At 42.9% G+C, this 109,606-nt stretch overlaps 2 protein-coding genes and 1 long non-coding RNA gene across 6 annotated transcripts; 2 read left to right on the forward strand and 1 right to left on the reverse strand.

Annotated features, from left to right (window-relative positions):
- The first annotated feature begins 14,158 nt into the window (after positions 1 to 14,158).
- Positions 14,159 to 17,403, forward strand: LOC140897119 (uncharacterized). The gene is made up of 3 exons (XM_073309453.1): positions 14,159 to 14,187; positions 14,906 to 16,129; positions 16,719 to 17,403. Exons 2-3 carry the CDS (start codon positions 15,598 to 15,600, stop codon positions 16,913 to 16,915), a joined length of 729 nt encoding a protein of 242 aa, XP_073165554.1. The 5' UTR covers positions 14,159 to 14,187; positions 14,906 to 15,597; the 3' UTR covers positions 16,916 to 17,403.
- A 7,359-nt stretch (positions 17,404 to 24,762) lies between these two features.
- SLC9A8 (solute carrier family 9 member A8) lies at positions 24,763 to 77,291 on the reverse strand. 4 transcript variants are annotated; one of them, XM_073309455.1, is made up of 16 exons: positions 77,113 to 77,287; positions 75,686 to 75,864; positions 72,350 to 72,430; positions 59,315 to 59,373; positions 52,273 to 52,356; positions 50,008 to 50,109; positions 49,259 to 49,293; positions 47,066 to 47,209; positions 45,474 to 45,612; positions 42,699 to 42,804; positions 40,588 to 40,704; positions 39,124 to 39,206; positions 36,741 to 36,852; positions 36,042 to 36,262; positions 34,118 to 34,264; positions 24,763 to 32,750 (listed from the first exon to the last, which is right to left on the reverse strand). In XM_073309455.1, exons 1-16 carry the CDS (start codon positions 77,124 to 77,126, stop codon positions 32,643 to 32,645), a joined length of 1,731 nt encoding a protein of 576 aa, XP_073165556.1. In that variant the 5' UTR covers positions 77,127 to 77,287; the 3' UTR covers positions 24,763 to 32,642. The 4 variants fall into 4 exon arrangements, with proteins under 4 accessions (XP_073165556.1, XP_073165558.1, XP_073165559.1 ...); XM_073309456.1 differs by having other exon boundaries at positions 32,634 to 32,791; positions 77,113 to 77,291; XM_073309457.1 differs by lacking the exon at positions 47,066 to 47,209 and having other exon boundaries at positions 77,113 to 77,286.
- Positions 77,047 to 104,282, forward strand: LOC140897124 (uncharacterized). The gene is made up of 4 exons (XR_012154684.1): positions 77,047 to 77,310; positions 95,573 to 95,777; positions 96,923 to 97,040; positions 103,607 to 104,282. It is a non-coding gene; the product is annotated as an uncharacterized lncRNA (long non-coding RNA).
- The last annotated feature ends 5,324 nt before the right edge of the window (positions 104,283 to 109,606 follow it).

A 109,606-nucleotide genomic window follows, 5' to 3' on the forward strand; every position in this document is an offset into this window, starting at 1 on the left:
AAAACAAGAATATCCTTCTGTGATAGAAAAAAAGACTGCTATGTCCTGGATATATACAAAAGGATCGAACGCCAGAAATGCCATGTCCAAGAGAACCCAGACTGGAGAAAGAGTGGATACATGGAAGACACAAAGAGATGCCCAATATCTTTACTATAGAGTTGGCTATTGGAATTACATATCCCAAACCATAAAACAAACTGGGGAAATGAAAGAAATACAACACCCTCAGGAAAAACATCTTCAGCACATGGAACACTAGCTACCATGTTGTACAATATGCAAAATATATTTCTAAGATCCTGTAGAAACTCTGTGGGTTACCAGGAACACTAATCAAATGAGGAGTGACAGAAAACACACACTGGAAATGGAGCAGACAGCCAGGTAACTCATACACATTCTGGATGCACTGAAACCAATGCATCTTAGAAGAAGTTACTGGCTAAGAAAAATGTCCACCCTAAATACGGGGGGGGGGGGGAATGCCTGCCCACAGTTGCTCCAGCCTTGCAGTGGTCTGAGTCATCTTGTGACTCAGCCCTCCAGCCAGACCACTTTTCATCCTGCCCCTTCGAGGATAACAAAATCCAACAAAAAATAATTTCATGGCCTCAAGATGAGTCTTTGACCCAAGTCTGGACTCATTAGTATTACCATCACCCCCAGTCTCTGGGGCCTTCAACCAGTTTTTCCAGTGGCTGATAGGGAAACCCAGGCTTTCCTTCTCTTCTAGGTTCCAAGCCAGGGACCTTGTATTAAGCAGGCAAGGTCTGTCTACTCAGGCCCTCTGCTTCTTTCTACCTCAGCTATCTGCAGGCCCCCCTAATAGCCCCTTCTTAGGCTCATCATGTAGCAACATTGCTCACACCCTACCCCAAGGGCTCAGGCTTCACCTGTCCTTCAGGGCTGTGGTTTGCAGGATTCCCCTTAGAGTTCTCTAAAGGATCCCAAGCCAACCATATAAACTTAAACTACCTCTGCCCCCACTGGACTTGAGCTTCAGTCCTTTAGAAATCCTCCCTGATACTCTGCTCTTCAGCTGAACACCAGCTCCTCAGGGCTGCCTCCCTGGAGTCATATCCCCCTTTTGAAATCCACCATGGGTGCTAACTCCCTCCTATTCCCTCTCCCTTATTTTCTACCAGAGCAATCTCAGAGAGCAAGAGCACACAGGATCCTCTGTGACTGAGCTTTCTATGTCCTTTTAAGGAACACCTGACTCTTCTTCAGTATGGATCTGCTAATTGATCTACTTACCACCCCTACAGGTGCCAGCAGACAGGCTAATTGAGTTCACAGGCTCCTGTTAACCCTCTCAGGACCAGTGTGGGATTTACACTCCATCACAAGGGAAGGTGGGGGAGGGGGAAGATAATACACGTTTTTTAGCAGCAAAGGATCAGATTTTGATGACCCGTAACCCACACTCACATGGAATTGTACCTTACTAACACAATTGGCTATATTGATTTCAGTGGGGCTACATGCAGGGTAAGGATCTACTGAGTGTGAGTATGGGTGGCAAAATTTGGCCCTAAATAAACAGATTCTCCCAGCCACTGGAAAGACAGAGCAGCTCAGACACTAAGAAAATGGCTCACAGTATCTGCACTAATATTCAGCTGGCCAGATGCCGAAAGAACACCCCACTCCCACCCCCAGCCAAAAAAAGTACAGAAACTGCTTCTAGACTAAATTTAACAAACACAATTAAAACAAGACTGCAAAATTCTCCCCCCTCGTTTGACTCTTATTACTTTAATATAGCATTCAGGGCTGGGAGGCATCATTCACAGCATCTATTCCCAAGGTTGCCATTCAGTTCTTGCATCACCTTAGGTAACTCACATCACCGCTCAATGCCTCAGTTTCCCCATTTGTAAGATAGTTTAGCCTCTGTGAAAGCCTGATTATCGCTAAGGTTTCTAAAGTGATTTTAGATCCTCAGATGAAAGGGGCTATTGAAATGCAAAAACATTGTTGATAGGATTCTTATTTTCCAGGATCTTTAAGTATCTACTTCTGTTTCATATTAAGAAATGTAGGATTGTCATAGATCAGAGTAACTCTCAGAGCCAGTAACTGGGTAACAGCTGCTCCAGTCAATTTCACATGGAGGTAGATGGGACACTAACTACTAATAAGAAAATGCAGGAGCAGAATTGCCAGTGCTAACTGTTCAAAAATCCTGAGTCAGGTCCCAGAAATCCAGGAGATTGGCTTAAACATTCTGAGATTTAAATAAAATTTGGGGTACTTTATACTTCCCTCCATGAGGTTTTCAAGCTTTTCTCTGTAACCATAAGTATGAAATAAATAAATAAAATGAAAAGTGAAATGCTGATCTAATCACATGAATCTAGGAGCTGGAGCTTTAAGAAAAACACCAAATATTGTGAAATTGTTGGAAACACTGTGAAGAGTCACCTGGCAGAACAAGGAAAACATTTTGAAAACCCTGAACACCCATTAGACCGCATCATGACAACTGGCCCATGGACAGAACAGAATTCAAAATGGAAAGAGGTTGTTTTCACAATCTACTTTGAAACCCTCAAGTGAAGGGCATGGTCTCTCTGGGTCTAAGCTGCATTAAGGCCTCTTCACACCTCTCTGGTAGTGCAAATGGGGTTGGAAAGCAACCAGATCTTCTTAGCTGGGGACTCTGCTGGGAGAATCTCTAGCTGGCATAGAACAGATACAGCCAGCTTATACCACCCCATGCCGCCTCCCAGTGTAGGGAGTATGATGGAGGCAGATGGGGGTCTGCTCAGAATGCACTGGGCTCCAGTAATCCCTAGCAGACAGATATGGGCTCCTGGAACCCAGAATAATTTTGAGCAGCTCTGAAATAGTTTGAGGCCAGCATGGAACCGGCCCAAGGTCAGGGAGCTGTGCTGCTCAGAATCCAGCCCTCTATGTTCTCACATAGTTTTGTTTATCACTGAAATCATGATGCTCCTCACATAGCTCCTTTCACCACAGGAGCTCACATTACTTTGCAGTCAGCAAGAAATTTAGCCTTCCCACAGTCCTGTGACGTAGGTAAGAATTGTTATGCCTATCTGCAGAAGGGTCAGCCAAGAAGTAGAGATGTCAAGAGACACTGTTAAGGTCATAAAGAGTCAGTAGCGGAGGTGGGAACAAACCCAAGTTCCCTCATGTAGTGATTAGAGCAAGCTGCCTTCCTGGTCACATTTATGAGCTCATCCTAACGGTGATTTTCTACATCAATTTTTCACTAACATTAGTTAATTAACAAAACTACCCTGCTCCACAATCCATTCAGCAGCACTTCAGGGGAGTGGCATTAGACCATTGATGCATTTAACTGGAATGGTAAATTATTTTCTCTCTAGTGAACTATTGGCAAATACCACCTCACATATACAGTGCTACTGTGATAACATGTTGCTCTGTATTCTTTCCACAGCACACAATAAATTACTTGTCTTCTATACTCTGTAATCTGATTCTTACCTTTTTCTCATGGATTATTCTCTGCAGATACAGATATTGCTATTCTCTCTGAGCAGTGGAATATTGCTCTCTTTTCTTAGCACTAGGTGGACTTCTCAGTAATGCTAATACTTTATGCTTGTGTAGCCGCATCTGTTATTCAGAGAGCACAAACCACTTTACAAAATATTAATTAATTTGAGCATCTTACAAAAGAGAAAAGTATTATCCCCATTTTACATATAGGGAAATTGAGGCATGGGAAGGTTAAGAGACTTGCCCAAGGTCACCCAGTCAATCAATGGCAGAGCAGGGAATACAAGTCAGGCATGTGGTCCAAGTACTGTGCCTTCACCAGGACTATAATTCTGGTGCATACTTCTCCTCCCCCAGTTCACAGAGTTTATCCAATAGTGCCTAAAACATCTAGGGCTGAGAATAGCCATAGGATAGAAGAGGAAAGCAAAGCTCAAAATTCCCGGGGAGAGGGAGTTACACTCTGTGCAGGAAACAGGAAGGAGGAAAATCATCCATCAGCTGATAAGATGACACACAGTCCAAAAGGTTCTTCTGTAATTTGATATTGGCTATGGATTGGGGCTTCATGTGATATAAATTTGTGAGTGTATCATTTCCACTGAGGAAGCTCATCTGCCTCAAGAAAGTGTCTCTCTCCACTGGGCCGATACTGTCCGAACACATGACTTACGAGGAGAGGCTGAGGGAACTGGGATTATTTAGTCTGCAGAAGAGAAGAATGAGGGGGGATTTGATAGCTGCTTTCAACTACCTGAAAGGGGGTTCCAAAGAGGATGGATCTAGACTGTTCTCAATGGTAGCAGATGACGGAACAAGGAGTAATGGTCTCAGGTTGCAGTGGGGGAGATTTAGGTTGGATATTAGGAAAAACTTTTTCACTAGGAGGGTGGTGAAGTACTGGAATGCGTTCACTAGGAGGGTGGTGGAATCTCCTTCCTTTGAGGTTTTTAAGGTCAGGCTTGACAAAACCCTGGCTGGGATGATTTAGTTGGGGATTGGTCCTGCTTTGAGCAGGGGGTCAGACTAGATGACCTCCTGAGGTCCCTTCCAACCCTGATATTCTATGATTCTATGATCAAATTCCAAATTTGGATCATTATATTCTTCCTACTTACATTTTTCCAGCAGTTTCTATTGCACATAGTATCCTCCATGTCCTGTCCTTAGACTATTGTGTAGTGTTGCTATGGATTGTTGAACGGTTGCTGCACTTTAACCCAGAAGTGGCTTCACCCCTATGGTGGAGAAAGTGATTGCTGTACATTGACAGTAAATCAGTCAGCAAGGCTTGTAACGGTACTCTGGGATCCTGCTAAATGAAAGGTGCTTTCTACATGTATGATTATTATCAGCTTCTGCTACATAAATGTAACTAGCATGTGACAGCATGCCAGTCATGTGAATGGTGGCATATGCCTTTGTCCTTCAGTGGTCTCTGCTTAGCCTCTTCTAACTAGTGATTCCCAATGATGTGAGTGGGTTTGTGAACAAGAATGGGGCTCAGCTTTTCAGAACTTAGTGCACATATACTCCTCCCCCTGGTACTGTGATTTCATGTACATGTGCAAGTGACTGGTTAGACATTAAACTGGCTTTGTACAAACGGAACAGGTCAAGTTCTGAAAATCTGGGCTTTGGTTTCTATTCATGCTCTGCAAAACTTACAATATTTGCAAAAGTTGGGAAAAAAATCAAGGCAGCAAACAAAGACAACAGCCAAAGGGAAACCAAGTTTCAAATGTTTGCTGCTATCTGTGTGTCACAGCCACCTTGGCCAGTCCAGACAGCGAATCCCACCTGAGCCAGGTCAAGATCAGTCAGTAGTTGCTACCAATGTTCCCTCTAATTTTTGACAGGCCGTGTGCGCAAAAAATTTCTTCTGTGCAAATTTGTGTGCGCACAGTGTTCTGCCATGTGCGCGGGGTTTAGGATCTGTGTGCGCGCACGCACAGCTTACAGGGAATAGTGGTTGCTACAGAAATATGTAGGGCTACTGCTGGGAATGCCTCCCCCACAGTGACACCCCTGCCCATGAGGAAATACCTAACGCTCTCTTTCTCTGTTTAATATTCATTGTCTTGCAAAAATTGTATGTTTTTAAAATAAATTTACTCCTGCAAAACTTGTATTGAAGTCAGTTCAGTTAGCCTGGTATTCACTCTCCTGTATAAAAGACAGCTCTCAACCTTCTGCTGAACTAATGTAACTGCTAATGCAAGTCCTCCCGGGCATGAGAATACGGAAATCTCATGGATTACGAGCACTATCTCAAGAAGATGGTTGGGATGGCTCATTCGTTAGTAGTGCTAGCACTGCTGGGAGAGAAATTCTTCTCCGAAATTTCAGCCCTTATCAAAGGGACATATCCTCAGCCAGTTAATTAGCCATTCACCCTGCGCTATTCCCCATAGACACTGAGCCCAGTTCTGACTCACTCACATCCATGTAACTGCAGTGAGACAGTGGGGTGACATCAGAAGAGAATCAAGCCAATTAACATACCATTGAGTATCAAAGGCTCAGACGCTCCAGACAAGGGATCGGCGCAATCGGGTCCAAACCACTGGGCAGATCAGTTCAGGATTGTTCCTTCCCATTTATTCTTCTGAGCTTTGTCTAATGCAGTATATGTAATTCCTCAAAAAAGCTGGGAGGCCACCACTTCCCTTGGGAGACCACTCCACAGTCCACTTGATCTCCCCATAAGGAAATATTTCCTCAGGTTCAGGCTAAAATAGTAACATGGAAAGCAAGTCTGGGCCCCTTTCTGGCTGGATGTGAGGAGCTAGCTTGCCTGCGCTAAACGGCCTCACTTAGGCTGCAGCACTATCAGCAAGAGAAGGCCTCTAAAATTGGAGGGGAAGGGCCAATAGGTGGGCAGCACACAATATTATTTATAATTTTTATGAGCTCAGGGCCCCATTGTATTAGGAGCTGTGCATACACATAGCGAGAGGCAGTCCCTGCCCCCCAGAGTTTACAGTCTAAATGGCAAGACACACAAGAGGTAGGAGGGGAAACAGAGGCACAAAGTGGTGAAGTCCAAGGTTACAGAGCCAGTTAGTGCAGAGCCGGGAACAGAATCCTGCCCTCCCAACTCCCAGTCCAGTGTCCCATGTGCCAGCCTGTGCCACTGGGCTTTAGCATGGTTACATTTTACTGCCAGGTACAGAGCTCCTTTCTCCAGCCTGTCTCTGTTTTAATCAGCTCTCCTAGCAGCCACAAGTCTGGCTCTACAGGACCTTCTGGAGCTGTCAGTGCAATTGCCCTTGCTCAGTGATGCGTGGCCAGTGAAGGGCACCCACTTGGATTTCAGGCAGGGGAACAAACTCCTGAGCTGACAACTTGTTTTTGCTTTTGGGCAAGGCACAAGCATTTCCTGCCGTCTCCAGAACCAACGAGCAGAACAGGCCATCTGGCCTGACAGACCACAACAGGGGATCAGCTGCTCCTGCCAACCCCAGGCCCGCTGCGGTGCCTGGTCAGCTGTGGTTTGCGAGTACTCCCGTGGGCGCCCTGAATCAGGGAACGTTCTGGTTCCCAAACTTTTGGGAGAGAGGAGCACGAATCAGCCGCTACTCCTGCACCTCTGGGCTGTGGGCCCAACCCTGCCAGCCTTACTCACAAAAGCAGTCCCAGTCATGCAATGCCATTCACATACCCACTCAAGCACCTGCCAACATTACCCTCTCAGAAAGGTCACCCGGGGTTATCTAAAAACCAGAGGCTCCTGAAAGCAGCCCCAGAAGGAAGATCTCACTAGGTACTTCTCAGAAGATGCTCTGGCAAACCACACTGAGGAGGGAGAAGGGAGCTGGATTCCTGAGCCTGCATGGACCTTAACAGCTTTGAGTTCCCACAGGCAGGTTCTGATTTACTGTTACCTCTTCTCTTTGAGCAGAAAATTAACTAAACTCTCCATTTGACCTCAAGGTGCAGCTGCTGCCGAGGGCCTGTGACCTGGCCTCAGCTTGCTGCTCTTTCCCTAGGGGATGGTGATGAAAGCTACCTGCGAAGACCAAGCTCTGGGAATTGACCTTGAATTGCGTGTCCTGAACAGACTCCCTTTTCCTTCCGAGCACCATGCTGCAGCCTGGGCCCTGGCGTGAGGTCCTCTGCTCCGTGTCCCTCCCAGCTGTGAACTTCACTCTTGCCCCATGCTTAATTTGTAATGAAAGAGGTGCCGGGACTCAACCAATGAGGTGCTAGGGGTCAAGCAACTTTTTTTACTTTCATAGCTGACGGTTCATAGCCCTGGCACAAAGTAAGCACTGCCCTTGCCCCTATTTTCTCAGTCATTCTTCCCAGTGCTAGTTGAATTCAGAGCTCTGTAGCCCCTCCCTCATCTGGTGGGGCAGGCCTTTTGTTCTGGTGAGCTTAGGTTTTATAGGCCCTGGTTCCCAGGGAACGAGGGGTTAACCTCAGCTGAGCTTCCCCCATCTTAGTGCAGAAACACTGTACATATGGTTGCCCAGGCAGGCTGTCCTTGGAGTGGGGTGGGCATTTTGTCCGGCGTTGTAGGACTGGGCTGAAATTCTGGCTGGAATTGCTCTTGGGCTCCTCTGTTTGTTTCTGCACCCTTATTTTCACATTATTCATTGAGGAACAGACTTTGCTGCCTCTCTCTGAATTCCACCCTGCAGCACTGCCCACTAACTCATTCCATCAGCCTTCGCAAGCCAAGCTTCCTTGGAGCTGTCGGCAATGCTATTTCAGACACCCCCACTTGTTTCTGCAGCACCCCCAGCCCAGGGGGTGAGAGCTGGCTTCAGCACAGGCTCATGGCTGCAGAAGGCTCTGAATGAAGCACCTCAAGGAGAGGGCTCTGAAATGGGGCATGCATGCGATCATGGCCCGCTGCCCCTTGCTGGGTGCAAAGCATCAGCTCACTTGCTTAGCCCTTCCCTTTATCATTATTAGCGTGTGGCAAGATGCAGAATATTCCTCTCTCTGTGACATGGTCCCTGCTCCGAGGCGTTTACAGTCTGTGCCGACATGGGCCGTGTTCCCCCACGTGCTGGGGTCTGCGTGGTCAGAGTGTGCTCCCAGCTCATTACAGTGGTAAGATTCCCTTACAAGAATGCTACACAGGTCCAGGGTGTTCTTTCTCTTCTGGTGCTTTCCCCCTGCTGCCTGATTCCCATCCTGTGCAATCTCCGCTGGCCAGACGGCACACAGCTGCCCTGTCCGTTTGCACTGCATTCATCTACAGAGCAAGCTTTGCACTCCAAAGGAAACAACTGGTCCCAGCTGTCTCGGACCCACACAGACTAGAAGATGGGAAGTCCTATTTTCCAGCCTGGGGATAGAAAGGGAATAAACAGCCTGAATACGCTAAAGAGACTCATTTTGTGGCAGACAAGGCAATCAGTTAGAACTCCTCAGCAGTGCAGCAGCACGTTCACCCTTCAAGTCAGAAGCACATGAGGGACCATCCGCATCTCATCTCAGGTTTATAGGTCTAGGTTTAGCTCTCCTTTGAAAAGAGACGTGGCCTTGAGTTACTTCTGAAGAACTGGTTTCAGAGTAACAGCCGTGTTAGTCTGTATTCGCAAAAAGAAAAGGAGTACTTGTGGCACCTTAGAAACTAACCAATTTATTAGCTCACGAAAGCTTATGCTCTAATAAATTGGTTAGTCTCTAAGGTGCCACAAGTACTCCTTTTCTTTTTCTGAAGAACTGCTACTTCTGTTTGTGTGAATAGGACTTTGTCTCACTGGATAGCTATTAGCTGCCCATCGCTGACCTGCAGGGAGGTACCTCAGAGCTTAGCATGTCCAGGGCAGACCAACAGGGGTTTTGTAATAACCCCAAAGAACAAGGCTGTTGAAATAACTGATCAACACAGGCACTGGCTTGTTGTTAGATCCAGCAGGCTGCAACCCTCCCAAACCTGGAGACATAAGTAGCCGCACATGTTGTTTCTCAATAAAAATTATTAAACTTTTCCTCTCAGCCCAGTGAGCCTCCCCATGAAACCTGCTCAGCCTAGAAATAGAGTCACCGCGATGGTGTTTTTCTGAATTACAACTGCACTCATTCATTGCTCGTTGGGCTTGGGGCCCATTGCAGCTGGTTATGTTTTCTTGCCATGGCTACTACCAGACAGTGTTGCAAAAATCAAGGCAAAATATCTCTGCAGAGGGAGGTCTGAATCCTCTATTGACACCCCCCACAAACATTCCTGCCCCCTATCTTCTGCCATGCTGAAGGATCCCAAAGCACACACAGTGACAAGCCGATCTGCCAGACCCTCATTTCCTCCTCTAGGTGAGATTAGCTCTTGGTTATTTGCTTAGTGCATTTAACCCAGCTGCTGTGCATGCCCAATGTAGGAACGACACTCAGCGCACGCAGCTATGTTCAACTTCTCAACGATATTGACAATCTTAATCCATCTGCTGCTGTCTCAGGGGACACGGTGTCATTTATCTTCTGCCACTCAGTGCTAAAAACAGACTGCGATTTCAGAAGGTTGGAATCCCAGAGTGTAGCAGGAGAGAAATCTCATCTTGAAACAAAACTATCCCTTCAACAGTGGCCCATATTTGTCTTTACTGTCTCATATCAACAGTTGCATAAAGGCACAAGAGTGACCTTTATGTCCCAAGAACATTCATTGGGCACATGGACACAGTTACAGAAGAGCACTGGAAGGGGAGGGATTGGCACCACATGGCCATTTGAGGGGCGTGACAGGGTGTTCACCCCCCACACAAGGCAAAGTAGTTTAATTTAGATAAATTAACTTTATATGCTGCACCTGCAGGAGGCCAGCACTCAATAAAGCCTAATGGAAGATGAAGTTCAGCTGGGAAGGAGAAGGCTGGGCCTGTATAAAGAGAGGAAGCTGTGACCAGAAGGGGGTTGCTAGGGAAATAGCCTGTTGTCATTTCCTGAGAGAAGAGAGGTTTGTTTAGGGCTATAGAACCTAGTGAGATGCAAAAGAGAAGAAATAATTTGTAGTTATTGTCTGGGAGGAGGAAGTTTGGGCTGAGAACCCTAAAGGAGATGGGGGGGTGGGTAGAAGGGAAGGAAGAGAGAGTCCAGGGTCTGAGAGCAAGCAAAGTGTAGTAGTTAAATGTAGAGCCCCTGTCTGGAATTGAGTAGTGGGTAGGCCTGGGTTCCCCTACCAGCTGCTGGACCTGTGGCCCAGGACCTGGCCTTGGAGCGGAAGACTTTGTCTGGAACGGTATGTGGACAGCTGATCTAGGGGGACTCTGATACTCAGGAAGGAGAGGTGACTTGGTTGGAGAGCTGAATCATGAAAAAGGAGCATTGTGAGTCCTGGAGAGTGAGAAGAGACACCTTGTGGGCAGCCATTGCAAGGAGGGCATCAGACCTGAATGGCACTAATCCCCAGGTGCAGCCACAAGGAAGCACTCCAACAGTGAATGAACCCTGTTAAGGGGGATCCACAGACTTTACTGCTGTTTCTGATTCCAGATGCTAATTTTACATTAGTGTTGTAACCTGAAAGGTTACGGATCTAGCCTTGGAGCATTCTCAGCTTTGGGGATTCCCATCCCTCGCTAATCTAAATCTCTGGGTGAAGGATTAGACTCTGGATCAGTGTTCAGTGACTCATTTATAATGTGACATTTACATTCCCTTGTCTGGCTGAAAAGATTCAATGTGATGCATTTACTGGCATATGCTAGATCTGTCAGCAGCTGATCAAGCTATGGTACTGTGTGTACACGTGTGATGATGAGTCACAGAAACTGGAGACTAGTCCATCCACCTGTCAGTGTAGCTCTGTTTCCCTAGAGCACATCTTGCAGGGTTCTGTCCTATTCAATTAAAACGTCCCATGTGATGGCACTTCTGCTGGAAGAGACCATTCATTTAGCTGGCAGATGTTGCTGTCAGGAAGGTTTTCCTTTGCTTATTTTCATCCCCCCCTTAGCCCCAAGTTATTGCTCCTTCCTCTGCTGCATGTAATTCCTCTTCCTTATTGTTTCCAGCCTTCACATATTTATTATGTGTCCTGCTAGTCTTGCCTTAGACTAGCCTGGCTAAGCTCTTGGGAGCGGGACTGTCTCACTATGTTTGTACAGCACCTAGCACAATTGGGTCTCTATCCTGACTGGGATCTCTAAGTGCTACCGTAAACTAACATAACTGCCCATGTGCTGCCTGCCTAGGGCTCAGCACTGCTGTGGTGCTGATTAACACTGGCTTCTGCACATCTTCCCAAAAATCTGCAGGGTGGAAAAGTCCGAGGGAGACTCAGTTCACCGGTTCCCTATTTTACAGCTTCTACCTGCTTATTAAATATCTGCTGACGAGAACAGAAATCCCTTTTGGCTGACAGACTGGCTTTCCTTCTCTTTGCACTGCAAGTAAGCTGCAGCCACCAGCCTGGTCCTCCGATCTGCCTTGCAGATGACGACCCTGGGTCCAGCTCACACACTCACTGACGGGGGAGGGGGAATGTTGCAGCTAATGATTCCTGATCTGGCTTGAAAGGTGTTTAGGGTGATCTGAGATGAGACTTGACACACAGCCGCAGGAGATGCTTCTGCAGCCAGGCATGGGTGTGTATTACAGGCTCTGTGGTATCTCCTGACTGGGACTCTAGTAACAATGCTAATGCAGGAGACCTGGGGTGGGTAAGCGGTGCCCTTGGAAAGTTGGGCTGCAGGCAATGGAGTCTCGCCCACTTACTTCCCTGGCATTGTGCCAGGAAGGAACTTGACAACCCCCTCCCCCCATGTGTTGGGCCACAATCCCCACATTAATACATTTTTAAAGAGCTGTAGCCTTAAATAAATGACAGTGAAGGTCAAGGGGGATGTTTCCAGCAGGAGCTGGGGGGAGTGAGAGATGGAGACTTTTTAACCCTGTGGAGCAGACAAGGGGGAGAGAGATGATCCGGCCAACCAGAAGATGCTGCAGCTTCACGTCGAAGCCTGTCTGCAGCCATGTGCAAGACAGCAGGGGGACAGGAAAATGACTATCAGAGACAAGCATCACAACCCAGTGGGCTCCCTTTGACATGGGCTTCAGAGCCAACATCCTCGCTGTGCCCAGCTCACTCCCTGCATGCCACTTCCTGGGGCAGCAGGAATGGACACGCCCAGGTATTACCAGGTGCACCAGGTATGGGCAGGCAGGCTCAGCCCAGCAGAATCCAAGTATGGAGGGGCTTAGTGTGGGGGGGGATCCAGGTATGGGTTGAGAGTTCTGTGTGGAGCAATCTGGGTGCAGGTTGCTTGGGGGGCGGGGGATCAGCGTGTAGGGAGGAGTATGGATGCCCGGGGCTTCTTGGGGGTTATGGGTGCAGTGGTAATGGGACTTCAGGGGTGGGTGGCTCATTGGGGTGGTCCAGGTGCAGGGGGGGTTCTGGGTGTGGGCGGGTGAGGCTCAGTGGGAGGGTCTGGGTATGAGGGGGTCTGGATGCACAGGGGTTGGGCAGATGGGGGAACAGCTTCCTGTTAGTGTTGCCTTCCCCGGCAGCTGAGGAGCAATGGGTGCAGTAAGCGGCAGGGGCAGTGGGGGAGAAGAGACTTTGCAGAGCTTCCTGCAACCTGGGGAGAAATCTGAGGGTGGATCTGACCAGACCCCAGTTGTCATGCATGGGAAGAGGAAGTCCCATCCTTCCTAGCCCAGACATAACTAGCAGCTGAGCCCGGTACAGGGTAGGAGTCTCCAGTCCTGTCCTCTGCCCCACAGTGATTTACCTGTCTGACAGCTGCCCTGGACACCCAAAACATACTGCTGGGGAGGGTTGCATGACTGCTCTTGTGGTTTCCCTTTGCTTCCCTGTAAGAAAGTCATTTTTGTGCGGGAAAGCAAAGAAATCTATGGGGAACATGAATTCTGCACACGTGCAGTGATGCAGAATTCCCCCAGGCATAATAGGCAATGGGTGGTGCTTTGAATCTGAGAGGTCCTCATTTTGCTTGTGACCTGCCCAACCCAACCACCCACAAGGATCAAGCTGGAACAGCCTCAGGCCCTGCAGGGACTGAAAGAGGAGAAACGATAGGGTCTTTTCAAGCCCCTTTCACTGTACTTTCCTCTGATTTTCCAGCAGAAGCAATTAGGGACCTATTGTTACTGCCCTGCAGTTAGTTTAATTATTTTCTTATCACAATTCTTTGATCTACCCTGCATCTTAATTTAAACCTTAATTTTATGTTGTGCAGCAAAATGATCATTATTAATTTTTACTTCCCTGTGCTGAAGTGCTCACTGATTGTGTCAAACCACTGATTTGGACTTCATACATAATAATTGAGGGAGGGGCATTGCTCAGGCCCCAAAGCTGTTTCCAGCTGCATCACTTCTGGATTTTACTGCAATAAAGATGTGAACAATGCAGGCTCTAAACATTCCCCAGCCTTGGTGTGCTCTGCTCTGGTCAAGGCAGAAGACAGGAGGGAATCTGGCCCTACCCATATTAGCCTGGTTGCATTAGCACAGTGCCTACCTGCCACATCCTGGCTGTGCAGTACCAGTGACAGCCCAGGCCTCAGCATGTATACTGTGCTTTCCACCTTCAAAGCAACATGTTCTCCACGCTTCTTCCTAGAGCTCAAAGGTTAATTAGCTCAGTCCACTTACAAGCTAAAGACTAGATGAGCTCTGTGTTACCAGGTTCTGCTAGCTAATAAAAGATCTTTTTTTCATGTTCTAGCCTTCACGTGCTTCCTTTGAAGATAGCTTGCAGAAGAGCAGGTAAAGTTCAGATTGCTCGCTCTTCAGAGGCTTTACTGTACAATGCAGGTTATGCCTTGTTTTTAAGGAAACAATGGGGGCTTTGTATTCCTCAGAATAAAACAGCTTCAGCTCAACTTTTGCCTGAAGAAAGGTGGCAATGGCTGCCTTCTTGTGGGATACTCTATTGGACCAGTGACTGGGTCTATTAAATTGTGCAGACTATGAACTGGGGCATTCTGAAAGGAGAAACTCCCAGAGCAAAGTTTACTCAGAAGCCCATTTACACTAAGCTAAACTGCTTCCCATGCGGTGGAACAGTTATCTCTTAGAGGTCACGTCTTGTCCTAGAAGCCATTTTACAGCTACTCCTGGACCAAGAGGCTCAGAATAAAAGACCCAGTTTAGGATGTCAGTTTTATTCCTCTTGAATTCTGTGAAAACTGCTCTGTGCTGCTGCAAGGAATTCTGTGAGCACAAGCCAGTGATACTGTTTCCATCAAGTGCTGTTAACTGGTACAATTAACACCCCACTTTAAAAGTTTAGCATTGCATGGAACGCTATCTGTGGCTTTTAATTTGTTTAAAATTGTTTAAAAAGCCACCTCCTGAAAATATGCCACTGCAGCAGAGCTGCTGGAATGTTAATTTCTTTGGACTGCCGGAGAACTTCCATCCATGCTGAGATTAAACATCAAAATATTTATTAACCTGCCTCCCCATTTCTATGCTATTTCAGGTTCTTGTGCTGTGCCCATCACCATGGTACACGGACTTGCCTTCTGATAACTTAATGTGCCAGCTCTTGCCAGACTGGCTCACTCTGAGTGACAAGTAACAGTCATCCCAAAAAGGTGTCAAGCCTTTCAGAGAGCTGGAGATCTACTAATTCAATGACATTAGATCCTCTGGATTCCAACATTGCCCACCAGCGTTTAGGGAATAAGCAGCTGGCTATCGTCCCATGAAATGGTCATTTCCTGGAGCATCGCTCTGTCTCAAAGCCCCTCACACACTGAGAGTCTAAATGTGCTGCTTTGATGTGGAGCTACTACAGATCTGCAAATGGTTCTTGGCCCTGGTCTACACTAGGACTTTAGGTCTAATTTAGCAGCGTTAAATCGATGTAAACCTGCACCCGTCCACACAATGAAGCCCTTTATTTCGACTTAAAGGGCTCTTAAAATCAATTTCCTTACTCCACCCCTGACAAGTGGATTAGTGCTTAAATCGACCTTGCCGGCTCAAATTTGGGGTACTGTAGACACAATTCGATGGTATTGGCCTCCGGGAGCTATCCCAGAGTGCTCCATTGTGACCGCTCTGGACAACACTCTCAACTCAGATGCACTGGCCAGGTAGACAGGAAAAGAACCGCGAACTTTTAAATCTCATTTCCTGTTTGGCCAGCGTGGCAAGCTGCAGGTGACCATGATGGAGTCCCAGAATCGCAAAAGAGCTCCAGCATGGACCGAACGGGAGGTATGGGATCTGATTGCTGTTTGGAGAGAGGAATCCGTGCTATCAGAACTCCGTTCCAGTTTTCGAAATGCCAAAACCTTTGTCAAAATCTCCCAGGGCATGAAGGACAGAGGCCATAACAGGGACCCGAAGCAGTGCCGCGTGAAACTGAAGGAGCTGAGGCAAGCCTACCAGAAAACCAGAGAGGCGAACGGCCGCTCCGGGTCAGAGCCCCAAACGTGCCGCTTCTATGATGAGCTGCATGCCATTTTAGGGGGTTCAGCCACCACTACCCCAGCCGTGTTGTTTGACTCCTTCAATGGAGATGGAGGCAATACGGAAGCTGGTTTTGGGGACGAAGAAGATAGCTCACAGCAAGCAAGCGGAGAAACCGGTTTTCCCGACAGCAAGGAACTGTTTCTCACCCTGGACCTGGAGCCAGTACCCCCCGAACCCACCCAAGGCTGCCTCCTGGACCCAGCAGGCGGAGAAGGGACCTCTGGTGAGTGTACCTTTTAAAAATACTATACATGGTTTAAAAGCAAGCATGTGAAAGGATTACTTTGCCCTGGCATTCGCGGTTCTCCTAGATGTACTCCTAAAGCCTTTGCAAAAGGTTTCTGGGGAGGGCAGCCTTATTGCGTCCTTCATGGTAGGACACTTTACCACTCCAGGCCAGTAACACGTACTTGGGAATCATTGTAGAACAAAGCATTGCAGTGTATGTTTGCTGGCATTCAAACAACATCCGTTCTTTATCTCTCTGTGTTATCCTCAGGAGAGTGAGATATAATTCATGGTCACCTGGTTGAAATAGTGCTTTTCTTCAGGGGACACTCAAAGGAGCCCATTCCTGCTGGGCTGTTTGCCTGTGGCTAAACAGAAATGTTCCCCGCTGTTAGCCACAGGGAGGGGGGAAGGTTGAGGGGGTAGCACGCAGTGGGGGGAGGCAAAATGCGACCTTGTAACGAAAGCATATATGCTATGTATGTAATGTTAACAGCAAGGATTACCCTGAAAGAGTGTAGCCACTGTTTTTTATAAAATGTCTTTTTAAATAACGCTGTCCCTTTTTTTTTTTTCTCCACCAGCTGCATGTGTTTCAATGATCACAGGATCTTCTCCTTCCCAGAGGCTAGTGAAGCTTAGAAAGAAAAAAAAAAACCGCACTCACGATGAAATGTTCTCCGAGCTCATGCTGTCCTCCCACACTGACAGAGCACAGACGAATGCGTGGAGGCAAATAATGTCAGAGTGCAGGAAAGCACAAAATGACCAGAAGGAGTAGGTGGCGGGCTGAAGAGAGTAAGTGGCGGGCTGAAGACAGGGCTGAAGCTGAAAGGTGGAGGCAGCGTGATGAGAGGAGGCAGGATTCAATGCTGAGGCTGCTGGAGGACCAAACCAGTATGGTCCAGTGTATGGTTGAGCTGCAGCAAAGACAGCTGGAGCACAGACTGCCACTGCAGCCCCTCTGTAACCAACCGACCTCCTCCCCAAGTTCCATAGCCTCCACACCCAGACGCCCAAGAACGCGGTGAGGGGGCCTCCGGCCAACCAGCCACTCCACCACAGAGGATTGCCCCAAAAAAAGAAGGCTGGCATTCAATAAATTTTAAAGTTGTAAACTTTTAAAGTGCTGTGCTTAAAGTGCTGTGTGGCATTTTCCTTCCCTCCTCCACCACCCCTCCTGGGCTACCTTGGTAGTCATTCCCCTATTTGTGTGATGAATGAATAAAGAATGCATGAATGTGAAGCAACAATGACTTTATTGCCTCTGCAAGCGGTGATTGAAGGGAGGAGGGGCGGGTGGTTAGCTTACAGGGAAGTAGAGTGAACCAAGGGGCGGGGGGTTTCATCAAGGAGAAACAAACAGAACTTTCACACCGTAGCCTGCCAGTCATGAAACTGGTTTTCAAAGCTTCTCTGATGCGTACTGCGTCCTCCTGTGCTCTTCTAACCGCCCTGGTGTCTGGCTGCGCGTAACCAGCAGCCAGGCGATTTGCCTCAACCTCCCACCCCACCATAAACGTCTTCCCCCTTACTCTCACAGATATTGTGGAGCACACAGCAAGCAGTAATAACAGTGGGAATATTGGTTTCGCTGACGTCTAAGCGAGTCAGTAAACTGCGCCAGCGCACCTTTAAACGTCCAAATGCACATTCTACCACCATTCTGCACTTGCTCAGCCTGTAGTTGAACAGCTCCTGACTACTGTCCAGGCTGCCTGTGTACGGCTTCATGAGCCATGGCATTAAGGGGTAGGCTGGGTCCCCAAGGATACATATAGGCATTTCAACATCCCCAACAGTTATTTTCTGGTCTGGGAATAAAGTCCCTTCCTGCAGCTTTTGAAACAGACCAGAGTTCCTGAAGATGTGAGCGTCATGTACCTTTCCCAGCCATCCCACGTTGATGTTGGTGAAACGTCCCTTGTGATCCACCAGAGCTTGCAGCACTATTGAAAAGTACCCCTTGCGGTTTATGTACTCGGCGGCTTGGTGCTGCGGTGTCAAGATAGGGATATGGGTTCCATCTATGGCCCCACCACAGTTAGGGAATCCCATTGCAGCAAAGCCATCCGCTATGACCTGCACATTTCCCAGGGTCACTACCCTTGATATCAGCAGATCTTTGATTGCGTGGGCTACTTGCATCACAGCAGCCCCCACAGTAGATTTGCCCACTCCAAATTGATTCCCACCTGACCGGTAGCTGTCTGGCGTTGCAAGCTTCCACAGGGCTATAGCCACTGTGAGAGCTGCTCTCATCTTGGTATTCATGCGCCTCAGGGCAGGGGAAAGCAAGTCACAAAGTTCCATGAAAGTGCCCTTACGCATGCGAAAGTTTCGCAGCCACTGGGAATTGTCCCAGACCTGCAATACTATGTGGTCCCACCAGTCTGTGCTTGTTTCTCGAGCCCAGAATCGGCGTTCCACAGCATGAACCTGCCCCATTAGCACCATGATGCATGCATTGGCAGGGCCCATGCTTTCAGAGAAATCTGTGTCCATGTCCTGATCACTCACGTGACCGCGCTGACGTCGCCTCCTCGCCCGGTATCGCTTTGCCAGGTTCCGGTGCTGCATATACTGCTAGATAATGCGTGTGGTGTTTAATGTGCCCCTAATTGCCAAAGTGAGCTGAGTGGCCTCCATGTTTGCCTTGGTATGGCGTCCGCACAGAAAAAAGGCATGGAACGATTGTCTGCCATTGCTCTGACGGAGGGAGGGGCGACTGACGACACGGCTTACAGGGATGGCTTCAGAGAGCTAAAATCAACAAAGGGGGTGTCTTTACATCAAGGAGTATTTCAGGCAGGACTTCACGGAGGGTTCCAATAAGAAATGGTGCACCTAAGTTATCGTTCTTATTGGAACAAGAAGGTTAGCCTGGCCGCTGATTGATATATGGCTAGATTTACCTCGCTGCACCTTCTCTGTGAGTGACTACAGTGTGACCTAGAAGAATGAGTCCCCTAGATGGGGGTGGGGGGGAAGCAAATGAATACAGAACAAATCTGGTCTATTTCTTGTTTTGATCCACTCCATCTATCTTTTACATCTTTGGCTGGCAACAGACGGTGCAGAAGGACTGCATGCCATCCACATGTCATGGCTGCTCGGCAGAAGACGGTACAGTACGACTGCTAGCCATCCTCATCTCTTGCCTGCCCGGCAGAAGATGGTACAGTACAACTGCTAGCAATCCGTATCGCCTGCCTGCTCACCATAAGATGGTTCAATAGGACTGACTGCAGGACTAAAGAGAATGACCTGGTCAAGTCACTCTAAATTAAGTCCCTGCGCCCATGTCTGTCCAGGCGCTCCCAGCCGACGTGGCCAGGAGCACCTCGGACATGACGATGACGGCTACCAGTCGTATTGCACCCTCTGCTGCCACAAGGCAAGGGGTTGCTGCTACTGTGTAGCAAAGCCGTACCCCGTCTGCCAGCACCCAGGAGACATAGGGTGACGGTTACCTGAGCGGGCTCCATGCTTGCCGTGGTATGGCGTCTGCACAGGTAACTCAGGAAAAAAGGCGTGAAACGATTGTCTGCCCTTGCTTTCATGGAGGGAACGGGGGCCTGACGATATGTACCCAGAACCACCCGCGACAATGTTTTAGCCCCATCAGGCATTGGGATCTCAACCCAGAATTCCAATGGGCAGCGGAGACTGTGGGAACTGTGGGATAGCTACCCACAGTGCAACGCTCCGGAAGTCGACTCTAGCCTCGGTACTGTGGAAGCACTCCGCTGAGTTAATGCACTTAATGCACTTAGAGCATTTTCTGTGGGGACACACACACTCGAATATATAAAACCAATTTCTAAAAGACCGACTTCTATAAATTCGACCTTATTCCGTAGTGCAGACATACCCTTGGTCATGTCCCTGCTCTAACATCTGTTCTCTTTCCATGCACCAGTACAGCCTGACAGAATTGGAACCATGAAGAAAGTCTAAAGATAACCGCTGTGCAGCTGCAGGAGAATTCAGTGACACAACAACTTCATGTGCCTCAAATTAGGTGTCCTTTCTTCTGTTGTAATAGTGTGGAAAACAATGCCAAAGAGGGCCAACAGGGATGCATGTAAAGATGTTGCTGGTTGTTTTCTCATCTTCGCTGAAGAACCACTTGCTTCCTTTGCTTGGGCAGTTTTGCTAAATCCTGCTGCAAACCCAAGATAAAACTTTCTACAAATGCGCTTTGCCACTGAGGGGGGGGATTTTGCATGTGGGATTCCCCTACTGTGTTGTCACTGACCTGAGCCACATGCTCAGTGGCACAGCTGCCAGCTGCCAGGAAAACCAGCAGACCTTTGCTATGGCTAAAACACTTTACAAATCCTGAATTTTCTATCTGGGTATTCAGCAACAATGTTATTACTGTAGTGGCCTCTGGACAGGGGCCTGTACAGACTATGCACATAGTGCAGCTGTACAAACACATAGTAAGAGATGGGCCCTGCCTGATGTGCTGGCAATCTAAAAAGGAAGGATGATCTCCACTGTCCAGATCGGGGACAGAGGCAAAAGTCAGAGGTGTGTGGCACAGGTAGGAATTGAATTGTGAGGAATTCTTCCAGTGACCTAGCTCCTGCCTCTTGGAGGGGTGGATTAACTACAGCATTGGAAAAACCCCCTTCCATCACTGTAGCAAGTGTCTACAGTGCTATGGGGCAGCTGCCCCATAATTGTGCCGCTATTACATCTGTCATGTAGACAAGCCCCATCTTCTGTACTCAGAGCTCTCTGTTACAGAGTACTAACTCCCAGGCTGCCTTCCTTGGAGTCCCTCTTGTAGTTTACCTCTCACTGAAATATAAATATAAGTAAAATATAAACCTGCTTTTTGCCCCTATTCCTAGGCCCTACGTGGTTCTTCTTTGCCCTTTAACTGAGCACTGTCTCCTACAGCTTTCTGACCTGAATCTCTTTCCTAGCAGGTTGCCACTGCCTCCTCTCCCAGGGGACTCAGCAGCTTCTTGCATCCCCTACTTCATGGCCTCCCACAGGGGCCCAACCTGCTTCCTGTATTTCCTTACTTCCTGAGTTCTCTCTGGCCTTTTATGAGGCCTGTGTGTAACCCCATTCGTCCCATCCTCTCAGGCTGGGAGGCAGCAAATTATGAGAACAAGTGGAGCTGGCTCCATTTCTCCTTTAAAGGGGCCAGTCACCCTGTGACAGTATGGGATGAAGAAATCTGAAAGAGGCTGGCACTGTTCCATCACCTACCTTTAACAGCTTTCAGTTTGAAAAGAAGTCAAGGAGACTGTTACAAGTCAAGTGTAATAGGATCTCCACTGTAGCAGCTCACCAGTAATACTAAGGCAATTGATGGGGTTTTTTTTCTGCTTTGAAAAAATTCAGACACCATTACAGACAGCTGTGATCAATTGGACAGAGACCTGGGAACAGATCCTCCACTGGTATAAATTTGTTAGAGCACTATCATGACAGGGGAATCCACTGAGACAGCTCTGAGGGCAACCTGCAGCAGCTGAGGATCCGGCCGTTGGCGTCTTTTTTTGACATTGCAATTGTTAGCGTGTGGCTTGTATTACTTGATGATAGGAACAGTCAGGTCATTAAGCATCTACATTCTATTGATGGGAGGAGCAGAACTGGAGTCTTTAGAAATTTGGCTAACAGTGTTTTTTGTTTACAAACAATGTGTTGCCTGATATAGTGATTGTATATGCAGTGGCGTAGCCCTGTCGGTCCCAGGATATTAGTTAGACAAGATGGGTGAGGTCATATCTTTTATTGGACTAACTTCTATTGGTAAGACAGACAAGCTTTCAAGCTTCCACAGACCTGTTCTTCAGATCTAGGAAAGGAACGTACCTGTGACACTGAACACCTTTCCTACACCTAAAGTACATGTCTGTGGAAGCTCAAAAGCTTGTCTCTCACCTACAGAAGTTGGTCCGATATTACCTCATCCACCTCATGTCTTTCATTTGATTACTTATATTTATGGACTGATTGATTAGAAATACAACTTACACTCTAGTTTTGCAGGGGTCTGCCTTGTGACCAGACCCTGAAGTTATAGAATTATTACACGGGCTCTGCTGGGCATGAGAGGCAATTATGTTTAGGAAATGTGTTCTGCCCTTGTAATATTCTTGTTAGCACAGTTAACAAAAGCACAAACACTCCAATCCAGCAAAGTAGACAGAGATAATACAGAATGGTCAAGCATCTGAGCATCCGTATACTTACCCACCACTTGCAGAAAAACCTGAAGTGTTGGTTATTATCCTGATCATCCTCACCACCATCGTCATCAGTCTGGTCATTGTCCTGGTGTCTCCCAAGTCACGCAGGCTGGGATACAGCTTCTGAAATGTTATGCTGACTCCCACTATGCCTAATGCATATTCAGTAGCAATTTCCGTCCCTTTTCCTTATTTTGTATTTCCTCTCCTAACAATGTTGGTGCCCTTTTCCTTTAGGTGACAAGGCCTTTTACCTCCATGCTTATACATCAATTACCCTGGCATCTGGTCATCGAATGTCTGCTGATTCCCCCCCCAGCCCCCAACTTAAAGTACCTAAAGATGATATAAGCTGGCATCATGTCCCTGTTTGTTAGAGCATTCTGACTAAACTGCTGACAAGTATAATTGGTGCTCTATGATTATTCCTGGTTAGCTGCTTATGCTAAAGCTTCTTGGGCTTTATGACTTGATTAGATAAGCTTATTGCCTTGCCAGCCTTGACGCTTGTAGGCTCATTGTGTTACTGCCTGATGCCTTTCCTAGCAAGCACCTAGATCCATAGGCCACAAATGGAATGTAAATATGAATAACTGCTGTCCTCTAGTGGTGATGGTTTGTCTTCTAAACCCATGTTTAAACTATACAAAGGCTGTCACTGGTGCAGCCTTGGTTTTGAAAGGGGCTTGGTAGACAGGGAGGCAGAACACCTAGAGGGTTGAATTTTAGGTCAGGGCAACTCGGAAGAAGGTTAATGGGGCTATGATCTTGCCTTGACATACGAAAGCTGGCTTTTTAAAAATGTGGTACAAGATATATCCGTGGAAAACCCCTGCTTCCACCGCAGTGTTTTTTTGAAGTAGTAGCAGATCAACAGGCCCTGCACTCACTAGTTCAGCATGTTTTGCAATGGGTGCTATGGGGTCCTGGGCCATGACTGAGGGTCCTAGGTGCCACTGCAGAATAAATAAATAATTGCACTATATCCTGGCTGCCTTAAAAGGCCACATCACCAGCTACCTTCTCCTGTGACTGGGCTCAGTAAAAAGGACTCTGGCCCTAAACCAGTACAGAAAATAGGGAAAGCCCCCTCCTTGTTACAGGAAAAGCTGCAAATGACTTTTCTCCTGGATGCTCAAGTTGTTTTCAGAAATGACTTGGGCCTTTGTCAAAGTTTAAATCAATCAGTGTGCCTTACATCAATGGTACTTAAGCCAGTTCCTTACCAACTTAAGTTAAATTAATATAAGGTACTCTTAAATCAGTTTGTGTCCACACAATGGGGTCGCATTGTGTGTGTGTGTGTGTGTGTTTAAACTAAACCAATTTTGAGTTAGACTGATGCGACTTGTGTGTATTGACTTAGTCGCTAGCTAAGAGGGCCAAATGCCAGTTCTGGAACTATTTAGCTTTGGAATAGAGAGCAGTAATGCAAGTTTCCTCACCCAGAGACCTCTAGGCTCTAGAGCAAGGGCTGTCAATAAGCAAACCGTGGGCCAAATCTGGACCACCAGATGCTTTTGAATGGACCCCAAAATCTTTTTACTTTTATTATTATTTTATTAAATCATTGTATTTATTTATTTTTAATTATTTTCTCTGGACTCTCGACCTTGACTATACCTTGACCAAGAAATTTGGAACTTGACAAAAAATGAGAGTCTACCCTCTAGAGCAGGGGTAGTCACAGTGCTAATTCAGTCACGGTCTACTGCTGGAAAGGGTGTGTATCAGCCCACTAAGAATTGTCTGGAGGTCACCAGCTCATGTCACATGAAATATCAAACCACTGTGAGATGAGGAGTCTAAAAGACAAAAAGCTTTATTTCTAACTAAGCCCCCACCTGGGCCACCTCAGTTTTTCTATATCTTTTCCCAACAACACTTATTCTCAACTTGATGTACAGTTCCAGGACTTAACTAATACAACAAGACTGGATTTCAAGATATTTTAAAGTAGACAAGGAAGGAAGGGAGAATTGTAGAATACATGATACTGACACGCACCCCCGCCAACCCCAGGTAAAACTAGACACAACTTTTGGGCTCAGAGCTAGCAGGGCCATACACCACAGCAGCCCAAATCCAATACACCACATATTTCAAATCTGCCTGGGGAGATGGGCTGCACATGGGGTGAGGACCACCATGCACGTCTGGAAAGCATTGATAGAACAATCCGGCCTGGCAGAGAGATGGACTATTTGGTCTTTTCTATCTCTGATTTCTACCAGCACGGCACAAACTGCAGCTATGCCACACTACTTCAGTTGTATTTAGCACTCGGACACTAGAAGAGTGAACCCTACAGAAGCAGTAATCAATCAAAATAAATCATGAATATTATGAAGCAGAATTACATCACAGTACACATCCTACAGTATTTGAATAAGATACATTACTGCAGTTTTCTGGTTATAACTTTTATTTCAAAATAAATAAATGTCCTATTCAGTTTACAACTCCATGTAGTTTGTATTGCTCAGGCAAACATGTCTGTCTGGATTCTGTACACCCCTTACAAATAACACACATTTACTAAAAAATTCATTGCAATAAGAACCATTTCTCAAAGGCAGGAATCTGATAAAGACTGAAACAGAGACCCCAGTTACAATCATAAGGCAATTTTCAAAAGATATCTGTGCCCAGATTCTCAGAATTGTGGGTTTAATTTGCACATAAGTAGTCCATGATTATGCATGCAAATAAAGTAATTTAAAATCACTTTGGTACAAACTTCTATACAGTGTTAACAAGTCCCTGACTGTCAGCTTCCTTCACCATTTCTGCATTTCTCCACTATCAACTTGAGCAGAAATTGAAATGTATGTTTTCATACATGTCATTTGAGTAAAAGGCCTGAATAATTTGCTGGGAATACAATTGTCACGGCTGGATTTTAAAACTGTGTTTTAGCTATGGAATGTATTTACTGTGACATTAACTGAAATTCAGGATTTGGAGACAATGACCATCGATATAACTTTTGCTTGGATGCAACACCGATGACTTAAAGCTGCGTTAAAAAGTGCTGGAGAAACTTGTTTGCACAGCCCAGATTCCATTTATCCTTCGACGTATATACAACATTGGAGGTGTTCACATTTCACTGCAAAGTCCGGGGCGGGAGAGAACTTGGCAGAAAAACTCGTGACATTTTATAGAGTGTTGCTCAAGAGCTGAAAGATCAATTTTTACATGTTGCACAGCAGAGCTGGCTATTGTTGCAAAAATATGATCAAAAGCAAAGCTTCTGGGTCATGCAACAAAATTACATGAGGGGAAGGGGTAGTTATTTCCTCTGTTGCATTAGTGTCAAAGTTTAAATACAATAATTAGGGTGTGAACCTTGCTCCATCTCAACTCCTCTGGATCTCTCAAGAGAGTTATAGAGCCAAATAATTAAAATCTGTGTATTTAGATTTGTGTAGATCCTCAGCCACATGGACATGGGTTTAAACACGAGTTCCCATTTATTCTAAAGGGCTTCAAAACTTCTTGTCAGGGAGGTTAAGCACTGGAATAAATTACATAGGGAGGTTGTGGAATCTCTGTCATACAAGATTTTAAAGAGCAGGTTAGACAAACACTTGTCAGGGATGGTCCAGATAATAATTGGTCCTGCATTGAGTACAGGGCACTGGACTAGAAGACCTCTTGAGGTCCCTTCCAGTCCTGTGATTCTATGTGGACTCCAATAGAAGAATGTATCTCTCAATTTCCATTAAACTACGAAGTAAATTCTTAAATGTGATAAGCTACTCATTTCAAAGTCAGGGCTGTATAGTTATAGCCTCATTCATGTGGTTACACACTGCAGCATGAACCCTGATACAGCACTGCTATTCCACATATACTATCTTAAATCATGGTAGCCTTTCAAGATCAATTTTTTTTAAAACAGCGTGGATATGTTTTGTGGGCTATTTAATACCCAGGTGTGCACAAGTGTATGGAAACATGGTGTAGTGGAACCCCTAGAATCTGTACAGGACATCTCTAGAAACAGTTTCAAATGATACATAACAGAACGAAACCTAATGCCACCTTGGATTTATTGGTAATACATTACAAAATGGGTGAAAAGACTGTAGGACCATGCTTCAGTTTTGAGCATCTCTTGGTGAGCATATAACTATACATTTTTCATATACACTAGCTGCTAAGCATAGATAAAACAGGCAGCCTCTGATTCCAACCCAGTAAAAGTTATTTATCTGTAGACTTCATTCAGCTCAATCTAGTATATTGCTTTATCAAGCACTACAGAGGCTAGGGTTGGCAGGGACTGCAAAATAATTTGTAAGACCAGATTTCCTTCTGTGCTTATACTTTACAGCAAAACTCTGACTCTACGAAATCTCATAGTAGTGCAAATAACCTTCCTTTGCCATCTCCCTCCCCACTCTCATTTGAGTTTCAAGACAAAACCCACTGTTTCCTCAGTTGTCCCAACCACCCTGTCCATCAGTGATCTCTGTGAAAAATATTAACCCTTGAAAACTTAAGTAGAGCTTAACTTCTACTAAAAGTTGCTAAACACAAGCAACAAGGGCAACTTCACCTCCAAGAAAGCTGACTAGCAGTGTGCTTTGCTCACCTGCAAAGAAACCCTATGGCTAAAATAGTGCAACTCACGCTAGCCATTTCCTTTAGCAGTTCGAGTGGAAGCTCTGAGCAATGGGAAATGTTTGACACTGAAATACAGTCAAGCCAAAATGTTCATCATGCCTCTTTAAATAAAATGCATGGCAGTGATACAAAGTAAATTCTTGTTCACTCGAGTTGGAACTGTGACAATCCGTTCATCTCCAAGGTAACTGAGACTCCAAATCTATCCAGAAATTTTATATTAATTCACAAGCTTTTGCACTGATATTTCCCATTCTGCACAGCCACCCTAGTCCTTTCCAACTATAATTCAAGATGTTGCTATTGATCTTCCCAGCCTGATTGGTCCTGTCTCCTTCAGACACTGACCTACTACGATGACAGGAGCTGTAGAATTGCTGAGAGATATTATAAAAGTTGATACCTTCTGGTGGTCTCTTGCTAATGCTGCCTGGATCAGAACGTCTAGGGCCTGGTGGCAGGGTGCTGCCAGTGGACAGTTGTTTTGCTCTGGAATCTGCTTTCTACAGTGGTCAAATTCAATGGAGTTATGCCACTGTAATTGACAGGAAAATCTGGCCATAGGATGACGTGGGATTTTGCAGGGGGAGGTGGACAGGTGATATCACTGTCAACACTTTAGGATTTTTGGTAAAAGCTGTAAGTTTTTGTGTCTTCTGTATGGTGGAGAGGGGGCTTTTTACAGCAGTGGCAGTCTCAATGTCTTCATGTTGCTAGAACGTAATTTCTGGTGATACATGGAGGAGCAGCAAATCCTAGCTTTTGGCTCAAACTTTTCTGCTCGTACTACAGAATCCTTTATCTACGGATCACGAAACAGGCTTTTCAGAGACACATGCCCAGTTGTAAAGAAGAGCTGTCAGCTGAAAATTGTTAGCCTGCTTGTGTCAAGTTGACAAGAAAGATACTCCCTACATTCAGACACCTGCCCTCATGTACCACCCTTTTAGCAAACACGTTTATAACCCTGACATTATTCCAAGACCTATTGCTCATATTTGTGATAGGAGGACTCAGACTAAATTGGATTGAGCACTAGAAGTAGTCAGGAATAAGGTCAGCAAGTGGCACAAGAACTGACTAGACAACTCACATGTGGATGCTTGGAGAAAGTGAGCGAACAATGGATTTGAGGCAGATCTTAACAGTGCTCTCAAAAGGCAAGAGGACATTCTCTTCATCATTGCACCTTGACAGTCTCCATTTAAACATGATTTCCGCTCCCTTTTCAAATGAAAGATACTCAAAGTTGAGATCCCAGCAGAAGGATGGGGTTGCAGTTGTGGTATCAGACTGGGACTTGGATTCAATTCACTACTCTACTACAGCCACTGTACGGCACTCTGTGCAAGCCACTGATTTCTCTGTATTTTGGTTCCCCTCTGTGAAAAGGGAGCAATAATACAGGCCTTCCTCACATAAGTGTTGTAAAGATAAATCCATTCATGTTTGAGCTGCCCATAGTCGAGTGATCAATGCCACAGAAAAGCCAACACATTTATAAATGAACTTACAAATCAATCATCACCATACAATATCAGAACTGAGTGGTTCTTTCCCTGAATACAAGACAAGACAGGGAAAACCCGGTTACTGCAAAAAGCAAGACTAATGCGTAATGTTCTGAATGGTGCACACAAAGCCTGCTTCAGTGTCTCTGAAGCTCTCAAATATTACCTGAAGTGGCACCTCAGTTCTAGTCCTGCAAAAGTACAAAGAGCTGGGTAGTGGTAGGTCATGGCTGACAAACAGGTCTCTGAAACCATTACAATCCTAAAGGCACAAATGAAGAAAAACCAGAATAAGCTAATGAAACTGAGGCACACAAAGGCTAACTGGCTTGCCTGAGAGTCACACAGTGAGTCTGCAGCAAAGCTAGACTAGAACCCAGGAGTCCTGACTCCCAGTGATGTGCCTTAACCACAAACCCATCCTTTCCTCTCATAGGCAAAAAGAAAAGGAGTACTTGTGACACTTTAGAGACTAACAAATTTATTTGAGTGTGAGCTACAGCTCACTTCATCGGATGCATCCAATGAAGTGAGCTGTAGCTCAAGAAAGCTTATGCGCAAATAAATTTGTTAGCGTCTAAGGTGCCACAAATACTCCTTTTCTTTTTGAAGATACAGACTAACACGGCTGCTACTCTGAAACCTCTCATAGGCAAGTCTTTGATAAATCCATTAAATAAGATCTCATTGTTAAAGCTTTTGCACAGTTGCTATTTAAATAAAGTAAATATGCCTTGAAATTAGGAGTTTCAGGCTGCTTTCATTAATTCAGAAATGATCAATTAATTGCATCCATTTAATGTGTATTAAATTATTCTCAGCAAATGTTTCCTAACTTAGATCTAACTGTATTTTCAAAAATTACCAGTAGGGGGCAGGAAACGATCAATTTATCATGATGAAATCTTAACTTCCACAGAAGACTGATATATTAGCATAGAACCTTCATTCAATTTATAGATTGCCTCATCTTTCAGTGAAATAACTAGCTAACTGAGAACAGTGGCTCTAATCTTCAGCTGTTTTATGTTGCATCCGCATTACAAAGTGGCTCTAAACCCATCCTAATGGCCATAGGGCTTTCAGGGGACTCTCCAGTGGTGCAAGAGGCAACATAGCAGCTCATGTGCCACCCCTTCTCTCCACAGCTAACCTGTGGAGTGTCTACAGAACAAGAAGTATGGCCAAGACTTCCCTGCACCTTGGCAGTCCCTGGGTGCCATAACAGTCCCTTCGGGCTCTTGGCAGGCAGCGCATCTTACAGCTGCCTTCAGTGTGCTCTGAGCTATGTCTGGCATAAAGGGAGCACAGAGTGACTTAAAACTACCTTTGCAGCTCTCCTGCCCCATCTGGAGATGCACAGTGCACTACCCAGCTGTAGCCAAGGATTGGTACCATTGTGTTCTCCACCACACAATTCTTAGGAACAGGTACATCAGGACAATAGCTGCTATTTATTACTAGAAAGCGGAAATGATTGACATCTCAATGACACAAAAATATCTCCAAGAACTGACAATTCACCTCAATTACTTAGTTACCATAGTGCATCAAAACAACAGAAACTGCTGTCTACTGCGCAGCAGCACATTGTTTGAATGTGGAAACCTGTCTTTTTTTTTTTTTAAACACAACTTCTACCATTCTCCTGTAAACCAAGAGCATATGAATCTGGCAAAGCGATCCTCATAAACTCAGAACCTCAAAAGGTTCCTAGCCCATACAGCTTAAACTACTCTTTGTGGGCAAGTGTGACCTCCCGCAAAAAAATATACAAACGGGTGCTCACTCTGGATGGGCACCCGAGGAAATAGCTGTATATAAAGTGGAACTGACATTTTTCTCGCTCTCTTTCACACACACCTACCTAACAGTACTGCAGCTAGGGTTTTCACATCCTAAAAAATGTTTTCAAGCATATACCCCTAACTTTGGACTAGTAACAAAACACCTAATATTAGAGTTTCCTTCAGCCTGGTTAGTATGATTCTTTACAAATCTGTTCTCCTCCGAAACAACAAGCAAGACAACAAGCATGATTCTGCAGTACTCAACACTGGAAACAATCTGAGTTCATTCCCCTTCATGCTCACATTACGCAGCATGTTCCAGTTCTATAAAGTATGAAGCCAAATTCTGTTCACATACAAGGGTAGGAAATAAAGTGCATTTCATGGTTGATTAGCAGAGACAGGTTCCTTGAGTTGTTACCCCCCAAAAAGTGTTCTTCCCTAGTGAGATTAATTAGTTTGCAAGTGAAAATGCAGAAGTGAGCCTGAAATTAAAATGAGGCGGGCTGGACTATACAAACAACCTTTTAATGGCAGCATCATGCAGATCACACATTGTGCTCTCACCAATGAGGGAGACATTCTCTAACAGTTCTGCTTCTGCATGGGGCATAGCTTGAGGAGGCCCACATATTTAGTAATCCTCTGCTTCAAAGCTAAATTAATCAGATATCAATGCCTAACCTTAGCATGTCTCATCTACTGTTGTTGGAAAGCTGCCAGCATCGAGTGCCACCACTAGACTTGTTTCAAAGTTGATATGTAGAAAAGGGAACCAAAACAGTCCACTTCCCTATTTGCCTTAATCTGTATTGATTTAAGGGCTGCAGTTATCACTAACAGTGCTCCAAAGTACAGAATGTTCACCAGAGAGATTAGCCAGAAGCTGCTGCACTTTTTTTCCTTAAACATCAGGACTAGCTTCCAACACACACACACACGAAAAACTAGTAAGTCAATCCATATTTAGGACAGTGAGCATTTATGCTTTTTGAATACATTCCTGAAGTGTCCTTTATTTGTCCAGAAAAAATACAATAGATCCATGATTGAAAACGCTCAGTAAAGGTGTTTTTTTTAAAAAAAGCACATGCAAATGACCAACGAGGCACGAAAAATTTGTATTTACTGTAGCTGAAACACAGTACGTGTGCACCATGAAAAGGTGCACACTTACGTGTGTGCAGTTCTGAACAAATGGTCCATTGCATGTGGAAAAGCAAAACAGTGCTGATCATTTTTACTATGACCATGAAAAAATTAAAGTAGCAGGACAACTTAATGGAATGCTAAGTGTCTGGCATTCCCCAACAGAGGATGCTGCAGCAATGCATAATATTAAAGTCTTCCACTGCTGGGTTAGGTTTTTTGGGGACTTTTTTTGTGTTTCCAAAAAAATTTAAAAACCTCCCTACATTCCTCATGAACCCTCAGGCATGTTAGGGACATTTCAGCAATTTAGGCAAAGCAAAAACGGCTGCTTCCTGAGAATCAAAGTCTGTAGTGCCAGCTAGGAGCAACCTTTATTATAATTTTTGTTAAAAAAGTGTAACCATTTATAAGTTACAGGAGTGTGTGGGAGTGGGGGGGTGGGAGGGAGGGAGTGGAATAAATAATAAAAAAAAATCTATGGATTTCAAATCCAGTTCTATGCTTTCTCATTTAAAAACACACTTTAGGGAATGGCAAGTACTGTGGATTAAGACATTTCAACATTAAAAAAAACACAACAACAATGGCAGACACACTGAGTATTTAAAAGGTTCTGGTGCTTCTGTCCATGCACAACATCTGCTTCTTGTCTGGGGGCTCACTATGCATTCTGGATCCATAATATGCCAATTACAGTTTTCTTCCAGACAAAGAGTCAATTATTCTTATTGGCACAAATTCACAGTATAAACCATCATGACTCCCCAAGATATGAATGAATATTAAAGTATACAATAAAGTGCAACTCATTCTGTTTTGTGGAGCCGTATTATGGAACCTGTACTGTAACATGCATTTACAGCTTACATCAGAATGTAAGGTTATTTCAATGCAGTTTTGAATGGACTGAGTGCAACTTACAAGTTGCTGTGATATTCACAATTAAAAGGTACAGTTCTAGCCTCAACCCACATACTGCTTTTGTATGATTGTAAGGGGTGTCCAGCAGCAACTGGTCTTATGAAGTACAGTGTATCTGGTTCTGTGAAACCTAAGTACAACAGCACATGGTGGGACCTGCAGCGGGAAGTCTTAATTCTTAAAACCGTGGGCTTTTGTACAGTCAGAATCTTTTGTTACTTAAATCTAGTTTTTGGTGCTCTATGATAAACTCCTTATAGTCCTCCTCCTCTAGCCTGCTATAGCAGCTCTTGTTCATCGTCTTCAGACCCTGAGGGTCCTTGTCGCACCTCTTCATACCATTTGTTGGTGAGGCTTTTCATCTGTATGCGTCCATGATGTAGGTCCTAAGGCAAAAGGAAATCACAGTTGCTGTTTAGATACAGCACTGTGTGAGTGAGAGCGACAATTTACTGTATTTTCATTGAATACCCTTCATTCCCGTCACTGCTGTCCCTAAGTGTACACACAGTTATGCTCTCAGTGGAAAATACACATCAATGTACAATCCGTCAGTGGTTATTTTCAGCAATGATTATTTCTGATGACAGATTTTTCCCCCCTGTGTTCTCCAGAGGCCCACAGAGCTGAGCTGTCAGCAGTTATGTTTTCTGGGTGGCCTGGCTCCGAATCTCCTTTCTTTGTATGTGCGTCAGGTTGAAGCAGGAAGCTTTTAATCAGCTTCAGTGGCTCATCCTATCTTCCTAGGCCTTGGATGCTGCTCTGTTCCCCCAGCAGCCTATATTCTGGCTCCCTGGCACAAGGTGGACTGTAGCTGTGGTTTCCCAACCCTCCCCAGCTGCCTGGTTCTATGGAACAGTTCAGGGAGCACGCACTGGAATCTAATTAATTTTCTCTTGCAGGGAAAGGCGCAGAGCAAGAATTAGCTTGAAAGCAGGTTTTACCAGGGCCCAGCGACAAAACAAAACATGTCTGGTGCAGCAAAATGGTGAATTCTGCAACAAAAAATGCTGAATTCCACAGCATATTGGGGAAAATGCCCAATCTGTGGCCACAGAATCCCAGAGCCTATGGGGCTCTGAGTGAGAAGAGTAGAGCAGTTCACACCACTCAGTCATAATTTGTAGAGAGCCTGAAGCAGAGGCATCAGGTTGCTTTTGAGTCACAGTTTCAAAGTTCTCTTCACAAGGAGAAGGTGTAGGAACTTTTTAAGTGAGAGCTGCAATTCCAGTGCACAATTCTGTAACAAGGGGTGAATTCTACAGCAAATTCCACAGCTGCAATATACATGAGGCCCTGTGTATAACCAGTACTGCACTTGCTTGTGCCACAGGGTTTTTAAAAAGCCTGCATGTGTGTGGGCAACATTTTACACTAACATTTTAGCTTTGCCAGGTCTGATGCTTCCATTTTTAGGCACAAATGTCTACTAAGCCTAGGTTTAGTAACCAAACTGTTGATATAAGTATCTTAGTCTGTAAAATTAAAGAAGAGTTTAATAAAAGCTCACACTTCTGTAAATTTATTACAAACTTTGGAAGCCATTAAAAGTGTTAACTTAAATCAAATTATCATTTTACAAGGTAGTCTTAGATTATGACAACTCTCTATAAACAAGTAAGACTGGTCACCTCACTATGCCCAGCTCAAAAGTTGCAAGCCTTTATCACAAACCCTTGATTGCCTTTGAGTGGAATTCCACAAAATGCTATGCCAACATGTACCACAGAACAACAAAACAAGCAGAACCCACCTCCTGTGTGAGCCGCCTTGTGAAGAACGGATTCAAATACCTGGCATCAAGCCACATAAAGCCTTTGAGATCCTGGCGCTTTATGTAGTGGGCTTCATACTCTTCCTCTGTGAGTTCTGATAAATGTTCAGATTCAATGGTATTACCCTAAAAAGATCAGACATATTGGAATAACCGTATAAATCTCATCACTGCACCTTTTGCTTTTGTTTTGAACTTGTTCTTTTAAACAACTTTCACCTGCCTCTCATGATTGAGGTGCCAGTGACTCATGATGTACTAGCTATTATCAATTTGTATATGACTTAGTCCATCCTGAATCTTGCCTGTGTTTCCATGGGGGTTACTTTATTTTATGCTGATCTATTTGTAATTAGATTGGGTTATAGCCATTACTTTAGATCCCTACATTGTCAATAGAGTTACTCACATAAATGTTGGTTTACTAATGCTTTTACAATATTTTAAAATGACAAGGTGTTATCCCTTAGTATATTTTCAGAAGAACGGCCACGCTGGGTCAGACCAATGGTCCATCGAGCTCAGTATCCTGTCTTCTAACAGCGGCAAGTGCTAGACACTTCACAGGGAATGACCAGAAGAGGGCAATCGTTGAGTGATTCATCCCCTGTTGTCCAGTCCCAGCTTCTGGCAGTCTGAGGTTTAGGGACACAGAGTACAGGGTTGCATCCCTTGCCATCTTGGCTAATAGCCATTGATGGACCAATCCTCCATGAACTTATCTAATTCTTTTTTTAATCCAATTATATTTTGGCCTTCACAACATCCCCTGACAACAAGTTTCACAGGTTTACTGTGCATTGTGTGAAGAAGTTCATCCTTAAGTTTTGGTTTTTTTTAAACCGTCTGCCTATTAATGTAATTGGGTGATCCCTGCCTCCTGTGTTATGTGAAGGGGTAAATAACACTTCCTTATTTACTTTCTCCACACCACTCATGATCTTATAGACCTCGATTGTATCTTCCCTTAGTAGTCTCTTTTCCAAGTTAAATAGTCCCAGACTTTTTAATCTCTCCTCATACAGAAGGAGTTTCATATCCCTAAGCATTTTTATTGCCCCTCTGCGTACCTTTCCCAATTCTAATATATCTTTTTTGAGATGGCTGACCAGAACTGCACGCAGTATTCAAAGTGTTCATGGATTTATATAGTGACATTATATTTTCTATCTTATATATCCCTTTCCTAATGTTCTGTTAGCTTTTTTGACTGCCACTACATATTGAGCAGATGTTTTCAGAGACCTATCCACAATGACTCCAAGATCTCTTTCTTGAGTAGTAACAGCTAATGTAGACACCATTATTTGGTGTGTACAGTTGGGATTATGTTTTCCGATGTGCACTGTTTTGCTCTTACCAACATGGAATTTCATCTGGACCAACTTCTGTTGGTGAGAGAGACAAGCTTTCGAGCCACACAGAGCTTTTCCTCAGATTTTTTTTATATATATATATAGTGGCATTATGGTCACTATAATAGTGACCTAAAGAGCTCTGTGTGGCTCGAAAGCTTGTCTCTCTTACCAACAGATGTTGGTCCAATAAAAGATATTATCTCACCCGCCTGCTCTCTAATATATTGGGACTGACACGGCTAGAATTACTAGAAACCTTCGTAGCTTTTCACAGTCAGCTTTGGACTTAACTATCTTGACCACAAGTTGAAAACCAATGATAAAGAGAATCCCCTAAACAAATCCTCCCCTAAAGGTTGTCTCTGTCTGAACTGTGTGCTCCTCTGCACTGTCTTAGCCCTTAATTTAAAATCTCTTTTCTTTGCTTTCATCTCATTTTCCAACAGAGAGTACCACTGTATATTTACTATGCATTGATCTTTTATGAAAATTAAAGTATCAATGATCATTCATTTAAAAAAAAAAACAGAATAAAAGGAACAAACCATCTTTTCAGTCTTGCTGAGGTTTATATTCTTCTTGTTCCTTCTTCGCGCTTTAGAATCCTCAATATCAATCAGTCTGATAAGGGGCATGGTTCCTCCACCCAAAAATAAAATTGTGAACAACACAATAATGATAGTTGTGGTCCCAATGAGCTGCCGCTTTTCTATTGGCTCCAAGCCCAAATGGAGGCTCAGGGCATATGGAATTGCCCCACGTAAACCTGATCAGAGAGGAATATAAACCAAGAATAAGTAAGTACATCAACAGCAAGATTTGCCCTCTGCATCCTTATAAATGAACATGGTGTTCAACCTATTGGAATTCTCTTCTTCTAAACCTATTTTATGTTTTAAAGCTATCTAGGTTCTTATGCTGTAGCCATCACACTAGCATTTGATTGCCTCTCTGAATTTCTAAACAAATCAGAGCTCTACAGCTTTCGAATGCAAATCTGTCAAGCTGTTAGGTCCCTAAAACCAGGCTATTTTAAAGGCAGTCTTTGTACACTTTCCCAGGCTGGGCTCTTTACTGCCTGGCTCGCCAGCATAGGGAAAACATAACATAGCCGCTGCATGTGGATTTGAGAAGGACACAAATGCCCATTTAGCGTTTGCTCCATAGACAGAGGCGCGATATCATGCAGAGCAGGACCTACCATGTATGATACGCTACTCGGTATACCCCGAGCTTAGACTTACCACTAAACCACATGATGAACATCATTTTGGGGGTGATTTTATGATCACGAAAGAAGTTGAGCAGATAAGAGAGTGGAAAAATATTCACTGCTCTGCCAAACAGAACAAGCACCTGTTAACAGCAACAAATTAGATAATGAGTTAAAGGCTATTTAATGCATTACATCCATTCCTTATAGAGCAGTATAAATTGTAACCGGTTTGTGAATAGTCAAGGGAATGTGTTACTCTCAACACACATGCCTCATAACTAGCTATATTGATAATCCAACTTAAAGCAATTGCTCAGCATAGGTCAATGTGGAGCTCACATTTTCAAACAACGAGTCACTGGAACTAAAACTCGTTACAGAGAGACTATAGAAATAATTGAAAAAGTTACCAGATGCTGTTTTACAAATGACAAGTGAATTCAAAGCCAAGAAGGTATTCCAAAAAACCCAGAGATTCATTTGAGTGCAGGCTGAGCGCCTCTGATAGCTGCCCAAAAGCAGTCCAGCTCCTTTAATAATTTGTGGAGCAGCTGAAAGGCAAGCAGAAATTTCTGCTGCCTCCCCGTAGGCCAGTGCCTCAGGGAAAAGGGCGGAAAGCCAAACAGCTGGTATAATTCAGTCCCTCAGCACTTCCCCAGGTGTCATTGTAAAAGAACATACCCAATACATGCAAATAGCAAAAATGGGAACTGAGGATCATTTTCTTCTACACAATGAATGTCAACAAACATAAAGGAAAATTCTGCTTAATAAGGTGGAGTTCCCTGTAATGCTGGTCATGAAAGAACACCACAGTAAACAGGCCTTCACAAAAGTCAACCGTGTGCCCTTGTTGCCAAGAAGGCCAATGGCATTTTGGGATGCATAAGTAGGGGCATTGCCAGCAGATCGAGGGACGTGATCGTTCCCCTCTATTCGACATTGGTGAGGCCTCATCTGAAGTACTGTGTCCAGTTTTGGGCCCCATACTACAAGAAGGATGTGGAAAAATTGGAAAGAGTCCAGCGGAGGGCAACAAAAATTATTAGGGGACTGGAACACATGACTTATGAGAGGCGGAGGGAACTGGGATTGTTTAGTCTGCAGAAGAGAAGAATGAGGGGGGATTTGATCGCTGCTTTCAACTACCTGAAAGGAGGTTCCAAAGAGGATGCCTCTAGACTGTTCTCAGTGGTAGCAGATGACAGAACAAGGAGTAATGGTCTCAAGTTGCAGTGGGGGAGATTTAGGTTGGATATTAGGAAAAACTTTTTCACTAGGAGAGTGGTGAAACACTGGAATGCGTTACCTAGGGAGGTGGTGGAATCTCCTTCCCTAGAAGTTTTTAAGGTCAGGCTTGACAAAGCCCTGGCTGGGATGATTTAATCGGGGATCGGTCCTGCTTTGAGCAGAGGGTTGGACTAGATTACCTCCTGAGGTCCCTTCTAACCCTGATATTCTATGATTCTATGATTCAATGATAAGATAAATATCCTAGAGCTAGAACATGTGGGAGTTCCTAGGGCTGTGCCCTTTTTCTGTACGGTAATCAGCCAAAATTACTGCCTTTACCTTTGGGCTGTGAAGGCAGTCTCCAACAAGAATGAAATGCCACTCTGCTTGTGAGAATAGGTAGTTAAATGTAATGCATTGAGAGCAGCCTCTCAGCTCCCACAGAGGAGACCAACACCTCAATGTCTCTCATGGCAGAACAAGGGTGCTTCTGAAGTATATACTCAAATGTGGCAGCATCTGGTGCTATCCTCTAGGCCAGCCTCACTGGGGATTAATATTTTGTTCTTTTCCCTCTGTGAAAGGGGAGCATGTTATGCATTTGTAAACTGATATTATGATAATGGTAATAGGCATGTTAGCCTCGTGTGAGGCATAATCTAAAGTATAATTTATACCAAATCCTTCTTTTACCCTGTAATTAAAATCTGTAAAAAATTCAGGAACTTAAAATGTTATGTAGAGAAGAAGTGCTCCCCTCATAATCTTTACATCCTTTGGGACTTCTGAAAAGGAGCTATTTTAATAAATCTGATTGAAAGTCAGACTCAAGCAGGGATTCTCCCAGTCTTTTCAAATAATCTCATGCACAAAAGCTGCACTAGCTACACTAGAATTCCTTAAAATATGCTCTTAGATATCCATACCAATGTCGTGTAGGCAATCAGAAGAAATAGTTAATTTTATTTCACTGCTGCGGATTTGGGATGAATGATGTACAATATATAAAGAGCCTGAGAATATTTTATGAAAAGATAAACATAGGAGGTTTCTTAAAAACATAACTCTTGAGTCCTATAGACCATGAAAAATACTGTAATGTGTTTTTTTGTTTGGTTGTTTTTTTTACAAATACTGTAAAAGGTTTTAAAAACTTTCAGAGGAAAGTAAATACTTACTATGCACCAGATGACAAAGGACATTTCAAACTTGTGAGGAAAACTAAAAATTGACAGACCAAGGAATGCAAAAACACAGGTTTCTGAAAAAGAGAGATCAAACTTAGTTATTCAAATAAAACTATGCTGGTCAGTAAAAGATGGTATCTAAGACCTTTCCTACTCCTGTAATAGGCTATTACATACATTATATATATGCACACACACACTCCCTGCTTCTTTGACTCAGGCCAGATTCAAAATAGACATATCTAACATAATGCAGGGGCCAGATTCTGCCACCCTTACTCTCACTGAGCAGCACCTTACTCCATGAGTAGTCTGATTTCAGGAGTAAATATTAATCAGCATGAAGAAGGCTAGTAGAATTTTACCCTAAATTACTGAAAAATGTCTTCACTGGTATGCTTACCTGTTTCAAAGCCCTTTGAAGTTAATGAAAAGACGCCCACTGACCCTAGTAGACTTTTTTAGATCAGGCCCTATATAAAAATGAATATCTCACAGAACTTTCAAACATTCTGAGTCAAACATTTTATTATAAAGTTACATGCATAAATATTTAAATCTTACTAAATTACTGCACTTCATAAGGCTTTGCACAATAAATTAAACTTCTGCATTGTACAAGCAAATATATTGTTCTAACAACACCTGGACGTTATCTTTACAAATGTCTCCGATAGTGCCATTAACAATTACTAAGGCATTTTCATAATGCCACTTTATTTCTGAAGCACAAAGTCAATATGCTATTGAGAACATTCAATGTGTTTTAACATTATTAGACTTTGCATGTATATGATTACTGCATTTTCAGCTGATCTAGTCCTAGCAAAGTGGGCTCTTTGTTAGGAAGAGAGACAGAGACACTAAGTGCTATTCCTCTTGCACAAGGTATGGCATCATGCAGGAGCCCTTAAACATAAGGTTATATTTGTGATGCAGAATCCTCTCCCTTTCTTCCTTACAAGTTTGGCCTACAGGAAGAAAAGGAAAGGCTACCAATTGCGTTGCTCCGGGTGGTTTGAATGGAGATACCTAAAAATCTTTGCCAATGTCTGGAACACTATTATTTTTTCAAATAGTTTCTTTATTTCCAAAACTATTTAAAAATAGGGACATGTTCAAGTCTCCTTCAACTGAAACTAGGCCAGAGGAGGAAAGGAGGCAAGAAGATCTATTTGATTCTCAATTCTGTGTCAAGTCGTAGCTAGAGCTTGGACTGAAGGATGTGGAAGGGAGAAGATTTACTGTATAGCTTACCCAGTATGTCAGTAAAGGTGATTTTAGACTACCTTGCAACCTTCATAGTAGTAAGTGTTAGTAGAGACATGTAGTACTGATATACCACTGGCTAGAGGATCACTCAGCCTTCCCTCCTCACCCTAACAGAATCTTCCTTTCATACAAAACAAATATTAATCTAATGGATATTAGGCTCAAGCTAAAGGCAGTACCTACCACACATGAAAGCAACGGCTCTCAATGTCTGTTGCATTAGGATCTGTGTAACTGGAGAAAGGTTATGGTGTGTGTAGTGAGACATCACAATGCCAGAGAACAGGATTGCCATGATACCTGTGGATACAGTGCAACTGTCAAACAGCAGAATAATACTTAGCATTTATATGGAACTTTACAAACATTGCCTACTTAATCCTCACAATACCATCACAAGGTAGGATTATCCCATTTTACAGTTGGGAAAGCTGAGGAAGAGTTAAGGGGGTGTCTACTCTAGGGGAAATTTTCCCATAATTGCTAACACTGGTTCAGCTCCATAGTCATAGGAACATTGGGAGCTCTAGTGTAGATGGATTGCTGGCTGCTGTTGGAATGTAATCCACCAAATCAAGCTTGCACAGGTGTATTCAAGGGCAGGATCTGGAACTCCATGTCTAGTTTAAAGAATAAAGCCTTGTTCTTTCAGGTGTTCCTACTAGGATGCATCATTTAATTCTCCAAGCAAAGTATGTCTCCCCACTCTACACACTGCTCACTATCAATCTGAGACTGCGGGGAATTTTATCATTGGTAGGGAGAGATGCACCATCCTTAAGGCCCATGATGGAGTCAGGGCAAAGCTGCTGTGCAAGGTGGGCCTATGCACTCCCAGCATGATGCAGAGGGGGCCCCTAAGCCAGCCATTTTAGGTTAGCATGGAAGGTAGCAGTGGCAGAGAGCTAAGGGAGGGGGCATTGGGCTTACAAATATAAAGATCCAGTGGCCCTTACACCATATGCAAGTGGCAGGGTGAGCCAGCAGTTGATATTCCACCCCATGGGCTGGAGCAGCAGCCTTAGAAAGTGAGGCAGTATGCTGCAATCCTGCACCCTTGCTTTAAGTTGAGGGAGGATTATTTTACTCCATTTTCCATCCAGTTCTTGGGCTATATGTGAATGGTGTGAACTTCACCCTATATGTTTTACTTTCTCTGAGCACTCAAGAAGCAATAAGAAAGCATTATGTGCAGTGTTCAGTTGTTCATGGAGAGCTGAACATTTTAAAAAAGGCTTTAAAAGTTTCAAACGCAACCCCAGGGTCTTGTTCCTGTGAAAGAGTGAATCCAAGATGGTGGGTGTGATTTTTGCAGTTCTGGAAACATATTACATTACTCACTTGTGAAGTTACTATGCTGTCACCTGTAAGGAATGTGTGGAATAAGTAAGCACAAGGCCACAGCATGTCCCACAAGAGGAAATCAACTGTAGTGAAGATTATGGAAAGGACTAAATAACATTTGGAGACAATGATAAATTTAATTGAGGGTTATAACACAATGCCCTGTTTAGTCAAAAACAAAGAAACTTTGAAAAGCTAACAATATTTGACTACAGCTACATTCCCAAACAGGAGTGGCCCTGATGAACTGGAAAGGAAGGAAAAGAAGTATCTGACGTGTACTCAAAAGAATCCTTTGTTTGGAATGCAGAGATGACTTTTGTAGTTACAGAATGTGACCAAGGTTATTCAGAGTTTATACTCTTCTGATAAATCATTTTTGAAGGAGTTTGAACAAATTAGGGAGTTTGTTGTAACATGTTACGTAATTAAAAAAGAAGTACGGTACTTTTTAATGTCAGCAATTAAGAAGTCATACTTGTAAACATTCTCTGCCATATACAATAATTAATGACTAATTTACAGTATTTTACTATGATTTTTATATACTGTGCAATACATACCAGGAATAAAAAGGTTTCATGTTTTGAAATGTTTATGTAATATGCTCAGTATTTTAGCATAGCTTGTTTACAGGGCAAAACCTATTTTCACAGCAACACCAAATACTTTAACACATTAAACCACTAGGTCAGGTTTCAAACATTTTACATTTCCATTTGCATGGCTACATAACATGACAGTATGCACAGAGTAATTGTGCATGCAAATATGCAGAATGTGTCATTTGAAACTACAGTATTAATATTAGTGTCAAATGGGTATCTCACACACATCGGAACATTGGGGGAAGAGAACAGAGTACCAGCAACTGAAAATCCTGTACATTCAGATTGCTAACTTTTTACAATTCAATAACTAATTTTGCACCTATTCATTTTGGTGCCTACCTGAGAGCGAGATACCTTCTGCAAGTCCGTAAGGAAGATAAGCAAAGATAATCATCATCCCAAACTCCAGGGAGGGTGTTTTCCTTAAATCAATGTGCTTTAGTACGTACATATCAAACCATTAAGGAAAAAGTAAGAAAAGAAATCCACAGAAAAATTCTAATCTATACCATACAGGTTTACCACTCACCACATGTCATACATTTGTTTAGTGAATAGCTAGTATTAAGCCTGTAAAACATCCTGTGGATTGATTAATCATTTCTGGGATGGAGGGTTTGAAGTGAAATTAAAGTTGGTGAAAGAGGCAGCCCTAGAGACTGAAGGCCACTGGTTTTTGACAGAGTACATAAAATATGGACAGCAGCATACTAACATATCTAAACCTGAATCTGGAAGCACCACTTTTGTATGCGCCTTCACTTGTTGACCCCTCCACTCAGACTACCAGACATTTCCAATCATGATGTGTATTCCTGTTCCTTCAGAACTGAACAGAGACCACCAAATTTATTGCAGAGAAGTCACAGAACCGTCTTCAAACAATAATGGCTATTAATATGGGATGGGTTAGAAGCTGGGACTCAGAACTGAAATGGTCCACACATTTTCTGTCATTTCTACTTCTGACAGAAATAAAATCCTCTTTTGCCCTTGCTTAGACGTTTATGAAAACGTGAGCTAACCTCTGATTGCATCTATATTTGTTCTAGAAAGATTTACCAGGAGTGAAATCCTGGCTCCATTCAAATCAATGACATAGCTTCCACTGACTTCAGTGAAAGCAGGATTTCACCCTGGCCTAGATCGTCCGTCTTCCCCCCCCATCCCCCCGCTCTCCTGCTGGTAATAGCTCACCTTAAGTGTTCACTCCGGTTACAGTGTGTATGGTAACACCCATTGTTTCATGTTTTCTATGTATATAAATCTCCCCACTGTATTTTCCACTGAATGCATCCGATGAAGTGAGCTGTAGCTCATGAAAGCTTATGCTCAAATAAATTTGTTAGTCTCTAAGGTGCCACAAGTACTCCTTTTCTTTTTGCGAATACAGACTAACACGGCTGCTACTCTGAAACCTGTAATACAGTTATTTCCCATTTAGCATCAAAGATTGGAAAAAGTGTTGGAAAAAATTAAAAGCAAAATAATTCTTTACTGTGAAAGTGCAAAGAGTTTAATTTAGTTAGAACCAAACCTGGACCCCCACCCCCACATCCCAGCTGGCCAGGCTGTGAGCTTGGCTTCTCTCAGGAAGAAGGAAGCAGAGCAGAATCAGAGCTGTTCCATAGCTGGTGTTACAGCCTCAGGGCTGCAGCAGCACCCAAAGAAAGTGCATTCCCCACTCAGGAGGAGATTTAACCAGTGGCTCAGCATACACTACCTGTGAATCAGTGTAATCTACCAGTTCAGATTCACTGTAGCAGACCTCTACTATCTGTAGGAGTCCTTCCCCCTCTCTATTTCATGCAGTGGAAATGCAACATGGTTGCAGAGGAGGGGAGCAAGATTTCACCTTATATGTTTAGTAGGGCAAACATGCTCTACATGTCATCAGTTGTATATTCAGCTAGACTTTGAGTTAGTTCCAAATGGATATGACTGATCAGCGATAACATCTACATCAACATGTTCATGCACTTGACGAATCATGCTCTTGTCTCACTTTCAAAATATTCCACATTCATCTTTGTTAAAATTCAGAAGACATCTATGACATGGAAGTTCAGGTTCCTCCAGCCTAATGAACAGGCAAGTTTCAATCATATCTATCTGTCGGCGACTATTATAAATTGTCTTTGCTTCACAGAAATATTTTGCTCTAGCTAATATTTTCAGGCTCAAACAACAATAAATTATCAGAGCAGTTAAACTGCTTTTCTGTTTTGCCTTTTTCAGTTAGATATTATTGAATGAAAAATAGCTGCATCAGGAGAATGTCAGTCTCTCTCTTTTGCTGAGATGTTTTGAATGAATCAAAAGTGTATGGAACAATTCTAATGAACAAAGATAGTAAATGTGCCCATGTTTAAGCAAACACTCTGGTCCTCTCATTTACAAAACAAAGTGCTTGACAATATGGCCAGGTTAAACAAATAACTGTAGCATAAGGCTAGCACAAAAAATATGAAACAGATTTCTATATTAAACATTGAAGCAAGCTTCCAAAAGCAACAAAGGTGTCTGGTTTAAACAAACATCCTTCCTTCTCTTAGGGGAGAAGCTCTCGGGTTGTTTAGCAACCAATTCAAGCTGGTGCAGAAAGCCACAGATATAATTCAACATATAAACCCAAAATGAGCTTGGTCCATATTCAGTTAGCTGAATATGACATGTAAGGCTGGAAGATTTCACAGTCTGACTTTAAAATTTCTTGGGGAAAAATATTTTTCATATTTTTTAAAAATGTGAAAACTAGGACGTATGCTATTAAAATGGATCAGTGTTGAAAACAGAATTAATACCGTGAATTTAGAAAACAGCCAGCAAATTTATAACTCTATTTGCATATAATCTAAAATAGTATACAATAATTTAGAACTTAATTACATTCATCTAAACATACAAAGCTTTTATGTAAGTTTTAATAATAGGCCCATTAGCACTAATATTACAAACAAAATAAGCAAGAGAAAATATCATGCCCACAAAAAGACCTTATATAAAAATTATCCCTCTAAGGAACATTACAGAATGACTGGATGAAAATCATTGTTAGAATGGTAGACTTCACCAATTTATGCATGTGCATCACATTACCCCAAAAAAGGATATTAATGCAGAAATAAGGCCCGTAAGAGTGCCAAGTGCTGCAGAGCCAAAGAACATCTTAAGAAAGTAACCCAGTGCCTGGAGAAAGGTTTGCCATTCACTTACTTCTGACATATTTTCTCTTGTCAAACCCTCAGCTGTGCTGGGAATGATTTTAAAAAAGAAAAAAAAATTAGCAACAAACAGTTATGACATCTTGATCTGAAAAAGCCAAATGTCTTTAGAAAAAAATTCAAGCAACCTACATTTCTCTGTTGCTACTGCTTTTAAAAGGCTTTTACTGTGATATAAACAAGAGCAATGTCAGAAGATATTAAATCAAGTGTTAGTATAATCCCTAAAGGGAAACCTAATGCCACTAAAAATCTGGAAATCTAACATTGCTTTTGTGAAATCTTCTCACAACAGCATAAATAGGCTACAATGATGCCCAGCACAGCAACACAGGTTCCATACTTTTAGCAGGGAAAAGAAAATGCATTTTTCAATGGTAAAAACTCAAGGCTGGAGGAGGAATAAAAAGACAAATCACATGATCCTTATGTGGGAGAGTAAACAAACAAACAAAAAGAAAGCCCCATCCCCAGGTGGATGAGAGAGGCTGCAGGGTCACCGAAGAAGGGCAAAAGAAGTGATTTAGGGGAGAGGTTGGGAGGAAAGAGGAGAGAGGATCTTTGGATCCTATGGAATATGAAGCTGCTACAGCATGAGGCAATATGGGAAAAAAGAGCCCAACTGTGTTAGAGCTCAAAGAGAATACTTAGGCTCCATGGCCTTACTGAAAAGTACCTATGATAGATAGTGCTTAAAGTGCATGTCTTCCCTGAAAATGGCTATGTAAATATAGCACCTTTTTACTCAGGAGATCTGCTGCCCCTATGTATTCTTAGTTACATCTACTGACTTCAATGAAAACAGTAAAATTGGGGAACATTTTATTCCTGTCAGCCCCGCAGAACCAACACAGCTGAAAGAGAGTGAACTGGATCCTCTCCTGGCTCATGTACTGTCAATAGAATTCTTAACTTAATTCCCTTTGCAGGACCACCAGTGCAACCCCACTGGCTTGCAGTCAGGATTCCATAAGCCAATGACCAGGGAGTCAAAGAGGAGCAATGACAGAAGGATTTGGCTAGCAAAATTTTTCTAAATAAGCCAGAAAGAACAAAGCTTGGTTTTCAGATTCCAGGACTGGGGTGAGGGGGAAAAAAATTTTAACATGTAAACTGAGCAAATCTGATCTGGAATCAATGAGATACAACTGAAATGGAGCTCAACAAAGTCATCTTATAAGGTAATTTTTCAGAGCAGAATTGCACTTTAAGGATAAGAGATAGACAAGCTAACGTGATTGCTATTATAATATTAGAATAGAAGCAGAATGACAAGACTTAGTTCCCCTGTTATAACTTCTGGATACATAGGCAAGCAATACAACAATATGAGATGAAAAACATGTATTTTCTGCCTATACGGTTTTTGTTAAGAATCAGGAGTTTTGTAAGTCTAAAAGGAAATCTGTAACAAAATTCATTAGAATGAATGGCCATCTACAAGGGAGTGCTACAGTACAGTACAAATTCAAATGCACTTACTTTGTCAGGACAATAGAGACTGCATCATTGAGAATACTTTCTCCAAAAACCAACATATTAAGCACAGGATCTACGTTAAGGGCATTGAAGATGGCAATAGTAGCCACTGGGTCCACAGCAGATATTAAGGAGCCAAACGCAAAACTGTGAGAATAAATAAAATCCAAAAAAGAAAACATGCCAGTACAAATGTACAGCATATTTGATAATACTGACCAGTGAAAAAGCATGGAAAATACCAGTGGATTTTCTAGGGAACAATATAGGTATATTTTGAAGACAGTTGTATTTTCCTGTTGACTGGAAATATTTAAAACAAAAAGTAAGAGAATTTTTTTGTCTCTTTTTGGAAAAAAGGATCATCTATTAAATACAGCAAAACTTGTTAATAGACCATGAATTCATGGGGATCTTGTGTACTCTGAGTTTTCCACCAACCCTGATAACTCAGGCTGACTTATGGATGTCCAAGTTGCGAAGAAGTAGGAGCAATATGCCTCCCCAGACTTTCAGAAATACATAAAAATGTCCCACTAAAAGCAAGAAAGGGAAACTGTATACCTTTGTGGAAACAGATTTTCAGTATGTGTCAATCCAAACCACCAAATCAGATATGTACAATGATACAGAGTAAACAAACTGTATAGAATCCCATTAACAATGTAAAACCTGCCCTAGACAGTTACTTGAAAAATTAAGTGTAGTCACACTTGTATCTACTGTCATGCCATTAAAGTTATTGAAATTGAAAGAGGCTTTATCACTGAAGTGATGCCTAATCTTCTTTCACAGTTAGAATATTTTACATTTCAGATTTCACGTACACTGTTAAACTTTTTTTTACTGTAGGTTCCTTACATCAGTATGTTGGGTTTTAGCTGTGCATACATAGTGGGGAAATTAATAATTTTGTCAGAAAATATAAAAACCCTGACATAGGAACTGTCTCTTAAATATTTATTCGTAGACTAGGCAACTAATAGAAAAGACTGAGTCAGACCAAAACAAGGAGCTGGTTTAGCCATGCTATCAGTTGCTACTTACAATACTCCTGCTTTGTAGCACAAAAGGGCAACATTTAAAAAAAGATGCTAAAGCTTCCTTAGATCTTAAACCAAAAGGTAGAGACCACAAAATCAAAAGCTCTCAGCTGTGCAAAACCAGATGCTGGAGCCAGTAAGGAAGACATTTCCAGTTCATGCATACTTTCTCTTTTCACGTTTTCTGGTTCTGACCAAGGGTATGTCTTCACTACTCGCCGGTTTGGCGGGCAGCGATCGATCCAGTGGGGATCGATTTATCGCGTCTAGTCTAGACGCGATAAATCGACCCCTGAGCGCTCTCCCGTAGACTCCTGTACTCCAGCACCACGAAAGGTGCAGGCAGAGTCGACGGGGGAGTGGCAGCAGTCGACTCACCATGGTGAAGACACCCTGGTAAGTCGATCTAAGTACATCGAATAACTTAGCTGAAGCTGCATAACTTAGATCGATCCGCCCCACTAGTGTAGACCAGGGCCAAGCCAACAGATTTGTGGACTTTAATACAAATCTTCTGTGCTTGTGTACACGGTAAAAGACAAACCAAAACCAAAAACCAAAAAAGTAAATGCAAGTTCTTCACTCAGTTACACTGGGTTTATACTAGTGTAACAAAGAGCAGAAATCTGACCTCTTGTGCAGTTTGGGGAGTTTCTAGAAAACTATGTTGAGCCTTTGCCAGCCACGTACTATGAAAAGTCTGTGGCATTAATTCTCACAAGTTCACTCCTTTTTTAAGGAGAAGCTCTGGGCAAGGAAGCCATACCTGCATAATATATTTTAATTATTTCAGGTTATCAAACGCACATCACAATTTACACATTTTAATTTTGAAGTCTGGAAAAAAAGAATTTGCAAGGAAAAATACTGTGAAAATACTTTTGTGCCAAGCTGTTCATGATTGTGTTTCCGCTGCTCCAGTCACTTTGATCAGATAATGCTATCTATTAGTAAGTCTTAATATACTTCATTACAAAAAAGGCATTACAAGAATTAAAAATGTTAATTCTGATTAATGATTTTACAAGTGATATTAAATCTAAGTGATCCAGACACAATCAGAACATCTGGGCAAGTACTGTTTGTCACATCTATTACAGTATTTTGGAGAATGCCTCTTGGAACATATTAGGCAATTTTACCAAGAACTTACCTGTCTGTCATGTTCAGTTTATAAATTACCTCGGCCTAAAAGGACAGGCAAAAAAAAAGTTACAATCAGCTGTGTAAAGATTTCATTTTATTATTTTTACTATGTATACATTTAGTATAATTTCATAAGAAGGTTTGTTTCAAACTTCACTTTAATCCTGATGTACATGTGTACATCATACACCAAAATTATGATGAAAAATGTCATAATAAATTAATAATTAATATCTAAGAAGTGTTTTACAGACTGTAAATTCTAACTAGAACTCACAGGACATCAGTGAGGTAGGAAATTATTGTTAGCCCCATTGTGGAGATGAGGAAATAAGAGATAGGAGAAAGATTAAATGAATTTGCCCAAGCTATACAGTGAGTCAGTGACAGAGCTAAGATTAGAACTCAGAGGTGCCTTACTCCTGGTCCTATGATCACTTCTTTAGTTTAGCCCACACTGCATTTCTGAAAAAGCAATTAATTCTGATTCTACTGTTTAATGCACTTTTCCACCTTGATTCACCTTTTGCACACCTCAGTTGCCTGACTTCAGAAGCTAACTGGGAAATTACATAAACTGACAGATGTTCCCCCGCTTTTTGTAATGTAATGTGTGGGATACATGGTAATGTAAAGCTTATAAACAGTTTCTGTTTTATATAATCTTTTCCATTGACTATTGACCCTTCTTTGAAAGAATGGGCTTTCGAAGGACCATCCCATTAGATGCAGGAGTTTCAAAAAGATTTTTCTTACCTGACCCAGAAAATAAATTCCTCCACCTACAATGAAAGCTGAAATTGCTGTGCCAAACACAGAAAACAGAATGATGGAACCTATGTTCTGAAAGAAGTTACCCTGAAAACACAAAAGCAAGACACAATGAGGTACTGAAAATGAACTGTAAAACTAAAAAACCCCAAAACAACCTAATAAGGTAAAAGTATATATTTGTCTTCCAATTGCTGGGTTATCTGTGCTCAGCATTTGGTTGGACTGGGCTCAATGTACCAATATTCCAGGAGTTCTCAAACTGGGGGTTGGGACCCCTCCAGGGGTTGCGAGGTTATTACATGCAGGGTCGCGAGCTGCCAGCCTCCACCCCAAACCCCATTTCGCCTACAGTATTTATAATGGTGTTAAATATATAAAGAAGTGTTTTTAATTTATAAGGGGGGTTGCACTCAGAGACTTGCTATGTGAAAGGGGTCACCAGTGCACAAGTTTGAGAACCACTGCCACATTCCCATATCTATACTAAGCAGGCAGAGGAAAGACGTTTACAAGACTTGCTTTGACAGTGTGCATACACTTTCAAAGCACAGCTGGGAGGCCTAAGTTTATTTCTATCAGTCTTGACCTTTACGAACAGTGTTTCACCCTTAACTCAGAATCTCCTTGCTTGTTTTGTTATTTTGTTCTGCATCCTTCAAATTAAATACATATTCTCCTACTATAAATCTGGAAATCCTTTATGTGCAATACTTTTTTAAACTAATACATTTTGATGTTTGTACTTTACAAGTATGATTACAGTGAAATTCTATTTCATTGCAAATATGTACTTTACTCCTAATAATTAAAATAGATTACACTAATCTCTTTCCTGGTCTTCTTTACGCAGGATCTAATTCTCATTTAGCTCAGTATGGTTATTAAGATTCTCCACACAGTGATACTAGAAGCCCTGGCTGATATTAATCATGGGATTAAAAGTTCACTCCGATTTAAGCTGTTATTAAAGAGCTGAGCAGCGAAAAGTACCTTCCAATATGCTGTAACAAGAAAACCCATCTGTTTTTTTAATAACACGAAGAATATATTTTAATACATTTACTTCCTATTTGGGGCCAACAGCTTTGATTTTAAACTCTTTGGGGCAAGGAATGTGTCTTCCAGCTTGTCCCTAAAATACAGCAGGGCATCCTTGACTTCAGCCAAGTCCAAAGCAAAGGCTTAAAGCGTGGACACTACAGCCAAGCTCTAAAAGGGAAGAGAAAACTGTCTAAGGCTATGTCTACACTGCACAGCTTTTAGCCACACAGCTGTGTCACTACAGCCATGCGGCTAAAAGTCGTGCAGTGTAGCTGCTGCTTGCTGGCTCTCCTGCTGACAATGCGCTGTTCACACTGGCACTTGTCGCAGCAAAACTTTTGTCTTTCAGAGGGTGCAGGGGGATTAACACCTCTGAAAGACAAAAGTTTTGTCGTTCAATTGCCAGTGTAGACATAGCCTAAGTTTCTTCTTAGATCCTTCTTCCTTGATTTGTCTGCATCAGATAAGAAACTTTTTGGAGACTGGAACATGACTCCTTATGTTTTATAGTACTTAGTACATTGCCAATTCTCATTTAATATTAACAGAAACTACATGCCATAGATTCTGGGTCCAAGAGGCCAAGTTCCACTCTCAATTCCATGAGTTTCAGAGTAGCAGCCGTGTTAGTCTGTATTCGCAAAAAGAAAAGGAGTACTTGTGGCACCTTAGAGACTAACCAATTTATCTGAGCATAAGCTTTCGTGAGCTACAGCTCACTTCATCGGATGCATACTGTGGAAAGTATAGAAGATCTTTTTATACACACAAAGCATGAAAAAATGGGTGTTTACAATGCGTATGATAATCAAGTTGGGCCATTTCCAACTTGATTATCATACATATTGTAAGGAGAGTGATCACTTTAGATAAGCTATTACCAGCAGGAGAGTGGGGCGGGGGGAGAGAAAACCTTTTATAGTGGTAAACACCCATTTTTTCATGCTTTGTGTGTATAAAAAGATCTTCTATACTTTCCACAGTATGCATCCGATGAAGTGAGTTGTAGCTCATGAAAGCTTATACTCAAATAAATTGGTTAGTCTCTAAGGTGCCACAAGTACTCCTTTTCTTTTTGCGAATTCCATGAGTGTAAGTATGGTGGAATTCGGTGCAATTATTCCTGAGTTGCATCACAGTAACTGAGGCAGAATTTGGTCCAAAGGAGAGATCAAGTTGTAAAATGATTATCTGGCAGTATCTCACCTTGTGTAATGAATATCCAGATTCAAATATAATAGGAGGAAGCAAGAGAAGAAAAAACATATTTGGACGAAACATTTCTTCCTCCTAAAAACAAAAAATGTAAAGGGATTTCAAGGACTGCACAATAACTGAAATAATACCATATATAAAAAGCAAATCTAGTCCCTTCAAGTTTCTACATAAATGGGAACATTTTTAAGAAGTAAAAATACTTGGAAATACAAATTATATTTAACCTGTCTCATTTCCCACCACTAAATAAAAGAGGATTACAGGATGGTAAACAACTTTAGGATTACCTTTTAAATTACTTTTTTACCTGATGATTGAGACAGGATGTGTTATTTACCATGAACCACTGTTCCCAAATATGCTGTATGAAAAACAGACTGCTTGCAAAAAAGAAAAATGTTTCTATATTACAAAAGTATTACCATTTTTATTGCAGTCTTTCAAAGCCTGAAAGAAAATTGGTGGAAAATACTAAAAGGATACACTTTTCACCTTTAGGTCACTGATCTGAATCTAGTCCAGGACAATAATTGCCAAATACTGTTGCCATTAGATAGCTGATCAGGGGACCATGTGAAATCAGTTCATTGTCTCAGTACAGTTCCTGGTGGCAGATGTGCATTTAATAATACTTTGCATTACTAAACTGAAGACCTCATAGTGCTTTACGCAAGGTGGGTAAACTTTATTATCCCTTTCTTTACAGACAGACAAAGAGGTCAAGGTCACATAGGACCTGATCCAAGTCCACTGCAGTCAATGAAAAGACTCATTTTATTTCCATGAGCTTTAAATCAGGCTCACAGGATGCCAATGAAAAAAATTAAAGGGCTCGATTCTCATTTGCAAATGTAATTTATGTCCAGGTTAATGCCCTTTTACACTGTCACAGTGATGTAAATGAGCCTTAGGCTATTTCTACACTGCATGCTAGGGGTGTGATTCCCCTGCTCATGTATACATGCTATCATTGCGCTAAACAGCAGTGTATCCACAGTAGCATTGGTAGCAGTAGCTAGCATAGGCGTGGCTGAGACACGCCAAGTACATATTCATCACAGGTAAGTACGTAGCACAGCTCAACAATGCCTCCACTGCCGCTACCAGTGCAACTGCAGCGCCACAGCTATTCACACTCACACTAGCTTGATGAGCACTAACACGAGTACGTGTACACGAGCAAGACAATCAGATCCCTAGCTTGCTGTGCAGACATAGCTTTAACGTAAATGAGAATCAGGCTCTTAAGTCTCCTGACTCCTTTTCCTCTACTCTAAGCACTTGGGCCTCACTGCGTTGCAAAAAGCCACCCTCAGAAATGGCTCTCTTTTTTTGCTGGCACTCTGAGCAAAGAAGCTGAATCACTCATGCACAATCTTTGGCCCAGTGTGGTTCTCTTTACATCCCCTGGTTCCCTCAAGATTTCAGGGGCACTGACTAAGAAGCCTGCTGCCTTGGTAAACAGCAACAAGGATTCTTTAAACTCAGGTTGAAAAATATTAAGTCCTGACACTGTAACTCCTACACTGTATCCATGCAAGGAAAGACTGCAACTTTGTTCATAGTATCACTTATCTATTCAAAACCTAATTCACATTTGAACATGTAATGAATTTACCTTCTTAACACAGAGGATTTATGTGGACTCATCAGCATACGGAACTCATCTCTTACACTGAAGTTTATTTCATGGAAATATCACTTATTAGATTTTTCCTTTATATGCAATTCAATTTAGTAAGATGTCTAATAATACCTGGTTTTCACTGTGATTCAATAACTGTACACTAGGCTACCCACTAAACACATTCTTTCTTTAGTGTTACAATTTTTTAAAGCTAGGTAAAAGTGAGACCATAGGAAAAGAAGATGAAGAATTTAAGCACAGGACAGGCAAGTGATTATGGTGTCTGTTTTAGCCACCAAGAATCATATGGAAGTACATATAAGCTTCGCTGATCTCTAACTCAGACTTGGCTGCAAAAAATCTAAGTTGTAAAATTCTTAGGGCAAGAACATGCCTCCTTATGTCTGTACTGAACGCAGTCCAAGCTCAATAAATAATAAAAGTTGCCAGATTCAGTGCTGTCCAAAACCTTGTTTGCTTCCTAGCCAGCGTCACCTTGACCTGCACCTCAACATGCTGCTGTTCCACACCGGAAATATTACTTTTAATGGACTGTTACAACCTTTGAAACAAGTTAAGAACATAAGAATGGCTATAGTGGGTCTGAAGTCCATCTAGCACAGTGTCCTGTCTTCCAACTGTGGCCAATGCCAGATGCTTCAGAGGGCAATCAACGAGTGAGTCATCTTGACCTGACCATCTTGGCTAATAACCATTTATGGACGTAACGTCCATGAACTTATCTAATTCTTTTTTGCACCCATTATATTTTTGGCCTTCACAACATCCCCTGGTTCCACAGGTTGACTGTGCTTTGTGTGTAGAACTACTTCCCTTTGTTTGTTTTAAACACAGTGCCTATTAATGTCATTGGGTGACCCCTGGTTCTTGTGTGAAGTAGTAACATTTCTTTATTCACTTTTCTCCACACCATTCATGATTTTATAGACCTTTATCGTATCTCCCCGTAGTCATCTCTTTTGCAAACTGAATAGTCCCTGTATTTTAATCTCTCTTCATATGGAAACTGTTCCATACCCCTAATAATTTTTGTTGACCTTTTCTGTACTTTTTTCCATTTCTAATATATCTTTTTTAAGGTGGGGCAACCAGAACTGTATGCAGTATTCAAGGTGTGGGCATAGAACTATGACATTATGATATTTTCTGTCTTATTATCTATCCCTTTCCTAATGGTTCCTAATATTGTTAGCTTTTTTGATGCAGCTGCACACTGAACAGATATTTTCAGGGACCTATACACAATGACTCCAAGATCTCTTTCTTAAGTGGTAACAGCTAATTTAGACTCCATCATTTTGTATGTATTGTTGGGATGATGTTTGCCAATGTGCATTACTTTGCATTTACCTGTCATTTTGTTGCCCAGTAACCCAGTTTTGTGAGACTTTGTAACTCTTCGCAGTCTGCTTTGGACTTAACTATCTTGAGTAATTTTGCATTATCTGTAAACTTTGACACCTCAGTTTACCCCTTTTTTCCAGATCACTTATGAATATGTGGATCCCTGGGGGACACCATTATTTATCTCTCTCCATTCTGAAAACTGACCAATTATTCCTATCCTTTGTTTCCTGCCTTTTAACCAGTTACTGATCCATGAGAGGACCTTCCTTCTTATCCCATGATTGCTTAAGAGTCTTTGGTGAGGCACCTTGTCAAAGGCTTTCTGAAAGTCCACATACACTATAACCACTGGATCACCCTTGTTCATGTTTGTTGACACCCTCAAAGAATTCTAATAGAGTGGTGAGGCATGATTTCCATTTACAAAAGGAGTGTTGACTCTTCCACAACAAATTGTGTTCATCTGTGTGTCTGATAATTCTGTTCTTCACCACAGTTTCAACCAATTGGCCCAGTGCTGAGGTAAGGCTTACCAACCGGTAATTGCCCAGGTCACCTCTGGAGACTTTTTGAAAAATTGGAGTCACATTAACTATCCTCTAGTCATCTGGTATGGAAGCTGTTTTAAGTGATAGGTTATATATCAGCTAGTAGTTCTGAAATTTCATATTTGAGTTCCTTCAGAACTCTTGGGTGAATACCATCTGGTCCTGGTGCCTTATTACTGTTTAATTTATCAATTTGTTCCAAAACCTGCTCTATTGACACCTCAGTCTGAGACAGTTCCTTAGATTTACCACCTAAAAGAATGGCTCAGGGTTGTGGGAATTTCCCTTACATCCTCTGCAGTGAAGACTGATCCACAGAATTTCTTTAGCTTCTCCACAATGGCCTTGTCTTCCTTGAGTGCTCCTTTAGCACTTCAATTGTCCAGTGGTCCCACTGATTGTTTGGCAGGCTTCCTCCTTCTGATGTATTTAAAAAACATTGCTGTTTGTTTTTGTGTCTTTTAATTTTGCATTTCAAATTCTTTTTTGGTCTGCATAATTATACTTTTGCACTTGACTTCCCAAAGTTTATGCTCCCTGGTATTTTCCTCAGTAGGATTTGAATTTCCATTTTTAAAGGATGCCTTTTTGCCTCTAACCACCTCTTTTAGTCTGTTTTGTCATGGTGGAATTTTTTGGTCCTCTTATTATTTTTTTAAATTGGAGGTATACATTTAATTTGAGCCTTTATTATGGTGTTTTTTAAAAGTTTCCATGCCGTTTGCAGACATTTCACCCTTGCGACTGTTCCTTCTAGTTTCCATTTACCTAGCTTCCTCATTTGTGTGTAGTTCCCATTTTTGACGTTAAATGCTACTGGAGTGGGCTTCTCTGGTATTTTCCTCCTTACAAGGATGTTTAATTTAATTGCATTACGGTTACCATTACCGAGTGATTCAGCTACAGTCATCTCTTGGACCAGATCCTGTACTCCACGTAGGACCAAATCAAGAATTGCCACTCCCCTTGTGGGTTCCAGGACTAGCTGCTCCAAGAAGCACTCTAGAAATTTTATCTCTGCATCCTGTGCTGAGATTACATGACCCAGTCAATACAGGGATAGTTAAGATTCCCTGTTATTACTGAGTTTGCAATTTTTATAGCCTTTCTGATCTCCCTGAGTACTTCACATTCACCATCACCATCCTGGTCAGGTGGTCAGTAGCATATTTCTTCTGCTATACTCTTATAATTCAAGCCTGGAACTTCTATCCATAGAGATTCTATGGTACAGTTTGAGTCCTTTAAGATTTTGACTATATTTGACTCCATGCTTTCTTTCAACATATAGTGCCGTTCCCCCAATAGCATGATCTACTCTGTCATTTCCTATGTATTTTGTACCCCGATGTTACCATGCCCCATTGATTATCATCATTCTACCAAGTTTCTCTGATGCCTATTATATCAATATCCTTCTTTAATACCAGGCACTTGAGTTCATGATATCTTATTATTGAGACTTCAAGCATCTGTAAGCAAGCACTTATAAAATTTGTCAATATTTACTTGTCTGCCTTCATGTGATGTAACTGAATGGGATTCTTGCGCATCTGACTGTTTCTATTCAGTTCCTACCTGTACTTTATCAACTTCTATCCTCTCCTACTTACTAGGATATAGAGGTAACAGATCTTCCCCTAAGGGATGTCTCTGTCTGAACCAGGTGCTCTTCTGTACCTGACAGCTTTCCCAAGCCCTTAGTTTAAAACTCCACTATGACCTTTTTAATTTTACATGCCAACAATCTGGTTCTGTTTTGGTTTAGGTGTAGCCCATCCTTCCTACATAGGCTCCTCCTTTTCCAAAAAGTTCCCCAGTTCCTAATAAATCTAAACCCCTTCTCCCTACACCTCCAGCTCATCCATGCATTGAGACCCTGCAATTCAGCCTGTCCAACAGGCCCTGCATGTGGAACTGGAAGTATTTCAGAGAATGATACCATGGAACTCCTGGACTTTAATCCCTTACCTAGCAGCCTAAATTTGGCCTCTAGGACCTCTCTCCTACCTTTGTTTATGTAACTCCTACCTACATGTACCATGACCACCAGCTCTTCCCCACACTGCACATAAAGTCTGTCTAGATGTCTTAAGAGATCTGCAGGAGATTTGCACCCAGGCAGGCAATTCACCGTGCAGTTCTCCCAGTGATCATAAACTCAACCATCTATATTTCTAATGACCAAATCCCCCATTACTATTACCTGTCTCTTCCTAATAACTAGAGTTTCCTCTCCTGGAGGAGCATCCTCAGTGTGAGAGGCTACCATGATGTCACCTGGAATGAGGGTCCTAACTCTGGGATCGTTTCCCTCCGCTCCAGTTTGATGTTCTCCCACCCCAACACTTTCATCCTCCTCAACAGCACAGAGGCTGTTAAGGAGGACAAACATTTAAAGATTAAATTATCTTACAATAAACCAGCAGTAAAACATCAAATAATCAAGAGCGAAATGCTTTCTTGATGCAGGTTAGCCTGCGGGGGATAAAATCCTCCTATAACTGTAGGATTCACCTCATGAAGTCACTGCTCTACCATTCTCCCCTCATGGGGAGGGCTTTACAGTTATGCAGAGGCACAGACTAGAAACCTTATGGAGGCTGTGGGTCCTGGGACATCTGCACAGAGCCAGCCCCTCTGCACAGCTACTTCACCTCTGTCAAGACTCATGTGCATGCCCTGCTTTGCCCTGTGACCTTTCCAACGTGCCTCCCAGGGTATGGAAAATGCTGCTGCTCCAAGCACCTATGGCTTTTGTAGCATTTATCAGCAAACAATTCTAGGGGTTCCCAAGAAACATGCAGTGCAAAATGCAAGTGTTTTAAGGAAGGGTTTTATTTGTTACTCATTGGTGGTAAACACAGTCAATTGCTAAATTTTCAAAACATAAAGCCCATTTTAAACATATAAAATCAGTAAATGCAGCTTCTTTTGATTTGTAGCAAAATAGTTTTGATGAAGGGCTTCTGCTCTTCTCTGCCAAGGCTGGCTCAACAGTCACAGGCAAAACATTTGCATTTGTATGAGTGTAGGAATGGTATTTTATAAGAAGAGCCCCTACGCTCCTGACCAATCACAGTGACAGTACCAAGCACATTGATTCAACCAAGAGGGGAGTTAACAAAAAACAAAGGAACTTTGTTCCTTACTTAAATTGTTCCAATCCTGCAAGATACTGAGCACCTTCTATTACCATTTAATTCAATGGGAATAGAAGAGGCAAGACACCATGGAGAAGGTACCTACTATCCAGCAGGATCAGGCCCTTAACAGAGAAACACAAGTATCTGGTCGTGGTTATTCAAAAACAACTATGGTATGCAGCAAAAAAACCTGATCACCACCCAAAAACACACACACACAAAACAAAAAAACCCATCCTTTGGAACTAAGCCTAAAATAATTAATATTGCAAACAATAATCAACACTTAAAAAATCCCAGAGAATGGGACTACAATTAAAAATGAATTGCTTCAAATATACCTTCCAGTTAGCCAGTTTTTGAGACTCTATAATTTTTATAAATGCTCCCATGAGGATACCTGGAGGGGGAGAGAGAGAGAGAGATACAACATTCTTAATTCACTAATCATGAAACACATAACTCTTCAGGTTACTGTCATTGACTCTCCATCGAGAGGATCTTAAATTGTTATTTGCAACTCCATTGACCTATTTTCTGCATACCAAACAACATTATTAAAAGCAAAAGCCAAGGCAAGATATAAATAAAGCAACACATTTTTCCATTCCTAGAACAGCATATTAGAGAACTGTTTTTGTCTTACTAATGTTTCTGTAATACATTTCAAAATAAAACATGCTCCTACTGCATACAAAATTACCAGATAGGATATTTAAATGCTGTACACAGGTTTTTAGGGAGTTCTGTTCACAACTAATAAGGAAAATAGATTTTGGAGAACACTTTTGTAACTTTGAAATTTTTTTGTTTGTTTGTTTTTCATTTCTTTCATCATTAACTGTGAACAGCAGGTTTACTTACTCAAAAAGGCTCTTCAACCTGTATGCAAATGAGAAACCCTACTTCTCTTCCTACTGAGTCAATTATTCAAATAGGGACTGATGGTGAAATCCAACCTTGTGTCAGCACTAGGTCTGCACAACACTTAAGGCCATTTAAACCATCAGAGTGGAAAATGAGAGTGCACAGACCCTCTGCACAGAGATGAATTTCACCCTGATGCGAGCAAGAAGCTATAAGCTGCCAACTAGGAACCCACTTCTGATCAGTGTGGGGAAACTGACAGAACCACTCCTCAAAAGGGTGGACATACTGTAAAAGTCACCAACAGGTATTAAATATATTGCCCATTTCAGCATGAGGTCATTTTATAGAATAATTACTAACCTAACCAAATATGTTAAAGGCTGAATTGCTAAAGCTCATGATGCTCTCCCACCTAATGCATCTCCAGAGAGATCTGAATGAAGACTTCAGACTAGAAGAACAATTTTTAGTGTGAATCGGAGGCATAATTTGCAGCATGCCCCAAATGGACTACAGAAAGGGATGAGGCGTCTTCTTGTTACTCAGACTCTGTTTTTGTGTTTTTCTGTTTGTTTACAGAGTGTGGGTGTAATATTAAATGATAGCAGTTGGGAAAGGTGAAATACACTGCATGAAAAGTACAAGATGACTAAATAACTAAGAAGTTTTAAAGTATGTTTTCAAGGAAACTGATGTAATTTTTACTCTGTCACACTGTAGTTATCAAAAGAATTTCACAATAGCATCACATGGACCACTCCTGATAGATGCATCATACACATGATGTTCCATGAGGACTAAGCCTTCTTTCATACAAATATATTTCAAGGGGCTTGTCCAAGCAGATACAAATAATTGCTCAGTGAGATGGTTTGAAAGGAGACCAAGAACCAAATGTTAATACAGGAACATCAAAGATCTGCTGTTCTTTGATGCAGGATGGAATCAGACACGGTAATTCACAGAATCATAGAATATCAGGGTTGGAAGGGACCTCAGGAAGTCATCTAGTCCAACCCCCTGCTCAAAGCAGGACCGATCCCCAATTAAATCATCCCAGCCAGGGCTTTGTCAAGCCTGACCTTAAAAACTTCTAAGGAAGAAGATTCCACCACCTCCCTAGGTAACGCATTCCATTGTTTCACCACCTTCCTAGTGAAAAAGTTTTTCCTCATATCCAACCTAAATCTCCCCCACTGCAACTTGAGACCATTACTCCTTGTTCCGTCATCTGCTACCACTGAGAACAGTCTAGAGCCATCCTCTTTGGAACCCCCTTTCAGGTAGTTGAAAGCAGCTATCAAATCCCGTCTCATTCTTCTCTTCTGTAGACTAAACATCCCCAGTTCCCTCAGCCTCTCCTCATAAGTTATGTGTTCCAGTCCCCTAATCATTTTTGTTGCCCTCCACTGGACTCTTTTCCAATTTTTCCACATCCTTCTTGTAGTGTGGGACCCAAAACTGGACACAGTACTTCAGATGAGGCCTCACCAGTGTCGAATAGAGGGGAACGATCACGTCCCTCGATCTGCTGGCAATGCCCTGATTTATACAGCCCAAAATGCCATTGGCCTTCTTGGCAACAAGGGCACATTGTTGACTCATATCCAGCTTCTCGTCCACTGTAACCCCTAGGTCCTTTTCTGCAGAACTGCTGCCTAGCCATTCGGTCCCTAGTCTGTAGTGGTGCATGGGATTCTTCTATCCTAAGTGCAGGACTCTGCACTTGTCCTTTTTGAACCTCATCAGATTTCTTTTGGCCCAAACCTCCAATTTGTCTAGGTCCCGCTGTATCCTATCCCTATCCTCCAGCGTATCTACCTCTCCCCCCATTTAGTGTCATCTGCAAACTTGCTGAGAGTGCAATCCACGCCATCCTCCAGATCATTTATGAAGATATTGAACAAAACCGGCCCCAGGACCAACCCTAGGGGCACTCCACTTGATACCGGCTGCCAACTAGACATGGAGCCATTGATCCCTACCTGTTGAGTCTGACAATCTAGCTAGCTTTCTATCCACCTTATAGTCCATTCATCCAGCCCATACTTCTTTAACTCGCTGGCAAGAATACTGTGGGAGACAGTGCCAAAAGCTTTGCTAAAGTCAAGGAACAACACGTCCACTGCTTTCCCTTCATCCACAGAGCCAGTTATCTCGTCATAGAAGGCAGTTAGATTAGTCAGGCATGACTTGCCCTTGGTGAATCCATGCTGACTGTTCCTGATCACTTTCCTCTCCTCTAAGTGCTTCAGAACTGATTCCTTGAGGACCTGCTCCATGATTTTTCCAGGGACTGAGGTGAGGCTGACTGGCCTGTAGTTCCCAGGATCCTCCTTCTTCCCTTTTTTAAAGATGGGCACTACATTAGCCGTTTTCCAGTCGTCCCATTACCAATATGTAATTACCATTCATAAGTCCCATTACCAATATGTAGCCCTGCCACTCTGGGATGGGAGCTACGTTGGAAGCCAATGACTGGGACATTGATTATTATTTGCTGAGCACCAACAGTAGACTTGACTCTGTTAGAAACAGTATTGGTGACAGAATTTACAATCCAAATGAGAAAAACAGTATAATCCACATATATGAAGCAAAAATCAGCAGCTGAGACTTCAAGAAGTGTATTTTTCAAACACACTTTCTATGTTTGATAGATTTTCATTGAGGGGCCCTCCCGCCGCCCCCAGAATAAGTGTTTTAAGGGGGGTACTTCACTGACAAAAAGGAAGTGATTTAGTGAACAATTATTGGGAGGAAATTACAGGTGTGGAGCAGAAGCAATCACAAAAGCATGAAGAGACGAATGGAAGGTGGATACAAATGAGACACTCAAGAGGGAGAAGCAGTGGAAACTTGAAGAGGAAGAGGAAATGATTGTATAGATATGGCTAGGGGAAGGACTCTTTCTCCCTCTGCTGCTCTGTAACTACTTTAGATATTGTAATATATAATTTTGTAGTAACATTATTAATACCGGGAAGTGGATAACATTTATCATCAAACACTGAGGGCAAATATATGACTACATGGCACCTTCAAATTGCTCCAGACAAGAGAGTTGAGCTATAGCCTGGGTTTACACCCTAATCTGTCATTGACTGAGGTGTGGCTAACAATCTAGGTCAATTCAATCTGCTCTCCACCACACCACCACTACACAGTTAGGTACACATGAGTAATGGACCAAAGGAGCACTGCAGAAGGGGAACAGGCAACCCAACATATGTCCAAACCTTCAAGGTGCTTGCTGGGCATCCTTTATTCTTACTGATGTCAAGAGGGGTTGAGGGTGCTCAGCAGCCAACAGAAGTTGTTCAGAACCTCATATGAATTGAGGCCCTCTATCGATTTTAGCTTTATACATCCACAGGTATTGAGTTGTGTGTTCAGGATGCATGAATAGGTTTGCCCCATCTGGGAGAACTTCTTTTTCTGGGAAGGTGGAAGAGGTAAATCACAAGCTGCACCACACAATAGTTGCATGGACACTGGAAGGCCTTTCACCAGGCCTTTTGTTCCCTCTTAAAAAAATATTATGGTCCCTGTTCTGATCAGGACACCAGAAAAATCACTGTCTGTTGTACCAGTTCCTGAAATTTGTTCAGAGAACTTTCCACTTTAGCTTTGTTTGACTATGGGAAACGGTAGCAACTTAGCTTATTACTTGAAACCTCTGCAGTCAACATTTCTCCTGCATCTATTTTAATGACTGCCTTCATTCCCTGTTTATTTCTTACTCCTGACACTTCTGGGTAGCGATTTGTCAAAGAATGCAATCTGTTACATTCTAATCTAACACTTCAACTACCTCTCAAAGCTGTAGTCACACTAGCAATCATGATATAACATCTGCATGTTTGCTAATAATCTTTTTATAATGCTTGCGTAGATTTCTTTGGTGGCTTATTCTCAAAGAATAGATACATCATCTCTAGCTTTAGAACATAAGGACAGCCATACTGTGTCAGACCAAAAGTCCATCTAGCCCGGTATCCTGTCTTCTGACAGTGGCCAATGCCAGGTGCTTCAGAGGGAATGAACAGAACAGGTAATCATCAAGTGATCTATTCCCTGTTGCCCATTCCCAGCATCTGGCAAACAGAGGCTAGGGACACCATCCCTGCCCATCCTGGCTAATAGCCATTGATGAACCTGTCCTCCATGAATTTATCTAGCTCCTTTCCGAACCCTGTTATAGTCTTGGCCTTCACAACATCCTCTGGCAAACAGTTCCACAGCTTGACTGTGTGTTGTGTGAAGAAATACTTCCTTTTATTTGTTTTATATGTAACCACATTAAAATGGTGGATTCTTTATCAACATAATAAACTACACTCTTTAGTCTTCTGCAGTGTTGCAAAGTTCATTTATTACATGACTTTATTACTAACTGCTTTTAGGAATTCATCAAGTAGTTAAGACAATGTGATAAAAACAGTTGTATAAGTGTACAGTGAATGGAGAATGCACTATCTGTATTTTGATCAGAAGTGCTTGCCTCTAAATCAGTTTTGCAAAACTGTCATGAAAATTTACCAGTTTATGCACAAATTATTTATTATTAATCACATTTACTATAGTAATGCCTAAAGATGAAGGTACTGAGGCCCCATTGTGCCATGCACTGCACAAACATGGAGTAACAGACAGTCCCTACTTGGAGAGCTACAATCTAAATAAATCAAAATCTGTCCATATATCTTTTCCATGATGATAAAAATATATATATTTTACCTTGCCTGGGAAAAAATAATCTCTTGCCCTGGGAAAGCAGAAGTTTGCAACTCTGCTCTAATTCTAACACTGAAGTTTGCATTTGTTTTTTTTAAACAGATATTGCAGGTAACAGATATGATCAAATGGACTTGAATTACAACAGACATCAGGATTTCTAGATTTAATTACTTCGAGGGGACGTTGTGACAGACATGGCAATTTCCTGCAAAATCATTGGGAGATCTTACTGTATTAAGTTTATGTATCACTATATATAATTCCATAGGGAAGCATGATCATACCTCCTCCAAGATTTAAAAACAGTGTAGGGTGATCAGGCAAATGCACTCAGACTGCAATGTCTCCAAAGATGTATCACCATATGGAGAGGCTCACATATACTAGCTCAAACTGGATTCTCTGGAGACCAACAGGCAGAGAAAGGACTTTTGGATAAATGGCCTGAGTTTATAAACTGACTCAGGGACTGCTTTCTGACCAAGCAAACATACAAGTTGGTCTGTCCAAGGAGGGCCCCAATCCTTTCTAGGAAGGGTTGGAAGGACTTTGGCTTACTGAGGCCACATAAGACTGATGGGTGATCTCTGGTAAGCTTTTAGCATGTGTATAGGAATTTTTATTGGTTCTTATATGTTTTCTCTGTAATGCTTTCACCTTAAGAATAAATGTGCTTGCTTATAAAGAACTGTGTGGTAACTTGTAAGTATGGGCAACAACAATTATTCATAGCCTCTGAGGAGAAAGCAAATTGCAGATGCTGGTCTCTCTAGGCAATCTGGCTTGCTGCAAATAACACAGTGTAGGCAGGGAACTGTGCAGCCTGGAAAAACCCAGTCAGGAGGGAGAGAGATGCAGGTCTCTGGCAAGGAGAAGCGATGGCTGAGGAGCTTAGAGTGGGTGTCCTTGCTGGACCACAGAGTGGGAGACACAGGGTGCAATTGCCCTGAACTGTGAGAGAGGACAGAACCAGCAGTTTGTCTCAGCTATTATAGGAGGTACCCAAAATGTGTGCAGTGTATCTTGGAGAAACTCACTTCAAGCAGAGTACCAGCACAGGGCTTATGCGCGCCACCCATGGGAGGCAGCACAAGCTATACCAAGCCCAAGCCACTTCCCGCAGCCCCCATTGGCCGAGAACGGCAAACCGCGGCCGTCTCAGTGGGAGTGGGAGCCGCCAGGGGGAGCTGCGATCGGCTGAACCTGCGGATGCGGCAGGTAAACAAACCAGCCCGGCCCGCCAGGTGCTTCCCCTGAAAAAGCGGCACCCCTTGTTTGGGAACCATTGTTTTAATGGGTACAAGCTAGTTCTAGCTACATAACATGCAAGACCCCACTATGATTACTATAAAAAAGGAGGGACAGCTGTCCATATTGAATTCATCAGTATATTAGTTTGGAGGAATGCAGAATAAAAAAAACCTCCTGTGTTGGTTTTGGATAATGGAGGTAACCCACCTTGTTTTGTAGCAGACACAAAACTGCTCTTCCTAGAGGTTAGTTTAATGGCTGCACTTTTATCAGAGCAGATTTCTTATTATGTTATTGCTCAACACTTTTGTCAAAGTGCAAACTGGAAAGTTAATGTCTCAAAGGCCAAATGTCATTCCTCTGATAACTTTATATCCAGCCCCTTGTTGAAAATAACCTTTATTGCCTCAGAAAATGAGTTACTGTTCAATGATAAACAAAGGGCCTGACTCTGATTTCCCAAGGCTGTTGCACCAGTGTAACTCCATTAACTTCTATGGAGTTACTTGGGACTTACATCTGAGTATGGGAGATCAGAATCTGGTCCAGTGACTACACTCATCCCCTCCCTTCATAAGAAAAGCGTGGCTAGAAATTGCTAAAAGCAAAAGGAACTAACAATTAAAAAGATGATCATTGGCAGAAAAGTGATTATAAAAACAATTGTTCTGCCGTGCTATTAATTCTCCCTCAGTGACGGCTACAGCACATTTGCTTATATCTAACTTCTGGCACACAGGCAGAACTGGATACTTGAAAATGTAGCTGTGCTCTTTCAGCTGCATATATCATCACCCAGTAATAAGGATTCTTTATTATGGCAATTAGCTGACAATTTTGTGAATGAAGCAGAAGCTGTACCCCCTCTACAGAGCTGACAAGAGCAAAAATGTGATTCTGTCGGTAACTAAACAGATATGACTCAAAAGATCAAGGCCGAACGCAGCCCTGATGTAAGTGGCCACAACCCCTATTTACTTCAGTGCAACTGAACCTGCTTACACCAGGTCTAGATTTGGAAAGGCAGCAGCTATGTAATAGTTTACATTCAAAACAGCATTGAATGTATTATCCTTGTGACAAAGTGGGAAATATTCTTAATGGTTTGTATGAATACTGTGTGTGTGTGTCTGTTTCCCTGATGTACTGCATATTTAATGAGGTGATGAGAGAGGGTGTTTTTTTGTTGCAGAGGATCTGCTGTGACCTCGTCTAGCAGCCAGGACCCTGGACAACAGCCTGGAGATTGGGTACCCTAGCAACTGGTGACTGGGATGCACACCCCATCTTGGAAGTCAGCCAGTTCTGGCCAGGGGGAGGACAAAGGGCTGAGGAGAGAGGACCCCGGTGACCTGATTTCAGTCAGTAGGGGGAACAAAGGATGGAAGAAAGAGGCCCAGGTGACCTGTTTGCCTGGGACCACAGACAAAGAAGGGGCTGTTGGGGAAGGTGATATAGGATGATCAGCTTGAAGGAGGAGGCTTCTGGACTGGGGACATAGAGCAGCCTGAGCCCATTGGAAATGAGACAGAGCCAGCTGGACTATACTGAGACTTGCCAGGCTCGAGGGTCCTGAGAACTTCCTGTGCTGGGTTCAGACATTAAATAAACCCTTCTGTTTTATGCTGGCTGAGAGTCACTGCAGTCTATAGATTGGGGTTGCATTGTTTCCTCTGGGTGTGGAGGCCCATAGGTCCAGAGAGTGGACTTCCTGAGGGGGCCCACGGTGAGAGACAGGGATGCTGAAGGCTCAGAGAGGTGCAGTGCTGGAAGATGGTGGAGCCCAGGGCTTAACCCCCGAGAGTGAGTGTGACCCCTAAGAAGGCTGTCACACTCATGGGGGTTCCTCCCAGGGATCATAGGGACCCGAGAGAGCATGAGGCCTGCAAGCCCATGACAATCTTATGCACTATCCAATCTGGAAACATCTTTAGATGCCTTTGCTGCGACCACCACTACCTATTACAAATCCTGAGCTGCAGTAGCAGCCTTACTTAGTTAGAGATCTTAGAAAGTTTCACTGCCGTCTCTATTCGGGTTGTGCTATGAGCAGGAGTATGGACCACAGTGGCCTAGCCACAATCCTCCACTGCTGCTGGGAATGCTCTGCAGAAGGGAGAGAGAGAGCCTCTGCTGTTCCTCCGCAGAGTTCCCCAGAAGGAGTAGTAAAACAAGGCTGACTTAGTTTCTCGTATAGTAAACTCTGCTGTTTGCGAAGCCCTTGGGGCAGAATCTTCAAATGATCCAAGAGTCAGAGTCGAAAACCAAACCGGAAGGAGCAACCAGTGAATAGCTACATTTCAGGATGGAGATTGTATCTGAGTTTACCTAAAAGAAATGCATACCCTTTCATCGGAAGTTGTGTGTGCGGTGCAGGAAAGAGGGATGGTGATATCCCCTTCTGTCCCTCCAACAGACTAACACTACACTGAAGCGCTGATATGGAAAGCACAAAGGAGATATTTTGGCAGTGTCCCTTTCTAACAATGACTTCTATTCATATATTTGCCTTAATGATAAAGTCACTCAGTTTCTGAGGGAGCATTGCACATGCTGGGCCAAATTCTACTGTCAGTAATTCTGCTACTTCAATGGACTGGAGTAAAGTAAATGAAAGCAGAATTTGGCCCTATATATATGTGCCTCTTCAAATAACACGGATACTGTAAAATATTCAGGAAATAGAGATTAGGCAAATGTACTTATTAACAAGCACTGAATATCAACAATTTAATCTCATTCCATAATTTCATAATGAAGCATTAATAAGACTCATGTTGATGCAAAAGGAAAATTGCCCTAAGAGGTCACAGTCAATGTTTGATGTATCCCTGTTTCCTGTCAGCTGCTTTTCTAACCCTATCATATATCATATTTTCTTTTGGTTTTACTGAAGTTGAAGCAAAATACCACATTCACACTAAAGTGTGTGTACATTATTGCTCTAAACTACTTCACCAAGTACTGCACTGGAAAAAGAAATAGATTTTCTAAAATATGTAAGGCATTTTACAGAACATGAAAAGATACTACCCTACCCTAAAGATCTTACAGTCTAAATTAGATAAACACAGATAATCTGCCTCTTGCTGGAATAAATCTAGATATAGCAGGAAATGTCGGGTCTTCTAGAACAGTGTCTTTCAATCTTTTTGATACCAGGGACCGGCTTGCTGCCTTCCTAAACTGTGTCAGGGAGATCTCAGAGACCGGCACCAGCCCACTGACCGGTCACAGAGAAACCCTGCCCTAGGACAGGGGTTCTCAAGCTTTTTCTTTCTGAGCCCCCCTCCCCAACATGCTATAAAAATTCCACAGTCCACCTGTGCTACAACTGTTTTTCTGCATACCCAGTAAATTAAAAGCCAGGGCCAGCATTAAGGGTCAGCAAGTAGGGCAATTATCCAGGGCCCAGCACCACAGGGGGCCCTGCGAAGCTAAGTTGCTCGGGCTTCAGCTTTTAGCCGTGGGCGGCAGTACTTGGGCTTTGGCCTTCTGCCCTGGGACCCAGCGAGTCTAATGCAGCCCTGCTCTTGGGTTTATCTTGGTGGACCCCCTGAAACCTGCTTGCACGCCCCCAAGGGGCCGTGGACCCCTCGTTGAGAACCGCTGTTCCAGAAATATATCTAGGTCAGACTCGATGATCACAGTGGTCCCTTCTGGCCTCAGAGTCTATGAACTGTTTGCTTTTCAATTTGAAACTAATCTGTGCCCAAATATGATTTTTCAGCCCACCTGATGATCACTTTAGATAAGCTATTACCAGCAGGACAGTGGGGTGGGAGGAGGTATTGTTTCATATTCTCTGTGTATATATAAAGTCTGCTGCAGTTTCCACGGTATGCATCCGATGAAGTGAGCTGTAGCTCACGAAAGCTTATGCTCAAATAAATTGGTTAGTCTCTAAGGTGCCACAAGTACTCCTTTTCTTTTTTCAGGTAAGTGTCCCTTTAAGCTAAAGAATTTCCTAATATAGATCTTGCTGTGGGCAATGTAATGTGCCATGAATCAAGTACTGTGAACTAAAAAGCAACTGCAATAAGTCTTATGCTTGGGGAGGAGAGAATCTGATTTCCTTTTCACTTAGAAACAACTTTGAATTCAGGATCCTTTTGGCACAACACCCAGAAGGTTGCAACATTCTTATTTCTGTGAAAGCCCTAACGTTTTGCAAGCACAGGAGGGCTTTGTTTTCTCCAGCACAGTAATCTGATGGGGAGAGCTTTGAGAATTTGTACGAAAACACAGTTAACCTACCAGAAAACGAAGCAGGCAGAAGTCCAGAGAAAGATGAGAACTACTTGCTCAGTATGTATGACACTACTACAGTCCTAGTTTAGTATTATAGCTAAGCATCGTTTCCTTTGTGGTGTATTTTTAGACTGACAGCGTGAGTGCCACTAGTGACTGAAGTAAAAATATCACCACAGCACACAAATTACGGTAAGCAGGTACAGAGACAGCTGAAAAGCTGCTGCCTGAGGTTACTTACACCAGTAAAAGACTCTATTTCAGTGATAGGGACCTCTAGACAATATAATATCTACTTGAGTCCTGATTCTCTTCTCATTTACAGATTTGTAAATCAGGAGTAACTGCACAGAAATCAATAGTTATACCAATGTACAACCACTGAGAGAGCAGAATCAGGCTCGTGAACTTTTCAGACTTACTAAGAAGTGGCTAAGAGCTTGATGTGAATTAAGGGTGGCATTCTCTTGCCTCAAGTCATAGAAAGAGCCCATGTATACAATAGGGACAGTTCAGTATCAAGTAATTCAGGCAAGTTTTCAGGCTACTAGTTAAATTTATATTCTCAGAGTAGGTTAAATCACATGTATCACACATAAAGTTCTTCTGCAATTAAAATAAACTGACCTCCTAAATGGAGATGATAAGATTCGTGGTAGCAGGTGCCACCATTGTATCTTACCCCAGGCTAATGAGGATGCATGAGTGAGAGGAAGTTGGTAAAGTATTCCCCTCCTCCTAGATGCATCCCAGTTTTGCATAGAATTACACCTCACTCAGGTCTACCTTTGAAGTCAATGGGACTTAAGCACATCCTTAAGTGCTCTCCTGAATCAGGGTCTCAAAATCTAGAGGCAGTACAATAAAGCACTCTGTAAGGAAATATGGCATACTAGCAACATCCTGCCATTTCACCTTACTGGCCAGTTTATCTTTTTAATCTTGGCTTGTTCACTGAGCCTTGAGATGTCCTCCCCTCTTCCGATTTTAACTTCTGAAAGGCAGAGTAGCAATCTTCATGTTTCCAATCCGCTGACTCTGATAAGTCAGCTAGGAATAATAAAAAAGGAAAACGGAACCATCACCCAGCACTAGTGTTAAAATTACAGAATCCCAGGGCCACATTTCAGAAGCACTCATTGTCCAGCAGTTCCGTTTGAGCTCTGAGGGCAGGGCTCAGCACTTCTGAAAATCTGACCTTAAGATTCTATAATGTTAGCACTAGCACTGGGTAATGATTCCTTTTTCTTTTTGATTACTGGCTGATTTATCACACTCATCAGCTGATGAAGAACGATGGGAGCTGCTGGGTGCTGAGCACTTTTGAAAATCAAGTCATTTCATTTAGATGCCTAAATGGAAACAGGGGTCTTTTGAAAATCTGGCCCTTAGATGTTAGAAATGACAAAGCACTATTAGAGAGACAAGGTGGGTGAGCTAATATTTTTAATTGGACCAACTTCTGTTGGTGAAAGAGACAAGTTTTGAGCTACACAGAGCTCCTCTTCAGGATGAGCTCACCCATCTGGTATCGCTAATATCCTGGGTCCAACACAGCTACAACACTGCAAAGCACTATTAGGTCATTCTGTCCATCCCCCAACTGGCATAGGATTGTTCCCTGAAGTAACACATTTTGCTTTGTCCAGTCTAGTTTTCAAATCATTCCAAAGATGGGGCTTCCACTTCCTCCTACAGGAAACTATTCCAAAGTAATGGATCTCACTATCAGAAAGATTCTCATGATATTTAGCACTCCAGTTTCCTTTTATTAGTTTAATGCTAGTTATACCCTCTTTACCATGTGAGATATTTCATCTCCCAACTTAGTGCTTGCACCTTTCAGATATTTAGAGTGTTATCATGGTTCCCCACTAAACACATCAAGCAAGTGCCCCAGTCCTGCAAAGTGGTCCATGTAAACGTGCTCTCATGGAGTCCAATTGATTTCAGTAGGATTCCACACAGCCATAAGGGTCTGCCCACATGTATCACTTTGCAGGGTCACAACACATATTTAGCTCTTTAACACTTTCATAAATTAGTCCCTCAGTCCCTAGAATTCCTGTTGCTCTTCTCTGAACTATGTCCAGTGTGCCTACATCTTTCTAGTAACAGTCAGAAGTGAACACAGTATTTCAGGCATTGTCACAGAAGCTAAAGAGGGCACCAGAGTCTGTAAATCCTATCTTTATCTAAAAATATTATAACATAAATCAAGTTTTCTTCAAAAATATTAAAAGTGTGGTCACAGAAATACTCACCTAATGAAACAACAGCCACACTCTCTGGCAAGAAATGTAGTCTGTATTTTATCAGTAAATGCACCAATATGATGCAGATAGCTGTGGGGAAGAAATAAAACAGTATTAAAATATGTATCTGGTAGGACAGAAAAAGACATTCTTCTAAACAATGTTCCATGAATACAAACTGTGAAATTTTTCTAGTAATTTAAAATAAATCTGAAATAATCAGATTATAGACTGTTGTTCAAATATTTCAATGATTCCTAGAAATGGGTTAAAATAATTAAAAGATGAATTAGTCTGAGGGGAAGGGGAATGTACACACTCACAAATTAACAGGGGATGGACCAATTTATGGACCTGTCAATCCCAAGAGTGTGTCTTTAAACTCTGTTTGATATTTGATAAAGCTAATTGTGATAAAGCAGAAAAGTAATGACTAAGGCTATCTTCATTCCCTTACCTCACTGTGCCAAATAATCATTTGGGGGTCTTTTGCTAATTCGCTTTCCAGCCTCCACAAGGCTCCTGCAGCTAGACTGCAACAAAACCTCTTTCTGACTCAAGAACGAAAAAGCTTCTCTGAACTGCTCTTACTAATGGTAAGCTTTAGCAGCTCCCCCTACTACCATGGAAAAGTCTTTGTTCAAGGAGTCAATCTGATGTGCTGATGTGCTTCTGACCAAAAGCTGATTGTGGCTTTCAATCAGATAGTTTATTTTATATATACTATTCCTTTGGAATATGGCCTCACTGAAAATAATGATTTTCAAGTACAAACAGCATGAGTGAACTTGTCACTTATTGTCCTTTCTCCCACTGAAAAGGACTTTCCCTATTGACTGTTCAGAAATGGAAGTCATGCCACTGTGTTCAGAATTCTGCACATTGTTATACTCATATTGCTAGGCATCTCACATACAGCATGCTTTGCATTTAGTAAATTTACAAGTGACAGGCCCCGTGGACTAGAGAACTGCGCAAAAACTCCTGATATATACAGTAATACTAGCGGTACTGCTGACAAGTGTTGGCCCTGGGCAAATCACTTACCTTCTGCCTCTCGGTTTTCATATCTATAAAATGGGGATAATATCCACCTTATGAGGGAATCGTAGCACATACGTATAAATCGTTCATATAGCACTTTGTAAATGTAAAGCTCTTACTACTGCTTTATTAATAATACAATTTCTGTTTAGCAGATCCAAATGCCAGCACCTTCCTACTTCTATTCTATCTCTTTGAACAATAAAGAAATCCTGTGGTGTAACTGTAGACTCCTACCAGTACAGATATTACAATGAGTGGCAGGTTGGTTGCCCATCTAATTCCATAGCTATTTGGTACCTATTCTCTTGGCAAGTGTCTGTCCAGTTGATAATTGACACTATTTAATCCGCTCTGGCCACACCCTCTTCTATGGGTATGACAAGAAGCAGTCAAGAGATTGACAAGAAAATGCTTCAACTGTTTTTGTGGAAGGTTTGAGCATCACACAAGGAAGGCAAAACAGATTAAGGGCCCATAACACAGGTCAGGGGAGCTTGCAGGCCAAGTTTATCTACTAGGAAGCTGTATAAAGTGGAGAAAAGTGTTACAAAGATAGGCCCTTTTGGCCAAACAAGGTACTGAAGTTAAACTGGGTTCTGTCTTAATAGATAAGCAGGCTGCAGAAAACTGGGGCCAGAAACTAAGCAGTGTCACTTCTGGGCCTGCCAAATTTTGGGCTTAGATGGGGACCTACCCAGACCTAGAGTAAGTAAAGCAGCTACTTGGGCTACTCTAATTTAGGGCAGCTTCCCATAGCTACCTAGGACCACTTTACAGTCCAAAAGAGTCAAAGCCCAGAGCACTCTGGCCACACCGTCCTTCATTCCCACCACATTCTATGTCAGATGCTATGAATGGGGCAGCACAGAGCTCTTGTACTGGCTATCCACTGCTCTGGAAACACTCCTTTGCTGGGGGGAGAAGGGGGAGGAAAGGGAAATGCAGCTGCTTCCAAGATCCATTATGCTACTGGAGTGGTGTAACGGGGCTGGAATGTAGCCAAGAATTGTGGCCCTACTCTTTAGCCCTAGGAAAAGATGCAGAAACTTTACCATGAATAAACCTTTTAAATTCCATTTGACACACACAAACATTCAGAATTTTTCTTTTAAACTTCATGTTTTTTCTGATCTATTGCATTTTGTTTTGATTTGTCTTTAATACCTACTCAAATATCACTTTGATATTGGTCACAGGGAGAGCATCAGAGGGAGATGTGCATATATCTAAAGGACTGGGTTTTCTTTTTGTTGCATTTAATAAAAAATACTTCAAAGAGGGTGACACAGGTAGGATTTTATCCAAGTGGACTTATAAAATATGCGGTTATGACAAACATACACATGCTTTCCTACTTAGTTTGCCAGATTGTGACACAAGCCACATGTCAACACTGCAAACAGTGACCATCTAGAAGATATTGAAGAACCAAGCAAGTAATATTACATACTTCTTCAGAAAGGATCTCTTATTGCGGTTTGTTTATAGGTCCCCACTTTGCTTGTATTTCATATAGCAAGAGGTAGGACAAAACCCTTAAACATGCTACTGAAATTGTGCTGTTACAGCTTTGACTACCGTATAGTTTACACTAGATAGATATCAATTAACACTGTTTATCAAAAAGTTTTATAATGTAAACAGACAAACTTACTGATGGCTCAGATTTTCAGAAAAGTTGGATGTGCAACTGGTTGTGCAAAATATCTGTGCAATTATCACAAATTAGTGTTCAAGTTGGGTAAGTGTACATGCCTATGGATAACTGTGGCAATTTGCACTACAGTTACCTGATTTATGTATAATTATGGTAACTGTGCATGAAATTCTATACAGGTTCTTACACCGCACTCTTCACCATAGTTGAGCGCCTTCCCGCAGTGCTTTAAGTGACGTGACTAATGTCTCTCATGTGTTCTCTCATCCTTTCCTCAAGGAAAAAACTGTGCATTTGTTATGGTAGGACACACACACTGCTGTGTGTTTATACTAAAGACAAGGTCAAAGAAACATGCCTTGCACTTGGTGCAGAAGGTGATGAGGGTCCTTAGTTCCTTTAGGAGTTTATTACACAGTCACTCAGTTCCACAAGCTCACCTTTTTGAACGTATAATTGCATATCCAACTTTTCTAAAAATCTGGGTCTATATGACAAACTTTCATGGCTTCATGGTTTGCAGGAGAAATACAGCACCATACTAAAAAAGTTTTATATCCCCAGGGCTCATCTTACAAATGTTTCAGACATAACACAAACTCAACAGCGAACAATAAGAGATTTTTCAGTTCAGCATTCACCTAATACAAGGAGACTAAAGAATATAGTCATGCCACTAGATTGCTCCTCTTGCTGAGCTTGGACTCCAGTCTGCACTGGAAGGATAGGTTTGGCAGGTGTAGGAGCCACCAGTTTAGTAGTAACGGACAGCGTGGTGTGAAGGGTGACATTGAGGACTTCATGGGTGGCATTTGAGAACCTGTCAGGGCAATACAGAACATGATTAGACTTAGCAAAAGCTCGACATTGTGGGGGAGGTCAGTCAAGGGAAAGCACAAAACTACTGAAAGATTAAAAACCAACAAGTTACCTTGGAAACAAAATTAATGATAACAACATGCAGCTGTCTTAAATAAGTGGTCCCTAATAATGGGCCCATGTGCAAGTATTAGAATTTCAGGCTCATGGAATAATTTATTGTTGAATTCTTTCACTCACTGCGTGCAAAGAATACTTTGCATTGGAGCTGGGATTTAGCACACAGATGAATGGAAGGTGTGCAGTGTTGACAGGGACATATTTTGTTTAGTTTGTCCAGTGGTACAAATCTACTGTAATACAAATAAGACATCTCCATGGAGGTGCCATGGCTTTGCATTTGCACGCTACTGTACCAGGCAAAGTGGCAATATTTTGATGGAACCTCCCCCTATACTTTAAATACTGCATCAGGACATTTGATGACCATTCTTTGCCTTGTTACTGTGTTAAAATTGGGATGCTCCTTAAATGCCCACAACCCACACCAGTACTGGTATCTTATGATTCCCTTAATGGCACTTAAGCCTTCCCACCTTTAAAAATAAACCCCTCTGCTACACCCCAATGCACCAGTACTGCCTGGCCATCATTTGACCGTGCATGTCCTATCCACGGGGCTTGCACCGGGCAAACCTCAACTGTAAGACAAACACACACCTGCCGGGGCGGTCTGGCTCACTCACAACCCACGGGAAGGGAAGGGGCAGGCCCCAGCCCGTTCAGATGAGCCTCGCAGAGTTGCCCCTGGGTTAATTTGTGCATCAGTGCATGTGTGCTGGGCAGGGGCCCGTTGGGCCTGTACAAACGTGGCAGCGGGACCAGACAGCCCCGTTCCACGGGGGGCCCGCAGTGGCTGCGCTGGGCAGACCCATTTCACGGGGAGAGGGCCTTGCGATTCCTGCACCGGGTGGCCCCGTTTCACAAGGGGCCCAGCAGGGCCCATGGGGGGCGGGGCGGCACAGCCAGCTATGCACTCACTGGATAAGCCAGGGCATGAGGCTGGGGGGAGGGGTGGCTACCCCTGTCCTTGCCCCTCCCTCACAGCGAGAGCCCCCGGCCTGAAATGAGGGGCTCGGCCTCCCGCCCCCTCTAGAGGGTGGCCCCGCTGGGGAGAGGACCAGGTCCCCCACCCCCGCCCTGCAAACTCTCACTTCGTCCCGCTGCGCCCTAAAGAGAATCAACTCACTCCACTTCCGCCATCGTGCCGCTCGCCCCGGCCCGGCCCGGGCCGCCCCGCCCCTTCCTCTGGAGGCCTCCACAGCGCTCAGGGCCGGGAGCGGCTGCGCAGGCCGCCTCCTGCTTCCGGGTTCTGCCGGCGGCGGCGCTCTAGGCAACCCCGTGGTGAGAGAGAGGGCGGGGCGAGGGGACATGCGTAGGCGATGAGGTGAGCTTTAACGGAGGCGGAAAAGGTACAGGAACAGCTCACGTCACCCGGGGGTGGTGTCACGTGACGAGTGGGAACTGGCCGTCCCAGCGCGGTGTGTCCTCACGCGGTTGCCATGGCATCGCGCTGTGTCATCGCGTCGCTAGTGTCACCCCCCTCCCCTCCTCCCCCCCCCCGCCCGGGAATCCCGAGCTTTCACAACAGCCCCTGCGGTGACTGTTATTGCCCCCCAGTGCGTGGCGCGCGCCGCGGTTTCGAGCTATGCTCCACAGCCGCCGAGGGGGGGAGGGGGACGGACCTGACTGTTGCCGGCACTCAGTGCCAGAGGCGAGCAGCAGCAGGGGTTTGTTACTGGGTGTGCGTTACTTAATAATTACAACGGGGTGGAGAAGCAGAAAAGTTTGTTTGCAGCTGCAAACAAGGTACAGGGAGAATAGAATTTTAAATTTTGCACACTAGGGCAGGTCATTATGTACATTTTTATATTTTTTAATGCTACTGCACTATATATTAGCTAATTAAAACTTTATATAAATACTTTGGTTTTTTTATATGGGTTATAATAATATTTATTTTTTGCAATTTTTAACAAGCATTTTTAGCAACTTAAACAACTAGCACATTTTGTTTGGCCTTGTAGCTGGTTTTTTTTGTTATTTTTAACTTGGCGTTAGCAAACTTTATACTATAAGGCATTATTTATAACTGCAACATTGTTTTAAGAGCGAAAGAGCTTACTCAAACCAGCCAGGCCTGAATTCTATTAAGGGGGGTTGAGAAGAAGCCCTTAGGCCTTCAGCAGGGAGACCTCCTCGACCCTTATGGCCTTCCATCCCCTCAACTTAACTAGTGGCCATTCCCTGGGGTCTCCAACGTCACCCTTATACATGGGAGTCGAGCTCGTGGTGTAACCGCACAGCTGGGGCTGTAAGACCGCATTCAGTCTCTTCAGCCTCACCCTACAATTGCAAGTGCTGGCAAGCAGCGCCGCGTCAGCTGACGGTGTGATGGTGCAGCTGGGCCAGCGTGCTGTGCCCTCACACCGCATCTACAGGTAGTGCTGCTGCCTAAAAAGACATTTCTGCCTTGGCAGGTCGTCTTATGCTGTGACCCGATTCAACGATTCCGAAATGCCATGTGGCTAGAAGCGTGGCCATGTCTCATTTTTGACTGATCATGGTGACATTTTGATGTAGTGATTGGTTCGGAAGCACCACTGAAATTATCTCGATGTTATCTGGGCTTGACAAAGCCCTGGCTGGGATGATTTAGTTGGGGTTGCCCCTGCTTTGAGCAGGGGGTTGGACTAGATGACCTCCTGAGGTCTCTTCCAACCCTCATCTTCTATGATTCGGTCACTGATGTGTGATAATCCATTGTTTCAAAATGTCTTCATGTTGTGTCAGAATGGTTCTTTCATCCTGATGCTAAACCAAAATGCAATTGTCTCCAAATAGAATCATAGAATATCAGGGTTGGAAGGGACCCCAGAAGGTCATCTAGTCCAACCCCCTGCTCAAAGCAGGACCAATTCCCAGTTAAATCATCCCAGCCAGGGCTTTGTCAAGCCTGACCTTAAAAACCTCTAAGGAAGGAGATTCTACCACCAAATAGTATTGTATAAAACTACCCTCAAGCTGAATCAGAATGCTGTGTCTCAAAATCAGTGTCAAAACATACTTGGATGAAAATGTCTTTAACTCATAAAAATATCACCAAATTGTGCCCCAAGAAAGGGAAAGGACAACTGAATGGGAAGGGCATAAGCCTGGGACTTGGGAAATGCAGTTTCAGTTCTCTGCTCTCCCACACACTTCCTGTGTGACCTGGGTCATTTAGCTTCTCTGTGCCACAGTTCTACATCTGTAAAACAGAGATGATAGTGCTTTGGTGTTGTAAGGATAAATACATTAAAGATTGTAAGGAGGTGAGATACTACAGTGTAAGTACTAAAATAGATAGCCATGTTATTCCATTGTAAGGCTTTTTTTCAGCCCCTGCAAGGAATCTAGGAACCTGTCACTTTCCAATATGAGTGCCTCAAGAAAATGAGTGGATTTGTGCATACAGGCATATGTGCCTGCATATTTTGGGTGCATTTTTGGAGGCCCTTTTGAACTTGTAACACAAGTTTAATAATTGGGATTATTATTCATTATGCACATAGTAATGTGTTAGGGTTTTTGCAGACACTTACATACTCACTTTGTATATGTGTTTGTGAATGTTATGCTAACTTGCATCGAAATGTAGGTGTGTTTAAAAAAAAACGTTAAAACTGGAGGAGCTGCTATTCCTCCCTCCCCCATATTAGGACCATGCTTGCAATTTATAGAAGGGTCATGTTTGTGATATGTCAAGCTTCCTGTCTTTTTCTGGTCAGATAAACAGCCACAACTCTTCCTGTAGATTCAACTTTGGGTGGCTATGTGGTAATATACTTCTCTAAAGCTGACGGATACGATTAGTGGAAGAGTTAGAGACACCATAAGGGTTCATATGCTACCCACCCCAGAACCTTGTGCAGTAAGCATACCCAGAGAAAAGGGGACATGGGTAGGGCTGTTGTGTGCCCTGGTGATGTGCCTTAGCTGCTGGAATGGTCCTTGGGAGCCATGGGCAGCTGGCCCAGCATAAAGCATCTTTCAGTCATCCAGTGGCCCTAGGATTGGTGTGGAACAAAGGTATCTTATAGTCACTTGTGCCCCTTCCCCCTCCCTGCCACCTGAGCTGTGCCTGGCACAAAAGGACAGAGTCTTGGGCCTAACCATGGTAGTCTGAAGATTTAGCTGGAATTTACTTTTTTATGATGCTTTTTTAGGGTTATTATATTTCCTGACTGGTGTGATCTAGTCCAGTAGCTCTGAACCTTTCCAGACTACTATACCCCTTTCAGGAGTCTGATTTGTCTTGCATACCCCAAAGTTTTACCTCACTTAAAAACTACTTGCTTAAAATATCAGACATAAAAATACAAATGTGTCATAGCCACTATTACCGAAAAATTGCTTACTTTCTCATTTTTACCATATCATTATAAAATACATAAATTGGAATATAAATATTGTACTTACATTTCAGTCTATAGTATATAGAGCAGTATAAACAAGTCATTGTCGGTATGAAATGTTAGTTTGTACTGACATCGCTAGTGTTTTTTTATATAGCCTGTTGTAAAACTAGGCAAATATCTAGATGAGTTGCTGTACCCCCGCCCACTCGTAAGACCTCTGCATACTCCCAGGAGATACATGTACCCCTGGTTGAGAACCACTGATCTAGAAGCTCCACATTTATTTGTTGGCTTTGCTGAAGAGATGAGCCTTTAATAAAAAGGGGATTGTAATGTATCTAAAGTTCAAAGCCAGTAATAGAATGGTTTATAATATAGAAGGTCAGTTTAACTCTAGCTGCTTGACTCAGCTGGGGCAGAAGTGGGGAACGGATTGTGGGGCAGGGAACCAGAGGAAATGTATTGGTTCAAGAATTTGGGAAGGGGAATAAAGGGGAGGGAAGTTGGGGGACCTGGACTGAGAATAGAGAATCGGAGACACATAGAAGGGTGGCATGGAGCCATGCTCCCAGCCTTGGTATGGGTGGACTCTGAAGGAGGCGATGCATTGGAGGAGGGCAGGGTGTTGATGTGGAATGAAAAGAGGGTTACAATGTGGGCAGGGGACCCCAGGAGCATAGGAAAGAAGGGCAAGGAATGTGGACAAGGGAGATGGACCTGGAAGGGGGTACAAAGAACCAGGGGAGGCATATAGGTGTTTGTGTATGGGAACTGAGGAGACATAGATGGAGATAGGGAAATACAGAGAGTTTATAGTTTCCAGGGCAGAACTTGAGCAGTGTAAATTATTATAGCTCCGTTGAAATCAAGTCTCAGCCTTCAAATCTATAGCCTGCTAGCATAGTTATCTCAGGTGATTTCATTGGTACATCTCTCAGACAGCCAGGACCCAAACCATATAGGGTTACAAACTATATAATGCTCCATGACGATGGTGGGAACAATCCTCATTTCCTGTCCTTGATTCATAGACGGAACATACCACAGTGCTTGACATTTTGACCTAGAGACATCACTGAAGGAAACAAAAAACAAACTTACTGTCAGTGACACTCAGTAACTGAACCAAATACTAGGCTGGCATAATTGCACAGATGGGCTCTTCATGGTCTGAGAGCACTAGCACAACACAAACTGATCATTTTTTGCAGGAAGACTTTCTGCAGACTTTTCATTTGTGGTTTTTTGATGTGTGTCTAATGAGCATCTGCTGGCAAATGTGTGTTGAAATGTTTCTTTTAAAAGATCCCAGGAATTTCATAATTGTTTAAAATTCATCCAAAATGTTGTGGCTGTAGGTATCATTGTATATAATCTTATTTCTTAAATAATACAGAGTAGCCTAAATAAATAATTATGATTATAATTAAGAGCAGACACACATGAGTAACTGACTATATGTTACCCGTGTATGGGAAACTTGGGAGAAATAATTAATCTTTAGGTCTAGAGCAAATTCTCTTCTCAGTTATACAAGTGTAAATGTGTAGGTAACTAGCTGCAGTCAGTAGTTACTTTAGATTTACTCTTGAAGAAAGAAAGGATGGTCCAGTGGTTAGGGTAGCAGCCTTGGGCTTAGAAAACCTGGGGTCAAGTTCCTGCTGTGCCACAAACTTCCTAGGTCACCTTGGCCAAATCACTTGGTCTTTCATGGCTCAATTCTCCATCTGTAGAATGGAGAAAATAGTACTTCTCTACCTCACAGGGTGTTGTGTAGATAAATACATTAAAGATTGTGGTAATTGGGGGCTATAGAAGAACCTGAGATACACTTACATCAGTGAAACTAATAACTGAAGTTGGGCCTTTTTATTTAATATGTTTATAAGATGTTCTTTACCATGGTATCTTGGCTCTGCAATGGGAAAAAATAAGTGAAAGGAATTACTTTCTTTGAGTGAAGATAAGACAGGGATCAAATTTTTAGCTGACCTCAAGTCAGCTTCTGATTTTGGGTGCCCACTTTTGCACATGCAGGACAATGGCTGGCTGTTGGAGCTGCATGTGAAAAATGGGATGCAGGCCCACTTCGCAGGCAAAATCAGTTGTGTGTTCTAAAGAGGATAAGTAATATCAGAACCTAAATGCACCTAAGATGGTCCACGTCCCTTGCTTGCATGTTTGTGAGTTTATAGAAGGATTATACCAGCAGTGCTCTAGCATCCGTCCTGTTGATATAACGCCTTCATCTCAGAGGTGCTCAGTGCCCCAAGATGTGTTCAACATTTCTCAGGATCAGGCTCACAGCAGCTCCTCAAATGCTGTCAGATCCATGCCAGACATAGTGGATGCCAATAAACTGTTGTGAAATTACCTATTTGTCAGAAGATCATCTGCTTGCGGTCCCTTATTTTATTTCCCCTCTACACTTCAGAATGGAGTTGAGGAGAGAGAACTCATTGTACACTGAGTGGACTGATGATGAATGACCTTTGCTGTCAAACTCAGGATATGTATTAATTATAGAGAGGAAGGCTAAGCATGCCCCTGAAAGGGAGAGGAAGAGACAGCCATGTAAAATACTTGCTTTAGGGCAGATGGGGAGGATTCTCTTGGGCTGACTGATAAAATACTGAAAATTATTTCAACCCCTTCACATAACAGATTTGTTTTAGATCTTCTTAATATGTCTTAATCTTAATAAAATATATTTGGAAAGATCTGAGTGTGAGCCATCAGCAGATAGCACCTCTCCTGCCCCCTTTTTATTAGTTACTTGGAAATTTTTAGGTACCTTGGAATCCAGTGGTGTATTTGCTTTTCATTTAATATTTGTATATTTTAAAGTGATAAATCCTGAGTTTATACAGGACAGTTGTAGATGTAAATAAATCACACCTTATGGGTTGTGGGCAGTGCTGGGCAGAGTCAACACTTTGACTGTTATCAGTCATAAAAAAATAAAGAAACTGACACAGACCCAGCCCAAAAGGGAGGGGACATTGTTCAGGGATACTGTCATATCACTCCCTTGCTGGCAGGCTCAGCAGAATGACTAAGGACAGTGGGCCATGCAGCGTGAACTTCCCTCTGACCATGGTCAGGGTTGAGGCACGTTAATTAAAAAGGGGATAGTATAGGGAAGAGTTTATTGGTAGTTGGCTGATGGAATGCTGCATAATCCATGTCTTCAGCAGCCTTTTCCCATCTTCAGTTGGAGTGCAGGTCTGATTGACCCACTGAGGGATTTCACAGGCTCATTTCCTCAGTCTCCATTGTAAATACCAACTATTAATAATAATAAAGTATATACTTATAATGCAGTAGAACCTAGGAGCCCCACTCAATGGTGAAAGCTCCATTGTGCCAGATACTCTACAGCCAGTGTATAGAACCCAGGTTTTCTGCCTCCCAGGCCAGCGCCGCATCCACTGGACCACACTGCCTCTGCTAGTTGAGCATTGTTACTAATGGATAAAATGGGGTTAGGTCACTTATGTCACGGTGACACAGCAAGTCAGTGGCAGAGCTAGGAATAAGAACCTCAGTGTGTTGACTCTTGCTCTAACTACTAAACCACACACTCTCTCCCAATTCCTTTTTTATTAGAGGACTTTTTTCCCCCAAGGGCACATCTCTGAAGCTTTCACCAGTAGAATGTCCTGCTTCTTAGGCATACAAATCACTTCTAATACGCTACACACAGGTCCTATTTTACGTTTAGAGACATCACTTCCCAACACTGTGTGGCCTTTCTTGCCCTAAATAAAGGTCTAGAATAGGGTTCTTGCTTTCTGGAGCTGAGATAGAGGGAAACATGCAGATTTAAGGGACACACAGATTGAAATCCAGAGTGATAAAGGCTTAGCACTAGCAATAGGCAGAGGCCATTCATGACAATCTGCCATCCTAGGCAAAATTTCAGTATGCTACCCCCTCCAGCTCTCTAGAACAGAGATTTGCAGAGGTTGGACTTACCAGGGGCTCGGGATGGGGAGGAGGGGTGCAGTGAGCCTTCTGATGGTTCAGTGCTTGTGGTAGGGATGCAAGGGGGGAGGGGGGGTCAAGTTGCAGCACCACTTACTCAGGGTTGGTCAAGCTCCCCCTCTGTCATGACAGTGGGCAACCAGGCAAAAACTGAGTGAGTGGCATTCTGACCTGGCAAATGGGGTTGCAGCACCACTCAGGTTTGGCCCAGCTGCCCTAGTCACCCTATGCAGAATCTGCCACCCTAGCTAGCTGCATAGTTTGCCTATAGGTAGAGCAGCCCTGATCATAGGTCACAGTTGATTTAATGAAACAAATAAACATGATGAATTAAAATGAATAGAAACTATGTAGCTAGGCATTCCAAAGCTGAGATATTGTGTAGAGGGGATACATTCATGGGGGACTTTTAAGAAAGAGGAAGGGTTGAGGTTATCCAGTTATAGGACTATTTCCTTGGCCAGATGAGGGGATCCTCCTTGAATTCCTTTCTTCTGAGGGAGAAGTGGTGTCAACTAGTCTCATTTGTTTTCACCTCTGTAGTGTAAAAAATGAGCCCTCAGTTGGGATCTTCCAGCAACCACTCCTTTTTTTTTTGCCAAAGCCTGAGTTCCTGCCTCAGGGCCTGATTCTGATCTCACCCCTCATCTCTGAAGTAACTAGTTAGGAGTCAATGGAATTCTGTCTATGGGAAGCTAGTGTAAGTGACTGCAGAATCAGGCCCTGGGTCTTTACTGAGGCAGCCTTCCATTGACTTCAATGGGAGTTTGTCAGAGAAAGGACTGAGCAAAATCCGAGTCAGTCTCAGGATTTGGCTTGGTGTTAGAAGTTTCATTCCCCTCTGCTTCACAGGATTACTATTAGTTTTAAGTTACTGCAAACCTAAGAAATCTGCAGTGTCACCAAGACATAGACTTAAATGTGTTTGGTCAGCTTAAAATGTCCTTGTAAACTTGATAGTTTAAGCACAGATCATGTACTATAAAAGTAACATTCAGAGTTTATTCCTGTAATTGCACATTGGAAAGGAAAATCTAGTTTGCATTGTAACAAGGCACTGTATTTAGTGAACTCTAGCCTTTAGCAACATTCAGCAGCTGTGAAGAACAAATTAATTATACTTAAGACTATAAAAATCCATGCACCTTGGTATGCAAGCTGTGGTGCTAATGCTCTTCCTTTTGAATTGTTACTGAACCAATGGCTCACCATGACCTTTGGAGGTGACCACTTATAGATTCATAGATGTTAAGACCAGAAGGGACCATTATATTAGGGTTATCATATTTCAGCAAGGGACACTGCTGGAGGGAAGAGAAGCTGGAGAGGAGGTACATTTGGGCAGTGATGGAGGGGTGTGTGTACTGGGAGAGGGCATTTAGGGGATGCTGGAGGGATGTGTGTACTGGTAGGCGGTATTTGGGGGGTACTGGAGGGGTGTGTGTGTGTACTGGTAGGCGGTATTTGGGGGGTGCTGGAGGGGTGTGTGTGTACTGGTAGGCGGTATTTGGGGGGTGCTGGAGGGGTGTGTGTGTACTGGTAGGCGGTATTTGGGGGGTGCTGGAGGGGTGAGTGTACTGAAAGGGGGTATTTAGGCGGTGCTGGAGGGGATACCTGTGGCATCACACTTGAGGTGGGGGACAGTGTCTCAGACCCTGTCACGGTGGTAGGGCAGCTGGCGCAGGCCCAGGACACAGCGCCAACCCACTAGTTAATGCCTCCCTGTGGGCTTCTCCCCCTCCCCAGGGTGGGGAGCCAGGGCCTGGCTTTGTCGCCCCTCCAGGCCAGACTCTGAGGCCCCGCAGTGGGGCAGACAGCCTGGCCAAGAGGCATTTGGCAGCTCCGCTTACCTGGTGGGCTGGGCGGGGTTGGCACGGGTGCAATCCGGCAGCTGTGGATGCAGGATCAATCAGGGCATGAAGATGGCTCTTTCTGAGCTGCAATGTCTGGAGCAGAAAAATTCCAAACATTTCCATTCTTTTCAAATACCTGCTCAGATGGAGGGAGGAGGAGGACGAAAAAAATAAAATAAAATCATGTTTGGCAAAACCCAGATGTTTGATAACTACATTATATCATCTAGTCTGACCTCTGGTATGTCATGTTAACTTTCATCCAGTTATCTTTTTATTGAGCTTAATACCTTGGATCCAGGGGTGAAAGTAACTTAAGGGACTTATCGGTCCACAGGGTGGCTGGGGTCCTGAGCAAGGTGGAGGGCTCAACCAGAAGGGGCAGGCAGAAGGGGCGAGGCTTTGGCCAGACTCCCCCAGCCAGCCCTTCACCATGGCCCGGCAGCGATTTAAAGGTCCCAGGGCTCCTTGCCACCAACCCAGCAGTATGCTGGGGCTCTGGCAGCGATTTACAGGGCTGGAGCCCTGGGCCCTTTAAATCACCTCCGGAGCCCCATGGTAACAGTAGGGGCAGCCAGGAGCCCTGGGGCTCTGGCGGCGATTTAAAGAGCCGGGGCTCCGGCTGCTGCCGGGAGCCGCAGGCCCTTTTAAATTGTCAGGCCCCGGGGAACCTGCCCCTTTTGGCCCCCCTCATCAGTGGCCCTGCCGGTACATACTGGCTTACTTTCACTTCCGCTTGGATCGGACTAAAATATAATTTGTGATTGGTTAAAGCATATCTTCCAAAAAGGCATTCTGTCTTAATCTGAAAACGTCAAGAGATGTAGAATCCACCACTTCCCTTGGTAGTTTGTGCCAGTGGTTAATCATCATCACTGTTAACAATGTGTGCATAAATTTAATTTGAATTTGTCTGGCTTCAGCTTCCAGCTGTTGGTTCTTGCTGTGCCTTGTGTCCATTCAAGATCACATGGCACTTGTGATAACTGTCAGAATGTTAGGTATGGTGTCTTGACCAAATTCCAATATGGATGATCACACTCTGCCTCTCTAAAACTCCCAATGAGTTTTTAATTGGCAAATGATATTCCACATATCCTGTCCCATCTTTTGTACTATTGCTGTGTGTTCTTCTGAGTACAGGGTGTCAAATACAATGGTGACAAGAGCAACATAATGGATAAGATGGGTAGGTGGATAGATAGGCTAAACATCCACAACCCCTATTGACTTCATTTGGAATTGAGGGTACTTAGCCTCTCACAGGAAGTGCTTTACATCTTGCAAGTTCCTGAAGAGCTGACTGTATTTCAGTAACAAATCAGTTTTAAGGTGCCTTGAGCTCCTTGCACAGGAAGATGTTATATAAATGTAAGATCATTATCATACCAGATTAGACCACATGGTAGGTTCATGTGGTCCAGACTCCTGTCTCTATCAATACCTGATGCTTCTAAGCATTAGGTTTTCTGTTTTTGTAAAACTTAGCAATTTGGCAGGGAGATTCTTAGTGTTTCAATAAAAAGTATTAGGCCAGAATACAGTGGCCGGTGCTGTATAAATATCCAAGACAACTGGAAAGATATGCTGGCCTTGGGCCAGCGATGAGCTGCCAAAAGCTAAAGAACGGGTTCCTTCACTCGCTCTGGGTCTTCGGCAGCACGTCCTTCACTTGCTCTGGGTCTTCAGCGGCACTGAAGGACCTGCCGCTGAAGACCCGGAACGAGTGAAGGACACACCGCCGAAGCGCTGCCAGGTGAGTAAAAATTGCCTAAAGTTAACCAGTTAACCATGTGCTTAAGTGTTTTCTTGTTACAGCATTCGAAAGCTTTCTAGTTGCCTCACAGCACACTGTCTGGTTCCTTGTATTCTTTAACAACCGGTTCTAAACCGGCTTCAAAATTTAACAATCGGTTCGTGCGAACCGGCTCCAGTTCACCACTGCCTTGGGCCACATATAAAAGTTCTATTAAAGGAAAAGGGAGTTGTTTGCATGGATCAGACAACACAGAACTAAAAATCTCCTTGTAGTAAAATCTGCATACTAATAAACATGGGGAGTATATTCAACAATAAACATCAAGAAAGATGGGATCTATGTAGTAGCTTGATTGTAAAGTATTGCAATGAACTGGAATGTGAGAGTGTATATGCTCTCTCTCTCTCTCTCTGCTGGAAAGAATCAGAACTGATTAGCTGTGTGTCACAGGTCCTATATTGATATACTAACTAATAAAGTTTCTCGGACTCAAGTGCGTGAATCCTATGTTTTTGAAATAAGAGGACCTGGGTTCTATTTCCATTGCTATAAAATTCAGAATGGTGGTTATGAAGCCCTAAGTCGCTAATGGTTTGTTACAATATCATATATATTGTTTATGGCTTGGTAGTCTGAGTAAGTATTTTATTTGTTACATGTAACCCTACATCCAAACTGAATGGGTCTGGTTTTAGTTATGTTTCATGCTGGGAAATTTCTGGTGGTTAATTTTTCTGATGGATATGTGAAGCTGACTAATCCATTAGAACAATCTTAGTCTGCCTGAGCATGCAGCCTTGGATGGAGTTACACATTTTATGTTCTAGAAAATGTATGCAAATAGCTTTTTGAAAACATTCTCATCACCACCACATTAAAAGCAATTAACTTCCCTCATAGTGACACTTCCATGCAAAAAATATTACACAGTATGTCAGCAAAACCGAGTGCAGCCAAGTAAATCATTAGCGACAATAACTCTGGGTTTTGAACCGTAGTTCTCCAGATGAGGTAAAAATCATTTCAAATACAAGCAACCGTAGCAGCTGTGTTCAGAGCAGGGCAAAGACCTCTCTAGCTTAACATCACCTTTTCCACTCTGTTATGCTTTCTCCTGCAAAGATTTTGGAATTTGATATTTATAGAACAGCAAAAAAAAAAAAAAACAAACCCTCCTCCGCCCCTGCTAATATGAACAATACTGAGCAAAGGAGGAAAATAAGCAGGATTCACTTGTAATAAACTAAATATAGAAAGAGGAGGTAAAATCTCCCTTTTGGAAAAAAGTAAAAATGCAAATGGTACTTAATGCTGGGAATAGATAGGAATTAAAGGTAGAAGAGAGAACCAAAAAATTACCCTTAGGGCTTTTCTACGCCAGAAATGCTGTCGGGCAGGAGTGGCCAACCTGTGTCTCCGGAGCCACATGCGGCTCTTCAGAAGTTAATATGCGGCTCCTTGTATAGGCACCGACTCCGGGGCTGGAGCTACAGGCCCCACTTTTCAATGCACCGAGGGATGCTCACTGCTCTGCCCCAGGCCCTGCCCCCACTCCACCCCTTCCTGTGCCCTCCCCTGAGGCTGCCAAGCCCTTACTCCTCCTTCTCCCCACCCCACCCCCCAGAGCCTCCTTCATGCCCGGAAACAGCTGATTGGGAGGTGTGGAGAGGGCTGCTGGTGGGTGGGAGGCACTGGGAGCAGGGTTGGGGGAGCTGATGGGGGTGCTGCTGACATATTACTGTGGCTCTTTGGCTATGCACATTGGTAAATTCTGGCTCCTTCTCAGCACTGCAGCTGTGCCCCAGTGGTACTTCAGTGTAGATACTACCTACATCGATGGGAGGGGTTCTCCCATCAGCATAGGTAATACACCTTCCTGAGACACAGTGGCTAGGTTGACGGAATTCTTCCACTGACTTAGTGCTGTCTACAGCAGGAGTTAGGTCGGCTTAAGTATGTCATTCAGGGGTATGGATTTTTCACCTAGATTTTAGTGTAGACCAGACTTTAGGTTTGCAGTAGTCCACATTGGGGATAATCAGCACTCTTAATTGCTAATTCATCAAAGCAAAGCATTTAAATCCCACTAAAGTCAATGGGTATGTTTACACAGCCCACAGCAGCGATGCTTGGCTTGTGTCAGCATCAGATTATAGCTGTGTGTAGACAGTGCTATGCTTCCACTAAAGCCCCAATTCAACAAAGCTCTTAAACCCATGTTTAGGACCCATTGTGTATATCTTCACAGTCCATGGCAGTGAGCCTCCTAGCCCAGGTCAAAAGACTCTGGCTTGTGGGGCTCACGCTAATGCTCTAAAAATAGCTGTGTAGACAACACTTTGAAGTTGTGTCCCCAGGCTGGAGCTTCAATTCTCAACTTAAGAGCATAAGAACGGCCATACTGGGTCAGTCCAATGTTCCATCTAGCCCAGTATCCTGTCTTTTAACAGTGGCTGGTGCCAGATGCTTCAGAAGTAACGAACAGGCCAAGACAATCATTGAGTGATCCATCCCCTGTTGTCCAGTCCAAGCATCTGGCAGTCAGAGGATTAGAATGCCCAGAACATGGGGTTGCATCCCTGACCATCTTAGCTAATAGCCACTGATGAAACTATTCTCCATGAACTTATCTAAATTATTTTTTGAACGCAATTATACTTTTGGTCTTTACAACATCCTCTGGCAATGAGTTAAACGGGATGACTGTGCATTGTATGAAGACATACTTCCTTTTGTTTCAGAGTAGCAGCCGTGTTAGTCTGTATTCGCAAAAAGAAAAGGAGTACTTGTGGCACCTTAGAGACTAACAAATTTATTTGAGCATAAGCTTTCGTGAGCTACAGCTCACTTCATCGGATTTGTTAGTCTCTAAGGTGCCACAAGTACTCCTTTTCCTTTTGTTTGTTTTCAACCTGCTGTCTTTTAATTTCATTGGTGAGCCCTGGTTTGTGTGTCATGTGAAGGGGTAAATAACACTTCCTTATTCACTTTCTCTCCACCATTCATGATTTTATAGACATCTATCATATCCCCCTTAGTCATATATTTTCCAAGCAGAACAGTCCTAGTTTTTTTAATCTCTCCTCATACAGAATTAGTTCTATACCCCTAATCATTTTGTTGCTCTTCTGTGTACCTTTTCCAATTCTAATATCTTTTTTGAGACAGGGCAACCGGAACTGCACAAAGTATTGAAGGTTTGGGCATACCATGGCTTTAAATAGTTGCATTATGATATTTACTGTCGTATTATCTATCCCTTTCCTTTTGGTTCTAACATTCATAGAATATCAGGGTTGGAACGGACCTCAGGAGGTCATCTAGTCCAACCCCCTGCTCAAAAGCAGGACCAATCCCCAACTAAATCATCCCAGCCAGGGCTTTGTCAAGCTGGGCCTTAAAAACTTCTAAGGAAGGAGATTCCACCACCTCCCTAGGCAACGCATTCCAGTGTTTCACCACCCTCCTAGTGAAAAAGTTTTTCCTAATATCCACCTAAACCTCCCCCACTGCAACTTGAGACCGTTGCTCCTTGTTCTATCATCTGCTACCACTGAGAACAGTCTAGATCCATCCTCTTTGGAACCCCCTTTCAGGTAGTTGAAAGCAGCAATCAAATCCCCCCTCATTCTTCTCTTCTGCAGACTAAACAATCCCAGTTCCCTCAGCCTCTTCTCATAAGTCATGTGTTCCAGACCCCTAATCATTTTTGTTGCCCTCCGTTGGACGTTTTCCAATTTTTCCACATCCTTCTTGTAATGTGGGACCCAAAACTGGACACAGTACTCCAGATGAGGCCTCACCAATGGCGAATAGAGGGGAACGATCACGTCCTTCGATCTGCTGGCAATGCTCCTACTTATACAGCCAAAAATGCCGTTGGCCTTCTTGGCAACAAGGCCACACTGTTGACTCATATCCAGCTTCTCATCCACCGTAACTCCTAGGTCCTTTTCTGCAGAACTGCTACCTAGCCATTCGGTCCCTAGTCTGCAGCAGTGCATGGGATTCTTCCCTCCTAATGAAGGACATAAATCCACACCGTGTAGAGGTCAAGAACAGGAGTTTATTACTTACAGCGCTGATGGTGTGTCACCTCGCTTATTAGGCTCAGAGACACTGTCAATCAATTGATTACAATGGAATACATGGATTTTCCATGGGCAGGGGAAAGTGAAGGGGTAGGCAGTCCCACATCCCTGGATTGGTTTAGCTGCAACGCATGATAGCACAGTAGCCAATGGTCAAAAGGTTACGTAATGTCTCCGCCCATGATCTCAAGTTAACAAATTAACATTTAGCATTTAATTAGTACTTTAATAAAATGTATTAGTATAAAATATGTTGAATTCTGATTTGGGCTCCATAGGAATGATGTAGCTCCTTTGATTGTCCAACAGATAGTCACCCAGTTTTGTGTTCTTATGAGAGGTTCTGGTGACCTTAGTGAGAGAGTGTAAGAGACCCTGTCAGGTATAGACTATCGTTCCTTTCTTTTGCATGTTAGCACCATCTCCTTCCCCGTGCTTAAAGATGCAGGAACTCACCTACAGTCCAGTGTGGGAGGAAGGCAGCTGCCAAATGTGGGAGACTTACCAGCAGAGATGGGCTCAGGCTCAAACCAAACTCCAGATCATACTCCAAAATTTTAATGGTTCCCTATATTGCACCAGTTTTCCACAGGTGTAACTACATTGACTTCAGGGTTAACTGAGCATCCCAAATCCAAACCCACCAGATTAGAGTTTTGCAGCTAAATCCATCTCTGTAGGTCAACATCAGAATGCCTGGAAAATGAAATATCTAATGCATATTTATTAACCCCCCAAGTATAAAAAAAGTGGGGGTTCATCTGAATAATTTGAAATCTTCTCTGCCCAAAGTGCTTTTGAAAGTCTTAGTTACTTAATTGAACTACTTAATTAAATTAATTGTGATCTGTTAAGAGCTGATATTGTGCTTCTTGTACAAGACATGTTAAGAAAATATCCCAGGACAGTGTTACACCCAAATATGCAAATGTATTTGTATATCTAACTTGTAAACACAAATGACCAACTAGCAATGACCAACTTCTTGTATGAAGTGTTCATTAGAAATAATTAATTTGGCAGATTTAGACCTTCTTAATGGTTTGTTTGTTATTTAATTAATAGAGTTTAGGAACCATGTTTGAGCCTGTTGGCTTTTTGCTAACTATTCATACTGAGTATTCAGAGTTTACTGTTCGAGCTAGGTGACTGGCCTGCAAAGTTACATGATATGGTTTCTGCCTTCTGACTGGGTGACCCCAGGTGAACAGAGAATACTCTTGATTATTAACAGCTACCTGTATTCACACAAATAACACCCCCCGCCCCCCGCTATAAGTGTTTATGCAGACACAACACAGCTGCGTAAGGTTAGTAGAACAGCAGACAAAAAATGGTCTGATTGTAGCTGGATCAAACTGATCTCTGGATTTAGTGAGCATACTAATAAATATTTCTGCCTATTGTTCTCAAACTCTGGTTCTGTGTAGAACACAGTCCTCTGTGCTAATATGGTTAATGCTGTAAGCAACAGCTTATCAGATGCAGTTAAGCTCTTTATTTTTTGTACTTGATTCTTGAAATCTATTATGCACATTCTTCTGCTTAAAGCCTGACAAGGTGGTTGCTGTATAAATGACACCTATATATTTGGAAGACTTCAGATTTCTTATGACAAATTCATTTAATCCTTTTAATATTCTGGCCCATTTGGGGAGTTAATTAACAGGATGAATGTAAAAAGAAAAGGAGTACTTATGGCACCTTAGAAACTAACCAATTTATTTGAGCATGAGCTTTCGTGAGCTACAGCTCACTTCATCGGATGAACGTGGACTCAATTTTTCTATTTCATGTGTATCCAAACAGGAACTTTCTTTTATTATAAGAGTGCCCACTAGCACTGCTGTATTTTAAGGTTTTTGTTGTTGTTTTTTTTTTACCAGTTCTGTGATAGAAACCTCATATTTCAGCATTTGTTGCTAGCCCATAAAAAACACTCAAGATTTAAAACTTGATGTGAAAAAATAATAATAATCCAAGTCTTTGTTTTCAAGTCACAGGAGAGCAAAAGCAATGAGTTGCCGAGTTCAGGTGTTTCTTTTATGCCACTATTACTCAAAAATGATTTTGTCATTTAAGCTGATATGGCAGAGTCCTGTCATTTATAATGCACGAGTCCCTGGGGCTATTTTTTGCAGGAGGGGAAAGTGGCAGAGTTTATTTTGTCTAGAAGGGTGGGTCATTACCTGGCCCAAATCCTGCTTGATTTATTTGCATAAATAAATGTGTGCTATTGGGCCTAATCCTGCTCTGTTTGAAACCCATAGGGTTGGGTTATAATTGTGTACTACAATTCATAGCAAATGCAGTACTAGCCCATACAGAGATAGCATGGCCTGTTGGAGTGAGCCCAGCACTGAGAACAAGAAACACCTGCTCTCTAATCCCAGTGCTGACAGTGACCCCCTCTGTGGCTACGGGCAAGTCACTTAACATCTCTGTGCCTCATGAAGAAAAGGAGTACCTGTGGCACCTTAGAGACTAGCCACAAATATTTCCCCCACTAGCCTGTATTTAACGCCTTGCTTCAGAGGTGAATGATCTCACAGGGACAAGACATGAGTGTCCACAGAGTCTAGTTATTTGCCTTTCCAATTAAATAAAACCACTTTCCTATAATCATAGCCAAGGAAGGAAATGTCTATACTTTGCTCCTGAGAAGTAGGAGTATATTAATAGAATAAATCAGAGTTCAACTGTGGACGGGAGTGAAAAACTTATTGAAATATAGGAATTACCATATCAGATCAGAGCAGTGGTACATTTAGTCTAAACCTCTCTCTATCACTAGCCAAAACCAGGTGCTTCAGAGAAAGATGTTAAGAGCCTCTTAATAGACAGCTATAGAAGTTAGTGTGTAATCTGTGCCATGAAGGATTTATATCCCATATTTTTTTAAAAAAATCTTATCTAATGTAACAGTGAATATTCTCATTATCCATACAAATGTCTAATCTTCTTTTAAATCCTACGAAGCTCTTTGAAACTAAGAGCTCCACAAATTAACTTATTCCCCCGGAATAGCCTCTTGGTCATATATTATGAGAAGGTAAATAGGAGTGCCTGATTTATTAGGTCTATTCAATTCATTATATTGTTTACCTCTATCGTGTCCCCTCTTATTCATCTCCTCTTTAAACTAAAGAGTTCCAATCTTTTCATGTCTCTGACAGTTTCTATTGCCTATCTTTGGACCATTTCTATTTTTTGCTATATATGTGCATATATATTTAGCTAGGTTGACAGGAATGGAGCATTCTAGGTAAGGGCATATAATTGATTTATATAATGGCATTTTAATATTGACACGATTATTTTTCAATCACATTTTTTATACACTCCAACACTTTGCTAGTTTTGACTTCCGCTGCTTACCAAGCAGAGGTTTCCATTAAGCTAGTCATACTTACAGGGTATGGTGAAATCCTGAAATTACCAGTAAATGGGAGTTTTGCCATTGAGTTCAATGGCGCCAGAATTTCACCTCTGGTCTTATTCCAAGTTGTTAATTTAAAATCCAGCAGCAATCTGAGTTGTCCAAATTTTTTCCTTCCAGTGTACATTGACTTACATGATTCAACACTGAGGGATTGTCTACACTTACCTCCGGAGCGATCGATCCAGCGGGGGGTCAATTTATCACGTCTAGTGAAGATGTGATAAATCAACTGCCGAGTGCTCGCCTGTCAACTCTGGTATGCCACTGGAGCGAGAGGCACAGGCAGAGTCGCTGGAGGAGCATCAGCTGTCGACCTACTGCAGTAAGTGGATCTAAGTATGTGGACTTCAGCTAGGTTATTCATGGAGCTGAAGTTGCATAACTTAAGTCAATCCCCCCCACCCCCACCAGTGTAGACCACGCCTGAGTGTTATCTACCACTGTGTTGCCTAGTCACCTAGCTGTGTGAGGTCCCTCTGAAGTTCCTCACAATCTTTCATAGGCTTCACTATCCTAAGGAATTTTGTGTCACTTGTAGTTTTTTGCCACCTTACTGTTCACCCCCTGTAAAGGTTCAGATTTACCCAGCAGCACCTCCTGCTGGTAGTCATTGGGAATTAACTTGCCCAGCCACTGGAGCGTCCTCTGCAGGCCAGTGATCCACCTGACCGCCAGCCCCCATGTCCCTCTCAGGACCCAGAGCTCCTTTCCCTGGGGTGCCACCCCCCCCCCAGCAGTACCCCCAAACTCTCAGGTTCTGGGTCTCCCCACCCAGGGGAGACCCCACCCTCTAACCCCACCTTACCTCAGTCTGGGCTACTGCCAGTCCCCACTTAGCCCCTTATATCAGGGGCTGACTGCAGTGTATACGCCACTCATCACAGACAAGGGGGTTTTGGACCTGCTGCCTCTGCATACCCATGGGCTGTCCCCCTGCACCTATTCAGCCTACAGCCTGAGGCTTTCCAGGCTGGAGCTCTCAGCTCCTCTGGCCCTTCCCCAGCCCTGCTCCAATCTAGGTGTCCTGCTCAGTACCTTACAGCCAGGCCCTTCTCCCTCACAGCCTCTTATATGGGCTAGCTGGGCCTGACTGAACTGGCCACAGCTGCAGCTGCTCCCTTAATCAGCCTGGACTTTTCCCCACAGCCCCAGCTCTCTCCCAGGGCTGGAGTGGGTAATCACCCCGCTACACCCCCTTTCAGAGATCATTAATAAATATATTAAACAATACTACTCCTAGTACAGAACCATCTAGCACTCCACTGTTAAGCTTTTGCCATGTTGAAAATTGACCATTTTTCCTAATCTTTCTTTTTCTATTAGCCAATTTCAAATCCATGACAGTACATTACTTCTCATGCCATGACCACTTCGTTATTTAATAGCTTCTTGTGAGGGACTTTGTCAAATGCTTTTTGAAAATCCAAATAAACTATAACCACTGGATTTCCTTTATCCACTATCTAGGAGAGCCTGGAGTGTTTTCCCTTGGAAAATGTTTGAAAATACCTGCCATCTGGTACAATCTGATGCAGTCCACAGACAAGAAATTTTGCTCCTCTGAGGCATTTTTATGAGCTTCAGGGTAAGTCATCTCTTGAAGGGATAAATTAGCAGTATCCAGAGAGGGGCTAACACCATCAGAGACAGGCAGTACTGATATGTTTTCACAGCAAAAAAAACCCCTGCCTCAGTGAGTCTTAGAGTCCAGGTCTGCAGATGCCAAAAAATAGCCGTGTAGACATTCGAGCTCAGGCTCTGAAGCCCAAGAAGGTAGGTGGATTTCAGAGCCCAAGCTCCAGCCCAAGCCTGAATGTCTACACAGCTCTTTTAGTGCCATAGTTTGAGCCCAAGTCTGTAGACTCGCTGCCACAGGTTTTTTGTTTTTGTTTTTATTTTGTTTTTTGCTGTGTAGACATAATCAGAGAAAGCACCTCAACCTTTTGAAAAGGTCAGCAACAAACTCTTAATATTTTGACCTATCATTCCACAGCTAATTACTTCAAGGTGAAAATGTGTCTCTTTCAAAACATTTTGACTAGTATTGTCGTCTGGGGGGGGGTGGAATGTGACACCCGTGGCAACTCAGAAAAAGCCAGCTCTCCGACACTCCTTGGGAAGTACATGGTATAAGAGTCATCAATTAACCAATGCCCATTTCTGCCAGACCTGAAGAAGAGTTCTGCATAGCTTGAAAGCTTGTCTCTTTCACCTACACAAGTTGGTACAGTAAAAGATATTACCTCACCCACCTTGTCTCTCTTCTGTTGATGTCAGTCCTGATCTTTCAAAGGCACCTTAAATTTATACATGTGACTAATGCCATTGACTTCAGTGGGATGGCTCACATTCCTGAAATTAAGCACGTGCATAAATTCCATCAGGATCAGGGCCTTAATAGTCTCGGTAGAAAGCTTAGCAGGTGGAGTAGTCAGAAAACAGGTCTGAACCAGTTCCTCCTGCAAAGAGAACATTTCAACTCTGATGTTCTTGCTGTTGAATTATTAAAACATCTTAATAAATACTTACGTGCTTCCAGTGTCTTAACTATTACTCCAGACACAACAACATTAAATAAATTAGCAGTACACCTAAGTGCTAGTCCATACCCAGCCTTTAGTCTCATGCTACCTAGGTGTGATCTTAGTATGAAATTAAGCACACACCCTGTTGTGTCTTTTATAAAACTTGTAAAGTTAGATTCATGGCTGCATCAATAATTATTTTTCAATGGTCCTGCATGAAGAGCCATATGCTATATATTTATGCTGTGCACTGTGTGTATATGTGGCTGTGTTGGTTTAAAATGTATACATTGCTACCACACACATATCCTTATGGGCCAATCCTGCTGCTTCTGAAGCCAATTATAATACTTCCACTGACTTTAAATGGAGCATGATCAGACCTATATGTTGCAAAACTGAGTATTTGAAAAATGGGAAAAAATCATTAAGTTTTTTTAACTGAGGTTGCAAAATAAAGTGATCAGCTGTAACTCTCAGTCACTCCCTGCATGGCACAGCTATTATCACCTACCATATCTCTTAAATACAATATTTGAGAGCGAACATAGGACGAACTGCAGGGAAAATGAAAGTGCAAACTAACTAGTACTGAATAACAAAGGGTCTGATGCTGAGAGATACTGACCAACACCAGCCTTACAGGGGAGGTAAGCTCTCTACACGCACAGGATTGGACCACTAGTTAGTCTCCTCTTTGACACCTGAATTGAAAGTGCCAGGCTCTACAAAGATACTGGTAAAACTCATAAAATGATAGCTGGACTTTTAATGTCCTGGCACCATTCTGTAATTTGTAGAAGCTGGCAGAACAAATATCATCCCCCTAATCTGGGTACCAGTTCCATGCTAGGGGTCTGTAGAAACAGTCAGAGGCAGACTTTGATAAATTTCCAGCTGATCAGAGATTGGACTGTCATTTAATGAGTACTTCCAAAAAGTGCTGTTAATTTTTTTACAGGGGCGAAGGAGTGCTCTGAGAATTCTACCTTTTTTCTTCTATTTCTTTATGGCCACACTATACTATCCTTACTCATGTTTGGTAGCATCTTACTTTGCAAATAGTCCCAACTGACTTTTATAAAACTTCACATGGTGTCAGATTCTCCTCAATGTCCTTGTCTTTATTAGGAAAAAAAGGTGTGTTCTTAACTTAATGTTGCTTACTTGAGGTAACTTACTTGAGGTCAAATTCTAGTGAAGCTAAAGCAGTTTGTAGTTTTCACATGAGTTAGCAGAGTTACTGTATCGCAATTTGGCTTTCAAATTTTTAGCCCCAAATTCTAAGAATTACCCATGAAAAAATATGCTTGCACAATTGCATGACTAATCTGCATTGGCAGTTGTTGCAGTTGTGTGCATATAGTGATGGTTACTGTGCAGGTAAACATCCAGTGAGAAATCTAAACTGTCATTTGCCTGCATTTAGCACAACAGAGTAAAAAACTGCAGAAGTCCCATGTTTGGTCACGCTCACACTTTTTCATGAGCAATTGTGTAGGTGCAGTTCTGAAAATTGTGCCCCTAACTCTTGTCTATGTTGTCTACAAACTTTATTTTTGTTCCTTATCTTTTCTATCCCTGTACATGCAGTCTACAGCCTCAATTATACACCCTTCAGATCTGGACTGTAACAAGTCAATATATTTGTATGCAGTTTGTGGAACTGACTGACAAAGTCAAAAGGCAAATTTGTTATCCCTTTCATTGCATTGTCTTTTATTCATAAATGATTGCACTTTCTTACACATTTTACGGGAGGCAACATGTGGGAATATTGTGCCGAGTTCACCTCTGTATAGTTCTATGCTGCTAGCTGCTTCCTCATGCTCCAAAATGTCAATCTGTTCTGGATTTGCACTCTACATTCACCACTTTATCATTAAACCTGTGTGTTTACTGACACAATAGAGTACATTAAGGGCTGTTTGTTCAGGGCTGTTACCACCAAACTAGCTGGTACCCCATCCACTGTGGGCTAGGTGCACACAATCAGACAAGTTTCAGAGTGGTAGCCGTGTTAGTCTGTATCAGCAAAAACAACGAAAAGTCCTTGTGGCATGTTGTTTTTACAATCAAACAAGGCCATTAAGCAGGGATGCTATTTATTTTGATAAGGACAGACAGCATCTGTTTTGGCAGGCAGCGATCCAATTGAAAAAAGACATCAGGACTTCCTGCAGAAGATGAGGCTACCCAGGGCTACCTGCAGAATCTGCACCTACCTGGCAGACATAAGATTGCTAAGCTGGCCTGGAACAGACACAGGTGCAAGATGAGAGACAAGCGTAGCAGCTCCCCGTAAAGTAGGGTTTCTCAAACTTCATTGCACCATGACTTCCTTCGGACAGCAAAAATTACTATATGACCCCAGAAGGGGGACCGAAGCTTGAGCCCACCTGAGCCCCACTGCCCTGGGTGGGTGGGGCGGAAGCTGAAGCCCTCGTGATTCGGATTCAGCCCAGGCGGTGGGGCTCGGGCTTCATGCCCGGGCCCCATCAAGTCTAAGCCAGCCTTGACAACCCCATTAAAATGGGGTCACAACCCACTTTGGGGTCCCAACCCACAGTTGGAGAACCACTGCAGAGGTATCTGAGGAAGAGAAAAGAAACAAAGGGCCCTTCTCCTTGGACCCTGAAGTCCTAGCCTTTCCCCATTTCCTCCAGCATTCACCACCTCTGAGATGTCAGCTCTTTCTAGCTGACAATTCTCCAAGCTCTGCTAAATAGCAGGAAATGTCCTACTATTGCCCCAAAAGATGCAGAGCTGAAGAAGGGGAAATCACAGTGCAAGAGGAATTGAGTGGGAGCAGCAGAGCGTAGGAGAGGGAGGCAGGGCTGCCAGCAGGATGTCTTGCTCACTGGACATTAAAATTCGTATCCTCTCTGCTTCACCTAGGTGAAACTCCCTCATCTCTCTGCCTTCCTCCTTCTCCATTCCTCCAAACCCCTTTTCTGTCCCCCTCTCTGCACTTGCTCTTCACCTTTCCTTCTCATTTCCGTATCACCAGAACACTCCTGCTTTCTGCCTTCCCCTTTCCATCCATCAAGCAACAAAATAAAAGGAATAGATTAAGGGCACTGTGTACCTTGTAATGTGCTTCTCCCCCTCTTCATGGAGTGCTGCCCCCTCTCCTTAGAGTATTTTGAGTGTGCTGCTGGTGGCTGTCCTTCATAAGCACTTGCTGTACAGCCTTGCACCACTGCTCCTCCTATTATGTGCAGTGTAAGAGCAGAGAAAGACAGAGCAAAGTGGAGGAACAGCAGCACTGCAGGACAGGCCTATATCACTGATGGGGTCTTAGCAGCACTGAGTCATAAACATTGAGAGGGGCAAGAGACATAATTACAATCAGTAAATACTTTCAATTTATATTATACCTTCCAACCAAGTTTCTCAAAGGAATGGTAAAGATTATTATTGTCAATTTACAGATTAGTTTGTGACTCATAGGGTTATTCTTAGTGTGGAAGTCTCCAGACTAAATATAATTATTTTTATTTATTTTTTATTTATTTGTATTCCTGTCACCCCAGGAACTCCACCTGAGATCAGGACTGAATAAAGGCTTGCCTACACTTAAACGTTTTGCTATTCTTACAATACCGATATAGTTAAAGTGCCAGATTCCACCCCCTCGTGTGGATGCAGTTATGTGGTATGAAAGTGCTTATACTAGTATAGTTTACTCTGGCTCAGGAAGGCCATCTCTGCACTAGAAACAAATGACCGGTATAGGAATACCAGGGTACTGTATTGACAAAGCATTCCTGCCTACAGCTGCAAAACTGCATGTAGTAAATCTACCCCTCATGAGCAAAACAAGCTATACCAGGCATAAAAGCACAGCTTTGCTGATGTAACTACATCTACATTAGGGGCTTCTGCCAGCACAGCTATGTCAGTCAGAGATCACACCTCTTCATACCCCAGAACAACACTGCTATGCCAGCAGAAGTCTGTAGTGTAGGCATAGCCTAAATGAGAAAAGCTATACCAATATAAGGCACTTTTATACTGGTATAAATATATTTACACTAGGGCTTTTACCAGCATCGCTATCCTGGCAAAAAAATTACACCCTTACCCAACGTAGTGGTTCTGGTAAAACTTTTTAAGTGTAGACAAGCCCTGAGAGATTGTCACTGCCCCAAAGAGGTTACAGTCTAATTAGACAGTGTGTAACATACAAGCCGGGTAATCAGGGTGACAGTTTGCAAACATCATGTTTGTGTCATCATGTTTTTGTTGGTTGGCTTCATTCTTTTTTGAATTATTTGGATGGAGTTTTGTTGGGGGGAGGTAGGATTAGCTAACCACACAGGCAAAGGGCAGGAGAAGGGACATTGAAGAAGGCCTAAAGAAATGGAGGGCAGGGTTGACTGAATAGACTGGGAAGTGAATAGACTGGAAAGGCTAGGGCAAGAGGGAGCTCAAGGAAATAGCCAATCAGCAAAAAGGAAAGAATGTCCAGAGTGAAATCTGTAATAAGCAGCTGGGCTTTGGTGACAACATCAGTGTCTGACCAACCCTACTACAGCTGTTGTTTCTTCTCCTACTGGCTGTTTCTTTCCCAATTAAACATATATGCAGGCTAGAAAATTGGTGGCAACAGTGTATCACTTTTGACCTTTCCCCAGGCTCATCTGGACCTGGCAAGAAAGTAAGGAAATACAGTAACAGGAAAGAGGTCCCAGATTTGTTCTCAGGCTGTGGCACATGATTCACCTGGTTGGCAGGGCTCACTCTGTTCTGCTCCAGGAATTAGACAAAGGATGTCTTGAAAGTGCTGACTAGATGAGAGTTTATATAGTTTTTTTTCTAAGCTCAGCTGGAGTGAATTGTCTAATACCTTGCTGTTTCAGACTTTTAAATTGGGGTGGGATTTGGGCTTCTGGGTTGATATTTTTTTTTAGGGAATTTAGTGCTTGATTGATAGCCCTGGTGACTAAAGGCCCCTGTTGATCCTCACAACAAGTGTAGCATGGGCAGTAGTAATGCCAGCTTCCTTACACTGACTTACCCATGACTTACTTCTGTTTTGATTAGAAACTTCCATTTTTCTATGAAATTATTTTTACCTTATCCTCCCACACTCCCTTGCCTGTTTGTCTTTTTCATCCACCTATCACATCCTGTCTGACACCTAGATTGTTAGCATTCTGGGACAGGGACTGTTTTCTCTGGTATTTGTCTGTACAGCACCTAGCATAAGGGGACCCTGATCCTTGAGTGGGCTTCCTAGGAGCTGCTGTCATACAAACTAAATAAATAATAACTTTATTACCGTGCCTGCTCAAGACAACAATGGCATGCAATCTGCTGTGACCACTGCCTCCGTTCTTGGTTTAGCTCCTGTGCAGCTCCACTATGGCTGTAATATAGGCACTATGGGCTAGATAACGCATTAATAAGAGCACCAATGCTTCATGTACTATGGAACTCCTTCCATTGCTACCAGTAGAGAACCTCCATTGGTGCTACTACAGTGAAAGGAGAACCTTAATAAACAGCCTAACAGACACCACCTGATGAACGCATCCAGCACATTTTTCAAGAAGACTCACATCAACTGCCTGTCTATTTTATGTTTGTTATGGGTACCCTAATCTGTTCCCTTTTTCAGATGTGCTGTTGGCCTGTTAACCCAGCCTTGCAGAAAAACATCTCCACACAAACTAAAGATAAGACTTGTCCCTTCCATTCACTCTCTGAGCTGAGAATACTGCTCCCCTCATCCCCATTTTTCTCAATGAAGTATGAATTGCACAGAGCACACACACGTAAACTAATCAAGGAATCCATTTGCAACCTGAACAGTTTTATGATTTAGGTCCAATCCACTCTGCAACTTAGTGTATATCTGTGTTGTAACCTAGTCCCCTAGCCCAGCTTTATGTAGTGTAGAAGGGGTCTTTTCTCTTTTTCTCATGTAGTGCCCTTTCCCCCCACCCCCAAATCTGGATGCTCCCTGGATGCCATGAAGTGCTTGTTTACATGGGGATTTATAATAGTTATTCCTGATTAGTGTGGATGCTTTTATATGGTGACATGCCACCAAGCACCCTTGCTTTCAGACCCTGCACACTATTGTAATAATATTTGACAGAATATGCCTTGTGAGGTATCATTTGAAAACTAACTCACTGATCATTAATGTTCTTTTGTGATGTATATACATTATGTGTATTAAGAATTATGAATATATGCTGGAATTTTGACTAAAGTATGGTATGTCAGTGGACAAGGGGTATCAGAGGGTTAGCCATGTTAGTCTGTATCCACAAAAACAATGAGGAGTCTGGTGGCACCTCAAAGACTAACAGATTTATTTGGGCATAAGCTTTCGTGGGTAAAAACCACTTCTTCAGATGCATGGAGTGAAAATTACAAATACAAGCATAAATATACTGGCACATGAAGAGAAGGAAGTTACCTTACAAGTGGAGAACCAGTGATGACAAGCCCAATTCAATCAGGGTGGATGTGATCCACTCCCAATAATTGATGAGGAGGTGTCAATACCAAGGGAAGAATTCCACCTGGATTTCAACAATTTCTACCCCACCATCAACCTCAGCCTGGACCAGTCCACACAAGAGATCCACTTCCTGGACACTACAGTGCAAATAAGTGATGGTCACATAAACACCACCCTATACCGGAAACCTACGGACTGCTATTCTTACCTACATGCCTCCAGCTTCCATCCAGGACACATCACACAATCTATCGTCTACAGCCAAATTCTAAGATACAACCATATTTGCTCCAATCCCTCAGACAGAGACAAACACCTACAAGATCTTTATCAACCATTCTTAAAACTACAGTACCACCTGGAGAAGTGAGGAAACAGGTAGACAGAGCAAGACAGGTACCTAGAAGTCACCTACTACAGGACAGACCCAACAAGGAAAATAACAGAACACCACTGGCCATCAGGTATAACCCCCAGCTAAAATCTCTCCAGTACATCATCAACGATCTACAACCTATCCTGGAAAATGATCCCTCATTCTCACAGACCTTGGGAGACAGGCCAGTCCTCGCTTGCAGACAGCCCTCCAACCTGAAGCAAATACTCAGCACTGTAGGGGCAGAATTTTAGAATTACACTATAGGAATTGATGTATAATTTGATTTCATCCTGCTAGTCACCCCATTTGAATAGCAGAAAGGAATGACCCTCTGGGACTATGAGATTCTGTTTTCCCATATGCATTACAAATTGGCCCCTCTTTAGTTCTTTGTTTTAAGGTTTAGTTAGTAAGAGACAGGATTCTGTATTGTGTCTATGTTAAGTAGATTAGAGGAACACTGAAGGCCTGGGTCTCAATGTAAATTGTCTTGGTTATTGATTGTAAAACTTAGCAAGGTTTAATTTGCAATGCCTTTTTGCGCGATATAAAATACTACTGTTTGTATTCTCAAAGTCTCTGTAAAAGACTGTTTGGTCTCTGTAAGAGACTGCTTGTGTGAATGAGGAATGCATGCATCAGGAAAAGATAAGGTGTGAAGGCCATCGTTAACCAGATGCTCAAGAAAGGAGGAGCGAAGACAGTTATCGAGATTTGTTGACGCCAAAGAACCATCAACACGTATCCATGATTGAGGAAGGGCAAATTGACAACCCTGAGGTGAAAGCTGGCACCTCTAAAGACAATTAATTCAATTGAAACCAGGACAGGATGACCCTCTCAGAGGTGTTTTGGAATGCTAACACCAATCAAGGAGTAACTGGTCAGAAACTGACACAGCAAAATCTATAGACTTCAACAGAGAAAAAGGACTATAAGAACAAGATGCTTTGGCATGGGACTTTGGGTTCATCTTGCCACACTCCAGGAGCATCGGATCGCGACTGACAAAGCCCTGCTCCCCTCTGCAACCGATCTGGCTGGCCACTAGATTGATCCAGACTCTGGACTGGTAACTATAAACATCAACTGGCAGGACCCTGTGTGTGTGTGTGTGAGATTGAAAAGCATATGCTAACTGCTGTATTCTCAATAAATGCGGCGTGCTACCTTCTTCCCTATAAAGATCCCGTGTGCTTCTTATAAGTATAAGATTTTTGGTGGAAAATTGCCAAAGGGGGAAGAGTATATGTGCTGTAATTATTGACAATACTGCTAAGTGATTGATCATTCAGGTGTGCACACCCCTGGTCATAGAGATACCGGGCAGTGAAAAGGGAACCAGGTGTGGTTAATATTGTATTCACTGTTGGTATTTTATGAACTGAGAATTTGTATGATTAAGAGGTATACACACCCTCGGTCATAGAAGGGCTGAGAGACAGGAGAGAGGTTTAGCATCCCTCCCTCCACCCCGACTGCTGGGGGGAAATAATTGGAGGTGGGTATACCCCTGGTCGTAGAAGTGCCGGGCAATAGGGGGAGGATTAGAGTCCTTGCTCCGGCCCATCTGTCCGGGAAAACTATAAAAACCATAGGTGCATACACCCTCGGCCATAGCAAGACTGAGCATAAGAGGAGAACTTAGGGTTTCTTGCTCTGCCCCTGGGAGGGATTTTTATATTTGGTGTATGAACTCTCAGTGGTAGAAGGCCAAGCAATACAGAGGGGGACTTAGCGTTTCTCCCTCTGGCCCAGAGTGGGTTAAGATAATAAGCCCCGGCACTGGCACGGGCAACAGGGTGAAGAAAGGAATTTGTAAGCCCCGGCACTGGCACAGGCAAACATAAGATCTTAATTAAGGTAATTAGAAATAACAACCAAACACCTTAGATCCAAAATGTTCAGATGAAAAGAGTGCCGTAAGGAGAATACTCAGACAGAACTAAAAAAGCTGCTGGGTGTGCAAGAGATCATTCCTTTTAAACAAATCTTGCAGAAATTTGGCCACAGCCCATGGACAGAACAAGCAATAGCCAATTTCCACACAATAGCCGACTTAGAAGAAAACTGGCAAATATTTGTTGATTTATAAACCTTTAAATCCAGCAAAATTAAAAACCCTTTTTTATATACTTAACACCATTATAAATGCTGGAGGCAAAGCGGGGTTTGGGGTGGAGGCTGACAGCTCACGACCCCCCATGTAAGAACCTCGCGACCCCCTGAGGGGTCCCGACCCCCAGTTTGAGAACCCCTGTACTAATGTGATATATGCCATCATATGCCAGCAATGCCCCTCTGCCAAATACATTGGCCAAACCGGACAGTCTCTATGTAAAAGAAAAAATAGACACAAATCAGACATCAGGAATGGTAACATATGAAAGCCAGTAGGAGAATACTTCAATCTCTCTGGATATTCAATAACAGATTTAAAAGTAGCCATCCTGCAACAAAAAAACCCTTCAAAAACAGACTTCAAAGAGAAACGGCAGAAATGCAATTCATTTGCAAACTTAACACCATTAATTTGGACTTGAATAGGGACTGGGAGTGGCTGGCTCACTACAAAAGCTATTTTCCCTCCCTTGGTATTGACATCTCCTCATCAATTATTAGGAGTGGACTACATCCACCCTGTTTGAATTGGCCTTGTCATCATTGATTCTCCACTTGTAAGGTAACTCCCTTCTCTTCATGTGCCAGTATATTTATGCTTGTATCTGTAATTTTCACTTCATGCATCTGAAGAAGTGGTTTTTTACCCATGAAAGCTTATGCCCAAATAAATCTGGTCGTCTTTAAGGTGCCACCATACTCCTTGTTGTTTATGTCAGGGGAATTGTTAAACAGGTCTATCAAAGGAATGTGTATTTGATTTTCTGACAAGCCCAATATTCAGACGAAGATAATGAAGGTCCATTTTAACACATAAGCAGTAGACAGACCATCAAGACAGCAGGGGGAGAAGATGGCAGGAAACAAAACAATTTGCATTTCAGCAAACACAAGGAGGGGAAAAAAGAGCATGGAACTTCCTTCACCGCCAGACTCCATGTTGTCTTCCTCACTGCTTGAATAAACTTTACTTTGAGGGGTAACTCTCAGAAGAATCCATTTCAAAGGTTCACTGGTCTAAAAAGATATGGGATCTGAATCTCAAGTGATAAGCAACTGAATCAACTGATTGTATACAATGTTATCGTATTATAAGAGTGAGGTCTCTTCTGAAAGCTAATGACACATTGGTGATTAATATAATTGTGAAATGTATGTAATAACACTATGTAAGGAATTATGTATAGCAATGGATATTAGGCTGTACAATCTGCCCAGACAGGTGGGAATGTCAAAGCTATCTACCTGTCTCTTATGTAAATTAAGCATGGTGGAATGAGAAACAATGGAAGCCCCATTTACACAGAAATCATACAGCAGGATGGGAAGCTCACAGAAAGGGAAGAACAGCATGAGTTCATCCTGCCACTTGAAAGAACTGAACTTTGGAAGATATAAGCCAGGAGAGAAGCCATCTTGGGCATCCATCACTAGACAGACAGAAGAGGCCAGAGCTCTTGCAAGCTGAGAAAGATGGATCCTTCAAAGAAGGGGGAAGGAGAGAAGCTGAACTCTCTGGAACTGAATATAGGTGAGAAATTGGCTTAGGGAAAGATCTTTCGTCTGCAAAGACCAGGGAAACCAAACCCATTTGCTTTGTGGAAGGTCCTGACTGACGGAAAGTCAGCCATGGCTGAGAAGAAGAATGACTAGTGAGAGAAACCATCTTGAACAAAGCCTTTATCTTGCTAGATTAAGTATTAGACTTTTAGATGTGTGTTTTCATTTTTATCTGCTTGTAACTATTTCTAACTTTAATCCTTTTATGTAACATCACTGTCTCCACCTATGTCTTATTGTTAATAAATTTGTTTTATTTTACTATAATCCAACTCAGTGCTGTGTTTAAAGGGAAGGGTGTATTTACCCATTTAAGTTAATAAGCTGAGATGTGATTTTATCTCTTTACAGGAGAAATGAATCTTATTATTTCTTTCAGCTGTTCAGGAGACGGCTGGATACTTCAGAACACATGGTTTGGGGGAAATTTGGGACTCAGAGTGTGTTGGGGCCATCTTGCTAGTTGTCACCAAGGCTGGTAGAAGGCAGAATGAGGCTGTGGGGCTGTAGACAGGCTGCTGAAGTCAGAGTTACTGGACCAGGCTGTTGAGCCCACAGAAACTCAGGGTGTGACCTGCATTCTTGCAGACTGATTGTGAGTGGCTGAGGCTGGGAGCTCCACTTCAGCAGCAAAGCACTGTTAGGCATGCAGGGTTGCAGGACAAGTGGTGACACAGAATCACAGAATATCAGGGTTGGAAGGGACCTCAGGAGATCATCTAGTCCAACCCCCTGCTCAAAGCAGGACCAATCCCCATTTTCTGTTCCAGATCAACTTCACAGCCCCCTCAAGGATTGAACTCACAACCCTGGCACAACCCCTCACTGCTCTGGATTGCATCCCTGGACCCTGACCGGACAGTGAAAGGAGGTAATCGGGAATAGCTAATAGTTAATCTGCTTTAAATTCACATCCTACTTTATTCTGGATTAATTTTCATGTTTACACAAACCAATGTAATACGAAGGCAAAGAGCGCACTTCTATAGTGTGAGTAGAATTGAAGTGTAATTTGAAGATGCTGCAGTGCGAGAGGGTAATTTTCAGCCACTGTAGTGTGAGTGGGAGAGAAGGGTAGTTTGTAT

This window comes from Lepidochelys kempii, chromosome 13 (genome assembly GCF_965140265.1).
Source record: "Lepidochelys kempii isolate rLepKem1 chromosome 13, rLepKem1.hap2, whole genome shotgun sequence".
Lineage (NCBI taxonomy): Eukaryota > Metazoa > Chordata > Testudines > Cheloniidae > Lepidochelys > Lepidochelys kempii.

Coding starts and splice junctions, on each gene's coding strand:
- SLC9A8 (XM_073309455.1), bottom strand. Junction 47,210..49,258: donor AAACTGAACATGACAGACAG/GTAAGTTCTTGG, acceptor TTATTCTCACAG/TTTTGCGTTTGGCTCCTTAA. Junction 45,613..47,065: donor GTCTCTATTGTCCTGACAAA/GTAAGTGCATTT, acceptor AATCATTCCCAG/CACAGCTGAGGGTTTGACAA.
- LOC140897119 (XM_073309453.1), top strand. CDS start 15,598: ATGATGGAGTCCCAGAATCGCAAAAGAGCTCCAGCATGGACCGAACGG. Junction 16,130..16,718: donor AGGCGGAGAAGGGACCTCTG/GTGAGTGTACCT, acceptor TTTCTCCACCAG/CTGCATGTGTTTCAATGATC.